The 144179-nt window shown below is 39.7% G+C and overlaps 2 protein-coding genes across 6 annotated transcripts; one reads left to right on the top strand and one right to left on the bottom strand.

The window, feature by feature from the left end:
* The first annotated feature begins 71853 nt into the window (after window positions 1–71853).
* Tcerg1 (transcription elongation regulator 1) lies at window positions 71854–135357 on the top strand. 5 transcript variants are annotated; one of them, XR_016535193.1, is made up of 24 exons: window positions 71854–71943; window positions 78421–78646; window positions 84207–84359; window positions 85311–85824; window positions 90769–91011; window positions 95009–95071; window positions 96321–96521; window positions 97181–97293; window positions 98091–98179; window positions 103332–103492; window positions 105504–105560; window positions 105692–105758; window positions 106830–106880; window positions 108241–108376; window positions 109166–109255; window positions 115442–115560; window positions 121011–121161; window positions 126151–126315; window positions 126569–126751; window positions 130437–130616; window positions 131615–131698; window positions 132857–132957; window positions 133773–133866; window positions 134137–134222. XR_016535193.1 is itself a non-coding variant. In XM_090331280.1 (23 exons), exons 1-23 carry the CDS (start codon window positions 71885–71887, stop codon window positions 134336–134338), a joined length of 3408 nt encoding a protein of 1135 aa, XP_090187406.1. In that variant the 5' UTR covers window positions 71854–71884; the 3' UTR covers window positions 134339–135357. The 5 variants fall into 5 exon arrangements, 4 of the variants coding, with proteins under 4 accessions (XP_090187406.1, XP_090187408.1, XP_090187407.1 ...); XM_090331280.1 differs by lacking the exon at window positions 133773–133866 and having other exon boundaries at window positions 134137–135357; XM_090331282.1 differs by lacking the exons at window positions 95009–95071; window positions 133773–133866 and having other exon boundaries at window positions 134137–135356.
* A 2377-nt stretch (window positions 135358–137734) lies between these two features.
* Window positions 137735–138967, bottom strand: Gpr151 (G protein-coupled receptor 151). The gene has a single exon (XM_090332189.1). The coding sequence runs from the start codon at window positions 138965–138967 to the stop codon at window positions 137735–137737; it is 1233 nt and encodes a 410-aa protein (XP_090188315.1).
* Between the last annotated feature and the right edge of the window lie 5212 nt (window positions 138968–144179).

The following is a 144179-nucleotide window of genomic DNA, read 5'->3' as shown; positions in this document are numbered from 1 at the left end:
GAGATCTGAGGGTAGCAGTTTGAAGCCAGCCTGGGCAGGAAAGTCCAAGAGATTCTTATCTGCAATTCACTACCTCCTCTGTTTTAAAAAGCCAGAAGTGGAGCTGTAGGCCAAGTGGTAGAGGATAGCCTTGAGCACAAAAAGTCAGGGCTGCACCAGGTCCTAAATTCAAGCCCACTGGCTACCACACAAAAATGAATGTATGTATACATATGCATATATATTATGTATACTTCTCTCTCCCTTGCCTCTGCCAAGAGCCCATTTCTCTAGTAAGATGAATTTATTTTTGGCAGAGATAGCAATGATTGGCCCAGGGAAGATGCAATGACATCATTTAATAACCATTAAGGCTGGGGATTATCACACTCCAGAAAATTCAGCTGAATGCCCACCTGTGAAGCCGTGGAGAGCCCCAAGTCAATCTGCCCTTGCTAGGACATGTAAGGAGATGACCCTAATTTTCTTCTGGGAGGTACTCAGGAGATACCTGTTTGAGTTTGGCTTTGCATTGTTGTGCTAAATACCCGAAGAAGCCAATTTAGAGGAATTAAACTTCCCCCGCCTTCCCCCCCCCCACTGCTTCCCACTTCAGAGATTTCAGTTCATGGTCAGCCTGGAGTTCATGACAGAGCAGAGCTGGTCACCTCATGGTGACCAGGTAATGGTGAGACAGAAAGAAGCAATGAGGAATTCTTCAAAGGCACACCTCCAGTCACCTACTTCTAACTGAGCACTACCAATTGGAAGAATTTTCATCACTCCCTCCAAATGCCATCATATTGTGAGTCCATCAATGAACTCATCCACTCATGAAGTCAGATCCTGCATGATTAATCACTTTTCAGTATCCTATCAGCTGATGACCAAGCCTTTAACATTTAACAAAAGCATTTGGACATTTCATATCCAAATAAAAATTGTGCTTGTCAGGTTTGTAATCCTACTCAAGAGACTGAGATCTGAGGATTGAGGTTCAAAGACTGTAGATAATCCGTGAGACTCTTTTCTCCAATTAACCAGTAAAAAGCTGGAAGTGGAGATGTGGCTCAAGTGGTAGAGTGCCAGCCTTGAGTAGAAAAGCCAAGAAAGAGTGTGAGGCTCTGAGTTCAAGCCACTGTATCAGCACAAACAAACAAAAAACCAAACAATCCATAACAGTGTTGTTGTTCTGGGCTTTGTATTGGGTTGTGACAATCCCTGCACACTCCTTTAATGGATTTCTTTTGTAGTTAAAACTGTGTTTGGAAGTCATCTGAGAGAAATGGACTCAGCTCTTGTCAGAGCACAGACCTATGTGGGCCTCATGGCATAGTGAGAAAAAACCCAGGATATTCCCAGAAATCTGAATTCCAGGCATTCATCTCTTCTCTATGGCAAATCTGTCTATTCATAGTATCTCAATTTCTCCCCTCCCTTAACTTGAGGAAACTTAGCTAATAACTAGTAGTTCAATTTTGACAAAGATACATGGGATTATTCGAGGATCTGAGGAAAACTTTTCAAAAATTTTGCTGACTTCTTGAAGTTCCTATGGATCAATCCAGAATTTTATGAATCTCAGATTAAGGACCCCAAGACTAGGTGAGCTAAAACCTTTTCTTTTCTGAAAATTATTGATTACTTAATTTTTATTGTAATTATAAAGGTGATACACAGAGGGGTTACAGTTATATAAGTCAGGTAATGAGTACCTTTCTTTCTGGACAGTGTCACCCACCTCCCTCACTCTCCCAGTTTTCTACCCCTCCCTCCCCCATTTCCTCCTCCACCCTTTTAAAAAATATTCTTTTGTTTCTTGTAATTAATAGAAGGATTACAGTTATATTCACCAGATAGAAAGTGCATTACTTCACAAACATTGATACCCCTTCTCATGTTTTTGTCCCTCCTCCCCCAACTCTCTCCTTCATCTTGTTTTCCCCCCTTCCTTATCCTATTTCAAATATACAAATATATATATATATATAATATACTAGGTAACAAAGTAAGATACTGTAACAATATGAGATAATGAAGGGACAACAGAAAGGATGAGAAATAACACAGTACATTAAGAACAACAATCACACATTATATGGCTCTTGTTTCTATATCCTGAAGGTCCTTTCATTTAGCCTCATCCTATATGGCCTTATGTATCTAGGTTTTGCTCTATTGTAAACCTCTGCTAGGAGAGTCCAAGGTTTATACTAATTATGACAAATGAGGGAAACCATTGAGCCTATGTTCCTTTGAATCTGGCTTACTTCACTTAATATTATTTTTCCAAGTCTTTCCATTTTCTTACAAATGGGGTAATGTTCTTTCTGATGGCACCAATATATATATAAATACCACATCTTGTTGTTGAGGGGCATCTGAGTTAGTTTCATATCTTTGCTATGGTAAATAGTGCTGTAATGAACATCATTGTGCTAGTGGATTTAGTATGTCCTTGTTTCTGGACGACTGGGTAAATGCCAAGTAGTGGAATTGCTGGGTCATAGGAATTGCTCTATCTCCTCCACAGTTGTATAGTTTATTTTAGTGTCTAGTGGGTACCACTACTACATTTGTTTACCCTTTGTCTCTCCATTTAAAATTCTTTTCTTATGTGACTCTGAATTTGTGACCAAATACCTGTAAATATAGAAATCAAGTTAGCAAACTAGAAAAAACATCTCTAAAGGTAAAAATAAAGAGCCAATTAGATAGGGAGTGAATTGCCAATAAAAACATCAAATGGCAAAATTATTTTTCAGATCAATAGTCTCTCAGGAGACAGCCTGGTAAGTGGCAAAAAACCATTACACTAAGGGTTGTAGTCTAGGTTTGCCAACAACTAGCACTGAGATTTCCAACTGGGAATTTCTCTTGTCTCATGAGAGGGCTAGGCCTCAGGGTCTCAGAAGCTGCCAGCAGAGAATGACATTGGTGATCTTTGGAGGATAGACCCAGGTAAGTCTTGCATTTGACATTTATTTGGGCTTATTTCCCTTTTCTATTTTGTTTTTGAGAGGATCACTATGCAAACAAAACAGAGCTAGTGTGCTTGTGACCCTAACCATTTGGGCAGCTGAGGTATTGCTTGAGCATAGGAGTTCAAGACCTGCTTCTAAAAGAAGAAGCAGAGGTGATGGCTCAGCCCCAGAACTGTGTTCTGTCCCCTAGGCAGTGCTTGCTCTTGTAGGTGAGGCAAATGTTTTTACAAGGGAAATTGGGATATATTTTTTTATGAGAAAGAAGGATTATTTTTGCCACAAGTGGGGAGGGACAATGCTCCGAGATCCATAATGACATAGAAAATGAGGGTCATTCTGAGAAAAGATTTCAGCTCTATACAAGGAAGAAAATCGTGGTAGTCCCAGTGTTAAAGGAATGAATTGTGTTGTGAATTCTTGTCTTGAGGATCTGGGCAGAGTCTGGTGAGGTTCGCTGGTGAGAAACCAGTGTCTGTATAGGACAGGATATGATGACATCTCATTCCAACCTCTGTAATCTATAGATACATATCTAGAAACAAATATTTTTCCAGTGAAAAATATGGAAGTGCCAATCTAGTCAGAAGGATTTGTGATTTCCTTAAAGTAGCATGGAATACACACACTATTTTGTTTGTTTGTTTTTGCCAGTCCTGGGGCTTGAACTCAAGGTCTGGGCACTGTCCCTGAGCTTCTTTTTGCTCAAGGCTAGCACTATACACTTGAGCCACAGTGCCACTTCCACAGCTATTTCTCTGTATGTGGTACTAAGGAATCAAACCCAGGGCTTCACGCATGTGAGGCAAGCACTCTGTCACTAAGCCACATTCCCAGCCCTACACACACTATTTTAATACTGTTACTCTTTGCATTTGCCTTTGGCATTCTGAAACTTACACGTAATGAAGCTAACAGTAATAAAACATTATACTCAGTTCTTTCATCCACTCGCTACATTAGAAAAACTCAGAAACATTTCACTGTTAGTACCAGGAGCCTTGGGGCTTCAGAGGAACAGGTAAATGTCATTTCGGAGCTGTCATTTCTAAAAAGTTTGTAGAACAGGAACTAGACCAAGGGCCTTTCGTGTTTTTGTCTTCTGTTAGTTTAAAAAAAAAAAAAACTTCTCTCTCATCTTTTCTTCCCTCCCATTGTCCCATCTTTCTTTCCCCTCTTGTCTTCTTTTTCCTGGTCATGTTGAGGCCAAATGCTTGGGATAGTAGGTGAGTGCTTTTAAGTTTTTCGTTTGGGTCCCGAGTACTTCGGACACAACCAGTGGGAAACTTGAAGTGTATACTTTTAGGCTATTTGTACAGCAAAGATATTCTGTTACATAAATACCAAATCATGAACTTTCATTGATTAAATTCCAAATTGTATTGGAATTACTCTCTCTTTATAGGACAATGCTTTTGGTTTTGTTTTTAATGGAAGAAACCAAAAAGAAAAGATCACGTACTAGGAGTTTAATGTTTCTGGAGATTTTACTAGACTGAACATAAAACAAATCAAATGATCATGAATACTCTCAGATGTATGTTTTTCCTTTCAGTAGTTCTGGGGCTTGTACCCAGGGCCTTGTTCAAGCTAGTTAGACAAAAGCTACTTTCCCAGCGGGTTTCTTTAACTTCTCACGAAATAGCTCAGGCTGTCTGGGCATATACGATCCTCACTCCTTAGTGCTGGGATTACAGGCATGTTCTCTGTGTCTGTTTAATGTAGTTCGTTTTATAAAAGGAGAGGTATGTTTTGGCCCACAGTTTTGGAGAAAACTGTGCACGTCAGGATGGCTAGGAAATGGAGGGGGGTAGGGAGAAGAGGGAGGGAGAGGAAGAGAGGGAAGGGGGTAAAGGGAGAGGATGAGAGGGAGGGAGGGAGAGGAAGAGGGAGAGAGTGCGCTGTCATTATTTTAATTGTAGACAGTTATGGTCTACAAAATGTGATGTTTTGAAATGTACTGTAGAATGGATAAATTGACCTAAATAGCATGTGTGTAACCTTACATAGTTTCCATTTTTGTTGGGAAAATACAACCTATTCTGAGGGATATCCTGTAGCCATTTATCCCATGTAGCCTTCATCTTGCACAGTAGAATGCCAGAAGTTCTTCTTCCTGTCTAATTGAAGGGATATGTTTTGTAACCAATATCCCCTAGTCCCTGGCAATCTCTGCTTTACTCTCTGCTTCTTGAAGTGAAGTTGTAAGAGTCCATATAGGAGTGAAGTTATGCCATGCTTGTCTGGGTGCCTGGCTTATTTCACCTCACATAATAATCCTTTAGGTTCATGTATGTTGCTCACATGGACAAGACTTCCTTCTTTATTTTACTTTTAAAATTCTCTAGTATGAGTTGAACAAAGGACTGAAATCTGATTTCTATGTAGATGCCTGGTCTCAAAAGAAACAGCCGTAGTGTGGAAATACAATGGAGCTGAGTCAATAAACGTTTGTTGGACTGTAGACTTGGCAGCTAATCTTGTTGCAGGTGCAGGGAACTCAGAAGGGGAACTGGGATGTAGCCTCTGCTCCATGGAACTCTGTGTTACTTAGGCCTCATTTTCTGGAGCTCAGAACTGGTTCTTGTGTTGACCATTAGCCTGATCTCTTCCTGTCTTACCTTGTTTGGGAACCAGTCCCAGCCTTTCCTGAATATACCTGTTAGCCTACAGAGAAGATTCATGAATGCTGGACTCCTGTTTTCTGTAGCTAGAATTATAGGCATGAACTACCAGTTCCTGGCTTCACTACATTATTTTCCCTTTTTAATGACAGGTGAAGGTATCATTCAACTTTCAAGACAAGTTTGTGTTGCTGGCAACCCACCTAGTTTAGATATTTGGATAGTTTAGTCAAGTTTGGTATGGGAAAACTATTCTCTAGTCCTTCTCACTGCCTGGTTCCTAATGGAAAACACATGCAATAAATCATTTTATTTATTTATTTATTTATTTATTTTTGCTAGTCCGGGGGACTAAACCCAGGGCCTGAGCACTGTCCTTAGGCTTTCCTCAAAGCTAGCGCTCTATCACTTGAGCCACAGCACCACTTCCAGCTTATTTATGTATGTGGTACCAAGAAATCCAATCCATGTCTTCATTCATGCTAGGCAAACACTCTACCACTAGGCCATACTCCCAGCCCCAGCTTGATCTTTTGACTTTTACTCATCTTTTTTTTTTTTTTTGCCAGTCCTGGCCTTGAGCTCAGGGTCTGAGCACTGTCCTTGGACTTTTTTCTCAAGGCTAGAACTCTACCACTTGAGCCACAGCACCACTTCCAGAACCCGGGTCTTCGTGTATGCTAGGCACTTTAACCACTAGGCCAAACTCCCGGCTGACTTTTACTCATCTTTTTTTTTTTTTTTTTTTTTTTTTTTTTTATAAATCCTGATCTGGGTGGCATACAATTCTTTTTCTTTTTCTTTTTTTTTTTGGCCCCCTTCTCTTTCTGGCCCCGCTCGCTCCGGCCTCGCTCCCTTTTGCTTTCGCTCTCAGTTGCTTGTTGCAGTCTCGTCTCTGCCACTTCCGGCTTGGTTGTGTATGTGGGATACCGAGGAATCGAACCCGGGTCCTTGTGCATGCTAGGCAAGCACTTTAACCGCTAGGCCAAACTCCCGGGCCCACTTTTACTCATCTTAAACACCATGTGTGTATACTGTTAACTCTTGTGTGGATGGGTGTACATGCATCAGTATTAAACTTGAACTCTGGGCCCCAAGTTCTCAATTAGCTTTTCCTTTGCTCAAGGCTTATACTCCATGAATTAAGCCATTAAGCCATGCCTCCACTTTCAGCTTCTTGCTAGTTAGTTGGAGATCAAGTTTCTCAGATTGTCTGCCAGGACTGTCATTGAACTGTGATTCTTTTATTTATTTATTTATTTTTTGCCAGTTCAAGGGCTTGAACTCAGGGCCTGAGCACTGTCCTTGGGTTTTCTCCAGGCTGGAGCTCTGCCACTTGAGCCACAGCACAGCATGACTTCCAGCTTTTTCTGTGTATGTGGTACCGAGGAATCGAACCTGGGTCTTCATGTATGCTAGGCAAGCACTCTACTGCTAGGCCAAACTCCCTGCCCCTGAACTGTGATTTTTGTTTTTTAATCTCAGCCTCCTAAATAGTTAGACATACAGATCAATGGGTATTAAGCCTCCTTTGGCCTTTTGAATGAAAGAAAAAATCTGCTTATATGGATGGTATTTCTGAGACTATCTCATCCTCGATGCACCTATAGATATATGCATTAATACCTTCTCAATCATTTTAGAATTAATTTTGGAAAAGAGAAGAATTGACTTTCCAAGCAGGGACTCTTTTATGGCACTATGTATGTATGTATGTATGTATGTATGTATGTATGAATATATGTAGTTGTACAAAGGGATTTCAATTGGACATGTCATTTTGTGAGTACAATGCATTATGATTAGTCACCCCTTCCACTGTTCTTTCCCATCTCTCCCAATCCAATCACCCCTCGTTACCTGGTTCCATTTTCCCACATATACATTGACTATTACGACTCTTCACACATCTGTTTTTCTTTCTTTTTCTCAGCTCCCATTTGTCTCTCCTTCTTCTGACAACATCTGTTTCAGTTTCCTTGTATTCATTTTGTTCAACTATACGTTTTAGTGGCTCAAATCCATATGACTCAGAATATCTTTTCATACACATTTATAATTGAGCTCTAACGTCCACGTAGGAGAGGAAACATGTGCCATTTGACTCTCTGAGCCTGACTTACTTTACATAACATAATTTTCCCAAGTTCATCCATTTCTCTGCAAAAGACCATGGATGGATCAGTAAAATTTCATGTGTGTGTGTGTGTGTGTGTGTGTGTGTGTGTGTGTGTGTGTGTGTGTGTGCATACAGGCAAGTTGCAGACAAAGCTGAAGCAGCAAGCACATGCCTCCTTAAAGGGGACAGAAGTTATTCAGCAAGTGATTTCTACATGTGTACATAAACACAACGTGAGTATCTATTCTGAGTTTCCCACACTGAGAATTTAGAGTTTTGTTTTGTTTTGTTTTGGCCAGTCCTGGGGCTTGAACTCATGGCCTGGGCACTATCATGAGCTTTCTCAAGGCTAGCACTCTACCACTTGAGCCACAGCAACACTTCTGTCATTTTCTGTGTATGTGATACTGAGGACTTGAATCTAGGGTTTCATGCATGCTAAGCAAGCATGCTACCATTAGGACACACTCTCAGCCCAGAACCTATATTTAAAAAAATGTGGTTGTTGTATGGGGCCGGCAGTGTGGCCTAGTGATAGAGTGTTTGCCTAGCATTCATGAAGACCCCAGTTCGATTCCTTGGTGTCACATACATAGAAAAAAAGCCAGAAGTGGTGCTGAGGCTCAAGTGGTAGAGCTCTAGCCTTGAGAAAATCCAAGGACAGTGCTCAGTCCCTGAGTTCAAGCCCAGGACTGGCAAAAAAAACAAAACAAAACATGTGGTTGTGTCCTATCTCTCCTACAATAAAAATTTAAAAATTAAAATCATGTGGAGCAAACAAAATACATATATTGGCTAGATTTAGCTCAGAGATTACCAATATACAATAGTGAACTGATTGAACCTAATTGCTTCCTTTTGCTGACTAAAGTCAACAGCCACAATAAGAATGCTACTCTGATATCCTTGCCTAGTCTGGAAGGTTCTGATTGGGTCCTGGGCTCCTAAGAGCAGCTCTGAATTTTCTTGTACAAACTGAAGGGCAACCATTGATGTATTGGAGTGTACGTGTGCATGTGTGCATATATAAACTCTGATGATAGGAGAGAAAATGAGGAAATAATATTGACCTTCACTCTGGTAGCTGTATGTCTCAGGATTTTCTGAAGGGTTCTGTTCTGTGGAACTCTCTAAAGTTATGGAAATTCTCTATTGGCATCATTCCACAAGTACACAGTACCCATTGCACTGAAATGTGCCCGGTACAACTGAGGAGCTATTTTTATTTTATTTTATTTTACTTTTGCCAGTCTTGGGGCTTGAACTCAGGGCCTGAGTGCTGTCTTTGGGCTTTCTCAAGGCTAGAGTTCTACCACTTGAGCCACAAGACCATTTCTGGCTTTTTTCTATGTATGTGGTACCGAGGAATCAAACCTGGGTCTTGTGCATGCTGGCAAGCACTCTACCACTAGGCCAAATTCCCAGCCCCTGAGGAGCTATTTTTAAATTTAATTTAAATTTAAAAGCCACATCTATATAATAGCCATGAGATGGAGCATGCATGGAACACCAATATATCCCGCACTGTGTTATATCTTCCCCAATGGGTGACATGTGAATAGTTAAATGCTGATATAGAAGGACAAGATTCCTTTTGTAGCTATATCCTCCCTGTATACATGGACACACACACACACACACACACACACACACACACACACAGAATCTACACTTTTTTGGAAATTGGTGTCTGGTTGAGAATGAGTATTACCTTCCCCTCCCCCACGCTCCTGCAGTGCTGGGAAGTTAACCTAGGATTTTGGGAATACAAGACTGGGTAGGGAGCTTATCCTCTGAGCTACACTAGGCAGCTAAATTGTTGCAAGGAAGATGCACAGTTTCAAAACCATTAGCATTTACAGTTAGGCTCCCTGTAGCAAACACTGGTTACATTGTTTCCCTAACTGGTGCAGGAAAACAGTGGCAACAATGATGGCATTGAAACCAGAATGGGAGCCAGGTGCTGGTAGTTTACTCCTGTAATCTTAGATACTCAGGAGGCTGAGATCTGGAGGATGGAGTTTGAGGCTATTCTTGATAGAAAAGACTATGAGACTCCATTTGCACAATAACCAACAAAAAGCCAGATTGGAGGCATAGCTGGAGTGGTAAAATGCCAGCAAGGCAAACAAGCCAAACAAATGTGAGTCTCCTGAGTTCAAACCCTGGTACCAGCAAGGAAAGCTCAGTAACTCATGGTCACTGACAATCCACTGTATCAGGATACAAAGAGATTCTAGAGACTTTAGATTTCTTTTGTGTAGGTCTTGAACTTGGCCTGGGTGCTGTCCCTGAGCTCTTCAGCTCAAGGCTACCACCCTACCCCTGGGCCTGGGTGCTGTCCCTGAGCTTTTCAGCTTAAGGCTACCTCCCTAACCTCAAGCCAAGCCCCACTTGCTGTTGTCTAGAGGTTAATTGGAGATAAGAGTCTCAGGTTCTTTTGTGCCTGGGCTGGCTTTGAACCTTGATCCTCATATCTCAGCCTCCTGAATAGCTCAGATTACAGGTGAGAGCCACTGGTGCCCGGCTAAGACTTTAGATTTTAACAGACAGGAGTCTCTGAAGGTACAAGCTAAATGCACCTAAACAAGGTAGAAAGAACAGTAACTGCCAATGTAAGAAACTTCCACTGATGTTAGGTGAAAAGGGATAGATTTTCTCTGTAAGTTTGTATTTAGGCTGAGGCATGAACAAGTAAGGGGGTCAGCCTCTTCCTTGCTGCTGCAATCCCCCCTCCCCAGGTCCCCGTCCTTCTCTTCCTCTGGCCTGGGCACTTCTTATGTTTTTCACTCAAAGGTAATGCTCTATCACTTGGACCACACCTCCATTTTGGCTTTTTGCTGGGCAATTGGAGATCAGAGTCTCATGGACTTTCCTTCCTAGACTGACTTCAGATCTCAGACTCCTGAGTAGCTAGAATGATAGGCGTGAGGCACTGGGACATCAGCTTCTTCATGGAGTCCTTAGGCTGAGCTAACCCTAAACTTAAATGTAGGACCTCATTTGAGATATGCAATAATGTTACCCTGTTTTACCACAATGAAGTAGTGGCACAGAGGAGTTAAATATCTTACTCAGGGCTGCACATGTAGACAGGGGCCACAGAGAGACTTTCTGACATCAAGTCTACTTCTTCCTTTCTGCCTAGCTTCCCTCCCAAGCTCTTCTGAAGCTCAAGCAAGAATCCATGTGATATGGGAAGGGGTATCAATGTTCAAGAAATAATGTACCCACTACCTGATGAGTGTAACTGTAACCCTCTTATACATCACCTCAACAATTAAAAAAAGAAAAGAATCCATGTGAAAAGCTGGGAGCTGGTGGCTCATGCCTGCAATCCTAGCTATTCAGGAAGCTGAGCTCTGAAGCTTGAGGTTCAAAGTCAGTCCCAGCTGGAAGGTCCATGAGACTCCTATTGTCAGTTAACTTCCAGAAAACTGGAAGTGGAGCTGTGGCTCAAATGTGATAGCCTTGAGCAAAAGAGCTCAGGGACAGCATCAAGCCCTGAGTTCAAGCCCCATAACCCACACACAAACACAGACACAGACACAGACACACACAGACACACACACACACACACACACACACACACAGACACAGACACACACAGATTCACAGAATCCACTGGGCTTCTACACTGTACACTTTAGTAAAGATTCTGCAGCTTTGACCCAGGGAATGGGGGGAAAAGTGTGGGTTGGTGGGGGCAGGGAGACATTAATTCCTACCTAGGTTCCTGGCCAGCATACAGGGCACAGGGGGCAGCAGCCATCCACCAGGCTAGGCCTTTTAGGGCAGGTGATTGAACCCTGCACAGCCTTCCCAGCCCTTTCCCTTTCTGCCTTGCTCCTCTGGTGCCCATCTGTGTACCCCCCGGGAACCTGGTGCCTGGGAGATGAAAGACCAGAAAAATGCAACGAGCCATCGGCGGTGCTCACTCAATTGATTTTTACACAAAATTTGCCTTCATGCACGAAGGATGGAAAATGATTCCATAAATAATGGATAACAAAAACAAATGCATGGAGGAAATCGATAGTCACACACACTTGATACTGCAGGGAGATGGGAGAGAGAAATGTGGAGCCCCTATCCAGCCAAAAGGCTCCCTAGAGAAACCCTTCTGTTGCTTCCTGCTGGAAAGGGAGAAGCAAGCTGCCCCCACAGGCCCTGGAGCCAATGAGCTGAGTGTCCAGCAGGACACTGGGAGAGGTGACACTGGGAGAGATGACACTGGGAGAGGGGACAGCGGTCTGCACCTTCTAGTTTTGGAAGATCTCCTGGAGCTCCGTGATTGTTTCCAGCTTTGTATTGAACTCAGGGCATTGAAACCGTCTTCCCCAGAAGGGTTGCCCTCATTTCCAGTGCACCTGCTTTGCCATTGGAGTCCCAGAGCCAGAGATGCCCAAATCCTCTCTGAGGGACCTTTCTTTACGGAATCACACAAAGTTGTCTCCAGTGGCATTAGAGGTGAGGGCTAGGATCCTGGTTCTACTCTTTACTTACCCTACCTGTGTACCTTTAGGTTAATTTTCTCAACTTCTCTGAGCTTTCCTTTTCCCATCTGAAATGGAAAAAATAGAATCACTTATGCTGCTGGGCAGGAATTAGTGATTCAGTATATGTAAAATGCCTGGCATACAGGATACGATTTTTTTTTAAAGTTGACTCACTCACAACTGAATCTTGAATTTTGTGCCCTTCTTTAAAAATGTTATCAATCTGTGCCATGATCCAGAGGTTTCCCAATTCTGACTGGAGGGGGGGCAGAAGTTTCTAGTTATCTCCCAGTTAGTCTCCTTTCCTCTGCCATCTTGATTCCTGAAGTTTTGCTCTCAGGATCCTCAATCTCCTGGGAAATGCACCTGTTATGTCATAGCTCTTTCTTGTGTGTGTGTGTGTGTATGTGTGTTTGTGTGTGTGTGTGTGTGTGTGTGTGTGTGTGTCTGTGTGTGTTTGATGTTTCTGGGAATTGAACCCAGGGCCTTACATATACCAAGGAAACACTCTTCCTCCTCTACCTCGTACTATTAAAGTTATGTCCTCAGCTCTTGATTTTTTGAGATGGACAAGGCTAGCCTCGAACTAAAGATTCTTTTGTCTCAGCCACTTGAGTGCTGAGATTATAGGAATACACTACCAGACTTGGTCCTCTTTCTTTTCAAAGTTTTGTTGACAGTTAACTTATTTGACGAAGCATGGTTGAATGCAAAGAGGTACACACATGTTCTGCAGTAAAAATTCCTCCTCCCCTCTTCCCAGTGATGAGAGTGATATCAATTGTTTTGAGTGGCTTCCCAGAGAAATCTTCTGAATGATGAACATACAAGCTTATTTATGTGTTTACACATGTCTGTATACATAGTACAAGCATTGAAGTGCATTTTTAACAGGTTCTGTTTTTCTCAAGCTAGTAGCAAACTGTATACACTTCTACACATTTATTAGTATACTTGTTTTTGTCTTGGAGCTTATTTCCTATCAGTATAAAAAAGGGGGTCTCTCTCTCTCTCTCTCTCTCTTTCTCTCTCTTTCTCTCTCTCCTACTTGTTATATTCTATTTAACCAACTCCTTTGGTGGAATCAAAATTTAGTTTAATTTTTCCTACTCTTTTGCTTTTGCAGGTAATACAGTGGTATCTTTGCATACATGTAATTTTCACAATATAGAGGATAAGTTCTGAGAAGGTTAATTGTCTGGTCCTGGTGATATGCATCTTTACCTGCTATCTATCTCCAATTCACACTGCACAGTCACTACGCATGAGTACATCCACCAGTGATGTGGGAGGTTGCCTTTCTCCCCTACTCTTGCCATCACTCCTAGGAAATCTTCAGCATGTCAGACAAGTTCATTTGCCTGCCTGTCACCCACCCCCTTCACAAGCATCCCATTCTGGCTCACTCTTCCCTCTGCCTGTCAAGTCCTTGCTCAAATGGCACTCTGTGTCCTCTGTGTTTCCCCTGCACCCACAACATGGTTGGTCTAATGTTTCCATGCTCACCTCCTTTGCCTTTCCCCCTGGCCCACTGAGGGAGTGCCAGCACTGAGTGACTATCTACTGCATGGGTGCAAGACGCTGCTGAACACTGCTGACAAAAGAACACAGGAACAGGCAAAGGCAGGATTCCTGTTAAGAAACTTGCAGAGCTTTTAGAACTCACTGGTTCTGGACAGAAGGATAAGTGCTGGCTTTAATTATTTCCATAGCTGTCACAGAACTTCCATGAACCTGGAGATAAATCAGATATGGAGAAGAGGGAATTCACGTAGACATAGGGAGAAAAGAATTGCATGGAGCCTGTTCACTTCTTCCCCTTCTCCTCCTCCTCTCTCTCTCCCTCCCACCTCCCTCTCTCTTTCTCTTATTCCAAGACCCACACTCCCCTTCAGCTTTCTACCACTTTCTCATTGGCATTGTATTGCTTGAGCCATGCCACAAGTCCAGCATTTTGTTGCTTAATTGGAGCTAGAATCTTGCAGAATTTTCTGCCTACGATGGATGGCATCAAACCTCAGTCCTTCAGGTTTTGGGTTTATGGTAGCTAGGATTGCAGGTACGAACCACTAGCTTTCCTCTAGCTCTTTCTCCCTCCCTCCCTCCCTTCTCTCATCTCTCTCTCTCCCTCTCCCTCCCCCCTCTCTGCCTTTCTGTCTTTCCTTGTTGGTTGTGAAGCTTGAACTCTGGGCCTGAGTGCCATCCCTGAGCTCTTCAGCTCAAGGCTAGCAAACTACCACTAGAGCCACAATGCCACTTCTGGTTTTCTGGTGGTTAATTGGAGATAAGACTTTTGTGCCCAAGCTATCTTTGAACCTTGATCCTCAGATCTCAGCTTCCTGAGTAGCGAGGATTATAGGCCTGAGCCATTGGCACATACCTTCCTCTTTTTTCCTCTTTCTTTCTTTTCTTTCTTTCTTTCTCTTGCTTCCTTCCTTTCTTTCTTTCTTTCTTTCTTTCTTTCTTTCTTTCTTTCTTTCTTTCTTCCTTCTTTCCTTCCTTTCTTCCTTTCTTTCTCTTTCTTTCTTTCTTTCTTTCTTTCTTTCTTTCCTTCTTTCTTTCCTTCTTTCTTTCTTCCTTTCCTCTCTCTCTTTTTCCCTGTCCACCCCCCCCAGAACTTTGTACATACTTAGCAAGTGCTCTGTCACTGACCTGCTCATGTACCCCTTCCCTCCTTCCCACGTTCTCTCCCCTTTCTTCCTTCTTGCAAAAGGTGTGGACAAAATGACTTTGTGTATGTGAACAGGAAACCTTGAACTATCAAATCAATGATAAAAAATATTTGTCTAGGCCTGGGAGTTTGGCCTAGTGGTGGAGTGCTTGCCTAGCATGCACAAAGACCCAGGTTCATTCCACATACATAGCAAAAGTCAGAAATGGTGCTATGGCTCAAGTGGTAGAGCGCTACCCTTGAGAAAGTCCTAGGACAATGCCCAGGCTCTGAGTTCAAGTCCCAGGACTGGAAAAAAAAAGCACTTGTCTAGCTCTGCTAAATCAAATGTTCAGATGCAAGGGCCATGTACTATCAAACATGGTTTACAGTTCAAGCCACACAAGATAAAGTTATAGGAAAGAGAAAAGGGTGAGGTGAGAAAGAAGCAAATGTTGGAAAGTTAAGCTTGTGCATGTATTCCCAGGCAAGACCAACTACTTAACTGAACTAGAGGAGTGTCAAGCTTTCCTTCCTTTTCAGTACCCAGTTTAAAACCCCCAGCCTATCAGAGGAGCTTGATCCTTAATGCGGATTATTATTTTATAAATTATTAAGAAGAGCAATATCTCTCCATTTACTGAATGTCATAACAAAAGAGATAGGAGGGAAACCAAGACATTGTCTACCCAAAGAGCCAAGCATTTGGACAGTGTAAAGTCACTAAATAATTCAGCAGCTATTTGAAAGTATCGTGTTTTGTAATTTCGACAGAACCATCTTAGTCGGGCTCTCTGTAGTGCAGAATTTTAAAAAGATAGTCACCTTTGTGAAGAGCTATTTCTAGGAGAAATGAGAATGGCTAGAAACTGGTCAAGAGGAGGAGGGTGTCTAATTAGAGAATCTTGTGTTTACTCTGATTTTAAATTTTCATGAGACTACCGAGGTCTACCCATTTTTGAGTAATATCTTTTCTTTCTTTCTCTGTGCCCACATATCTGACTTCCTGTGGACATCCACAGAAAGAGAAACCATTGTGCTTAAGTGGATTCTCACAGGGCAGCAGAGGAAAGGTACAGGTAGTTGATGGAGCCATGACAAACTGTTTCGGTGAGGTTAATTTTGCTCTGGGCTGGCTTAGAAGAGCCTGAAGCACCAGTTCAACATGACCTCAAAGAGAGTGCTTGTTGACCAAGTTGTGGTAGGTAAGGCAGAGCAGAGGTAGACTGATGCTAAAGGGACTAATCAATTGCTGCTCTCCGTCTCTCTTTTGTTCTAGACTGGAATTCACACTCAATATCTGATCATTGTTTTTGCTCATTGGCTGGTGCTCTACAACCTGAGCCAAGCCTCCAACCTCTTAAGAGTTCTTTTTCTTTTCTTTGTTTGGTGCTCAGTTGCTATTCTTTGCTTCTTTCCATCTGATGTTATTACGGATGTGATTTCATGTAGTTTACCATGCAAGCAAAACCTTTTGAGGCTAGAAGGCAGTAGACTATGATAAGGAGGAGACCACTTGATTACCATCCAGGCTCTCCCACTCTGTGCTGTATGAACTTGGGCAGGCAATTTAGTCTATGGACTTTGATATCCTGATCTTTAAGGATGTGGATAGTAATTGTGATGATCTCCTAGGTTTATTCTGAGGATTGCATCCAAATATAATGTGCACTCACAGGATAAGGCCTCATGCCTGGGTAGTGCTCTGGATGTGTCATTTACTAACATTCCTTTGCCTTCATCTCCACTGATGCCAAAACTTAAGGTAAGTAGGTCGCTAATTCCTGAGAACAGGGCTCTATGGATTTTTTTTTTGTGGCTATTGAGAAAGAGCCTTCTGCAAGTGCTTATTGGCAAGACAGACTTCTGCGGATGAGTTATGTAAGCGGCATCCCAGAGGTCCTGGCATGGATGCAAACCAATTAAGTTAAGCACTTACCGCAATCACAAGTGCAACTCATAGGTTTCAAAGTGGGAAGATGGGGTATGTGAACTGGGCTTACAAGTATAGCTGAGAAATTCTTCATGTTACTTATTCAGAATGCTGGAACACTTTGGGTCTAATGAAGCATAGAATTCCTGACCTAGCCCCTACTAGCTGAGCAAGCTTGATTTGTGTTATGTTTTTAAGGTTCTTATTTCCTCATCTTCAAAAAAGAAAAAAAAATTAGTGCTGGAAACAGAGATCACCCCAGGAATTTTGATGCACAAAAGGAACTTAACATGAGGAATTAAGTACTTACAAAATTATGGGACGGGTGAAGGCATGGGCTACAAGTTGGGCAGATGGGGAGATTGTGAGAAATCAGAAAACTGTCTCTGAAGCCACAGAGATGGGAACATTGCATTCTGGACACCCTTTTGACTTTAGGATGCTTCTGCAATGGTCAGGGCAATGCACCACTGAAATCAGGAGCCACTGCCACTGTAAGTATTTCTGGCGGTTGGAAATGGGGCATTCGTAATTCCATAGCATAGCTTTTCTTACCAGATATAAATAGAAGATAGCAGAAAATATCTTTTCTCCTCCTTTTTGCTTCCTAAATCTTGCTGAGGCGATTCTATTTCATGAAATCCACCTGACATCTAGACCCTAACTGCAAGGGAATCTGGGAATTTGTTGGCTTTCTAGTCTCCAGAAAACAGAAAGGCATCTCAAAGAAGGTGCAAACTGATGCTCAGCAGCAATCACCAAATCCATCCCCGAAAATAACAGCTACCACTGTCTTACAGAGTGATTGGTAGGGTAGGAGAGTCAATGAAATATTTTGAGCATTGTCTAGTAAAAAATGGGCAATCATCACATTCATTATTTCTTCTGCTGCTGCTGCTACTACTATTAATATCCAAGGAGAATCAGTCTTCAACTGACTCTGCTACTGCTATGGCAGAGGATTTCTGCCTGGCATAGAGAATTATCCCCAGTGGCCTCTGTGGCTCTCTTCTTACCTAAGGTAATGACACAAGTGGCTTGGGAGAACCTTTTCAGGCCATGCCTTCTCTGCTCCATGCAAAACCTCTAGCTGTCTCTAGCCTGTTGCTTCAGGCCAGGTTTTGGAAATTGGCTTGCTCCCTTCATAGTGATATCCATGTAGAACCAATTACTTGTCTTGAGTCTGGCTTTATCCTGGGACAGTTCTGTTCTCACTCTCCACCCAGTCCAGGCCTCTTAACCCCATACTGGGAATGGAGCCTAAGAACCACAAGAGAGGAATTCAGCAAGGGAATTATAACTAATTATCTAATGTGGTAGAAGGAAAGGATTGGGAACTCCCACATAAAGCTCTAACAAAACAGATTGGTCATGCAAGGAATAACTTTGGGGTCAGAGTAACATTTCAGTATCTCTTGTGTCATAGCACATGTCAAGCAGGTGAATGGCCTTACCTATGCAAAGAACCCTGAAAATTAATCTTTCGTGCTTAGTAAACAATATTTTCAATTGTGAATTTAGTTCACTGGTAGAGTACTTGCTAGGGAATGGCAAGCCTTGTTCAATGGGTTCAATCTCCAACACACACACACACACACACACACACACACACACACACACAAACTTCTAATATAATAACACTGAAATTGTATTTTTTTTTGTCAGTCATGGGACTTGAACTATGGACCTGGGCTCTGTTCCTGAGGGCTTCAGCTCAAGGCTAGTGCTCTACCACTTGAGCCACAGTGCCACTTCTGTTTCTGGTGGTTAATTGGAGATAAAAATTTGAACTTTAGTGCCAGGCTGGCTTTGAACTGTGATCCTCAAATCTCAGACTCCTGGGTAGCTAGAAATACAGTTATAAGCCACAGGTACCCGGCTTGAAATTGCATTTTGTTCTTTATTCTTTGGTGTAATCCTGGGAAAATTACTTAGTGTCTCTTAGTTCTCATTTCTTTATTTATTTACTAGGAAAAATGATAGTACTATTTCAGAGAGTTAATTATATGTAAAGTATAAAATACTTTTAAAACTGAATTATCAGGCCGAGAGTTTGGCCTAGTGGTTAAAGTGCTTGCCTAGCATGCGCAAAGACCCGGGTTCGATTTCTTGGTACCACATACATACAAAAAAGCTGGAAGTGGGGCTGAGGCTCAAGTGATAGAGCTCTAGCCTTGTGAAAGTCCAAGGACAGTGCTCAGGCCCTGAGCTGAAGCCCAGGACTGGCAAAAAACAAAAAAAACACAACAAAAAAAACCCTGAATTATCATTATTCAATATTATGAATTCAAATATGGAGTCATATTATGAAATCAATGTTATTGTGAATAATATTTTATTATTAATCATTACCATAGATTTAGAAGCCAGTTGGAAAAACAGTGCTATCACCAGGTAAATAAACTAGACATTTTCAGGTCTGTGATCAGTGGAAAGAATGAAAAGCTGTCTTCTTAGGAACCCCTGGACTACTTCCCAGCATGGAATAACCTTAAAGGAAATTTCCAACAAGGATGGCAAGTTTAGAATTACTTACATTACTTGAGCTTGTCTGCTCAAGGTGAACTATGCACTTATGCATTGCTGAGCTAAGGAATAGGTAACTTGTCTTGGTTATTTGCTCTTCCACTTTTCCCATGACCTGGATTGCCAGTCTATTACCTGAATAAAGTCAACGTAGCTGCCAAAAACAAAGGGATGGTGGGAAATCTAAGATGTTCTGAATACCAGAAATTCCCCACAGCATGAATGACAATCTGGAAAATTTGGAAACAAACTACATTTTACAAAAATGCCCAATTGAACAATAGTATGTATGTAGGTATGTAGGTATGTATTCTCATTTATTTAGCGAGTCTTAACAAGTCTTTAATATGTGTCAGGCCTTGAGATACTGCTATGAAGAAAAGAGCATGAACCAAAGAGGTAAGCAGACAGCTGACCACTGGTGGCTCACACCTGTAATCCTACCTACTCAGGAGGATATTTGTGGATTACCAATAAATCTACCAATCTCTTATCTCCTATTAGCCACTGAAAAGCTGGAAGTGGGAGCTGTGGTTCAAGACATAGAGTGCTAGCCTGAAGTAAAAAAGCTAAGGGACAGTACCCAGGCCCTGAGATCAAGCCCCAGTTCTGGCACACATCCACACAGGCATGCATGTGTGCACACATAAACACATGTGTGCACGCGCGCGCACACACACACACACACACACACACACACACACACACACGAGATAATTAGTAAACTGTGGTGTTGGAAAAATTCACGAGACTTTCATTCCTGGGCTGGCTTCAAACTGCAATCCTCAGATGCCAGCCTCCAGAATAGCTAGGATTACAAGCATGAGCCACTGGTGCCTGGCTGAATATGAAATATTTTTTAAAGGAATTTGTACTTTAAAAAGATGTTCTGCTCTGAAGCTAAATCAGAGGTTATCAATCTTCTATCCCTTTGCAATTTGCTGACTTAAAATGGCCCGGTTCAGTTTTCCTCCCTATGAAGACTGAGACACAAACTTGGGTATGACGGTCTCTTTGGAGGAAATCTTAGGAAGCCTGAATGGTGAAAGAATGGGGGAAGTGAGACCGAATAATGAAAAATAATTCCATACTAAGTGCAGGATGCATCTTGGAACTGGTGATCGCTGACTTACCTGGAGCTCAGCCTCCCTGAGAACTCTGATGAGTGTGTGCCTCAGTGAAATTTTCCCCCTGGAAGATAGGCAGCTGGGCATTTATCCACTGAATTCTGTGTCCATTGACCAAGGATGGTGCTTGGAAACATTAACTCTCCCAAAGTGCCAGACAGTGCAGTGACTGCGGAGAGCCTGGGAGCAGAATAGCAGACACTGAGAGGAGTATTTGAAGTGAGTTGAGGAGCTATCCACAGTACTGAAATTTCATTGTCCAGAAGGTATGGGATGGCATACAAAGCCCCTGAAATATCTCCCTATGTTTCAGTTTAAGGGCTCTGTCTTCATTTCTCCTACCCAGTATTTACCAAACCTCGGGAATCTGGAAAGCAAGGGTATCAGATTTGGGAAAAGAATAGAGTTAGAAATGAGACCAAACCTAATAAATGACATTCTACAAGGTCTCAAGCTGTTGGAATGAAGAATCGGGTTAAAGAGTAGAATTTTAACAGAACAAAATTCCTATGAAAAATTTATGTAGTGACTAACAACTGCAAAGGTAAATGATGGGAAAATGTGGCTTAACAGAAGAACATCTCATAAAACTAAATATTTGTGCATTTGATTTTCTCTCTCCAACAGAAATTTCTATCCATCTCACATTGCAATCTTTTCACTGAATGGACAAGCACTTATAATAAATGATCCAATTCTGATAACTGGGAACTTACATAAAAGAAATTCATCCTTCTGTACATCATATCTATAATGACAAAATACCAATTTTTTCTTAAAAAAGAGGAACTGATTTTTTTTTCAAAAAAGAGGCGTTCAGGGCCGGGAGTTTGGCCTAGTGGTTAAAGTGCTTGCCTAGCATGCATGAAGACCCGGGTTCGATTCCTCGGTACCACATACATAGAAAAAAGCCAGAAGTGGTGCTGAGGCTCAAGTGGTAGAGCTCTAGCCTTGAGAAAGTCCAAGGACAGTGCTCAGGCCCTGAGCTCAAGCCCAGGACTGGCAAAAAAAAAAAAATAAGAAAAAAAAAAAGAGGCGTTCAACTGGGTCTCAGTGGCCATGATTTGATCTAAGGACACTAGAAGTTATATTGATTGGAGTTTAATCTCCAGAATGTGTCTGGTGTAAAAGAAAAATAGTTCACCTTTGAAAGAGTGAAGTTTGCAACTGGTCACAACCAGTCTCATGGCCTCCAGTGGAATCATCAGAGGAGGTGATCTGAGAGCTCTGTAAGACATCTATACCAGGAGTCTTCTTGCACCCTTTGCTGGCCCCTATGCCCATCCTGAAGTTCACTAGTGGTGATGGTTTCCATGGGAACCATATGAGGTTCAGAATTCTGCGTATGAACACTGCTTCCCACAGGAAAGAGGCAAGCACTTGTGCCGTCTCCTCAGTAATACTATGCATTTTTTTTTAGAAAAACTGTCTAATTAAATATTAACCCCAGAGACAGAACATTAGCGGGTCTCTTATGTAGACTTCATGCCTGACATAACCATCTAGGGAAGAGCTTAGGTAACTTCCTTCAAAGAAATCCAATCTTGCTCTATGCAATCACCAAATATGGTGTAGAGCGATGTCCTAAGGTCACTGCACTCTCACTTCGTTCTTTATTGACCAAGCCTCACACTGGCACTTGTAATGACAGGATAGGCATCTGGAGGAAAGGCCTGAGGGAAAGGACATTTTCCATCCTGTCTGCCATTCCTTCTCACCTAGGTCCTTCCATATCTGGATTCCCAATGCACTGAATTCCATTCCAGTTATGGAGGAGAGAGGCAGTGAGGCGGTTTCAGAGTTGGAAAGCAGAGAAGCACATTCACTAGTGCATGTATGATCTTTGATAAATTCATTAATGATTCTGGACTCCAGGTTCAGTTTCTAGAGAGAAAAAAAAATGGTGGGGGGGGGATTTGAACTTGAGTTCACTGATATCTTAGCAAATGTGTCTAAAAATCTCTTGTGGGCCAGTTTCCTCTGAGAACTGAGAGTAAAGCTCGAAGACCTTCATCTGGGGTCCCTGTGTGGAGGCGTGGCCTTCTGAAAACCTCAGCTTCTGCACCCCACCTCCGTGTGCACTTTTGGAAGGGGAAAGCGCTCTCTGCTTATTGTCACTAAGATGTCATGGGAGTCTATGTTAAATTTATTTTAATGATCCTTAATTATTTAGTCTAGGACTTTATCCAAACAATCACGAATCTCTGACTCTCTCGCAAATCTTCCCAAATCTCTGTTGTCTGGTCACTTTTGCCTTATCTGTGTATCACCTGTATATAATTTATTTTTTTAAAAATTGGAGTGCAAGATCCAACAATGTCTATAATATTGTGGGTTTGCTAGTATGTATTGAAATTATATTTTAAAAATAGTTTAAAGCCAATGCAAATAATACTTTTTCTTTCTTTTACAATACAAAGTATTCCTCAGTGTAACACCCCCTCCACCCCCCACTTACCCCTTCCCCTTGTATCCTATCGCCATTCATTCTAAGGGCAGATCACTCGTCTTGCCTTCCCTTACTTGCCTGACTTGGAGCTCAGATGTTGATGCCACACCCTAGGGCTTGTCCCCATCCGCAAGCTGGCAGCTCGGGGCCTCTAGTTCCACCCCAGGTGTCCTGCTGCAGAGGCCCCGGGCCGGCTGGCCTTGCGGCTGCTGGCTAACTTTCTTGCGAATGACAGGAGCTGGCAGCAGGCTGGCAGTGAGTGGAAGCGGACCTGACACCCAGGCTGTGTGCGGTGCGTTAATTACACTGATGTGCGGTCCTCGCTGCGCGGGCCTTTGCTCAGAGGAAGGATGCGGCGAGCGAGAGGCACTACAGAGGAAACGGGGGGAGCAGCCGCACCTTGGCACATCCATAATTTATACAATGCCAGCAGCAACAAAGGCAAAGAGGGACTAGAACCAGGAGAACAGAATAGCATAAAGCTTTTTAATGGTCGTTTTCTATTAATGTCAGCAGGGCGACCGTTTTTCAAATGCGTGGAAGGGTTCCAAGGCCCCCATGGTTCAGTCACAAAAGCTAAATGGTGCCATTACCCCTCATCCTTAAGCTTCAGGAAACGTCTTAGCTGTCCTGGAAGCCAAAGGCAGTATGTGAAGTTCAGGTGGGTAGTCGATTCTTCCAGAAAAGCTGTTTCTTCCCCCTTTTCCTCTCTTGTCTTCTATTCCCTTCTTTTCCCTACTTTTCCTCCCCTTCCATTCTTTTCTGTTCATTTCTTTTCTTTTCCTTTTATTATTATTAATTATTATTATTATTATTTTAAATGAACTTAGGTTCTCTGACTCTTGCTTATCTTTTTCACTGGTGTCCTCTACCACTTGAGCCACAATTCTGCTTCTGGCTTTTTCTTTGGTTTATTGGAGATATGTCTCTTAAAGACTTGTCTGCCCAGGCTGACTTTGAACTCGAACCCCCAAATTTCAGTCTCCTGAGTGGCAAAGATTATGAGCATGACCCTCCTTCCCCCCAACACCTGCCTGCTGCCTGCCTGTTCTTTTTAAGGAGTTTCTAGAATTTAAACTGCTGTGTTCTTTTGCAAGCATACAAGCCCCATTCACAAGGCCCAGAAGTGTGATTGTGAGAACTCAGTTCTAGAGTGGGAGTTCAGCAGCAGCTAGATATCTGGAATCTCCTTTATCTTTCTGTGCCTGTTTTCTTACTTGGAAGATGACTTGATCAACTATTCTTACTCTTGAGACTAGAGCACCATATAACTTCAGAGTGTTTGAGGTAAAGCTTTTAAACTCCCTTAGTGGAATGTGAGGTACCTCACAAACCTTTGTTGTTGTTGTTGGTAGTGGTGGTGGTTGTGGGGCTTGAACTGCAATCCTCAGATCTCAGTCTCCTGAGGAGCTAGGATTATAGGCATGAGCCACCGCACCCAGCTAAATAGTTTATTCTTAAACAAGGCCATATTTTAAAGATTTGTTCATGCTGTTTAGTATAGCTGTGGTTCACTTGTGAACTCAGTTGTTAAAAAAAAAATCTCCTGATTGGGTTTTCTGGTTTTTTATTGCTGTTTGAAATGAATAATGATTAGATTTTCTCACTACTTCTCCTTTCTTCTTGATCCTACTCTGTCTGATTTTCCTTTTGCTCTTCTTTTTATCCTAGAAGAATCTTTCCCACTAGATAAACTTGTCTTATGTATTTGAAGTAGAAAAGTGTCCTTGACTGACATTTTTCCCTTGCATTTTTTTTTTTGGACTGAGATTTGAGCTTGCTAGGCAGGTGCTCTATCACTTGAGCCATATTCTCGACCCTTTTTGCTGTAGTTTTCATAGTCTCAAGTGTTTGTCTGGGATTCATCTAGGACCAGGATCCTTGTAACTATGCCTCCCTCTTGTACAGCTGAGATGACAGACACACACTACCAATTATGCCCAATTATGTCTCACTAACTTGTTTTCCTTTAGCTGTCTTCCTTATTTGTCTCCCAAGTAGAAGGGATTATCAGTAAGAGTCATCAAGTCTGCCTCCTACCCTCTGTCCATGTTTACTACTGAAAAATTTTCAGTAAAGATTTGCTTCTTCGGGCTGGGAGTTTGGCCTAGTGGTAGAGTGCTTGTCTTGCATGCACAAAGACCCAGGTTCGATTCCTCAGTACCACATACATAGCAAAAAGTAAGAAGTGGTTATGTGGCTCAAATGATAGAGCTCTAGCTTTGAGAAAAGTCCAAGGACAGTGCTCAGGCCCTGAGTTCAAGGCCCAGGACTGGCAAATAAATAATAATAATAATAATAATAATAACAACAGTAATAATAAAAATAATAAAAGGTTGCTTCTTGAAGCCAAAAATACCCTGGAATCAAAGCTATATCTTATGCCTAGTGTTTTCTCTTACACAAGAATCTTGAGTAGCTGAGTAAGGACTAAAAATGGAAAAACAGTCTTATATACCAAGGAGAGAAAAGGTGAATGTGCTAAGCATACAAGGATAACCCAAATGTTTTAATGGTAAAAAAAACTCTGAGGGTGAAGTTATGTACCTTCTATCTGGTGAATATAATGTAACCCTTCTATTAATCACAATAAAAATTATTTTAAAAAAAGAACTCTGAGGATAGAATTAGGCCTAAAAAGACAAGAAAATAGGCTGTGTATGGGGTGCACTCAAAAGGCTGAGGCAAGTTAGAGGTCTGCTGTGGCTACTTAGTGAGACTCCGATTCAATGAAAAAAAAAAACAACAAGACCCCAAACAAAAGGAAACCATTGAAGTGACAAAAGGTAAAGAAATAGACATGTGACTTGCTCTACATAGTCAAATCCATACAGACAGAGTAGATTGGGAGTTGCTAAAAGCTAGGAAGAGGGACAAATGGGAGTGTTACTTACTAGGGATGCGTTTCATTTGAGGGAGGATGAAGATGTGTGAACTTAGAACAAGGCAATCACTGCAAATTTTATTGCGATATAGTTAGTCATGCTTTTTTTTTTTTTTAAATCGAGACTAAAGTTAGAACTCAATACCTTGTGCTTGCTGGGTGGGCACTTGATCGGATGGAACTCCATCTGGAATATCTGGTCTTTCCTTATTTCTGAATCCACAGATGCAACCAATCCAGATTCAGCATATTTAGAAAAATACTGTTATACAAGTATGGACTTTTCTTTACTATATAGACAGCATTGCTATTGCATTATGTATTGTAAATAATCTAGAGATGATTTAAAGTACAAATATCCCCAATTTACAGTGGTGTGATGTAGAAATTTTCAACCTTACAATAGAAAGCATTCTTCAGATTTTGAATTTGGTCATTTTCCCTCCCAGACTAGTGGCTTGGTATTAGGAGTTTGGTACCACAAGCTCTTGTGGTGCTGAGCACAGCATTGAACTGTTTTTCACTTAGCCATGGGACTGTGAGAGCAGATAATTGTTTCTCTACAGTATATGGTGTTGCTAAGCTATACTTGCTGGGGCTGGTGTGTTAGAGGTCTTTCAGACATGTGATATTTTTAGGTTGCAATGGGTTTATTAGGACTTAACTTCCTGGTAAATTGAGGAACATCTTGTATGTGGTAAGATGTTCAAACACTATGCCATTTAGGGTAGAAGACTTGATCATCCTTGCATCTTGTGATGTGCAAGAGTTCCTAGAACCAATTCCCTTAAAGCCCCAGTGGTTGACTGAAAAACAAACAAACAAACAGGCTCATGTCTGTAATTCTAGCGCCTTGGGAAGCTGAGATTTAAGGATTATGTTTTGAAGCCAACTGAGACCAAAAAAAAAAAAAGTCTGAGAGTTTTATCTTGAATCAAGCAGCACGAAGCTGGAAATGGAGCTGTGGTAGAATAACAACCTTGAGCCAAAAAGCTAAGGGACAGCACCTAGGCTGAGTTCAAGCCCCAGTGCTAGTACACACACACACACACACACACACACACACACACACACACAATTTATAAAAATAAAACCTACTAATCACACATGTTAAAAGGCTGACTTTTAAAGCAGTTGGATTATATCTCAATGAAAAGCATTTAAAAAGCTTCCATACACTTAATCAGATCTCCTTTCATGGACTATCTCTTAATACTTTGGACTACTGAATATGCAAAGGACACTCATTTACAGAGATGACTTGAGAATGAAGAGCAGTTATCCCTTAGTGACGTTTTAGCCTTTTTCCCCTATATTTTCCAAAATTTCTACAATAAATGTTGTGTTTGCCAGTCCTGGGGCTTGGGCTCAGGGCCTGAGCACTGTTCTTGGGCTTTCTGAAGGCTAGCACTCTACCACTTGAGCCACAGGACCACTTCTGGCTTTTACTGTGTATGTGGTACCAAGGAATTGAACCAAGGGTTCAATGCATGCTAGGTAAGTACTCTACCACTAGGCCACACTCCTGGCCCCTACAATAAACATTCTGTACTTGTACATTTTCCAAGAATTGTTACAAGTTTTTCATTACTTTATAATGCTGAGAAACATGGAAATTTAAAGAGGTGAAAGTAATCATTGCAAATAATATTCATTGGGTGCTAATTTTGTGCCAAGAACCATGCATTGTTGTGCCACTGCTTTTTTAAGACAAGGGGCATCTATTCAGGAAATAAAGCATTTATGATGCTGAAATTTGAACTCAAGCTACCTCAAAAGCCAGGTTATTGCTATATGTTATTATGCTTCTAGAGATGTAAGTTAAGCTAGTCTTTATTTGTGAGCCCACTGGAAAAAAAGTGGATACAGATTAAACTTCAACAGCAGCAAAAACAAAATCATGGAATCATTGGCATATTTCTTTCTTGAAGCACACATATACCTGTTTTGCCAAGTGAAATGCCTGTGTTGAAGAAGAGTCATATTTGCCTATTGCTGTGTGTGTGTGTGTGTGTGTGTGTGTGTGTGTGTGTTAAAAAGAGAAAGTTCATGATGCTTTCTTTCTGCCTGCCATTAATGGATGGAGATGCCAAAGGACTACCCTAGTCTGGTATTTAATACAAAGGTATCAGGATTCTCAGCCTCTTCCTGAACCCAGTACAAAATGTAGCTTTGTGGGCCGGGAGTTTGGCCTAGTGGTAGAGTGTTTGCCTAGCATGCACAAAGGCCTAGGTTCAATTCTTCAGTACCATATATGTAGAAAAGAGCTAGAAGTGGTGCTGTGGCTCAAGTGGTAGAGTTCTAGCCTTGAAAAGACCTAAGGACGATACTCAGGCCCTGAGATCAAGGCCCAGGACTGGCAAAAAAAAAAAAAAGTGGCTTTGTGACTGCTCTCCAATTCCTCCATCTGAGGATTCAGATGGAATCATCCAGACTCAAACTTATTTGGGAGGTGGGGGAGGAAGAGCAGGGTTGTTCTAAAATTTCAATTTCAGCTGTTTGTACTAATCAAATGAGTCAAGTAAGGGAGGTGCATGGCTCAGAGATCTCATCCATCAGTGCCACAGGTTGGAATTGGAGATTTAAATGTTTCATTGAGAGGAAGACTGGCTGGAGAGATAGCACCAGGATGCCCTGCTGTAGTTCATGAAGGTTGTTACATGTTTCAGCCAGGAAGGAGACAGAGAACTAAGAGGCAAGTGGGAGTCAGACAAACAGGGAGAGCTGCTGGCAAAATCAATAGGGAATCTTGGTTGGAATTTTGATTATTCAAGGCCCAACTATGTGAAGCCTTGTATGCAGCGAGGTCAGTAGTAGCTCTTGAATTCTGGCTCTTCACTCCAATATTTGAATCTCTGAAGGGTTATGGTGAATGTCCAGCCTCTGTTTCCCTTTCTGTCACCTTGGTTTTCCTTAGGAAGGAACCTATTTCCCCTCTGATGGTGTGTGTGTGTGTGTGTGTGTGTGTGTGTGTGTGTGTGTGTGTGTGTGTGTGTGTGTTGGCACTGGATCTTGAACACAAGTCCTCTAACTCTTGCTTGGCTTTTTTGGTCAAGCCTGACACTACCACTTGAGTCACATTTCCACTCCTTTTTTTTTTTCTTGTTTATTTTTGTTTTTGTTTTTGCTGGTTAATTGGAGACAAGAGTTCCATGGACTTTTCCGCTCTGGCTGGTTTTGAACCATGGTCATCAGGTCTCAGCCTCTTGAGTAGCTAAGATTCCCAGCCTGAGTCATCAGCTCCTAGCCTTCTTCTTTGATAGGACTGCCAGCTAAGACAATTCTCCATGTCTTTGCTAGAGATGAAGTTGTGACTCAAACAGGTTGGACCCTGCGTGTTATTTTCAAGAGATCCTTCTTAAAGTTTCTGCCACATAGATGCCTCAAGCTGTTTTAGTTTCTGCCTTTCCTGCATTTTGGCTGTGTGTGTGTGTGTGTGTGTGTGTGTGTGTGTGTGTGTGTGTGTGAGTGTACATGCATGTATGTGTCCCTTTGGGTCTTTTTGGAGCGTTAGTTTTGTTTAGTCAGTTGGTTTCTGACACCTCACTGATGAGGCTCCATTCATTATGTTTCACGCTGCTAGATTTCCATTTCGAGATGCTTTGGTGATTAAAGAGAAACTTGAAGAATTTGGAAGCAAGTCTGAGGATGTCACAAAAGTGACTCAAGAGTGATAGAGTTATGAAGCCTAATTAAAAATATACAATTGTTTTCAAGGAAATTTAAGATGACTTATAATAGCTGTCGTTGGCTGTGTGTATTCTCAAAAAATTGAAAGTTGAAGTTATTATCTTGAAAATGTATGCGAAAAAATGTTTGGCTGAGATATTTTGACACTTGGATCAATGTGTCATTTAATAGGTAATTTGTGCAAAGGATTCTCCCCAGTTTTCCAAATTTTCTTCGTATGTAGACCTAAAGAACTCCTTAAATGTTGTTTATGGATGTTTTCTGTAATTTTTTTATCTTTAGTTGTTCTTAAATTCACTGCGGACTGGTTTCTGCTTTCAAATCCAATGGTAACTTCCAGCCTTAACATTGTTTCACTTCTTGGAAATATTTCGACTGTTAGCTATTCTGTCTCTCTCTCTCTCTTTCTCTCTCTTTCTCTCTCTCTCTCTCTCTCTCTCTCTCTCTCTCTCTCTCTCTCTCTCTCTTTCTCCTTCCTTCCTTCCTTCCTTCCTTCCTTCCTTCCTTCCTTCCTTCCTTCCTTCCTTCCTCCCTCCCTCCCTCCCTCCCTCCCTCTCTCTTTCTCTCTCTCTCTCTCTCTCTTTCTTGGCATTGTCTCTGAGCTGGAAATAATTTTAGGGTCAAATTCACCCCCTCCCCCTTTCATCCTTTCCTTCTTCCTTCCTTCTTCCTGTTCTAATATTATCCACAGCTGACAAATCACTGAGACCAGTCTATCTAACCACCCATTTCTCTCCAGCTCCATTGCCACAGCCAGGACACATCTTTCACCCTCATCATCAGCCTTTTGACTTCTGTTGCTGTCCCAAAGCAGCTGCTGCTTTCCCCAGCTCTTTACCCGCAACAGTGTGAACTCAGGAATCACAACTTCTATTTCAAGGCCATCAGATGACAAATAGGATTACTAGGTCAAACCTGGCATCCTAGCACTTAGGCTACTGAGGCAGAAGGATTTTGAATTCAAGACCAGGCTGGTCTTGAAATTATCTCCAAAAAAAAAATCAAAAAGCTCAAATAAGTGCATCCATAGTTTCTTTGGATAAAGCCCCACAGTCTGGGTAATATGGAGATCCCATCCTACCCTGTCCTTGCCAGCCTTTTTGACCCCATCTCTGTTTTCTCCTGCCTCTCTTTGCTCCAGGCTCCAGGACTCTCTCACCTTTTGCCACTATCCAGCAGGCTTCCTGCATACTCCCCATTTGTGGCCTAACTCCACATCAACTTCTCCATATCTTCTTCCTGCAGCTGTCCCCCTCACCTCCATCTGATCCGCAGCTCTGCTGTGTGCTCCAGTGAGATTCCACCACATCCTACAACACAGCATCATCACTAGGTGTAGGCACCACCTAGCGTATTTACTTACAAATGTCTAAGCTAAATCTAGCTTCTTGCATTCTTTATCTTTCTAAACTCATAAGTAAGTGCATTGGGCGGAACCCAAGTGTATACAAATTTATGAACTGAAATAGGGCAAGTTAGAAGGAGATCTCAAGGGCAAGGAGTTTGACCTAGTGGTAAGAGTGCTTGCCTAGCATGCACAAAACCCTGGGTTCAATTCCTCAGTACCAGATACACTGGAAAAACAAAACAGAAATGGTGCTGTGGCTCAAGTGGTAGAACCCTAGCCTTGAGAAAGCTCCAGAACAGTGCCCAGACCCTGAGTTCAAGCCCCAGGACTGGCCAAAAAAAAAACAACTAAAAAATAAAGGCGATCTCAAATAATGTAATTCTTTGGAAAGGCAAAATCAATGTTCAGCAAAATAAAACACCAGGTACTTGAAAAGGGTAGAGTAGAGACAAGAGGAAAGGGGGAAGTGAGGTGAAGAGGAAAAATACTGTCTGGAATCTAGTGCAAATCCTACAAAATTAAGAAGAATGAGGGAAGGGGGACTAAGGTAGGGATGGGTGAAGATGTTGAAAGAGATGACATTGATCAAGATATCTTTATTTTTTGCCAGTCCTGGGGCTTGAACTCGGGGCCTGGGCACTGTCCTTGGACACATTTTGCTCAATGCTAGTGCTCTACCACTTGAGCCACAGTGCTACTTCTGGCTTTTTCTGTGTATGTGATACGGAGGAACCAAACCCAGGGCTGTGTGCATGCTAGGTAAGCACTCTACCACCAGGCTATACTCCCGGCCACCCAAAGTACTTTTTTTTAAAGATCAATGTTCACGAATATAGATTTCTACACTATAAAATGTACATACATTATTAGAAGATGAATGGCTGATATTCTGAGACAGGTTATTATTTTTATGTGTGTTTTTGCATGTGCCAGTACTAGGCTTTGAACTTAAGTCCTCTTACTCTTGCTTAGCTTTATTTGCCCTAGGCTGGCACTCCACTACTTGAGCCACAACATCTGCTTTTGGCATTTTGCTGGTTAAGTAGAGATAAAGATCTTTTAGATTTGCCTGCCTGGGTTGGCTCTGAACAGAGGTCCTCAGATCTCAACCCCATGAGCAGCTAAGATTACCGACATGAGTAACTAGTGTGCAGGGAGACAAGTGATAATAAGCGTTCCTTTCATGTATCTTTGATTCCCTTGTTCTTTCACTCCATCAGACCCAGTACAAATGATGACATTGGCTCCTTGTAACCCCTCCCTATGCTGAATGTGCTTGTGCTGCGGGAAATTGTATAACCACACTGGCAAGGCTCACTTGAAAGATGATTCTGGAACTCAAGTGTGCCCTTATGCTTTCAGGCAAGCATACGATTTGTCTTTGATTCATTCACTCTCCTATATCCTAGGCAATTATTTCACACATTTCCTCTCCAAGTCTCTAATGGATCCTCTTGAATCCTCGTATTTAACTAGCAAATCAGTTTTATACTTCACTGAGGAAAGTGAAGCCATTGCCAATGAAACCTACCCTTCCCATTGTTTTCATTTACCTTCTCTGCCTGCCTTCTTGTTACTGTAGAGAACATCAACGACTGAATGTCTGCTAGTGACAGTAGACTCTCTTCTAGAGCAGTTGTTCCCAATTGGGAACTATTGGCACCCCCCAGGGGACACTGGGCAGTGCCTGACATTGTCATTATTTGTTAAAAGAAAGAAAATAGAATGAGCCATTTTTAGGTACGCATATTTCTCCAGCATTCATAATTTACCATGTCATCACCAGGAACTGCTTTCAACCTAGGGGGGAAAAACAATAAATCACAGACACTCACAGGCTGTATTGGCTGCCTCTGTGCCTGCTTCTGGGGAAGACAGCATGTAGCACAAGAGGAATGAAGATCAGGGTTGTAAAATAAAATCAGGCATCAAGATAAAGACGCACCTGCCGGAGAGGATGCCTAGGCAGGTCTTGCTTTTGGAGTTCTGTGGGTTTGCGCAATAAGATTTATTATACATATCCAAGTGTACCACCTTTCATCTTGGCTAGTCAGAAGACAGAGATCTGAGGATTCTGGTTTAAGGCCATCGTGCAAAAGAAAAGTTGTGAGAGGTTAATCTCTAATTAACCACCAAAAAGCTGAGTGTGGAACTGAGGCTCAAGTCAGCCTTGAGTGGAAAAGCTAGGGGAAAGCACCTAGGCCCTGAGTTCAAGCCCAGTACTGGCACACACAGGCACACAGACACACAGACACAGACACAGACACACACAGACACAGACACAGACACACACACACACATACACACACACACACACGCGTGCGCATACACACACAGATTTATAGGTCTTGATACTAACTTGTCTTGCAAATTACTCCTACTGTGTTTTGAGACTTCATCTCCATTATCTAGTCAGAAGCTGGAGCAGAGACCTGGCTCAAAACAGTAGACCACCAGCTAAGCAGGCAGTCAAACCCTGGTATAGGGGGTGGTGGGGAAGGGGTAGGAAATACATAGCACAGCAAATCCTAATGAATAATAATTCAACATTTTTGATGGTTCTTCAATTCAAATATTCTCATTTATTTTTAAAAGAAAACATCCCATGGAGAGAATGAGGTTGGCAGTGTTGATAAGGGGCGACTTAGTGGTTTTCCTATGATTTGAATGTAAGGAAAAGCTACTCTCACCAAGGCTTATTTTTTTTTTTACCCAGGCCTAAGAGTCATTTGAGATAAATTATTTATTTGTTTTCTGCTAGAGAAAATGCAAAAGAAACTATGCATCTGGAGAATTAACAGCAAGACTCCCTTGCTCTCCGAGCCACTTCTCTTTATAGAGGCAATACTGTGGTGAGGTTCATATGAGTTCCTTTCGTTCTATGCATAAAGAAGCTGAGGGATAAATACAGACCTTCCACATGCCTTGTCTCAGGTGACGTGTCCAGCAAACACGCTCACTCTGGGAGAACTCCACGAGCCCAACTCCCAACTTCTCAGCTATATACTGAGCTATGGGCTGGTGTTTTGCAAACATGTTACCACTCCCTTTCTACATGCTAGGAAAAATCTAAACACCCTGCCTGTCCTGGACATTGAATCATCCAAATAAAATGGATAAACACTAGCTGAGATTGGCTTCCCTTAAAAAAAATACAATTACACATTGTCTTTAAATAGTTGTCCAAAGAGGTTTTGATTCAATATGTCAGTTTATGAATACAATGCATCCTGATCAATATCATCCCCTCTTCTCCCAACCCTACCCCTCCCCTTCAGTTACCAGGCTCCATTTCACATATGTATACTGCATATTATGACAATATTCACCCACCCCTCCTCTCTCCATTCATCTGCCCTCCCTCCTTTTAACCTCCTTTTTTTTTTTTTAAGTTGTATTCTTGAATTTCTGGTCACATGTCTTTTCCTCCCCTCCTTTGCTGGGCTCAGATGCCAGCTGCACATTTTCATGGTCCGAAGAAGGACCTGTGGGTCTCCCCTGGCAGCTGCTGCCACTGTTTTAGCCTGAGGGCCCTGCAGGCAGCCCCTGGCAACATTTTTAATTCAACATCAAACTTCAACTTGAAATTTTAAAAAGAGAGCAGAAATGACAAGATGTCAACATCTCAGAACCTGGCAAGCAAAGCTGGTAAATATACCCAATCTGGGCTTCTTTGAGCTGGGCGGGGAAGTTCTTGTCGTTTTTATCAAGTGACTGTACCCCATCAAAGGGGTACCCTAAAGGAGGTGCCAAGAACTCAAGGGGGGTGTGACATCTCATGACCTCCAGATCTGGTCAGAGAGTCTTTTAAATAAACGTAGAAGGTAGAAAGATGTCCAGGGTACATTTTTAAACTTAAAAAAGGCTGGGTGAAAGCATTGCATGTAGATTCCATGGAGGTGGGGGGTGGGAGATAAATATGTGTGAGAATGCACAGCAAGTTTGAAATCTTAAAAATCTTAAAATTCATGTGATTCAAAAAATCACTCACCATTGTCTATACCTATTATTAAGATTATATGTGTTCATCCATGTAAAAATAAAAAAATATAGCCAGGCTCATGCCTGTTATCTTAGCTACTCAAGAAGGATGGGATCAAGGGGACAAAAATTCAAGGCTAGCCCACGCAGGAAAGCCTGAGAGGTGCTCCATTCCCAATTAATCGGCAAAAAGTCAGACTGAAGGCATAACTCAAGTGATAAAGTACCAGCCAAGTGATCCAGCAAGCTGGAACAGGACCAAACCCTAAATTCAAACTCCAGTATTGCCTCTCAATAATAATAATAATAATGATAAATACAAAACATAAAGAAGTTGTTTCCTATTTTTCAGTAACCACAGATTACTGGTACAGAAAATAGCAACCCCAAAGTTTCCAGGAAATATGGCTTAGTGCCAAAGCTGGAGCTGCCATTTGGAGGTGGTAAGTTCACCCAGCAAAAAAAAAAATGGTCTCAGTTGGGCAGCAGGTTATAACTTCTAGGTGACTAGAATGTTTTACTAGCCCTATCATCGCTGGGAAGTGGTTGGAACTGTTTTTTAATTCTCGATTTAATGTAACAAAACTGGTAGGTAGCCAGGTGCAGGTGGCTCACATCTGTAATCCTAGCTACTCAGGAGGCTGAGATCTGAGGATCTTGGTTCAAAGCCAGTCCAGGCACTGAAGTCGGTGAGACTCTTATCTCCAATTAACCACTGGAAAACCAGAAGTGGCACTGTGGCTCAAGGGGTAGCGTGGTAGCCTTGAGCTGAAGAACTCAGGGACAGCACCCAGGCCCAGATTTCAAGTCCCATGACTAACAAAAAAAAAAAAAAAGACACAGGTAGGTGGTAATTTTGAACCGAAACCTCGTGTTTAAAACTGAAGTTGGAAGTATAGGCCACCCCTTGCTTTAAGATCTATGTGTCTTTCTGCCATCCTATGCTAGGAGACAATCTTGACCATTCCTAAAATTTTGCCAGGGGCATCTCATTTTCACTAACCTAGCACCAGCACCCAGGGTAGTACTTGACACAATACAACTCTCTCTTTTCCAGTGATTAAATTCGTTTGGGCTAAAACTTGGACGAGAGGAGATCTTTCCTTCTCTACCTTGAGCTCTGACATTGCTTCTCAAGGGTGAGCCACAGGCTCACTCCAGTCTGACAATCTGTCTGCACATTAGAACTCAGACTCAGAGCTGAGAATTGGTGCCTCATGCCTATAATCTAGCTACTTAGGAGGCTGACATCTGAAGGTCGCTGACCAAAGCTAGCCTAGGTAGGAAAGTCCAATTAACCATCAAAAAGCTAAAAGTGGAAGTGTGGCTGAAAGTGGTAGAGTAGTCTCTGGTTTAAACTCTGCTGTTGGTACAGCAAAACAAAACAAAAAAATTAAAATAAACAAAACACAAAACAAAACAACCATTCCAATGCAGAAATGGTTGGGTGGAGAGCAGAGAGAGGTAAGAGAGCATGGGGAGGATAGAAAAGAGCCATTCTGAGAGTAGTGGGAAGCAGAATCCAAGATGTAAAATAATTAATTAATTAATCCTTTTGCTCCCCGAGGCCCTAGAAAAAGTATACAATTTTCTCTCAATTCTGGCTGCTCTGAGCACTAGCTATAAAAATTAAAAATGGGAGTCAGTTGTTGTCATTTTAGATACAAATGGGCATATACATTCAGCCTTTATGGCTAGCTAATTTCCACTTGCAGTGTTTGGTATTTATTAGCTTTAACTTATTGCTAGAACATCTCGGGCCTGTAGCCTTCCTTCCCACAGAGCTGAGACACCGTCAGCAGCCGCTTTCTCATGAAGCCCACAGATAATAATGTGCATGCTGATGATGGTGTTATTATTATCATTTGGTATTTAGCCAACGTCTTCCCCGAAGTACTTAAAGCACTTTATAGGCATTACCTTATTATTCCTCTCAATACCTCCCTGGAGAGAGAGAGAGAGAGAGAGAGAGAGAGAGAGAGAGAGAGAGAGAGAGAGAGAGAGAGAGAGAGAGAGAGAGAGAGAGAGAGAGAGAGAGAGAGAGAGAGAGAGGCAGAGAGAGAGGGAGGCAGAGAGGGAGGCAGAGAGGGAGAGGGAGATGTGATTTCCATTTCACTGAGAGGAGAAGCTGAGATCGAGAGCAGAGAAAGGGCTGCTGCAAGGTCACCAGGGGAACCAGCCTGAGGTTAGGATGAGAACCAAGGGCTTATAATGGCTGTTTAAGGGCACCTTGGTTCCCACCACTGGAGAGAATGAGCCATTAGCTCATTCACGGACTTAGTGCAATGTAGGGCATTGAGAGGGAAATTTTCACTGGGCTCATTCTAAGGGGAGGTACTGTGGGAAATGAACAACGTTGTCAGAGCTGGTGGCTTTGACACCCCTCACTTAACCCCAAGGCTATGAAAGAACCAGGGCTTGGAAATTAGAAAGCATAGGACATTCCCAGAGATGTGCTTTTTAACAGCTGGTTAGATAAACTTAATGGGATGAGGGCAGTAAAATATTGTAAAACCATGCATCACAACATCATATTCGGTTTTTCTTTTCTTTTCTTTTTTGCCAGTCTTGGGTCTTGAATTCAGGGCCTGGGCGCTGTCCCTGAGCTTCCTTTGCTCAAGGCTGGCACTTTATCACTTGAGCCACAGTGTCACTTCCAGCTTTGTTTTTTATACGGTACTGAGGAATGGAATCCAGGGCTTCCGGCATGTTAGGCAAGCATTCTACCACTAAGCCACATTCCCAGCCCAGCATCTACTGTTTTTAAGTAGGACTTGTGTATTAGGCACTGACACATTTTGTTGTTGTTGTTATTAATAATCTTATGTTAGTTGTACAGAGGGGGATTTCATTGTTGCATTTCCATATATGTTTACAATGCATCCCAATAAATCTCACCCCCTCTTATCATACTCTTCCTTTTTTCTTTCCCTCCTTCTCCAAACAAGTTCCACAGGTGTCATGGTTCTATTTTCATAGTTGCACACAATCTATTTCCTTTATCATCCTGTTTAGTCCAACCATTTTCTTGTCATATCCACCTCCTCTAAAGAGCCTACCACAGAAATTAGAGGACTTTTGAAGAGGATTTCCCTGGGATTCTTTCCTAGGAAATGTGTGGGGGCTGACTGAGGAAAATGATTCCAAGCAGAGTCCTGGAAGAGCTTGAAAAGTTCTTTGCTATTGGTGGCACTCATTGGACAGGTGTGAGATGTGTCTGGGAAATGCAAGGTTCTCTGGGCTGGCAGGGGTGGCCTGTGGTCTCTTAGTGGGCAAATGAGACTTTGGATGTAATTGTTCAAGAGTTTAACAGAGGAAAGACATTGTGTCTTGTATGATGAAAACCCAGACCCTGTGTGAGCTACGGCTAGCATGGGATTGTCTTAGGTTTTGTCCATCTGGACTGTCCTGAGAGACAAAGAGACCTTGGAAGAAAGGAAGCTGGAATGGAATCCAAGATGGAATTATGGGTGGCACCTTGAGTTTCAGCCAGAATAGGAATGCACTCACCATGTTGGCAAACAGTAATGGGCCATCTGTGTTATTGGGGGACCTCCAAAGAACCCTATGTGATGCCTGTCAAGGAGTTAGATGCATGCTTGTGCTCCATGCAAAGAACACTGATAGTTATTACAGGGTGTGTGCACTTTCCTGACTGGACCCTGCTGAGTGAAGGATGGGCTGAAGGGCAAGGATGTTTAAGAAAGCTTAAGACATCCCACCTCGAACACCAGGGCTAAGTGAAAAGGGGAGAATGGATATCTAAGTCATATTAGATATGTTTTCTATTACGTGGTGATTGGCCACCTTCATTCCTAAACAGAGAAGATGTTTTAAGAATAGAAGTGAAGGAAAGTTACCCAAGATGAATGGGAAGTCCTCACGCCTACCTAGCTTTCATCTAGTTGCAGAAGTCTCCCCACAGGACACAGGAGGCAAAAATGAAATGGGGCGTTCTCAGAGATGTGCTTGTTTAGCAGACGGTGAGATAAACTTCCATGGGATGAAGGTAATGAAATCTTGTAAACCCATGAGATGCACTGTTTATGTACAATTGTACCCAGTATCATAACAGCAGACACACTTTGTATCTATCTTCCTTGTTTTTTAATTTTGGGGGCAGTATGCTGCAATGAAGGGCTTTTATGCTTGCTAGAGAGGTGCTCTACCACTTGAGCCTTGCCCCAGATCGGTTTTATGTTTTCCATGTAGCTGGGACTATATATGTGAATCATCACACCTGACTTATTTGTGGAGATGGTGTAGGGGGCTGGAGGAGGGAGTGTCTCATTAACTTTTTTATTGCAGGAGTTAGTTTCAAATTGTGACCTTCCCAATCTCTACCTTCCAAGTTGTTGAAATCACAGGTATGAGCCAGTATGCACAATTTCCTTCCTGTCTTCTAGATGAAGGAACTGGGGTGTACAGAGGCCAAATAAACAGGCCTGTAGGCCTATAGCTAGTAAAGAGTTGGGCTGGAATTCAACTCAGGATGCTAAGGCTCAAAACTCTTCCTTCTAAACCCTGCTGTGTCCCCTCTTTCAGGCCACACAAACGGGCTGTGCCCCCCTTCTGTCCCCTGTGCTCCTGCTGTCACTGCAGCACATATAGAACCTTCCTTTTTGCTGCATGTCTACCTCACAGAGTCCGAAATCAGCCCCAGTTCAGTGTCCTGAGCTGGACACAGTGCCTGACACACAGTTGACCCTCGGTGGGCCACTATCGATTGGTTGAGACTGCAGATAAAAATGTGAGCTTTACAGGAGCCAAACCAACATCTGCCACATACTGTGTGGCTTTGACCACATTACTCTTGAACCTGTTTCTTGTAGGAGAGTAGTTGGGGATGGAGTGAACAACCACTTTAGGTGCCTTTAGTGTTATTCTAGGAATAATAACTTGATGATTCATTGAGGGAATCCTTAGTCAAATGGTGTTGTTGGTATTCCTTGTCTATATATGTAAAAATCATATCTTTCCAATAAGACCATCATGTTGCAGGTCTATGCTTATTCTTTGTAAAAGTGTCAAGGCAGTGGCTGGCTGGCTGGGAGTCACAGGTAGACACTGACTTACCATGGAGGGTTATGTAGACCATGGAAGACTGTATAGACGGTTATCTCTCAAGACTTAGGGTCATTTGGGCAGAGCCAAACTCCCCAATTAATTTTCTTTTTCTTTTTTGCCAGTCCTGAACTCCAGATCAGGACCTGAGCACTGTCCTTGGACTTTCTCAAGGCTAGAGCTCTACCACTTAAGCCTCAGCACCATTTCCGGCTTTTTTCTACATGTGTGGTATCGAGGAATTGAACCCAGGTCCTCATGCCTGCTAGGCAAGCATTCTACCACTAGGCAAAACTCCCAGTCCCCAACTAGTTTTCTATCTTGCAGCAATTCTTAGAACATAGGGACCCAAGCAGGGTGATGACGGCTCACACCTATAATCCTAGCTGAGATCTGCAGATCATGGTTCAAGGTCAACCCAGATAAGAAAGGCCATGAGACTCACATCTCTCTCGAACTATTCAGAAAGAAAAAATCTCTTTCTGGGGATCTCCCTTGTCTGCCTGCCTCCCCTGGAGTTTTCTCCAGCCTGTATGGTCACAACCAGGTTCTTTCATCACTTTACTTCAGGCTTTGATTTCAAAGCCATCTGCTCACACCTGACAGGGTGGTTGGTACATGCCTGCTGAGATGGAAGGGACTGTGCATGTGAGGCTAGTCTGGATTACACAGTGAGACAGTTTTCTCTTAAAAAAGAGAAAACGGGCAAAATAAACACGAGAACATCATCTGCCGTCACAGAGGTCTCTCTCCCCTTCTCTGAGATTCTCTAACAGATTGGGTTGTTTGTTCATTTACATGCTCACCATTTGGCTCCTTACTTAGGTCGGAGGTAACGTGAGGACTGGAGCTGTTGAAGAGGAAGAGAAAGGGAGTATATGTGCTAGAGAGCCTTGCTGCAGGACACCCATGCTGCCCATGAATGTGCTTAGTGGCTCCAACACGAAGTAGTTCTTGAGTACACATCCCCAGGGTCCAGCTACTGCAGAGGTGACTGCTACCAGCCTCCATCTTCTTCTTAGCTGGAAATGACTACCCGTGCTTGTAGAGAGGTTTCAGTGAAGGATGGCTGGGAAATTTGAGCGATGGGCTATGGGAAAGCTTGGCATGGCACCCCCTAAGATGGAGTCATTCCTGCAGAGCTCATGGTGGGACCAGATCTAAGCTAGACTCTTTCTTAACTTCCCCTGTCCTCCCTTGTTCCAAGCAGCTTTCATGTGAGACCTTCCTCTCCATCACAGGAATTTCCCATCTCACTCCCAAGACCAAAGAATCTGGGTCAAGCCTTCCTCAGTGACACACGTGAGGGATGGAGGAAGCCAGGGAGCATGGAGGGTGAGGACACTCATTCTGTCTTGTCGTGGCTTGATTGTGCAGATGGCATGGCAACTCTCTATTCATTATTCAAGACACACCCAACGAAGGGCATGGGAACAAAGATGAAAGATTCCCAGGGAAGACAGACAGGTCCTACTGCTTAGGGAAGACCCGAGCTATCATACATGGCAAAAAGCATTTTAGTTTCCTGCTGTGAGAAAGCTGCAAATGCTTTGCAGGCTCAAGAAGGGTTCTGACAGAGTCAGAAAACTATGGGCAGGGTTCATGCTTTGTTTCATCCTTTTGCTTTTGTGGATCAAGGGGCAGGTGCTGAAAATTTGGTGGCAGGATGGTGACAGTTCTCTTTGAAAGTCCCATTGGTCTTGATATGCAGCCCAGTCTAATTTCCAATGCTTTTTTCTTTCTTTTGCCAGCATCGGGGCTTGAACTCAGAACTTTGAGTGGTCTCGCTTGGCTTTCTTGTTCATGATGCTTTACAACTTGAGCCACAGTTCTTGCCTGGCATTTTCATGATTAATTAGAAATGGAGTCTCTAAGACTTTTCTGGCCAACACTGGATTTGAATTTCAATTTTCTAGATCTTAATCTCCTGAATCACTAGGATTATAGGTGTGAGACACTGGTGACTGGATTTGACTTCTAACTCTTTACCCTGTTGATTCTATCTCTGGAATGCTTGGATTACAGGTGTGCACCACAATGCCTGGCTCTTCTGCTGTTTTTCAGAAATAGGAAGGCTAGAAAGCCAGCTAGGAAGGTGGCAGCCTGTGGAAGTGAAGGGATTAGACCAATCTAGCTCTGGTCCTTGGGCTGGATAGAAAAGGATGGAACCGGGTGTGGTGGTTCATACTTGTAATCCTAGCTACTCAGGAGGCTGAGGATTGCAGTTCAAAGCCAGCTGGGACAGAAAAGTCCATGAGACTCTTCTCTCCAATTAACCACTAGAAAACCAGAAGTGGCACTGTGGCTCAAAGTGGTAGAGCACTAATTTCTCAGGGATGTCACCCAGGCTCAGAGTTCAAGCCCCATGACCCACAGAAAAGAGAGAAAAAAGAAAAAGATGGAAATGCTTGTGTGAGAGTAACAGTCCATCCAAAACTGTGCTCAACTATACCATGCACTTGTTGACTGAGGAAGAAAAAACAAATTCAGGTCAGAATAAAATCAAAGCTGGACATTTTTAAAGAGATATGTAAATGAACCATTTTTATCTAAAAGGGAACTTTCCTTCCCTTTTGTGGTTATTTGAATACTAACAACTACAAGTTCTGTTTTGTTTTGTTTTGCTTTGCTTTTGTGGGTCATGGGGTTTGAACACAGCCTGAGCCTTGGCCTGTGCTCTACAGCTCAAGGCTACCACTCTATCCTTGAGCCAAGCCCCACTTGCCATTTTTCTAGGGGTTAATTGGAGATAAGAGTCTCAGGTCCTTTTGTGCCAGGCTGGCTTTGAACCTGGATCCTCAGATCTCAGCCTCCTGAGTAGCTAGGATTATAGGCATGAGCCACTGTGTCCTGTCTGTTTTTAAGAATTTTTAAACATTCTGAGCAAAATCTATCAAAATCATAATCATAATCATCATTATCATCAATAGCTCTGCTAGGCAATGAAGTAATATCCAACCTTAATTTAGGAAACGGTCAAGAAAGGTTTTTTTGTTTTTTGTTTTTATTTTTGACAGTTGTGGGGCTTGAACTCTGGGCCTGGGCATTTTGTCCCTGAGCTCTTTGGCTCGAGGCTACCGCCCTACTCTTTGAGCCACAGTGCCACTTCTGGTTTTCTGGTGGTTAATTGGAGATAATTGTCTCCTGGACTTTACTGCTCAGACTGGCTTTGAACCGTGATTCTCAGATCTCAGCCTCCTGAGTAGCTAGGATTACAGATGTGAGCCACTGTGCCCAGCTAAGCAGAGGCTTTGAACTAGCTAGATAATCGAAGCACACCAAAACTGCAAATCATCAGTCCCTTGAGTCTCATGGGAGAAGTCAGAAACATAGTAAAAGTGACAGGAAAGTTGATGGCAGAGAAAAGAGAGAACATGGCATGGTGCCACTGGAAGATTGCACTTTAGTTCATCAGCCATCTTTAGGGGAAGAATTAGGGGCAGGGGACAAATGTATACATAGTTTAGACCTAGTTCTGGCTGGTCATTATCTCAGCTCTGGTTGTCCTCAGGTTCTGGAGACGTTGCTAGCCCACCATCATGTGACGGAACAATCTGCTTCCCATGAGCCATTTCTCCAGATCCAGGGTGCACCTGATCAGAATAGGGTGCTGTCTTCATTTGGAGGTGATCTGTCCTGCTAGGTAGGACTAGCTGTTCCTTGTGGGTAAGTTTTAATCCTTTGTCAGAGATCTTTGTCTATCAGTCCTCAATGTCCTGGAATCCAGGTGGTTGCAAAGTGACTGTGAAGGGAATAGCTGACAACAATGGTAAGCACAACATAAGGGCTAAGAGGCAAGGGTTTTCAGCTGTTTTTAATCCATTCACAGATGCTAAAAGAGTTTTAGGTACTGGTTAAAAATATACATTTAGTAGACTGAAGGTGGGGTTTAAGTGCTGTTGAGACGGCCCGTGAGAAATTGCTCTCCCTCTGTCCCGTCTACAGGGCTGAGGTCACCTGGGAGTTGGGAAGTATCCATTACAGTATTTTGTCCCTTGTGATCTCATCTTCCATTTTGAGTTTCCCCATGTGTGGTGAAAGTCTAGGTTTGTAATGGAGGTGTCAGAGAGAACTTGGGGGGACTGCAGGGAGCTTTGCTTGTCAGCTCCTCACCATCTCTCCAGTGCTTAGCACCACTATGCTTGAGCCCTCAGAGGAGCTCAACAGAGTTTGGTGTGTTAACCTTCATTCATGGTGAAGGTCAAGAGTACAGACTTTACAATAGCTAATGGTCTAGTTCCTTTCCTCACTAGCAAGGTTTCTTGAGCTAGTGTTATTTTTCTCATTGCTAAACTATGAAAAACAACAGCATTTTCCTCCTAGGTTTGTGGCAAATGAAGACTTCTGTTTCTTTTTTTTCCCTCATGGGACTTGAACTCTGGCATAGGCGCTGTCTCTGAGTGCTTCAGCTCAAAGCTAGTGTACTACTCAGTGAGCCACAGCCCCACTTCAGGTTTTCTGGTGGTTAATAGGAGGTAAGAGTCTCATAGACTTTCCTGTTGGGCTAGCTTTGAATGGTAATCCCAAAATCTCAGCCTCCTGGGTAGCTAGGATTTCTAGGTATGAGCCACCAGTGCCTGTTATTTCTTATGACAAAGGAGTAATAATAATAAAAAAATGTTACAGGAATAAGAACTGAATTGCAAGAAGATCTGTGGATAAGAAAATGAAACACTTGGTGAAGTCCCAATTTTCCTGTACAATGATTTTATTAAGCATTAAAAAAAAAACGCTGTTCTTAGTTGTCAAGAGGCTGAAAATAGCAATTTTGTAACCTAGGAGGTAGTTATGTGCTACAAATTCTGCTGTGTCTATTCACATTTATTTCAAAAGACTCAAAATTAAATGATCATAAAAGAGAACTTTGAATAATGCTAGTAAGGGGAAGAAAGCAAGTTATCTAATTAAGTATTGCTGAATTACATCTACTTTGAATGCAAATTTAAATATTCACTTATAATAAAAGCCTAATGATGATTTAAAGAGTATCTTATTAGTTTTGATTTTAAAGTGAAACACTTACTGGCTTAGGCAGATTTGATGTGACGTACCAACAAGAGTATGAATAGTCACAGGAGCACATAAACTATTATATTCATGCTGAAAGAAGCATGCTTTTTCCTTTGGAAAGCAAATAGAGTATAGTTTTAAAAAGTGGAGATTAGAGTCTAGTTGAAAAGGGGAAAACAGAAACAATCTATTTTAAAAAAATTGCTGAATCGAAAGGGCTGCTAGTGTAATAAATTGTTAACTTGCAGGGGGAGGGGGATGCTGAGGTTGACAAGGCTACATGAAACTTCAAAAGGAAATCTGCCAAAATGGCCCACGTGCCTGGGGCTCCTGCTGCTTCTGGCACCTCCCCCCAACCAGCGAACTCCTCAGAGTCCCTTGCGTGCTCCTTAAAACAAAAGCACAATTCACTGACCCATGTCACTCAAAGCTCTCCCTAGACCCTTTCAGCCACAGGCAATCCTGAGATGGACCGGGAGATTTTTCTCCACCTACTATTACACCTGGTGGCTCTCTTTCCCTCAGGACTGCTAGGTGATGAGATTGGGGTTTGAGCAAGGGTATGTGCTCAGACAGGTGAACAGGTGAACATTGTTACACATAACTTCAAAACAACTTCTGGCTGGGCACCAGAGAGGCTCATGCCTGTAACCCTAGCTGCTCAGGAGGCTGAGCTCTGAGGATGGAGGTTCAGAGCCAGGTGGCAGGAAAGTCCGTGATACTCTTATTGCCAATCAACTAGTCAGAAAAAGCTAAAGTACTACTATGGCTCAAGTGCTAGGGAGCTAGCTCAGGGAAAGAACCAAGGCCCAGAGTCCAAGCGCCAGGACCAACAAAAATAAAGAAAGAAAAAAAAAAAAGACACATTGCAACTTTAAATGATTTTTTGTTTTTTTGAGAAAAGAGAGGCTTTTTTTTTTTTTTTTTTTACGTAGCCAAGGATGGTCTTGACTTTGAGATTGCTTTTCCTCTGGCTCCTAAGTACTGAGATTACGGGTGTGTGATAACACACTGGGTCCCTGTTCCCACTTCCAAGGAAATCCGCAAATAAGAAACGAGTCACTTTTGAGTTTGTACTCCTTCCTGAAGTGGAGGAGAGGACAAGGGGAATTGAGGTTGGCATTGGGGCAGGTTCTTTTTTTGGGGGCGGGGGGGAGTCTTGGGGCTTGTAACTCTGGGCCTGGGCACTGTCCCTGAGCTCTTCAGCTTAAGTCCACTGCCCAACCCTTTGAGCCACAGCCCCACTTCCAGTTATCTAGTGATTAATTGGAGATAAGAGTCTCACGTTCTTTTAGTGCCTGGACTGGCTTTGAACTTTGATCCTCAGATCTCAGCTTCCTGAGTAGCTAGGGTTACAGGCGTGAGCCTCCTGGCTTGGGGTAGGTTTTAATGGCTGGTACTTGTTCTAAAATGTTCCTGGGATTTGGTTTTAAGTACTGATTGGGTGAGGCTAAGAAATCAGGAGTGATGTTATTAGAAAGGCGGTTCTCTTAGTAGGGGGTGTGTATGTTCTGTGGGACTTCAAGGACATGACAGAGATTGGTTGGGAGAAATGAGTGAGGAAGCACGACTGAGAGGCTTCGCTGTAGTTTCCAGGCAGAGGAATGGGTGAGACAGGGTAAATAATTTACTTTATTTAGGATTAGGAAGTTTGAAAGATTCAGGGGAAACTCGCTTATAGGGTGGCCTCTGGTTGTCTAGTTCATGATTCATGGTGGCTTAGGAAGGGAGATCATGTCCTGGACATCAGCCTGATAAAAGGATAGAGATATGGACTAGGGATTGCATATCAAAGTTGGTTGCACATCAAAGTTGTGCTCCCAGGGAAGTTGGTTGCTATCCCTAGAGGTTGGCTAAACCTGGGAGGGTCAGTCCTTCCTCAGGTCCAGAATAGCCCAAAATACCAAAGCATCATAAAATATAGAAAATAAAAAGCGTGATTCCAACAGGTGTAAGCAGCAAAAAGCTCACAGATATCTGCTACAAAGACTAAGCCTAACACATGGACTCATCCCGTTCATTCACTCACTTTTTTTCTCTATTTTGTTTTTGGAAATGATTGCGTTATATGGTGAATCAGGCATAGAGCACATGGAATTGAGGAAAGCCTAATCAAATACTTATAACTCATATGTGTGTTGTGTGTGTGTGTGTGTGTGTGTGTGTGTGTGTATACAAGCATGCATATGCATGCTCCAGTCCTGGGGCTTGAACTCAGGCCTAAGTGCTATCTCTGACCTTGTTTCCTTAAGAGTAGTACTTATCACAGCTCTACTGCTAGCTTTTGGGGTAGATAGAGTCCTTTTTGGAGATAAGAGTCTTACAGATATTTCTGCCTGGGCTGTCTTGTGAACCGTGATCCTTAGATCTCAGTCTCTGAGCAGCTAGAATTACAGGTGAGAGACACCTGTGCCCAGTAAAATAATTATAATTCTTAAGAATGTGTAGTCCAATAGAACTTTTTCTAATGATATGCAATCTAGTAATTCACTGTTTTTCTTTTCCTTTCCTTTTTACCCGTAATCTCACTATGAAGCTCAGGCTGGCCTTAAGATCCTAATCCGCCTGCCTCAGTGTTCTAAACTGTGACTACAGGTGTTCTAAGGGCTTGAATCCACCCACATATTTTAGAGTGCAGTGAAAGACTTAGCCTGTGAGTATATTCTGTCCCATTATGAAAAGGTATAAAACTGTATATAACAGTCATGAGACTAGTTCTCACGTTCTCCAACTTTGATGAGCCAAAGCAAGCTGTCAGGCATGGTGGGGAGGGGTGAGCATGCTGGCTCTCACAGGCTGTTCTGTTCACAGCCCCAGTAGCAGCATGTTGGGGGTTCACATGCCTGTTCTCTCTGTCAGCACACCTCCAGCCCTCTGGCCAGTAATGGTGCCCTTTGCATCTTCTGACTGGCATTTGTCAAGGATGGCCACACACAAGACCATGTATGCCCACCCAGGCTCAATGCTGTGTGCAGGGTTTTTGGGGGGCTCAGATTACACAGATATACTGAACCACTGGAGCCCCAGTCCCTGGGGACATGTGGCCCAAAGTCCTCCAGAAGCTGAAGACAGTCTGAACAACTCTATGACTCTTCGTCAATACTCCACGCGTGAGGGAAGTCTCTGTGGCTCCTATGGTATTGTGGAGATTACCAACGTTTTGAAATGATTTTATCTCTCTCCCACACACACACAATACCTCTATTAGGCAGGGATGATCATTATCCTCTATTAGGTAGAGATTATCATTATTGATTTACAGCAGGGAAACTGAGGCTTTAAGAAGAGGTAAAGTACTCATCAGCTGACTCCTGAAACTGTAACCCCTCTGTATATCACCTTTATAATAACCAATTTTTAAAGCTATAAAAATAAGAGGTGAAGTGGCCTGATGAAATTATTTTAAAAAGACAGCAAGGAGGGATGAGATATAGTTAGAGGAGCGAGGCTAACTGAGAACTTGTATGCACATATGAGAACCCTAACCCTAGTACTACTCATGTATGCTAATAAAAATCATAATTATTAAAAAAGAGAGGCGGGCCGGGAGTTTAGCCTAGTGGTAGAGTGCTTGCCTAGCATGCACGAAGGCCAGGTTCAATTCCTCGGTACCACATACATAGAAAAAAAAAAGCTGGAAGTGGTGCTGAGCTCAAGTGGTAGAGTGCTAACCTTGAGAAAGCTCAAGGACAGTGCCAGGCCCTGAGTTCAAGCCCCAGGATTGGCGAGAGAGAGAGAGAGAGAGAGAGAGAGAGAGAGAGAGAGAGAGAGAGAGAGAGAGATGAGAGAGAGAGGGAGAGAGAGAGAGAGAGAGAGAGAGAGAGAGAGAGAGAGAGAGAGACAGAGAGAGAGAGAGACAGAGAGAGAGAGAGAAGAGAGAGAGAGATGAGAGAGAGAGAGAGAGAGGAGAGAGAGAGAGAGGAGAGAGAGCGAGGAACAGAAAGAGAGAGAGTTTATAACTGACGAGTAGTTGAACAGGTCTCAAAACCAAGTCTATTTCTTTTCTATTTTTTCCTCAAGCAGTGGGAATTCACAGAGCATGAAACCTCAGAATCACTCAAGGTAGGAAACTTTTTATTTTTATTAATTGACTTATTCTGTGTGTTTTGATATTGAGGCTTGAACTCCAGACTTGACACTCTTGCAAAGTTTTTTTGCTCTTGGTTCATGCTCTACCACTTAAGCCACCGCTCCAATTCTGAGAAACTTTTAAAATTAATTTAAGTATGTAACACTACCCTCAAACCTCTCTGGTCCATCACAAGCCAAGTTTTAGCCATGCATGCTGCGCACGCATGTGTGTGTGTGTGTGTGTGTGTGTGTGTGTGTGTGTGTGTGTGTTGTTGGAGATTGAACCCAGGTCCTACCATATGCTAGGCAAGTTTTCTATCACTGAACTACAGTTCCAGCCCTGCTGTGCGTGTGGATTCCATCTGTTAGAAACAAAAAAACTAAAGGTCTAGTTCAGAATCTTTGGTTGGCATCAATGAGGAGATAGAATTGAACATTACTATTTTACTGCTAAGAGACAGAGAACACCTCTTGTACCAACGGCCACTTGGATATTTAAAACATTATTTGAGAGGCATATAAAATGGTCAATATTGGCTGACAGGCTGCAAGTGGCAAATGAGAAATAAATGAGAAGATTTACATGTCTCTTTCATCTTTTAAAAAAAAAATTTTTTCTGCCAGTCATGGGACTTGAACTCAGGGCCTGAGCACTGTCCTTGGACAATTGGTAGGCTAGAGCTCTACCAATTGAGCCACAGCACCACTTTCAGCTTTTTTTCTATGTATGTGGTACCGAGGAATTGAACCCGGGCCTTCATGCATGCTAGGCAAGCACTCTACCACTAGGCCAAACTCCCGGCCCCTCTTTCATCTTTTTATTATTTCTTTTTCTTGCCAGTCCTGTGGCTTGAACTTAGGGCCTTAGGCTTTCTCAAGGCTAGCACTCTACCACTTGAACCATAGCATCACGTCTTTTTTCTGTGTATGTGGTACTGAGAAATTGAACCCAGGGCTTTGTGCATGCTAGGCAAGCACTCTACCACTAGGCCAAACTCCCAGCCCTGTCTCTCTTGTCTTGAATCACATGATTTTTCACACCTTATACAGCCATTGGATTACAAACCCTTGACTGGGTTTTCTCTCTTCTTCCTTCCTTCATTCGTTTGTTCGTTCATTCCCTCCCTTCATTCTTCCTTTTTTCTGTTCTCTGTGTCTCTCTGTCTCTGTTTTTATCTGTCTCTATGTCTCTGTCTCTCTGTCTCTCTGTCTCTCTCTCTCTCTCTCTCTCTCTCTGTCTCTCTGTCTCCCCCTCTCTCTCTGGCACCTGTTAAGCTGGCACGCTGCCACTTGAGTCGACTGGATTTTCAGCTGATGTTGAGATATTAAATATATTTTCATTGAAATATATTTACTTTTCAAAGTGAAAAAGGTTTTTACTTAGAAGGCTGGGAGTTGACTTAGTAACAGAACACTTGCTCAGCATATATGAGACCCTAGACTAAAACCCCAACATCATTTTTTAATGTGTTAAAAAAAAGTGTTGATTTAAAACAAATACTAGAGCTGAGAATATATAACTTAGAGGTAGAAGCCTTGACTAGCATCCAAAAAGCCCTGGGCTCAATTCACAGCAAAAACAAATCAAAAGATGAGAAGTTTGGTGGCACACCTTTCCCAAGTAAAGTTGAAGGCAGAGACAGGAGGCCTGCAGTTTGGGCAAAAAGTTAGCAAGACCCTATCTCTAAAACCAAGCTGGATGGACATTGTTGACCATGATTGTTTTGGTAGTATTTTCACTTGAAAACTGAAGAAGAGCTAGTGAGATTACAATCACAGCTCCCACTGTCCGTTTATTTGGTATATACCAACTCTCTGTTGGAAGAGACTTCAATTGCAGGAAACAGCTTGCCTCTCTCAACGGGAAGAAGATATCGATAGGCCCAGAATTATGATGGTGGTTGCTAGCATGGCAAAACAGAAACTATAAATCCTCATGAACTCAGGCACTGCTGCTCATCCTTAACGAGAGCCTTCTTTCTCTCCAGAGCAACCACATAGAGGGGAGATTAGTGAAGTAAGATAGCTGCTAACCTAAATAAGAAAAAAGTTCAGGTGTCAAGGAGGTTGCTACAGAGCGCTATGGCATTCTCAATAACCTGCCAAACCATCTTACTTGAGGTAGGTGAGCTGATCATTAAAAATGACATCTGCACCCATGGACTCTGAAAACTGGAATACCAGGCCCCTTGACACATTTCCCCTTTCACAAATTTATCTGATTAAAATGATCATGACTTGACAGAAATTGTTTCTTATAGGATGCCCACCAAATAAAATCACTCATTAGCCAAGACATGGCGGCTCAATTCTATAATTCTAACTACTTGAGAGGGAAACAAATGTGGAACTGAGGTTCAAGGCTGGCCTGGAGCCAAAAACCAAGAAGAAAGGAAGGAAGGAAAAAAGGGAAGAAAGAAAGAAGGAAGGAAGAAAGTGAAGGAGGAAAGGAAGAAGGGAGGGAGGGAAGGAAGAAGAGAAGGAAAGGAGAAAGGAAGGAAAGCAAGGAGGAAGAAAAGAATGACTAGTTTGTGAGAGTCCATCTCAACTAATGACTGGATGAGGTAGTACATGAGTGTCATTCCTCAGGGATGCACAAATAAGAGCCCTATATCCCAGCTCAGCCTGGGCATAAACTGAGATCTCTTTTGAAAATAACCAATCTAAAAGGGGTCTGGAAGTATGGCTCAAGTGGTAGAACATCTGTTTGTTTAGCAGATGCGAGGCCTTGGGTTCAAATTCTAATATTGCTAAAAAAAAAATCACCTATGTAGAAAAGTTGACTATAATTTAAATACCCAATGTCAGGGGATTGGCTAGGTCAACTAGTGCACTGCTACATAGTAAACTAGTATCTAAATATAGAAACTTACATTGTAGAAAAATACTATTATATGAACAGGTTGAGAATATTGTTCTTAAAAACAAAACCAAAAACAGGGCCGGGAGTTTGGCCTAGTGGTAGAGTGCTTGCCTAGCATACACGAAGACTCGGGTTCGATTCCTCGGTACCACATACATAGAACAAGCTGGAAGTGGTGCTGTGGCTCAAGTGACAGAATATTAGAAAAACCCAAGGACCGTGCTCAGGCTCTGAGTTCAAGCCCCATTCAAGCCCCACGACTAGCAAAAAACCAAAAACAATGAAGCATGCAGAGTACTGGCTATAGAATGACTTAATATTTGTTTAAATGCTTGGTATAATACACAATAATTCTGGGCAGAGAAGTAATGGTGAGTTCTATTTTCTTTTTTGACTATAAAGGTATTTTTCTAAATGTCTACTTTTCCTTTAAGGGGGAAAAATGATTTCTTCAAATTGGCCCCATTTAACCTGTTTAAAATGGGTCAGCACACCCAACATACCACCTTAAATGTGTTTATTTGTGGACGTGCATTCTGCCGTGCTGGCGAGCTTGCCCTAGAGCCAGAGGGAGACACAATGCCTCTCTGCAAACCCTTTGTAGATTCCCATCTGTGACGTGATAAATATTTGATGCAGTGGCCAGTCAACATCCCTACATTAGCGAAACTTCTGCCCACGAGCAACCACACAAGCTCTCAGCGATGAGATGGGAGTAAGTTAAAAAGAGTGTATTCATTAGCTACTTCAAAGGGTTTGGTTTTTTTAAACTGGCAGTTTTGCAGACTTGATTCTTGGCCCTGCTGTCTACTGTATGAGGACAAAAAAAGGAAAAAAAAAGCACTATGGCAAAAAGAAAAGAGAAATAAAAGGAGCCTGTACAGCTTAGGAGCAAGCTGTGTGTCCACTCTGCTTTGCTCTTCATTAAATAGTGAAGTAGATGACAAAAATCTGGAACGTTGTCCCCACATTCAACAGAATAGATGGACCATTTGTTTTCTCTCTATATAGCCATTATTAATATTTTTAAATTAGCACTTTTGTTCTCAAATATCTCCAGTTGTCTGACAGAGAGTGAGTGAACATTATAAAGTAGGGACCTCAGCTGCAATTATTACCAACTACAAGGAGTTTTCAGAAGTCATTCTTCCTGTCTAAATTTAGATATCACCTCTTCCTGGAAGCCTACTAAGATTTGTCTCCACTGTTCCATGCTCATGGTTCCCTCCCACCACTAATCTCCACCCAAATCCAGTTCTTATAGGTTCTTATAGGTCCTGTGAGAGCCCTAGGCTGTGTTAAAATGACCTGCTGATTTGTATAGCCTGCCAAATGGATTTAAAATCATTTCTCCTGTGGTCTGCTGCCTTCTACTGTATATATAAATATATATTGAATTGAGTATATTTTTTTGGAAGTTATTGGCAGAAGATTTAGGGCATTGTGGGACTTGTAGATCATCAGATTTGAACGTTTATTCCATCCATTGCTAGACAGCCTTCCTCTCCTAGCTTCTCAAGCAAACCGGTTTCTAATTACTGTTCATCTCCCTTCACAACAGTCCAAGGTAGACTTAAAAATGACTGAGGAAGTCCAGTAAAATAAAGACAAACAGGGCAGATCCTAAAATGAATTGGGAAGATGTACATTGAGCCACACTGGCTTTTCTCTCTCCCCCTTTCTTTTTGATTTTTCCTTTTCTTCCTCGTCTTTGTTCTCTTCTCCCTCCTTCCATCCCTTTTCCCTTCACTACTTTCATTTTTCTTCATCTTCTGCCCCCTTTGCTGTGTGGTCCTGCACCAGATGAGGGGTAGCTAAACTCCACCACAGCTGCTAAAGCAAGAGATCAGACCATCAGCTTTTCTGAGACAGTCCCAGATCAGGAGGATAAGGACAGCGAACAGCACACGTTCACTTGATTCAGGTTTGACTGTCCTTGCACAAGTCACTTCATCCTTGAAGGCCTCCCTGTCTCTGTGGGTGAAATGAAATGAGACTATTTGCTTCAGACAGATGTGTGACCTTACTGTCTCGAAAGTACAACATCTAGCATGCAATTCACACTTAATAGTACTTTCTTATTAGCATAACATTATAAAACTAACATTGTCTCAATCTAATCTCCACCTAAAAATTTGTGGGCATGTTGTTAAAAATAAATGGGAAGCTCCATGTTTAAATTTTCTCCTTAATGAATATTTATTTATTTGCCAGTCCTAAGGCTTGAACTCAGGGCCTGAACACTGTCCTTGGGCTTTCTCCAGGCTAGAGCTCTACCACTTGAGCCACAGCACCACTTCCTGCTTTTTTAATGTATGTGATACTGAGGAATCAAACCTGGGTCTTTGTGCATGCTAGGCAAGCACTCTACCACTAGGCCAAACTCCCGGCCCCCATGTTTAAATTCTTTTTTTTTCTTTTTTTGAAGTCATGGGGCTTGACCTGTGGGCCTGGGTGCTGTCCCTGAGCTCTTCAGCTCATGGCCACTGCCCCACCCTATCCCTGGGCCTGGGCACTGTCTCTGAGCTCTTCAGCTCAAGGTTACCACCCTACCCCTGGCGCCATAGCAGCACTTCCTGTTTCCTAGTGATTCACTGGAGATAAGAGTTTCACATTCTTTAGTGCCCAGCTGGCTTTGAGCCATGATTGTCAATTCTCAGCCTCCTGAGTAGCTAGGATTGCAGGCACAAGCCACCACACCTGGCTCCCATGTTTAAATTCTTAAAAATGATAGACTAATGAATTGACCAATGAAATAAAATATGTTGTTCCATCCACCTCCTCTAAAATAAAATTGATAACAGATTTTTTTTGTTTGTTTGATGTTTCTGAGATAGGATCTTGCTATGTAGCCTAGACTGTCCTTGAACTCACAAACTTTTCACCTCAGTCTCCCAAGTGCTGGGATTACAGATGTGAAGAATAGGTTTTAGTCAACTGAATCTCTGAAATTTTTAAATTGACTGATCTTTATCTGAGAGGTCTGTGTTTTGGTTGATGTCTGGATAAAAAAAATCACAAAGGCATGCATAATTCGTAACTATTACATATGTATACACTATTTATTACTTAAATGGTTTCGCATGTCTTCATTTTTTACAAGATTACTGGCTATGTTATCATCAGGATTTTTACATAATTTTATGCTAATGGTAATAATGTCAAATTAGACCACCATTCTTAGATTATTATCTTCTTATTTTTAAATTAATTTCAACATGGAGAAAACCTATCATTATTTCAGTAGTGATTGAAATGTTCAGTAAAGTTACTGTGACAATATTTCTGTCCAGAAATTGATAGTGGATTTAACATGTCAAATTTAAATAGTACAATGAGGTCTTGTGGTAAATCACAGGAATATCACAAAGTACTTTAATTTTATAGGAAGTTCACATTTGTTAGATACTTCATATGTGGTCTATTTCAGTTTAGAACATTTTATTTCTATAAATTAAAATTTAATTTTTAATAGTCAAAAATACCAAACCTATTATTGCTTATCTGAATTTTGGGGGTTTTAGCAAGTTTTTGCTAATGTTATTAACAGTAAGTAACTACCCCAAATCACTATAGCTAGTACAGATTCAGAAATATTTTTATACCAAATTCTTTTTTACGGATAACATTTAAAAGTATTTTATCTAATTGTTACAAAAAAGGATAAATTATACCTGTTAATGGGCACCATATAATTTTTGCTCCACATACAACTGTGTAATGAGTTTAAACATATTTATCACTTTATATTTTTACCACTTCTCTATGGAAAAAACATAGTTCCTTTTTTCTTCTCCCTGTGTGTTTTTCTTAAAGGTGTACAGTGCAAAAAGTTTAAGGTCATCTTGGGCATAGTTGGAAAGAGTTCATCTCTTCCAGCCAAGTGTGGTGACATGTGCTTATAACACCAGCTATACAGGAGGCATAGGCTTGCTTAGACAAAAAGCATGAGACCTTACCTGAAAATCAAAGCAAAAAGAGCTGGAGGTGTGGCCAAAGTGGTAGAACATCGACCCAAGGTCAAAACTAGTATATTTTATTAAACTTGAAAGTACTCTAGGATCTGGAACAAGACAAGCATATTCAATTTTACTAATTTTATTCAATATCTAGAAGTCCTTCCCAGAACAACAAAGCAAGAGAAAGAAAATAAAGCATCCATGTTGCAAAAGAAAAAGTCAGACTGCCAGTGTTTGCACATAGAAAAGTGTGCAATGTTCCACTAACAAACTATTAGAACTAATAAATTCAGGTTAGTCTCAGGATTAAAAACAAATCACCATGCAAATATTCAGCAGCATTCCTATCTGTGAATAGCAAATCATCTAACATAGAACCAAAGCAATCCCATTTACAAAATAGCTACAAAAACTACTTAGGCAAAGAGGTAAAAGACCTGTCTTCATTAAGAAGATGTAGTGGTAGTAAATGTTGTAACATCAAAAACTGAAAATTACTTTCCTATAAAACCTCAAAAAGTTGTTTCCTTCTAAAATATTCAAAATTATCAATTAAATTTGCAAGCAAAATGTTCAATATGACTTATGTTTTCTTTAATTTCCAACTAAGTATTTCTATACACATAAAATTATTCCCAATTCTTAAATTTAGCACCCATGAGTTGCTAATAAAGACAATTAAATTAAGTTTAATGCTTTGAGCATGCAACAAATGAAGAGATGAAAGGTGGTGAGGACACAGTCATAAAATTCAATGGGTATCCTACAATATTAAGAAATTTGAGGGGAGGGGGTTGCACGGGGAGGGAAGAAGGAAGAAAGAAGTGATAGGTCAAGATGCATGGTATTCATACGCATGTATTGAATGGTAACTCCTTTATACAACTACTTAAAGATAATGAAAATGTAATTTAAAAAATTCAGGATCGTGCCATTTCATATTGTAAGATGTTTTTGAGCTGTGGCAAACTTTGCTAATTTGTGACTACGACCGGCCCACAAACTGGAACCTGAAGAAAAGCAAGACAAGAGATGTCTATCTCTCCTGGGATGTGATATTCTATTTTGCCAGAATATATAGTGTTTATGGACGCTCAGGGGAAAGATTTGACAAGTTCGTTGATTTCTCTTTTGTTTGAGCTAAATGCTGCTATGGCTGGAATTCTCCCACTTACGACAGTCCTCTGTGCTGATGCAGTGAACCTACAGTTCATGGCTGTCGGATAACGTGTCCTCTGTTTACAGAACACAAGCATTTCCTAGGGCAGCATGCATGTTTAAGGTTATGGAAGCTCTACAGCAGCAAGGGGCATCAGATCTCATACATTCATGAGTAAATGGACCCAATATTGTGTGTTTGTGATGCAGTATAGGGGTTGTCCCAACTCAATACAGAATCCAACACATGTTATTACCTGAATGATCATGTACACATTTTGGTGTTGTTCTCAGAACATTTTATACTAACACATACATACTATCTATAGGGGGTTCATACCTGTAATCCTAGTTACTTATGAGGTTAAGATCTGAGGATCATTATTCAGTACAAATTCTGAGCAGGGAAGTTCTGTGAAACTCTTATCTCCAATGAACTACAAAAACAAACAAACAAACAAAAAGCCAACCCATTGTGGCTCAAGTGGTAGATTTCTTGAGCAAAAAATCTCAGGGACAGTGCCCAAGCCCAGAGTTCAAGCCCCAGAGCCAGGGAAGATAAAGAGAAAGGAAGGAAGGAAGGAAGGAAGGAAGGAAGGAAGGAAGGAAGGAAGGAAGGAAGGAAGGAAGGGAAGGAAGGGAGGGAAGGAATTTTTTTTAAAAAAAGGTAAAAGCTTCCATAAGCATAATAATATATTGTATAATACTTTCCATGTTGCTAATAAAATGTGTTAAATTTGTATTCTCAGAATTGTATTATGTAACACCAAATCTTTTTAGCAGCTTCTTCTTGATTGACATTTATGTTTTACTTCAACTTTGTCAATATGAAAATCATATAACAAATAGTTTGTGCACATGACTAGATTTTCATTGTGTTTAAACACAATGGCTACCTTTGGTCAATTACAACTAATTTACAAATGTTAGAAAATATATATATATTACATGTGTATCTTAAATAAGATTGCATAGCTCTTACTCTTAGCTTTTAAACTTCTGAAGGCATTCTTGAACAACTAACTTCTAGATGAAAATGTTTTATTACTGTACTCTGAAATCCAATAAAACTTGATACATGAATATGTTCATCTTTATTGGCCAAAAAATAATAAATTCAATGGTTCTGGGCCAGCCTGGACATGGTAATGGCATATACCTATCATTCCAGCTATAAGACGAAAATGAGCGAGTTGCAGTTCAGACTTACATCTAGGAAAGAAGTGAGACTTATCTCAAAAGGAACCAGATCACCACTGAACTCAGTGGACTCAGCGGAACAGAGCATTCTCTGGAGATACCACCTCAAATGTAATTAGAGCAAAAAGGGTTGGAAGTGTGGCTCAAATGGTAGCATACTTGTCTAGCAAGAGCTAGGTGAAAAAAATCTAGCAAAAAATTTTTGAGGGAGAAATGTCAGAAAGACAAATCAATTTGAAGGGGAGCCTCTTGACCAAATATGGGACAAAATGAAAATCAGAAATAAAATTGAGACTAATGAATAATCTGAGTTGGGGGGGCATGGTGGTGGTGGAAAGAAAGCTCTTTATCTTGGAATGCTATAATGTATATGAAGTGATAAGATTAGAAAAGTTCTGATTTTTGTGATCAGCATCGCAATAGTTGATCAGTCAAGTTTTAAAAAATGGGCCCGAAACATTGGGTTAAAGTTATTAGGGATAAATTTATTTCCAAATCCCCAAAGTATCTTCCCAGAAATATCTTATTAATAACAAAGGGGAAAATGGTACCTTTACAATAAAGACTTCTAGGAGACCTTGAATTAAGCCATTGATTAAATTTAACATCACTTGTAATAGGATTCAATAGAATTGTGTGTCTCTTGATGAGTAGAAAAGGACCCAACAAAGGTTAAAATAAAAAAGGTTAAAAAAAAACAACAACAAAAGAGGAAAAGATAGTTTCAAAGTAAAAGAAATTATAGAGATGTAATCACGAAAATAGCATGTGATCTTTTTATTTTTTCTTTTGGAGACAGGGTCTTACTATAACCTAGGTGTGGCCAACTTGAATCCTCTTAATCCTTCTGCTTCTATCTCCTGAGAGCTGGAATTACAAGAGTGCCTCACCATGCTCATCTAACAGCAAATGAGTCTTGTGAATTCTAGATAAAATGCAAACAAGAAGACAAAGAAAAAAAGAAAACAAAAGCTCCAAAGAATGTTATTAAGAAAAATGAAGAAAATTAATGTGATTTTATGTTAGATAATTATATAATCGGAATTTAAACGACTCTAATAATCGCATTTCTCTTTTATGGAAGAATGTCCTTGTTTCTATTTTACCGCGCCCACAGACCTGCTGGCTAATGACCTAGGACCTGAGCAACCTGGCCTGAGAAGATGAGCGCTGTATCAGTTGGGATCCTTTTGGCTTCAGGTAACAGGATACTTGAGTTAAGGTAGCTTAACCTGGTAAGAACACCTCCTATCGTGAGTCTCAAGGCAAATGGCTCCAGGAGTGTCAATTTATCTGCCCAAGGAGGTGGATGGCCTCATTTGTCAGTTTTATGTGTTTTCTTGGCTTTACCTCATTGTTGCCAAGTGGGTACCATATCCTCACATGACTAAGGCAAACAGGAAGGGAATAGGTTAAATTTCTTGGGCAATATACAATTATATATATGTATATGTGTATGTATATATATATACATACAATATAAAGCTACTTGTTCAAAGGGGTTTTCATTCAATACGTCAATTTATGCATTCAATTCCTTTTAATCAGTGGCATCCCTTTCATGGTTCTCCATCCCACACCCTACCTATCCAGAGGCTTTTCCCTTTTGTATCAAGGATCACCATCTTGAAAACTCTTTTTCCATCCTACTGTCCTTATGACTCATCTCCTGGGGTGTTTGTGGATGGGTGGCCACAAGTGTTTTTTCACATGAACCAAGCTCAAAAAAAACCCTTTCTGAGATTGCTCTTCATGGTTAAGCTGGCATTGACCATGACAAGGCCAGGCCATGTGCAAGCCAAGATAAAGGCAAAGAAAACTACTCTAGAGAAGGTGAAAGGAATACATCTGGTTAAAGAAAAGAGAATGGATTGAGAGTGAAGCTTCCCTGAGCTTCCTTGTAATTTCAAGTCCAGGTCACTTTGAAGTACATGTAGAATTTCTTATTGGTTCACAGCAGAAAAAAAAAAGCATGAAACACTACCTTCATGCAAAAGAAACATCACGTAGAAGTGGGCCAAAGAAAGTGTACAGGAACTGTGCCAGGCCTTAGGAAGTTCTGGAAGCAGAAGGCTCTGGCTCCAGGAGACTCTTCTCTGCCTCTGGTCTCTGGGTTACTCTGCAATATGTTTTGTTCTTATCTCTGAGATAGGATATCTGGTTCCTAGTCCTCTGGTTACCACACATCTACCCACATCCCCTGAATTTGTATTCAAGTTCTGACCCCACTAAGATCCTGTACAGTGGTAGTTAGTTCCTTTATTCAAGTTTCAGAGTCTCAGGGCAGAGAAGTTGAGAGGCCAAGGTCAGGTCAGGTGTCTAGCCCCAAGACTTCAGGTCACAGCAGAGACTCACAGAGTGGGGAGGAATAGAACTGGACAGAGGTTTCTTTCCTGAAGGTGAGAAAATTATCCTCACAATATTCACCATGATCTCCTTAAAATAGTGACTATCTAGTATAGAGACAAGGGGAAAGAATTCCTCTCAGGGAACATTTGGTAACATCTGAAGAAACTTTGGTTTGTTTTGAGACAACGTGAGGGAGAAGAGGCCATACACAATTGTTCAAAATACTAGACTGTTCTTAGGTAGGAAAGAATAAGCAGGTCCAAAATATCAATAGTCTTTTCCTTGTCAACACCCGAGCCCCTTTGATTTTAGTTTAATGGAACTTCATTTCCATTTAATCAAGTGAAACATCTGAACCATGGGAGAGCTCAGATCCAGGCAAGGCACATAGTAGGACTTGGAAGTATCTGTTGGATACTTCATTATAGAGAGTGAGGGTGCTGGTCCTACTGCTGAGATTGATGGGCAGTCTTAGAGAAGGAGCCAGGGAGGCTCACAAAGGCAGGGGCAAGAGACTTTGTAGTATTTGCCTGATAGGGTGGAGCATGGGAGGCATTAAACAAGAGAAGGTGATCCCATTGGAAATGGATGTCAACACACCAGTTGCTCTTGTCATTGCCCACAGCACACATGACAGCTGTCTAGCTGGTACCTGCTCATCCCCACCCTCAGCATCAGGAGGAGCTGCACATCCTTAAGTTCCAGCAGCTGCCAGCTATGATATGAGCTTTGCTCTCCACCTCTCTCCAGTGTCAGGCAGGCAAGTACAGGCTCGCAGTCACTGAGTAGTTCTCTTCTTTTTTCTCCTCCTCCTCCTCCCCCCACTCCTCCGCCTTCTCCTCCTCCACCTCTCCCTTCTCCTCTTCCTCCTTTTTTTCTTTTTTCTTTTGTGTGTGTGTACATATAACATCTTCTTATGTTTCCTAGGGGACATTGTGTAAAATTAAATTTTTTTTAAGTCTGTGAAATAGTTCAGAGACTCCAGAGATAAGGAGAAAAATCCTGATACTACTTGACAAAGAGACTATGATTGAATTTTTCTAAGTTTTCTCCAGAAGTTGGAGAAGTCTGCATCTTTGCTGCCCTCTACTGATTCAAAGGAAGATGAGCAAACTGGTTGGAGAGAAGAGAGGCTGGCTTTGTAATAGACCACTCCATCCGTCCCTTTAATTTTTCCACTTGTATTCACAGAGCTTATCTATGTGCTGTCTAAAGTGCCCAGTGCAGGTGTGATATTAAATACAGGAGAAAACTTTGTTCTCATGGAATCTATATGCTTGCAAAGGAGACAGGATTTGAATGAGTCCACAAACTGGAAATATGTTAAGGGTAGTGAGAGCTTTCTGGAAAGGATTGACAAGGAAACACAAAGAGAAAGCACCCAGAAAGCTGAGACTGAAAGAGTGTGAGGATGCTATGTGGAGACTGAGGTTTCCAGGCTAAGGGGGAAGTGGCCACAAATAGAAAATAGCTTGGTGGGACCCTGAAGTCTGAGCAGGACATAGAATTGTGTGGAAGGAAGCGGTAAGGTGCTCACATCATGCTCATATTGTCCCCATCCCAGAGGGAGCCAGCTACATGCAAAGGAAGGTAGACCTTAGAATGAATAATTTTTACTCACAAGAAGAAACTCATGGGATTGTCAGAGTATCATCAGAAAAGAGTATTCTTGTCAGGCACCAGTGGCCTATGTTGTAATCCTAGCAAACCAGGTAGCTGAGATCTGGAGGTCCACAGTTTGAAACCAGCCCAGGCAAAAAAAAAATAGAACTAGAGACATGGCTCAAGAGGTAGAATACCCATGGCTCAAGAGGTAGAATACGAGTCAGTGGTAGGCCCTGAGTTCAAGCCATACACACACACACACACACACACACACACACACACACACGAATGTTCTTTTCAACAGTATATATTTGCAATAGGGTATCATTGAAGATTCCCCCCTCCTAGAAATGTAGAAAGTCTAAAATGTGCCTAAAAATCAATCAATTGATCAATAATAAACATCGAGAAGACTATACAGTCACCAATATGAATGATGGATAGTTGGGCAGAGGAACAAGAGGAAGAGATGGAGCAAGAAGTACTGTGGTAAAACCAGAAAGAAATGGAGAAACTGTCTTAGAGGTCTCAGCTTCAGGACCTGCAGATGTGTTTGCTATGGAAGACAGTGAAAGAGAGAAAGAGAAAGAGAGGGAAAAACAGAGACAGAAGAAAGTAGAAAAGGAGGAAAGGAGAGATAAAAAGCAGACAGAGGAGGGGAGGAAAAGAGAAAAAGAGGGAGAAAAGAGGAGAAGGAAGGGAGAACAGGAGCCACAGAGGTCAAGAGGATCAGACAAGCAGCTCTGACATGAGTTTGATAGGCAGACTCTGTTCCCGGCTCCTTGTGGGAGACATTGGCACACACACACACAGATTCATTCTCTTTCCTCCCACTCAGTCTGGGTGATTGTACCTGACAGGGCTCAGGAGGCATCCCTCATAAAAATGGCTATGGAGCCTCTCACTAATACAAAGCTGCCCATAAATGTCAAGTGCTGAGAATTATAACCCCGCAGGCTCATAAAAGAGAGAGCGTGCCATGGCTTAAGGAAGCCACAGCGACTGAGAGGGCACCAAGCTGTCTTCCCAAGCTGTATTTTAGTTTCGGGGAAGATATGACCGGAGGAAATAGAGTGCTAGCCGAGGCCAAGACGGCTCAGAGGCTTTTGTGAAAGGTCCAGTGATCAAATCTGTCAGCAATACTTCCTTTCTCCTGGGCTCAGGGCTCAAGGTGAAGTATGGCGTCTTATGAACTTGTACTAACTCAGCCAGCGGCGGCAGACACCACAGAAAACTTGGCCTCCGGCAGCCTGCGATTCTGGGGAATAAACAACATAGCTTTTTCCCTTCCACTGCCAATTCTTGACCCACCTGTCAGCCAGCCAATTAGTACGCAGCCCAGGTGTTCTTCCTGCCTTGCATCCATCCCCTGCTCACCATCTGTCTGGCAATCCTTTGATGCATCCCATATGTCTAAAAGCGGTGACCCCAGCCCCTTTACTTCTCCCCTTTTGTTTCACTCTCTCTCTGTCTCTCTCTCTCTGTCTCTCTCTGTCTCTCTCTCTATTAGGCAATCACCATACCACAAAAAATCCCCGGGTCTCACTATTAAGTAGGGCATTGTTCTGGGATCCTAGAATTGGGGTAGGGACCAAAGAAATATGATCCAAAGATCCTAGTAGCCAGCTAGACAAATAACTTATGTGTACTTGAAAGGGTATGCTTACTTGAAAAAGTAGAATAAGTCAGATATGATGGCTAGGCCTGTAATCCTAGCTATCTGAATGTTTGTGAGGATCGCTGTTCAAGGCCAGATAGTACAAGACTTTATCAGAAAAATAAAGGGCCGGGGGGCATGGCTCAAATGGTAGAGCGCCTGCTTGGAAAGCTCAAGGCCCTGAGGTCACACCCCAGTACCAAGAAAAAAAGAAGTAGAACAAGAACGTAACACATGATCACTATCTATATTGAGGGCTGACCATATGTCTGCCACCTGCCAAAGGTATCATCTCCACCATCAAAAAGTGGAGAGTACTGTGATTCTCAGGTTCAGATGAAGGTGAGGCTTGAGGAGGGTTAGCTTCAGCAGGGAGACAAGCCTGGTGATTGGTAAAAGCCCAATTTCAGCAGGCATGGATCTGGTTTTGAAATCTATACACCGCTCTGATGCATCCATGAGAATGACATAGGGATCCAGTGGCTCCAGTTATCAGGCCACTATGCCCTGGGCCCTAATGACATTTGGACATTGAATCAAAATTATACTAACAGTGTGTATGTCACCAACAGATTGAGGGAGGCCCTCTGGGGTAGGGCATTTTCTTGGTGTGTGCACAGCCCTGAGTTCAGTCCCCAGCACAACAAGGCATCATTTGAGAAACAAATACCAATAACCTCAATTAATGGCCCAAACCTCAACAAATAATAATACTCCATCAATAGATAAAATCTAACATATAATATGCACTAGTACATTTTGGGGTTAATTTTTATATGGTATTTTATGTTGTCTCTTTTTTCCTCCTGCTTTTGCTTTTTAATCTGCTTTTGTCTTACTAGTTATTTCCACCAGAAGCAGGTCTTCACTTTAATTTTTGAGTGAAAATTGAATCATCCAGTAGGTTTGTCCTTCTCAGATTTCTGTTGGCATGAGGTTTCTTTGGAGGCTGCTTTCTTCAATTTTTCCAGGTCAAATTTTGTAGAGGTATACTTAAGATTTGATCTGAAGTCATTGCATGTAGTTTACCACATGCAATGTAAGCTGTATTCAGTTTTGTTTGTGTTGGCTGCACTTTTTGGTTTTTGTTTTTTGTTGTTGTTCTGGTCAAGAAGATCCATTATGAATAACAGACTAATAGTTTATATTTATTTCTTAGTTTAAAAAATGGAGAGCATTTTATGCAGTGGAGAAAGCTAAAACAGTTCAAGACTCAGACATGAAGAGAGAAAGATAGCAAGAGAGGGGTGAGCATGGTGGTGAAAACCTGTAAGACTTGCAGTCAGAGGGCTGGAATAAGAGAATGAAGAGTTCAAGGCTAACCCGGGTTACATGATAAGACCTTGTTTCACAACCGCTCCTTCCAAAAAAGCCATGAGGAAGTAAAATGATAAAAATCAAACTATGAGCCAAGCGCTAGTGGTTCATGACTGTAATCCTAGTTACTCCGGAGGCTGAGATTTAAGAATCATAGTTCAAAGCTAGCCCAGGCATTAGAGTCTGTGAGATTCTTGTCTCCAATTAAGTACCAGAAAAGTGGAAGTGGTGCTATGGCTTAAGAGGTAGATCAGTAGCCTTGAGCTGAAGAGCTTAGGGACAGCGTCCATGCCCAGAGTTCAAGCCCCATGACTGATCTAGGTTTAATTCCTCGGTACCACATACATGGAAAAAGCTGGAAGTGGTGCTGTGGCTCAAGTGGTAGAGCTCTAGCCTTGAAAAAGCCCAAGGACACTGCTCAGGCCCTGAGTTCAAGCCCCAGGATTGGCAAAAAAAATACTAATGTCTATGACCTACAGAATAAAGTATAACCCATAACCACCTTTCCAGGCCATTGCCTGCCAGACCCTGTATACTTAGTCTCTATCATGTCCTTACTGTACAAAAAGTCGTTTCACTGCCTTTTCTGGACCTTGTTTGTGTCCTTTGTTTCCAGTTCCATGACAGAATCTCTTCTCCAACCCAGATCTATCATTGTTTCTGCCCGAATTTTAGAGTTGATATGGTAATGTGGCATTGCCTAACCACATCTCCTGGGTTGTCTGGGGCAAAGTGTTTAACTCTCCTAACCCTCAGTTACTTTATGTATGAAACAAGGACACCTAACTATGACATAGGCTTGCCATAGGAATTGCAAGAGATGTTCTGTGTAACATGTTCACATATGCTAACCCCTTATTAAACACTAGCCCTTTGTCTTAGCCAGTATTCAGTTTGTTGGTTTCTGCTAGACTGGGCACTGTATGGCCTTTTGTATCTTTAGAAACTATGTGTTTATTAAATGTTTGTCAAATGGACAAATGAATAGAGGATTATCTTCTATTTTCTAATCAGTACAATACACCTGATCTGGCATGTCTGATCTGTGGAGAAGCAATAACTTCTAAAATTATAATTGCTATAATAATAAACAAATCTCCCTCACTCTGGGTCTTGAGATTGTTAGGATGTTTAAAGGCATACAATAGTTGTTGAAATTCCAATTTGTAAGAGATAATTGTAATAGGGCTTCGAGTCAATGTACTTGAGGAAACACAATATTCCAAAGACCCAGAATTGTTGCAGTCACTTCTCAAGATGGTAATTTGAAGAAAATAAACTTGAAAAGAAACAGGAGACAATTAGATGACAATAATGTTACTTTATGTCAGATTCCAAATATTTGGTTATAAATGTTTTTGAGGAAGAGGAACGTGTGTGTGTGTGTGTGTGTGTGTGTGTGTGTGTGTGTGTCTGTCTGTGTCCGGGACTTGAACTCAGGGCCTAGGTGCTGTCCCTGAGCTTTTTTGCTCAAGGCTGGTGCTTAAACCCTAGCTCTATTTCTGCCTTTTTGGTAATTAACTGGAGAAAAGAGTCCCAGGGACTTTCATTCTCTGGGGGTGGCTTTGAACCTTGATCTTCAGATATCAGCCTCCTAAGTAGTTAGGATTATAGGTATGAGCCACTGGCTCCTGACGAAACAGGAACCTTTCAATGGAAGGATTTTAGAACTGGAACGAACCATAAAATGTCACTGCTGCTGCAATTAAATGACAGGTAAAGACGATGTCATTTCCCAGCACAAGCTAAATTAACTACAAAGGAGAGCATCCATCTAAAAGATTCCCACTAAATTTAGTGGAAGTACTGATTTTTGAAGAACTGAAAATGTGTCATTTTAAATCCCCAAAAGGATTCATTCCAAGTTTCGGAGAGTCAAACCAGCAACCAAAGTACTCATCTGAAGGGCTGGAGTAGTCGAGCACCTAGCTAGCTAGCACTAGTCTCTGAGTTCAATCCAGTAGGAAAAGAACCATAATAATCATATGGTATCCTGTTGAGAAAAACATCATGGCAATAAACACATATCATCATTCTATAGCGGGGTTATTCCAATCCATGCCTCACAGTTGTCAGCTGGTCCATAAAATTATCTTAAGGGTCTGAAAATTTATCAGTTCACTGGAAATTGAATCAGCTAGTGGTGGTAATGATAAAGATCACTCATCTCTCTTTTTCCACCGAGCACAACAGATAATAATGTACCTCTTTTTCAGTCCTTCTGGCTGGACAAGTAGCCTTATCCAGAGAACTTTGCCAGGAAGAGATTCTTCCATGGGACAGAGTTCCTCGGTTCTAGGGCAGGTACACATAGAAGGGCTATCTCTGGTGAAAGTAGAAGATATTATGTCTATTTGAAATAGTGATGAGGTGATCATGGCTCAAAGGCCTGTGTTCTCTTTCCAGTTTCCAGTAAGTTACTTTTTGATAATTTTACTTGCCATGTAAATTTGGGGTGGGAACATGTGATTCATCTAATATAATTCTCTTCCTAATTAATAAATTGGCACTCTGGCTTATGAAGACTGGTCTTCCTGTGTTCAGTTTAATGTGAGTATTTCTGACTTTGGCTCCCATCTTGTTTAAGTGAGCCGAATCTATTTGTAGGGACTGTAATACTAGAAGTGCAATATTTAATCCATGGTATGTTTTAAGGTCAAGGTTACCTTGGAAAGTGTTCTTGCCATTCAGGTAAGTGACAGTTTTCTGACCCTGTCCCATCATTGTGCACTGCTTGCCCTTACTATTGGACATCTATGACTTTGGCTTTTACCTTAGAATTAAACATGTTGGGCAATACTTAACACAATACCAGAACACTTAACAACAATAACAAAACAATGACAACAACAATCCAACAATTAAACCAAAAGTTAAAACCAACAAGGAAAAAAAACAAACCTTTAATGGCTGAGTGCAGTGGCTCATATCTGTAATCCCAGCTAGTCAAGAGGAAGAAATCTCCAGGATTACAGCTGGAGGTCAGTCTGGACAAAAGTTATCAAGACACCGTGTCTTGGTGGGCCTGATAGTGGGCACTCACATCTCAGTTAAGCAGAGGCCATCAGAGGACTAAGGTTTGAGACTGGCCCCTGGCAAAACATGAGACTCTATCTAAAAACAATAGAAAAGGCCTGAGATCATGCCTGAAGAGGTAGCAAGAACAAGGCCCTGAATCCATTCCCTTTACTGCCAGCAAACAAACAAAAACAAATGATAATAGGAGGCCTTGAGTTCAAGCCACAGTACCAGCACAACCATCAGTCACCTTAAAATGTTTTTAGTTTAAAATAATATTGGATTTACAAACCGTTATCAAGTTGGTTCAGGGAAACTTGAAATCCAACTTCACCTAGTATACGTATACTACAAAAACAGAGCACATCCAGCCAAAGAAAGAGGGCAATATAAAAATAAAACCCACTGAACTTATTTGGATTTTTCTGTTTTCTTCTCTCTTTTCCATTTCAGTGTACAAGCTAAGCTATCACATCATATTCGGTCAATGCAGTCATCTGAATTTCATGACTTTGATCTTCTGGGGAGTACTGATCAGACGAATGCCTCAATCTGGATTTGCTTCATGTCTCCTCAGGTGTGGACTGGAGTTGTGATACAGGGAAGGAATATTTTAGAAGAGAAGTGCATATCTTTTACACCACATCAGGTGTACATGGCATTCCAGATACTAGTGATCATCAGGTGGTATGGGCCATGTTTGTTCATTGAAATAGCAAAGTGTATTGGTAAGAAGCCAGGTATAGATGAGATGAGGAGAGTGATTTACACTTTTTTGTTTTTAAATGCCAGTACTGGAGCTTGAACGCAGTACCTCATAATCTCACTTGGATCTTTGCTCTTGTGTTTTTTTTTTTTGCTCTCAAGGTTGGGGCTCTGTTACTTGAGCTAGAACTCCACTTCTGGTGTGTGTATGTGTTTAATTGAAAATAAGAGTCTCCTCCTGGACTTTTCTGCCAAGGTTGGCTTTGAATTCTTAGAAGACTGTCACCACCAGTGACAATTGGGAAGGATTAGTATCAAACAATTTGTGTACTTTATAAATTTTCCTTTTTCTTTTTGCCAGTCCTGGGACTTGAACTCAGGGCCTGAACACTATCCTTGGGCTTTCTCAAGGTTAGAGCTCTACCACTTGAGAGCACCACTTCTGGCTTTTTCTATGTATGTGGTACCAAGGAATCGAACCGGGGTCTTCGTGCATGCTAGGCAAACACTGTACCACTAAGCCAAACTCCCACCCTACTTTATAAATTTTATTGCAAGATGTTTGGAAGTTTTCAAACATTCTGCCTCTCCTGAACATTTCTGTTGACTAATTTCAGCATTCTTAAGTAGATTTTGCCTGCAGTAACTTTTACTGTGTCTGTTCTAATGTTGATCTCCTATTCTCTGCATTTGTTCTACATTAGAAACAATATTTTGAATTGATATCTTCTTACATTTTCTCTTATTCCAGCAGTTGGATCAAGGCCTTCAGCTTGCTAGGTACATCTGAGGTGCAAGCCCCTAGACCAAACTTTGGGATTTATGTGTTTAGCATCTTTCATTTAACATGTTTCTGGGGTTTGTGGAGAACTAGGTGTGTATTGGTATGTCCATTTTGTGGCTGAATAATCCATTGAATAGTTTTAAACCTGAATTTTAGACCCTAGACCAACTCCATGAGTTCCCCATGTCAGGTTTAGCAAATACTTTAAATTGAGACATGACTGAAGGGCAGAAAAAAATTTATTGCATGGCATGCATCTCATGCATTTTAGTCTCTCATCTGCCATTTTCAGAGAACAGACATGATCTATAGATTTATAAAGACAACTGGGGGTAGGCAGAGAGAGGGATGCATGCTTATTAAACAAATCTAGTCCAGGAATAACCTGTTTAGTCATTATGTCAAGTCTTTGTTTCTGGGAGTGCTCCAGAAAAGGTTATGGTTGCTTCATTACTTGAAGAGAATAAACAAGTCACTGTTGTGTGTTGGGTGATCTGTCCTAAAGGGTCTCTATTGTTCCCTAGAGATAGTTTTGGTCCCTTGTCACAAAGATATTATCAATCAATCAATCTTTCCTGGATTCCAATGTGATTGCAAAGTAACTGCAAAGAGACCAGCTTAGAACAAAGACATATAAATTGGAGGTAGTGATGCCAAATTTTTAGTTCATTTGTGGGCCCAAGTTAGTTATCAGTGCTTTCAGCAAAGACAGTTTAAGGATCTCTGATAATTAGACTGCATTTTGATACTATCCACCAGCTGGGATATTATGAAGAATGGATTTGAATATAAGATTTTGAGTGAGTCCAAGTTTTTTGGGTCATGGCATGGTTTAAGAATAGGCTCCACTGACACACTGCCTCAGGTTAAAGGCCAGTCTCTGCCACTTACCAGCAGTATGACCTTAGTCTTCTCTGAGTCTCGACCTAATATAAACTGGGTTATACTATCCATTTCTTAATGGGTTTTTGCAATCTAAAAGAAATTATGTAGTGACAATATTTAGAACAGTGCCTGGCATGTAGGGTTAGTTAAGAGTAAAATTTATCCCCCTCCTTCTCTTCTTCCTTTGCGAACTTTAATGATAGTGATATTCACTGTGCATCTGACAATACACCCAGCATCCACTTCTTCCTCTCTTTTTTTTTGTCGGTCATGCAGCTTGACCTTAGGGCTGGAGAGCTATTCCTGAGCTCTTTTGTTCAAGGCTAGCTCTCTACCACTTTAAGCCACAACCTTACTTGCGGGTTTTTTTTTGTTTTTATTTTTGCTTTTTTTTTGTGGTTAATTGGAGATAAGGGTCTCTTGGACTTTTTTTTTTTCCCAGGCTGGCTTCGAACCTCCAGCCCAGCCTCCTGAATAACTAGGATTACAGATGTTAGCCATCAGTGCTTAGCTCTTCTTTCTTCCCTTAACTTAAAAAAAAAGGAGTATACAGAATTCTTCTGAATAATTCAAAGTGTGATAATTTCAGGCAATGTTCTTCGAGCACAAAGGAAAAAATCCCAACAGGTACTAAGGTTTGAACTCAGAGCCTCCTACTTGCTTGGCTGGTGTTTCACGACGCGGGCCACAGCTCTAGGCTGGCTTTTTGTTGGTTAATTGGAGGCAGTCTTCCAAACGTTTTTGCCTGGGCTGGCTTCGAACCGTGTGATCCTCCAATGTCAGCTTCCTGAGCGGCTAGGATTGCAGGCAGGAGCCCATCTTCTCCCCACAACTGTCCTTAATTTATATAACACCCATCAGCGAGTAACTGTGTAGTACATAATTGGGAGGCAACCTTGTAATTCATATTAATTTATAATAACGTGCACATAAGGGCCTAATAGGGACTTTAAACGCCCATTAGCCGCAAAGCGGGAACTAGTGCTTCCACCGCAACTCGGTGATTGGTTCAAGGGCGAGCCAGGCTGGCTGTGATTGGCTCGTCCGGTGAGCACGGTGTCAGCCCGCGCTGCTAGTGGTCAACAAGGCTCTACAACCGGCTCCCGGGAGGGCGGCAGCCACGTGGCTACGTCAGGCTGGGGCTGTAGGTGGGAGGACCTAGTTTTCCTTACCGCGAGAGGGCGCTCGCTGCCACTCCTTACCGTAGTCTCATTCACCGTAAAGCCCCAGAGCGACCAATCAACTGGCTGTCTCCGAACCGCTTTCAAAGTCGGCGGGCGCCTTGTCCAATAGTAAAGCAGGCACTACCCGTAACTCTAGGACTGATGGAAAGTTGAGCCAATCATCTGACAGAGCGCCGCTATCTCCGCCTCTCGAGTGTCAGATTGACGATCCTTCTAACCAATAGAGAACGCCGGGTCGGCGGGTGGATGAAAGCGGCTCTCTGTAATGGCGGAGCGTGGCGGGGACGGGGGAGACGGCGAGCGATTCAACCCGGGGGAGCTGAGGTAATGGGCGCTGCTTTCCCTCACGTTTTGTTGCACGGGCGTCCGAGAGGCGAGGGGTGCGGGCGACGGCCCGCGGGGAGGGGCGCGGCGGGCGGCGGCAGCGCGGGGCCGAGACCGCATGGGGCTGACGAAGGGGGAAGGGGAAGGCGGCTTGAATGGGAGCCGGGCCGGGCCGCGGCCTCCGCGCTCCGCGGGCGCCCGCTGCGGCTGCGTGGGAGCCACCGCCCCTGGCGGCCTGAGGTCGGCCTCCGCTTCCCCGCCGCGGGGCCCTGCCTTAGCGCAGCCGCGTGCGGCCGGGCCGCGCCGGGCCCGCCTCGCCTCGCCGTCCGCGGGGCTGCGCCCGGCCGGGCCCCGCTCCTCTCCGTGACGCCGTTCGGCGGGTCCCGGACCCCTCGCCACTTCCGCCCCGACGGCCCCTTCCACGTTCTTCCCTCGGGGCAGCTTTGCTCCCTTGCCCCCCCCCACCCCGCGTCGGGGCCCGCCGCCGTGGAGGCTCGGCGCTGTGGCCCGTCGGGCTCTCGCTGGCTCCCCGGCTCTGTGTGCGTCCGGCTCCCACCCGGGCGCCGCCACTGAAGTTATTCCGCCCCGCTCCCCCGCCCGCGGAGAGGTTGAGTCCGAAGGGCAAGCGTGACCGGGGGCGGGGGGGTGGGGTGGGGACTTGAACCCAGGCTGTCAGGCTCCCTCTTCCAGCCCCCTCCCAGGCCTCCCGCCAGACATCGCCCTGGAAAGGCCGGAGCCCTTTCTGCTCCTGCAACTTCCAGGCCTGCTAGGGGATCTGTAATGAAAACAGGATCATGTTAACAGGGACCTAAAAATCAAGATCCTTTTTTTCTTCGTAGGCGGTTTTGAGGAAAGAAAAAGAAAAGATGTGGTGGGGAGGAGTATTTTTATTTTTTCCCCCATCGACAGAAAATTGTCATTTCGGATATCCAGGTCCTGCTCTAAATCGTGCCATTGTCGGCGTAGCTGTTGAGCAGTCGTATATCCTAGAGCAGAAGCTGAAGTCGTATAAGGAATTGGGTACTACTGTTGTGCACAGGCTCATAGTTAACTTTTCCGCATTTAGTATTGTGTCACACCCGGTGGGAATTTGGCAGGAAGAAAATGTGTTATTCCAGAGATGAGTCTCAGAGAGCCTTTAAACCCCGTCACGAGTCAGAGTGCTCTTTCTTGGGGGTGGCTGGAATTGAAGCCAGGACCTCACATCCTACCATTTGAGGGACTACCTCCAGCCCCTGCCATGTTAGTGATGGAAAGTTTGGTTTGTTTTTTTGTGGTGCTGAGGTTTTGCACTTACTAGGCAAATCCTCTGCCACCTGACTCATACCCCATCCCATTTTTGCTTTTGCTATCTTACATATAATGGCTGTGCTTCTCCCCCCCTCTTCCCCTCCCCGTTGGCTTTGAACCAAACTCTTGTCCATTCCTTCCATTCACCTACACCCAACTTTTGACTGAGATGGCCTCCCTAATGTCTCCATCGGAACTTTTCAGTTAGACTGTCCTTGAACCTGAGATCTTTTGGATCTTCCCCTTCAGAGTAGGTGGAATTACAGGCATGAGTCACTGGCTGGGCCCTGAAAAGTTTATTCTTGATTTGATCTCAGAAGTGTACTTAGCTAGTCAGATGGATTTATGAGATTTTGCATTTTCAGATTCTTTAGCTTTATAATTGAGTAACTTGTTAATAATCTAGACATTGTGGCAAAGCTGACTTGAATAGACTTTAATTCAGTGGTCTGTTGTAAATATTTTATGCCTCATTTTAAACTCGTGGATTAGAAACTGCTTGCAGGGCACATAGTAGAAATTTTCATTTTAGCACTTCTCATGATTTACAATAAATTAGCTGTTTATGTGGCTCCCATGATGTCAAAAGTTAGGACTTGATTTTGTACTTGTAACCTGTTCATCACATTTGCCAGCTATTTTTAGTAGGTACACTAAATAAATGGAGATGAAGGATTTTATTGGGCTGCACTTACTGGGTGATACATGATAGTTACTGGTTTAGGCCTTGGCAGTAAAAAATGGCCTCTTCCTTCATTCTGACCAAAGGAACTTCATTCTAATTAAAGTTGATCTGAATTTGAAGTAAAAAAACTTCATCAGATGAAGAAATCAGCCTGCTGTGTAAAGTGACTAAGTGTTGTAAGGGTCTGAATATGAGTCTGCTTTGACTCTCACTTTCCATGATTGTCTCCCATATATATAAGTAGTGTATTTGCATTCTTGCTCTCAAAGTATTTTGAGTCTGTCTTAGCAATTGGGGTGATTGCATATGTGAATGGAATACATATAGAAAAAAACATTTGCAAGTGGTGGAAATGCAAGTTATATACCATAGATGGAAAACTTTCAGATACAAATACCATTTCTCCTGACTGCCTTAACAAGTTATTTTATTTTTCTTTATAAAAAAGACGCCAAACTTAGCTTGTTGGATATTGTAAAGATTTAGATCATAGGAGAAGCAGGGTGTGGTAGCTTATGCCTGTAATTCTAGCTACTCAGGAGGCTGAGATCTGAGGATCAAGGTTCAAAGCCAGCAGGGCACAAAAGGACCTGAGACTCTTATCTTCAGTTAATCTCTAGAAAACTGGAGGTGAGGTTGGCTCAAGGGTAGGACTGTAGCCTTGAGCTGAAGAGCTCAGGGACAGTGCCTAAGGCAGAGTTCAAGCCCTGTGACCCACCAAAAAAAAAAAAAGAAAAAGAAAAAGCATGGGAGAGATACTTCCATAAAACTGCCTGGCAATCTGGAAGAAGATTCACTGTATTAAACAATATGACACAGCAGTACCACTAAAGGTACTATATACTAGTGGGTAAAGGTGATACTAATGTAAACAAATAAAGAGATTTTTTTTCAGAGTATTTGTCATAAACTGTAATTGGGTAATGAGTCAGGGACTGAGAGGCTAAAGGTGGGAAACACTTTGAGGTGGTATTTGAACTGGGGCTGAATAATGTGAGGGAGCAGATGACATTAAGATTTGGGAAGAATATGTCAGGCTTATAGTCCCCTACTGTAAGCAGAGAGGCTTCAAAATCATGAAAATAAGAAAGAATTGTCTTTGGAAAGGTCAATAAAGGTCAGGTTATATGGGGCCTCCTAATATACAATTAGATAGTTATTAGGCAATGTAGGTAATAGTAATGACACTACTGTTGTTCACATGAATACCATTTAACACCAGTTCTGTAGGTAACACAGCAACAGCAATAGTAGCTGATACATAGCACATCTGCACTGTTGTTTGAAGCATTTTATGATCTCATTATGTTCTCATTGCCGGTTCTGGCGAGGTTGTTGTGAGGAAGTAGTATATATAAGAGCTGAGCATATGTTTTACATGTCAGGGACTTCAGAGAGTGGCTTCTTGAAGCTCTTGAAGGAGAAAATTATGTGAGTTTTGGCACTACTTATTTAGTGACAGATTAAAAGTCATCTAATCCAATTAATAACCAAGTGCCATTTACAAATGAACCTTTGGATGTGGAGGATTGAAAATAATGATAAGTAGACTGATCAGGGCACTCTGGGTACTATCTTGAATATTGCACACATATTCTGTCATTGCATAAAAATAGGAAATAACACTGGGCGCAGTGGCTTTAGGCTTTAGGATTACTCCTGTAATCCTAGCTGCTCAGGAGGCTGAGATCTGAGGATTGCAGTTCAAAGCCAGCCTGGGCTCTAAAGTCTGTGAGACTCTTATCTCTAGTTAACTACCAGAAAACTGAAAGTGGCACTGTGGCTCAAGTGGTAGGGCAGTAGCCTTGAGCTGAAGAGCTCAGGCATAGTGTCCAGGCTCAGAGTTCAAGTCCCATGACCAATTTAAAAAAAAAAAGGAAATAACTTTCATTACTATTCTTTATTACACATGAGGAAACTGGATTCTAAAAGTATGTTACTAGCCTAATAACAAAAAAAGCAGAACTCTGGGGTAACTTTATTCTGGAGTCTTAAGTGTTTAACTTAAACAGTTTATATGAACTTCCAAAAAAAGAAATGGAGAATCTTTTTTTTTTTTTAAATGAGAGATATACTGGAAGGAATTTGTCTTTTTCCAGGCCTGGGGCCTGAACTAAGGGCCTGGGTATCTTTGGGCTTTTTCTTTTTTCTTTCTTTTTTTTTTTTTTTTGTGTGTGTGTTTTATTGTCAGGATAATGTATAGAGGGATTACAGTTACATTTGTTAGGTAGTGGGTGCATTACTTATTGAACCTTGATATCCCTTCTCATGTTTTTGTCCCCCTTCCCCTCCCCTACTCTCTCCTTGGGCTTTTCAAGGAGAGAGTGCTCTACCACTTGAGCCACAGCACAATTTCTGGCTTTTTTTTTTCTATGTATATGGTACTGAGGAATCGAACCCTGGTCCTTGTGCATACTAGACAAACACTCTTCCACTAGACCAAATTCCAGGCCACAGATTTCCTTTTATAGTACTTTTTGGACTCATTTTTTTTTTTAACCTTTGGAACATAGCATCACTTGAAAATTTGATTCATTATTTTTGATACCATAGTTCCGGACTTGTTTACTATCCTGCTGCTTTCCTGTGAGGCAAATCCTGTGTTAGAAATGAACTGTGGTGTGGAAAATTTCAAGAAAGTTCCAAGAGTAATCATACACAAGATGTTGAAAGTTGTAGGAAAATGTATGAATGATTATTTTCAAATGCACATGAAGAATATAATTGTTAATCTTATGCAGAAATGTAGATTGCATGCATTAGGTAAATACTGGTAACTCAGTAAATTAACTATGGCATATTATACTGGATTTGTATGTGCCAATAATGGGGCTTGAAAACTTAAGGCCTTTTTACTTGGTCTTTTTACTCATGGATGGCACACACAAATGGCTACACCTCCAGTTGTGGTATTTAGCTGATAAATTGGCAATAAGAATCTCTGTGATTTGTCTGCCTGGATTGGCTTCCAACCATGATCCTCAGATCTCGACCTCCTTGCAAGCTAATCTGAACTGCCAATTCCAGTTTAAAAATATAACACTCGGGCCAGGAGTTTGGCCTAGTGGTAGAGTGCTTGTCTAGCATGCACGAAGACCTGGGTTCGATTCCTCGGTACCACATACATAGAAAATAGGATTAATTTTTTGAGCTGTAGGTGTATTTTAGATATGAGGCCCTACTGTTATATGACTAGTGAAGATCTTCTCTCACTCAGTGGCCTTTCTCTTTAACTTACTAGCTATGTCCTTTGCCATATAGAAGCTCTGCAGTTTAATGCAGTCCCATTTGTCCAAACTTTCTTTTATTTGTTGTGTTACTTGGCTTTTTTTTTCTTAAGGCTAGTACTTTATCTCTTGAGTCACACTTTCATTTCCAGGATAAAGGTGCCCTTTTACTTTCAGATATATTCAGTTAGTTACTTCATAAACCTAAAATGGTAGAATTGATTGAGTCAATCATATCCTTCATGGCGTTTCCTTTTATATAGAATCCACTGTAGAGCTAATATATTGTATCATGACATTTCTTCAGCATTCTTTTTTTTTTTTTTTTTTGCCAGTCCTGGGGCTTGAACTCAGGGCTTGGGCAATGTCCTAAAATTTGAGTTTTCTCAAGGCTAGCGCTCTACCACTTGAGCCATAGCACCACTTCTGGCCTTTTCTGTTTATGTGGTACCGGTGAATTGAACCGAGTCAGGGCTTTGTTCATATTAGGTGAGCACTCTACCACTAGGCCACACTTATGGCTCTTTTACATTCTTAAATGGAACTGTTCCATGGCTTTCCTTTTCTTCCCCCCCCCCATAAAATCCCTAATATTACTGAAGAACAACCAGCTTCCAGTAGAACATTCCTCATTTTGTGTCTGACTAATAGTTCTTCATTTTTGTCTGACATTGGTGATGTGTCCTTCACAGTCACATCACCCATCGGTCTTGAGATGATATTTAAGACCAGTTAAATATAAATATCCCTGCTCTGTGTCCATCCAAATCTCCCCCCTAGGTTTAGCATCTCTTAGTCATTTCGCTGATCTTTTTTTTTTTTTTTTTTATATCATGGTAGTTGTAAAATGATGGCTTTCTGACTTGTATTTATAAAGCTTTTAGGCTGTTTTGTGGTATTGGAGTTTAAACTTGGGGTTTTACACTTGTTTTGCAAGCACTCTGCCAGTAGAGCCTTGCCTCCAGTTTCGTTTTGCTTTTAGTTGTTTTTCCAATAGTCTCTGCTAGGGCTGGCCTAGGATTGCAATCCTTTAACATATACCTTCCTCAAATTGGAGATAATAGATGTGTATGACCGTGCCTGGTGTGTTGATTGAAGTACCATTCTCACACCCTTGCCACGTCCATCCTTTTACTCCATCCCTGGGATAGCCTTTTGATTCTTCCTGATTACCTGAGTAGCGTAAGTCACTATGTCTGGCTAAGAGTCTTTTACATTTGATGGCTGTGATTTTTGTAATTTTGAGAAAAATTTATTCTTTATTTTCCCACACAGGATGGCTCAACAGCAGGCCTTGAGGTTCCGAGGTCCCGCTCCCCCACCAAATGCCGTGATGCGAGGCCCACCACCTCTGATGCGACCTCCCCCACCTTTTGGTATGATGAGAGGCCCTCCTCCACCACCTAGGCCCCCCTTTGGACGTCCTCCGTTTGATCCTAATATGCCACCAATGCCTCCTCCTGGAGGGATACCTCCACCTATGGGCCCTCCACACCTCCAGGTAAAGGTTACAGAGGTTGCCATTGCTTTGTTAGCATTGGCATTAACATTCTATATAGGTTTAGGGAGAAGTAGGGACAAATATCTGCATTTAATTAGCATGGTTTTGTTTTATAGGAAAAGGGGAGCTAAAGAGACATCTATCCATATATTAAACTGTACCTCCTAATCTAGTATTGGTAGCTGTAGTTAGTATAGAAATTAAGAATGTTATGTCTTTGGGAGTATAAGGAGAGGCTCACAAAAGGAGGGACAAACAAGGCAGTGGTACTCAGGAGACACTACATTGAAAAGGAACTACACAACTTACCCGGATAGGAATGGGAGGGGAAAACTGAGATGAGGGAAGGGATGCCATTGTCCAAAAAGAAATGTACTTATCTGACTTATATAACTGTGACCTCTCTGTACATCACCTTTGTGGTAACAATTAAAAATTTTTCAAGAAACTAAGAAAGGAATTATTCATAGAAAATAAGAATTGAATAAGGTAGTTTTTATCTACCTTTATAGCTCTGAATTATCTTTTGTAACTTGTCTCCTTTGTGGGAGAAATTTGAAACTGTAAGGCCATTAATGATGAAATTTATTTTCAATGATTTATAATGAGATTAAATATAAAGTACATATGTATGTGTGTGTGTATATATATGTGCACATACACATACAACTATATATGTATATGTATTCCTGAATAGTAGTTCTCCCCAGAAGTGATATCTAGGATAGAATTTGGAAAGAGAACACCATTTTTTTTGGTCAGTCTAGTACTTGAACTCGGCCTGAGCACTGTCCTGGGGCTTTATCCTCAAGGTAAGAGCTCTACCACTTGAGCCACAGCACCACTTCCGGCTTATTTTTTTTCTAATGTATTTGCTACTGAATAATCATGCACTTTACTACTAAACTAAACTCCTGGCTGAGAGAACCAATTTTTTTTGAAAGATATTAATAGTGATTTTTACATCATATTTCAAATGTCATGTTTAACAAACAAGTATTCAAGAAGGGAATCTTTATATGCAATCACTGGCACATAGATTTTAGAATATAATTAAAATTGAGCTGAGGGTTTGTATGTTATAGATACATATCAATCCATATAATATTATATAACATTATGTCTATAGAATATATATCCCATCATAGATTTTTATGTCTATGTCATTACACTTATATCTCCAAGACCATGTCCATAACTTTGGGTACCTGAACATTGAGTCATCACTCTTGTACTGTTTGACAACCAATTTTTTCTCGGCTTCTTTTTTTTTGCCAAGTCCCTCAAGGCTAGTGAGCCACAGTGCCACTTCTGGCTTTTTCTGTGAATGTGGCAGTGAATGTGGCACTGAGGTATGGAACCCAGGGCTTCATGCATGCTAGGCAGGCACTCTACCACTAGGCCACATTCCCAGACCCTGACAACCACTTTTTAAGCACAGTATTTTCAAGAGAAAAAAAATCTTACTATTTTAGAAAAGAATGTATTATAGGATTTTAAAACTGAAACCTTGCTGGTGGCTCAAGCCTGTAATCCTAGATACTTAGGAGGCTGAGATCTGAGGATTTCAGTTCAAGCCAACTTGGGCAGAAAAGTCCCAGTGAGATTCTTTTTTTTTTGGCCAGTCCTGGGGCTTGAACTCAGGGCCTGGGTCACTGACCTTGGGTTTTTCTCAGGGCTAGTGCTCTACCACTTGAGCCACAACTCCACTTCCAGCTGTTTTCTGTGTATATGGTACCAAGAAATGGAACCCAGAGCTTTGTGAATGCTAGGCAAGCACTCAAACACTAGGCTTGACTCCTGGCTGAGTGAGACTCTATCTCCAATTTACTCACTCAAAAACCGGAAGTGGAGCTGTGGCTCAAGGTGGTGAAGTGCTCGACTTGAGCAAAAGAGCGCAATGACAATGCCCAGGCTCACCTCTCTCTCTCCCAAATAAGAATAAAAACCTTTATTTTAAAATCCTTGTATTTAGTGTGTCTGGACTTACTATCTGAATCATTCCTCAAGTTTGCTTTTGTGATTATATTCTTTTGGTCTGAATGTATATTTCTGTGTTCTTCATTGTATAATTCTTGGAACAAAGTAAATATAGTGAGATATTTGCTTTCTGTCAATTTTAGTTATTAAGAATGAACTATATTGGCGCCAGGAATGTGGCCTAGTGATAGAGTGCTTGTCTAGCATGCACGAAGACCTGGGTTTGACACAGAAAAGTCTGGAAGTGTGCCTTGGTTCAAGTGGTAGAGCTCTAGCCCCGAGAAAGCCCAAGGACAGTGTTCGAGCCTCAGGACTGGCCAAAAAAAATGAGCTATACTAAAAATATTTTTAAAATGCTATCGTATTTAAGCAATATGGGTCTATATGTTCAAGATTTGAAAAAGATAAAGCTTTTTGACTTAGTGACTGAAGAATTTATCCTGTTTGTGGAATATTAATTAATTGGTTAATATAACCCAATTGAAATACATCAAGTATGGTTGTGAAGTATTCAGCATTCATCTTGATATATAGTTATGATTTTGATACCATATTCAAGAATTTTTAAGCAAAGCATACATGAGATATATTTTATATAACACGAGCCTGTGTCCTGATGTTTGGAAGACATGAAACTGAAGCCAACAAGTATGAGAATGAAAATATTTTTAGGAAAGTTGGATATAATTTCACTTTTTTTTAAACCTTAGTTTCAGTTTCATTATTCAGTTATCCAGCTTTGAGAAATTGTTTTAATATTATTCACAGTTATTAGACAAAGTCTTTTTAGTCTCTGTTCAAAGGCAGTTTTTTAAACATTGGGCCCAATATTCACTATGCTTTTCATTTTGAAATATTTTGTGCACGACTAAAAACCTTTTACTGAAGCATCCTCTTTTGTTGGTGGTGATCTTTGGATTTGAATGTGGGGCCTGCTGCTGCCCTTAAGCTCTTCAGCTCAAGGCTAGCACTCTGCCACTTCAAGCCACAGCTTCACTTCTGGTTTTCTGGTAGTTATTGGAGATAGAAGTCTCATGGACTTTCTGCTTGGACTAACCCTGAACTGTGATCCTCAGATCTCAGCCTCTTGAGTAGCGAGGGATTGTTGGTGTGAGCTACCAGCTCCTGGCTTAGGATCCTTATAGTAAAGAGATCAGGAATATATGTTAGAAAATGAAGCAACTTTTTTTTTTTTTTTTTTTTTTGGTGGGTCATGGGGCTTGAAGAACTTGGCCTGGGTGCTGTCCCTGAGCTCTTAAGCTCAAGGCTACTGCCATACCCTTGAGCCAAGCCCCACTCCCATTTTTTAGAGGTTAACTGGAGATAGAGTCTCAGGTCCTTTTGTGCTGAGGCTGGCTTTAAACCTTGATCCTCAGATCTCAGCCTCCTGAGTACCTAGGATTATAGGTGTGAGCCACTGGGCCTGGCTTGAAGCAACCTTTTTTGTTTGAGATAAAACAGAGTTGCTTGGTTTTAAGGTGTTGCTTTGTGTTAAAGCCATTGAAGATTGACAGTGATGGCTTTGGAGAATTAGATTCTGTTATATATGCAGTTGGCTAACTTTGCACTGAAACCTGGGAGAGAAGGCTCAAGGTATAGGTTGGTAAAAACCTGTACAAGATCCTGGATTCAAGACCCCTGATTCAGCACATTGCCCACTGCTCATGCCTGTAATCTTAGTTACTTTTGTAAGGTGATAACAGGAGGATCATGGTTTAAGGTCAGCCTGGACAAAAAACTTCACCAGACCCTTATCCAGTAGAGGGACACTGGATGATGCATTGGCACATATTTGTCATCCCAGCAATGATGGGAGATCCCCAAAAGACATGCTTGGGCAGGAAGTGACAGCCTATTCAAAATAGCAAAAATCAGGACTATTTGTGGGATACTGGTAGAGTACCTTCCTGACAAACGCAAAGTCTCAGTTCAAACCCTTGCACTGTCAAAGAGAGATAAAAGGGCCCTCAATTCATTATCTAGCACCAGATAGCTGAAACAAAACTGGGCTGAATAGGTGACAGGAGTGTGGCCTAGTGTAGAGTGCTTGCCTAGTATACATAAAACCCTGGGTTCTAGTCCTTTGTACCCATATACAGAAAATGTTGCAAGTGGTGCTGTGGCTCAAGTGACAGAGCTCTAGCCTTGAGAAAGCTCAAAACAATGTGTAGGCCTTGAGTTTAATCCCCAGGACTGGCAAAAAAAAAGAAAAAAGAAAAAAGAAATGCAAAAGTGGGCTGAATAATTTTTTTTTTTGCCAGTCCTGGGTCTTGAATTCAGGGCCTGGGCTCTGTCCTAGCACTCTGCCACTTGAGCCACAGCATCATTTTTGGCTACTTCTCTATATGTGGTACAGAGGAATTGAGCCCAGGGCTTTGTGCATGCAAGGTGAGCACTATCACTAGACCATATTCCTAGCCCCTGAGTAATTAGTTTTAAAGATTACTCATGTTCAGTTGGGCATGGTGGTGCATACCTGTAATCCTAACTACTCAGGAGGCTGAGATCTGAGGACTGAGGTTCAAAACCAGTCCTGGCATTAAAATCCGTGAGACTCTTATTTCCAATTAACCACCAGAAAGCTGGAAGTGGTACTGTGGCTCAAGGTGTAGGGCAGTAGCCTTGAGCTAAAGGGCTCAGGGACAACACCCAGGCCCAGAAGTTCAAGCCCTACGACCAACCAAAAAAAAAAAAAAAAAAGATTACTCAGGTTCACATCTATGATAAACTTTTATTAGTATTAATATTATTATATGAAAATAGCATATGGTAGATATTTTCTTAGCCAATTTTTTCCTTTCTCTCTCCCTTCCTCCCTCCCTCCCTCTCTCTCTCTTTCTTTCTTTCTTTCCTTTCTTTCCTGTGTGTGTCAGTTGTAAAGCCTGAACTCAGGGTATGGGCACTGTTTCTGAGCTCTTTTGCTCAAGGTTAGCACTCTACTACTCTGAGCCACAGATCCGCTTTGTGTTTTCTGGTAGTTAATTGGAGATAAGAGACTCACAAGGACTTTCTTGCCAGAGCTGGCTTTGAACCATGTTTCTTAGATCTTACTCCATAGATCCTGAGTAGCTAGAATTACAGGTATGAACCATTAGCACCTGGCTAAATTTTTCTTTTTTCTTTTTTGCCAGTCTTGGGGCTTGAACTCGGTCTGAGCACTGTCCTTGGGCTTTCTCAAGGCTAGAGCTCTACCACAGCATCACTTCTAGCTTTTTCTATGAATGTGGTACCAAGAAATTGAACGCAGGGCTTCGTGCTTGCTAGGCAGGCACTCTACCACTAAGCTGAACTCCTGGCTCTAAAATTTTCTTTTGAAAGTAATCTATTACTATATATATTATATACGTAGTAATATATAACATATTACTATATATGTGTGTGTATATACAATGTAAAGTACACAATTTCACCCATGATATCCAGAGTTGACTACTATATTTTTATATATATCTTTTATTAGGTTACTAATTAGATTTGCTTCTGAACTATTTCCCCCTGTAATGCTTTCTTTTGGGTAGACTTCAGTAATAATTTTAAGGGTATTAAGTAAGGGCCTGTAACTGTTGTTTTGAATTGACAGAGACCACCTTTCATGCCTCCACCCATGGGAACCATGCCTCCTCCTCCAGGAATGATGTTCCCACCAGGCATGCCTCCTGTGACTGCTCCTGGTACTCCAGCACTGCCTCCTGCTGAGGAAATATGGGTTGAAAATAAGACTCCTGATGGGAAGGTAAATTATAACCTTTGTCCCAACTTCTCTCCATGGCGACAAAAAGCAGTTCTGGCACATTGAAAGTATGGTATCTTAATCATTTGAGAATGACAGTTTAGTGTATGAGATGGAGTACGATTCCATCCAGATAGAGCCTACAAGACTGCGTGTCTGTGCAGGTTGCACAGTCTAATGCTTACAGTACTACCATACTTCTACTTGTGGTTTTGTGATTTTGGAAGCTTGTATTTTTTCGGTTTGGGAATTTGCTAGCAGGATTTAGCACATAGTGCAATTCATAGCTAAGAGTACAGCTAAAATATAAAGCAAAACTACTATGGACAAAAAGGTGTATGGGGTGAGATATAAAGGAAAATAGATACAAGCTTCCAAAGGTCATCTTCCAGAGGAATCATTTGGGATGTGCTTAATACCTCCAGAATGAAATGATGATAGCACATGTGAAGTATTTTCTACCAAGAAATTCACTCAGGCCTAGGAGTCTTCGTTTGAGGGTTTTTATAGGAGGCTGAAGTCAGAGATGTATTGATGTATCACATACCAAAATTCCAGACTGCCAGAAGGATAGTAAACTCTCAGGATAAACTACATTGTTTGCATAAATGCTTTAGATATAGTGACCCATTAATAGTAACACTTTAGAAATCCAAGTTACCAAACTCCGGCCAGCTGCTAATATTGTAAGCAGGACGGTCAAAGGATAGTAGTTTAGGTCTGCCAAGTTAACTTTCTGCTCAAAATACAACATTGGATTTCCTTCTTTATTTGGGGGAGATTATCTGTAGTCCCAGGGTATATGAATAGCCTATTTTGATATGTTTTCTCTGTTCTAAGTTAGTTTTAGACACCTTTTAAGACAAAATATGGTTGCATTATTATTTTTTAGTAGTTATTGTCAGATTCCCAGATACCATTGGTTTTTATTTTGTTCTGTGGCTTGGCTTTCAGGTTTATTATTATAATGCACGGACACGTGAATCTGCATGGACTAAGCCAGATGGAGTTAAGGTTATTCAACAATCAGAGCTGACACCTATGCTTGCAGCACAAGCACAGGTTCAGGCACAGGCACAGGCACAAGCACAAGCCCAGGCCCAGGCCCAAGCCCAAGCCCAAGCTCAGGCTCAGGCCCAGGCTCAGGCCCAGGCCCAGGCCCAAGCTCAAGCTCAAGCTCAAGCTCAAGCGCAGGCCCAAGCCCAAGCCCAGGCCCAGGCCCAAGCTCAGGCCCAGGCCCAGGCCCAGGCCCAGGCTCAGGCTCAGGCTCAGGCCCAGGCCCAGGCTCAGGCTCAGGCACAAGTGCAGGCACAAGTGCAAGCACAAGTGCAAGCACAAGCAGTAGGAGCTTCCACCCCTACAACCAGTAGTCCAGCACCTGCAGTATCTACTTCAACATCGTCATCTACCCCGTCCTCTACTACTTCTACTACCACAACTGCTACTTCAGTCGTGCAGACAGTATCAAGTGAGTACCACCCTAGTATGTGTTTTTATTTAGTAGCTAGAGAAATAAACAGGAACGGAGTTCTAAAATGATCATAGGAATATCATCCTTGGTGTTACCACAAATCCTGGTATTAACCTTGTTACTTAAAATACATTTTGACACCAAACCTTCTTGGTTAGAAAAATATCACCAGTGCAGGAAACTTATTTACCCAGTTGCTGGTCATGAAGTTAAACTCTAGAAGTGCAGAGATCACTAACTTAGCCAGCACTGATGACATGTGCTATGAGATTTGCAAAATATTCAGGTGTTGGTCTATACCTTATAAGTGTCCTCTAAGTTTTTCTAATTGAGGAAACAAGAATAATATATTAATAAAATAGTGTGCAAAATTGTACAGTGAAAACATAAAGATGCAAGAATTTTAGAAGCAGATTGTGTGAACTACATGGTTGTTGGGATTTGAGTGGGGGGATTAGGCTAACAAAAAGTAAGGAGGGGTTTTCAGATAAGAACCAAAGTGAGTCATTTAAAATATGATGTAAAAATCGATGTTAATAAATTCTTTAATAAAAAAAAAAAGAACCAAAGTGAGGAAATGAGGATTGATGTCACTTTGAAATTGTTACCAATCTATTCCAAGGTGAGCCAGTTTTATATTGGCTAGTGGGTAAGAGTGATGACAAATTATGAAGGGTCTTAAGAACTGGGCAAATGGCCCTATATAAATGCAAATTCTTAACTGGGTGCGGTGGCTCACACCTGTAATCCTATTTACTTAGGAGGCTGAGATCTAAGGATCACAGTTCAAAGCCAGCCCAGGCACTAAAGACCTTGAGACTTGCTTGTAACTAACCACTAGAAAACCAGAAGTGACGCTGTGGCTCAAGGGGTAGGACAGTAACCATGAGCTGAAGAGCTCTGGGACAGCGCCCATGCCCAGAGTTCAAGTCCCACGACCGGCCTAAATAAATAAATAAATAAATAAATGCAGATTTGGGAGATTTTTTTCTGGAATATTTTCTTAGGTTTTTGAGATATATTGAAACTAGAAGACCCCTAAGGAACTTTTCAGTAATCTCTCAAGATATAGAGGGTGTTAGAATGGATTGTATATAGACAGATTAAATCGGGAATTATAATAGAAGCAACTAGAAAGGAAATAGAGGTTTCAGATGTACAATCTCAGAGGCCCAAAGATAATATCTCTTCAAAAAAGTGTGAGAATCTATAATCAGTAGATTCTAGGAATGAGGAGATGGATTTGTTTATTTGTGCTTATCATTATTAGTATATGAATGTTGCCACTCATTCTAAGGCTGATCCCAAAAGTAACTAATGATTTTACTGAATTATTTGTTATGATAACTGCACTCGAGATGCATAGCTCTATGGGATGATAGTAATTTGTATTGCTTTACCATCTGGATAATGAATAAGAAAAACAAATTCCCCCTGATAACTTCTGGAAGTTGTAAATTAAAGGGAGAAGAAATATGTATATGAGAGAGATTTGATCACAGTGAGTTCAAATTTGAATTGATTTTATTGGTAAAAGAAATACACTCAGAGACAGTTTTTAAACACCCTTCTTGGGAGGAGGGGCTTTGTTTTAAATAGCTTGAGGGAAATGTAAGAAGCAGGAAAACACAAATAGTGCTTTTTTTTTTTTAAGGTGAATATGGAAGCACATCTGTTGTACTAGCTAGCTGATTGACATTTTATCTTTTTTATAACTTCCTACTTCTAAAACCTGTGTGGCAAAGCAGATAACTGCTAGTGGTTTATGGACTACCTGTAATAATATAGGAGAAGGGTATTAAATAAGCAATGTAATTCCACGTAGAAGTTCTTTGTTGCTTAAATTTTCTTCCTGCTTAATTCTCTATTTCTTCTTAGAAAGGTGCTTATACATATTTCTAAGTATCCTATGTATATCCCATTTATGTATTGGAGTGCTCCATCAGTAACCTCATAATTAGGGATTATAAACTATTCTATTAAAAATACCATTTGCTATTTTTCTCATTGTTATTTGGGTGATTGGGAGGCCTTAATGTCAAAATCACATTTCCTTTACTGCTTGTAAACATCAGGTTTCATATTGTCTCTATTCCTAGAATCTGTTTTTACTTCACTTGATTCATATAAAAAGTGTTGTCATACTAATCTCAGTATTTGTCTATGCATTATGTATAGCCAGTCCCTTGTCTTTTTTTGTTAAGATATGAGACCAGATTAGTAACTCTAGTAAAAACGAGAGTTTTTGCTAGTTATTAGCAAATGGAGTTAGGAATTTAGTCACTAGTCTTTAGACATCATTTCCCGATTTCCCACTTAATTCTGTTTTTACCTTCTTCCTCTCTTGACTCATTGCCACTAATCAAATTTAGAAGAACTTGTGCTGGAAAGTAAGAGGAGAGGTTGAGTGAATATTTTTGACATCTGCCTTCGTGACATTTCCACTTGAAATTTTATATCCTCTTAAACTAATTTTCCTGGCAGTAGTACTTAGGAGTGTAACTTTAAGTATGAGATTTTTAAACTTACGAACTAAAATGCAGATCTATGAGTATGCGTGAAAAAGTAAGAGTGTTTGCATTCTAATCCCAGTTTGTGCATAAACTCATTTCGTGCAAGCTTATGAAAAGTAATCATGAAATCTGCTACTCAGGGACGTTGGGAAGAATAAATATATTTTTAGCCTTTATGGTCGATTACATATGCTATATGTTTGGGACTGGGCAAATGTTGCATGTAATTTGTATTTTTCACAATGTTATAAAATTATATTAATGTGATACTGTACCCTAAGGCTAGGTCTATGCTAGACCAACAATTCATTCCTGGGCCCCTGAAGATACTTGTTTGGCCCTGCTGTCTATTTAGCCAAGGTGAGTCCCTCATTAACAAGTATGAAATTGCTCACATCCTCCCAGCCTAAGTGAGTTTTTCATTTTTAGAAGATGGAAATATACGGACAGGCTTTATTGTCAGTTGGATTATATTAAATAATACGCTTCCAATTAGAATTAAAGTTGCCTACAAATTGGGAAAGCAGCTGTTTTTATTTCACTTAATTTGATAAATTCATTCTTAGTCCAGGATAGGAAGAGCCTGACACTTTACATCAAGAAAAAATGAACTTTATTACCAATGAATTGTCAAGGTGGATTTTATTTTGGAACTGGATGAGTTATGAATAAATAACTGAAATTTTTTTAATTAAAAGATTTTATTAGCACTGATTTTTTTTTGTACATCATATTTCAAATGCCATGTTAACAAACGAGTATTCAAGAAGAGAATCTGTGCAATCACTGGCACATAAATTTTAGAACATAATTAAAATTAAACTGAGACTTTTATAACTTAAGAGAATTAGAACTTTTTTTTAATGTGAAGTGCGGATTTATCTTTTTGGGTTTATTTGTTTGTTTGTATTTTGTGTGTCTTGGGGCTTGAACTCAGGGCTTGGGTGCTGTCCCAAAGGTCTTTTTTCTTAAGATTAGCACTCTACCACTTTGAGCCACTGTACCTCTTCCCAGTTTTGTGGTGGATAAGGGTCTAATGGACTTTCCTGCCTGGACTGGTTTTGAACTGTGATCCTCAGATCTCAGCCTCCAGAAAAGCAAAGATTACATCATGTGCCACCCAACTTTATTTTGATTTTAAATGTGATAACTAGAGATGTAATTTTTATTATTTTTTATTTTTTGGGGGGGGGTGGGTCTTGGGTAATTTTTATTATTTTTTATTTTTTTGGGGGGGGGGTGGGTCTTGGGGCTTGATCTCTGACCTAAGTACTGTTCCTGAGCTCTTCAGCTCAAGGCTACCATCCTACCCTTGAGCCACAGCCCCACTTCCCATTTTTTGGTGATTAATTGGAGATAAGAGTCTCTTGGCTTTGTATTGCCCATCCTGGCTTTGAACCTTGGTCCTCAGATCTCAGCCTCCTGAGTAGCTAGGATTACAGGTGTGAGCCACCGTGTCCGGTGAAATGTTTTATTTTTGACAACTAAAAATAATGAATTAGGTCTCCAAATTATTCTGATCTTCACTTTTTCACAATGGAAACTTAAGTTTTTTTCCCTTAGTTTTGAAATTAAAAAGAAAAACAAATTGTTGGACTTTTATTTGTTAAGATCTAATGGTTAGTTTTTTCCCCTGGGTTCTTTTCTTGATCAATTCTGGTAATGTCATTGGCTTGCCCGCCTCTTACTCCTTTTCTTCCTACACATCCATCAAGTTAAATTCATCAAATGAATGATGGTTATTTACTTTTCCATATAGAACCCCTTAGTCTGCCTTCCTCAAATGCCATATGAATGCACTTATAAAAATTAGAATCTCTAATAAAACAAATGGGTAAAACAGGAAAGGCATACCTTGAGGTAACTGTTGCTTGTATCGATGTGTATTCAAGATCACTTTCTTTACATAAGAGGTCCCCATTTCCTGTCCAGAAAGGTTCAGATTTCCTAGCTTTTCTAGGCTCTCTACTTTTCTGCCCTTGACCAGCCTTTGTCGCCATAACTCACTAGTTTTGTTGGTATGCCTAGTATTCCAAACAATTCCTTATTGGTTCCCCACTATCTTTGGTCATCCTTTCCCCCACTTATATTTCCCTTTCCCTTTTTGAAATCTTGACTCTTCAAGGCTCATCATCCCATTATAAATTTTTCTGAAGCCTCTCCACAACCAGAAGTGGTTTGTGGAGGTAGGCTTATACGCTGAAACATTTATTCCATTTCACTTTGCATTTTAGTGTTCTATGTTACATTTAGTTGACTGTTTTTCAAACTTCAGGAAGACAGGAGACTTTTTGACAAGCTTCTTGCAGTGCATGGAAGGGGACCCGGGGACCCTTAAGTGCTTACTGAATGCGTAAATGATGTATGAATATAGTGTAACATGGTTTATGAAAGAGTGATACACGTTTTTGTTTTTATCTTTTGTCAGCACCCACAACACAAGATCAGACCCCAAGTTCTGCTGTTTCAGTTGCCACGCCTACAGTTAGTGTTTCAACTCCTGCTCCTCCAGCCACACCAGTGCAAACTGTTCCCCAGCCACACCCCCAGACGTTACCTCCTGCTGTTCCTCATTCAGTACCTCAGCCAGCAGCAGCAATACCTGCGTTCCCACCAGTAATGGTACCTCCATTTCGTGTTCCCCTTCCTGGCATGCCAATTCCACTTCCAGGTAAACCATCAGATTACAGTAATCTTTCTAGATTTGTTTTCATACTGTCAGTAGTTTGTTCTCATGTGTCTGTTGCATTTGAAATTTGCCTTGAATCTCACTTGCTTGAAACGTTTTAAAGATTCATGGCTAACTGCAATATTTTCTCTTTAAGTTTTGGTAAATGTCTTTTTGTTGTTGTTGTTGTTTACATGTCTTAAAAGTTAGAGTCACATTTAAAGCTACACTTTGGATAATAGCCTCAAGTGAGTTAAAAATGATTATCTTTCATGTAAATATGTTCTGAATACAGTATTTGAGTCTATGAAGTTTAAGTCATAATAGCTCACACAAGTTGATTCATGCATCGTCCACTGTTGTAAGCACTTTACATATATATTTTTGAATTTTTCTCAACCATTTTATGAGGTAGGTACACAAACTAAATTATTTGCCCAAGCATATAGTAAACAAGTGTTGGTGTTATGATGTGACCCAGTACCTCATTTCTAAATATCTGACCTTTAATAATCACCTGCTGGGCAGGAAGTGTGAGTCACTCTATGAACAAATTTGTAAGAAATAGAAACCAAAAAGTTCCTTTGTAACGTTCATGAAGTATACGAGGCATCATGTAAAATTTGGTAAAGTGAATTTTTGTGTTTTGCTAATTTGTGAGGAATTATAAAGAAGAGAGAAGGATGTAAGACTTGTGGAGAATTTTTCCTATAGGGATTAAATAGTAATAGTATTGGGCCTTTTACTTGGAGTGTCTGCTCTTGTCATGCATTTATTCAATCCTTGATCCATAATTTAGTCTTTGTTATAGCTTGAAAATATTGATACTGAAGAGAGATTAAGTTCATAGGGCTATGTTAGCAAGGATGAAAAGAACATTGACTTCTATTTCAATTTCACAATCCTCCATCTATTTATTACTGATAATTCATTGCACTAGTTTCTGGGTATAAGTAGAGTCAGATAAAGTTACTTATTAGATTTGTACACATTTATTTTAAAAAATTGAAAGAGACATTTCTAAATATGTCTTGGTAACAGGAACCAAAAGTTTTAAGAATTCATGGTTTTTATTTGAAAAAGTTTTTTTTTGTATGTGTTGGTCCTGGGGCTTGAATTCAGGGCCTTGGTGCTATCTCTGAACTTTTTTGCTCAAGGCTAGCTGTACTTCTTGGGGGAATAGCTCTTCTGGCTTTTTGGTGGTTAATTGGAGATAAGAGTCTCACAGAATTTCTTGCCTGACTGGCTTTGCCCTGCCATCCTCAGATCTTGGCCTCTTGAGTAACTAAGGTTATAGGTGTGAGCCATCAGCACCCAGCTTGAAAAACCTTTTATTCAAAATTGATGTTGTGTTAGATAATGAAGTGTCCCACATGTGATATTTAAGAAATTCAGATCATTTTAAAGTGACAAAAAATTGTTTTCTCTAATACTAGGGATTCTCTTTTTTTCTAAGTTCAATTTTGGGTGAGCAACTGGATACTTTGTCTGAATATAATTTTTATAGGAAATGTTATGGCAGCTGGAGAATAGCATGTATTTGTCATAACCTTTGAAATCTCAGTCTGCTTTAGAGTTATGGACAGTGTTATTAAGGACAAGTTTGTTAGTTGTATAGAGAGAAGACTTACATGTAGCCTGATAGTTTTGTGGAAATCTTTTGAAAAGCTGTCATCTGAAAGGACTTACTCTAGGTTCTTCCTAGGATGAAAGGGACAGAATATTATGTCTGTGGAAATTGAAACTTGTAATAAATCACTCCATCTTTAGTTGTATTTTGGTGCTACACATTGTTTCCTGATTCTTGCCCCATCATTAAAAAAACAGGTTGTTGTGAGCATTTGGGTCACCAAATCAAATGGCTTATGTGGAAGTTTGTCAGTAAAAGGCATTTTGTAATAATCATAGCAGACACTGAAGTCATTTTATAGTTCAGCTGGAAGAGAATTTGAATTGGGTAAGTTTCAAAGATTTTTATACAAGATACAAAGATTTGGAGAGATGGAAGTAATGTCTTAGAGAAAGGCACATTAATATTTGCTTGTACTAAGGCATTTCTAACTCCTTTTTCTCATTTCCCCTTTTAATTCAGTCCTACAAAATACTACAAAAAGACAAGACTCACATTTCTCCTCCCCAGACCTTTATTTGTTTTTTGTATAATAAAGATCTTTCAGTTTTTTCTTCTTTATTTCAACTAAGTGTAAAGCTCAACTGGAACAATTATCTTGAAGACTTAAATTCTGTTTTAGTCAGCATTGTCTCTAGTGAATATAATTAAGAAATACATAAGATGAATGGAAGGAGTGGAAGGAATAAAGGGTGGGATTTGAGAGCAGTGAAGTTGAAATAGGGTTTTCTAATTTCTAAACTAAAATCTTATTTGGAATTAAAAAAAGACATTGTTGTTAGCATCAGAATTATCCAAAATACTAAGTAAAATTTCCTAGTAGGAAAAATGGACAGTTTCCCATTTTAAAACACATTAGGGCATGGGCACCAGTGCCTTGCACAATCCTGTCTTCTTAGATGCAGGATCCACTGGAGGCATGGCTGGAGGGCTAGATGCCAACAATGAGCAGAAAAGCTGAGTGAAAGCACTAAGGCCTGCGTACATCTGTAATGACACACACACAAAAAACCCCAAAAACAGAAAAGAGGCAAGTGCTAGTGTAATAGATTTGGTGGCATTATTTATACTAATTTAAACTTAAGTGATATCACTTCTTTAACCAGATAAATTCAACATTAGGGAAAATAAATCTATATATACAGCTTTACTCCGCATGGTCTTAGAGTCCAGTGCTTTCATTTTAGTTTAACAAGATTAATAGACAGTTTAGCTTTAATATGCTTTATATCAAATAGTAATTAAAATATTAAAGAAACTTAAAAAATTGGCAGTATTTTGTGTGTGTGTCTAAAAAAGTTACGTTACTTATAAACTATGGGCTTAACTTTAATTTTAGTCTTTCAGTCAGGGAGGTTTTTCTTTTCTTCTATTAGAGGGGGAATAGTTTATTGTTTCTATTTTTTGATTTTCGTGGGTACACCTAAGTATAGTTTTCCTAGAAGGAAGAAAAGTAAAATTTATATCTCTTGTATGTTCAACATTCAGCTATTTTCATTTAAAACATTTTAAAATTCACTTCCAATTTAGAATTTTCTCAGTTAAAAAATATTAGTTTTTCAACTTTTCCTTTTATTCTCTTACTGTCATTATAACACATCCTGATGAATTTTCATTTTTCTCAGAACTGTATGTAATATTCTGTGAATACAAGTGGTTTGTTAGCCTATGATAGAAGGACCCTGCAGCTGTCAGCCTGTAATACATACTTACTAGCAATATTAAATGGGCTTGGTGCTTTCAGCTTCAGTCTGCCTCCAGTGTTCCAAGTTCATGTGATTCCCTGTAGCAGGCATTAAACATGGATATTTGCTAGTTGAATACAGTTCTCTCTCCTTCATCTTTGCCTTTCTTTTATTTAAACTATTATTTGCCATGGAATATCAGGATCCATTTTATGCTTTATTTTCTTCTTATTCTTCCCATCCCTTTTTCTCTTATTCCTTTTCTTCTTCTGCATAGTTGAGCCTCATTCCTCAGTTCCTGAATGTAGTTTCAAGTTAACAGCCACATAAAGCCATGCTGCATCTGCGTTTCCCGGCATCTAAGCAACAGCAGCACGGGTTTGATATTCTGTTGGAAAATGTCCCATATTAGGAATTCGTTACATATGTGTAATGAAGGAGTTTTCTTTCATTACATTTAACCTCTAGAGATTTCTTTTAATTATCAGGGCTGGTAGGTAACTGATGTTGTAATTTGGAATTAGTATCATTAGATTGGACACCACCTCAAAATTTATTCCATTCTTGATCTTTTTCATTGGAAGTAACTTTCTAAATTGTAGTGGTAAATTATTTCCCTGAATCCCAGTGGTAGCCGACATACAATGGCAGCTTTCCAACCTGTGCTTGCTTATCCATTTTACAGGTGTAGCAATGATGCAAATAGTCAGCTGCCCGTATGTAAAGACAGTCGCTACCACCAAGACCGGTAATTTTTAAAACCATCTTAGTTTGTTTTGTCTGTAAGTTGGCATGGTAGTGAATGTTGTTGTTTATCCTTTTATTTATTTTTTTGCCCTAGTGAGTGGATATTTTTAAATTTATATATATTTTTTAATGAGCAGTTTAAATACAGTTGTCATATTTGACAAACACTTAATTTTCCCAATTGCCTATAGTATTAGATACTTTGGTTCACAAAAGCAAATAAGGTCAGATCACTTTATAACTTAATTTATGTAATAAGTGTAAACAACTTCATTCTCATATTCATAACATTTAATTTTATTTTTGATGTGTTTTTAAGTTAAATATAAAAATCATATCCATGTGTAAAGTGATGTGATTATTATGCTTGCATGCTAGTGAGTATATGTGTAAATATTTGTGTGTATGCTATATTTTGTATTTTAAAGTTATCTAAGATAACTTTAGATTCAAGTATTTTGTTTTCAATTTAGATTTAGATATTCTTACTTTAGAAGTAAGATATAGTTTTGATTTATTTAGCTGTCTTATAAAGTATAAATTTGGCTTGTCTTCAAAACTAGAATTCTTGCCAGTTATGGTAGTATACACCTATAATCTCAGCACTTGGAGGCTAAGGCAGGAGTATCAAGAATTCAATGAGAGGTTGGGCTAAATAGTTAGACCTGTCTTAAAGAAACTAGCTTAAGGATCCTTTCCTTTCTCTTATGAAATATATACACTTAGTCTGTATTAGCAGTCTGTAGAAATAACTGACTTTGTCATTTAGATTTGATGAACTCAGTAATTTTGCTGTAAAAGTGAGAATTTTGTTTATATATTTATAAGTATTTGAAACAAGGAAATAATTTTGTTTCAGGAATTACGCTGAGTAAAAGTCATTGGAATTTGACAAATTGCTTCATTGCTGGAAGGGTCTTTGGAGAGCCTTTATAATTGGCTCTTAGTTTGAGAAATGTCCTTATAAAAATGTGTTTACATTTGTTAGTAAAGAATATGCCATGAATTTTATAGTTTATATTTAGACTTCATTATAGAGGAGAACCCACATTTATGATTTTTGGTTGATTTCTAATTGAATGTTGGCATTAAAATTTAAAAACCAAGGAAGTAGAATTTAGGTATAATCTTGTTCCAGTTGACCCTTTGTTTGTTAATATTAAATAGAAAGATTTAGTTCATATTATAGAGATTTGTTTTGTACTACAATTTAATACGTGGACCTAATTTTTTATTGCTCTTTTTTTTAGGTGTATTACCAGGAATGGCTCCTCCTATCGTTCCCATGATACACCCCCAGGTTGCTATTGCAGCTTCACCTGCTACGTTAGCAGGAGCAACAGCAGTTTCTGAATGGACTGAATATAAAACCGCAGATGGGAAGACATATTATTACAATAATAGAACATTAGAATCAACCTGGGAAAAACCCCAAGAACTAAAGGAAAAAGGTAGAGTTGGTTCTGCTTTTATATTAGTTGTCCCTTTTCCATCTGCAGAAATCAGTTCATTTATGTATGCATGTAATACACATATGTACATACATACATTTTTGTGTTATCTAGGGTTATATAATTTGTATTGTCCTTATTGATGATTGATAATTCTGATCAGCAAGGAATTTGTGTTTCATAAAGGAAAAATAATTAAGGCGCTTAAGAGACTTAGGTGTACAAGACTCACATTTTTAGCAGTGTGTGGATGCTGCAAATGATATATGAATGACCTGACCGATTTTACTTTATGTTGAAGTGAGTCAGTTTTAAATCATTTCTTTTTCTTATTATCAAATAAATGATACTCCAAAAAGGAGCATTTTAGTTTATGTCTAATCCTAATTACTCAAATGCCTGAGCTCTCAAGGATTGAAGTTTGAAATCAGCCCCATCAGAAAAGTCTTTGAGACTCATCTCTAATTAACCATCAGAAAGCTGGGCTGCAGGTGTGGACAGCTCTGAGCATGAAGTCCTCGCCAGTGTGAAGTCCTGAGTTCAAGCCCTAGTACTGGGTGTGGGAGGGGGAACCTAGTAACTACAAACAAAATATCTTACCTTTCAAATTTCTGAAAGTTTTTTTAAATTATGTCAACTGAATGACATATTTTTAACAGAAAAATTAGATGAGAAGATTAAAGAGCCAATTAAAGAGCAATCAGAAGAACCTCTGCCAATGGAGACAGAGGAGGAGGATCCTAAGGAAGAGCCTATAAAGGAGATAAAGGAGGTAAAAGGGCCATGACCTGCTAACCTGGGATCCAACTTTGATTGATTGGTACAGTTTACTTATAGAGTATTTCATGTATTTTAAAATAATTATTGTAAGTTTAATCTCTGAAATTTTAGGATTCTCTGATATTTCTAAACCAATTTTTCCTTTGAAATGCGGCATTATATGGAAGTAGGGTCTATAGAAGTACAATAATCTTGGGTCAGAGCATTGCTAGAATGTACTAAGTATGAAGAAAAGAATAAGGATTCTATTCAGTTGTTAGTTGAATCTAATCTCCTGATTTTTGTACACAGGTTCGGGTTAAAGTGAGAAGTGACTCTTCATATTCGACCAATGTTGGTTGTATTCTTTTTCTCCTCCCTAGTGTTATATTCAGGCCTGGAATGATAACTTACATTTTTTGAAATCTTCTTTTCTGTGGTGAGGAGCCAATGATAACCATGGTTCAGTATTAGGAAACTTAGGGGAAATAAGTAATATTTTTAAATGAGGAGGTCTCCTTAATTTCATATAATTTAGTTCTTCATTTCTGCCTCTAAACACATTACTAGTGAATTTGTAAGAGAGGACTAGCTGCTGCTGCTGGATTCTGCTACTCTGTAGTTCAGTTCTTTCAGTGGGGCAAGGATTTAAATTTGTTTTTGTTTTGTTTTTTTTTTTAAAGAAATTCCTGTTCAGGGTTTCCTCTCCAGTCTTAGCAATTAGTATACTCATTGTACTTTGAGATATTTGTAGTGACTATTTTTGTTATTTTTTTTTTAACTAAATGTGAACAATATTATGTCCCATAGGAACCCAAAGAAGAAGAGATGACGGAAGAAGAAAAAGCTGCTCAAAAGGCAAAGCCAGTGGCAACTACTCCTATTCCTGGTACTCCGTGGTATGCACTAGTTAATCAGTAGTTTTATTCTTTTGATTATCCTTTATTATTTAAATACTTTTTCTTTCTATAGGAAAAATAAGAAAATGTTAGGCCAGGAGTTTGGCCTGGTGGTAGAGTGTTTGCCTAGCATGCACAAAGACCTGGGTACAATTCCTCGGTACCACATACATTGGAAAAAGCCAGAAGTGGTGCTGTGGCGCAGGTGATAGAACTCTGGCCTTGAGAAAGCCCAAGGGCAGTGCTCAGGTCCAGGCCCACAACTGGGGAAGAAAAAAAAAAAAAAAAAAAAAAAGCTGGGCACAGTGGCTCACACCTGTAATCTTAGGTACTCAGGAGGATAAGATCTGAGGATCAAGGTTTAAAGCCAGCCCTGTCACAAAAGGACCTGAGACTCTTATCTAGAAAATGAGAAGTGGGCTTTGGCTCAAGGGTAGAGTGGTAGCCTTGAGCTGAAAAGCTCAGGGACAGTGCTCGGGTCAAGTTCAAGCCCAATGACCCACAGAAAAAAAAAAAGTATGTCAGATACCCTTTGTTTTTTTTTTTTTTTTTTTTTGGTCAGTCATGGTTCTTGAACTCTGGGCCTGGGCATTGTCCCTGAGCTCTTTAGTTGAAGGCTACTGCCCTACCCCGTGAGCCACAGCCCCACTTCCAGTTTTGTGGTAGTTAATTGGAGATAAGAGTCTCACAGATTTTTGTGCCTGAACTGGCTTTGAATATCATCCTCAGATCTCAGCCTCCTGAGTAGTTAGGATTAGGGTCATGAGCCACCATGCCCGGCCCAGATATACTTTTATCCAGTTGATATTTTAATTCTGGTTTCTTGTACTTAGGCTTTTAAAATTTTATTTTTTAATGATGGGGTAATGTATAGCGGGGTTAAGTTACATTCACCAGGTGGTAAGTGCATTACTTCACACACATTAATACCCCTTCTCATGTTTTTGTCCCCATTTCCCTTCCTTACTCCCTCCCAATCATTTTGTTTTCCCCCCTTCCCTTTCCTATTTCAAATAAACAAATAAAACTATATTCAATATAGCAGGTAACAAAGTGAGGTACGGTAACAATATGATATTAACCAAAGGTTAATTGTATATATTGTAGTATATTAAGTATATATAATAAATATATATAATATAATAATATATACATTATATAACATATAGTTATAGTATATTAAGAACAACAATCATATAAGATACAGCTCTTGTTTCCATATCCTAAAGTTCCTTTCATTTAGTTTCATTCTATATGACTTTATTTACCTAGGTTTTGAGCTGTTGTAATCCTCTGCTAGTAGAGTCCTAGATGTGTACTAATTCTAATTATTATTTTTTTAATTTATTAATTTTTGCTAGTCTTGGGCTTAAGCTCAGGGCCTGAGCACTGTCCTTGGACTTTCTCAAGGCTAGCTCTCAGCACCACTTCTGGCTTTTTTCTATGTGTGTGGTACCAGGGAATCAAACACGGGTCTTTGCATGCTAGGCAAGCACTCTACCACTAGGCCAAACTCCCAGCTCTATACTAATTTTTATAAATGATGGAAACCATTGAGCCTGTGTTCCTTTGGGTGTGGCTTACTTCACTTAATTTTTTTCCAATTCTTTCATTTCCTTACAAATTGTCGTTCTTTCTGATGGCAGCATAGAATTCCATTTAGTATAAGTACCACATCTTCTTGATTCAGTCATCTACTCAGGGGCATCTGGGTTGATTTCCATATTTTCACTATGGTAACTTGGCTTTTTTAACCTTAGATTTAGTTGCTATAAGTTTCTTCTTCCATGGTACTCTCCAGTATTGTTTACTGTTCATAGTTCTATACTTGAACTACTATACAATCCTGAAAGTTTTAAAAGTTACTTAAAATGTTTTACATTTATATATAAAATTAAATGTTAACCACATAGTAAGGGTGTAAATATATATATCTACTTATGATATAAGACAGTGTGTGTATGTGTATTTACACACCCAAATTACATTATAGAACAATGTAAAATTAGATTTTTTTAACTTAACTGTGAAATCACCTGCTTATTCTTATTGTCTTAGGCTTGGTCTGAATACACAATTGGATTTCATTGTTTTTCCCTTTTTCTTCTGTCTGTTCACCTCACTTATTTTCTTGTTCCTACTTCAGCTTTTCTTGTGTGTGTGGGTGTTACTGGGGTTTAAACTCAGGGCCTTGTGTTTGCTACACTCTTTGTATGACTGGATTATACCTCTAGGCCTTTTTGTTTTTGCTGGCTGTTTTGAGATAAGGTCTTGCTTTCTGTCTAGGCACATGCCTGAACATGATTGACCTAGGTTAGGCTTCCCACTATAGCTAGGATAACAGGCATGAGCCAGTTGTCTAGCTCTTTTCTGGGAAAGAGCCTTTTGGCTTTTTTATTTTTTAACAAGGCTAGTTAGTGTCAGTTCAGCCTACAGCCAGGATTTCAGGCATGAGCATTATCATGTGGCTGACATTTAATCTATATACAGTTTGAAATTAATTGGTTATTTCTAAAGTCTTGTAATCTATGAATTCCATTTCAAGCTTTCTTTTGCTTTTTTTAATTTTAACTTTGTCTTAAGTCCTTTGGTTATTGTTTAATAAGGTCTTCCATTTCTGAACATCTTATAAACTAGAGAGTAGATCTAGAGGTGAAATCAGTTTGAGGTCTAATCTTTGTTTTCTTTTTTTTCCCCAATCCTGAGGCTCAAACTCAGGGCCTGAGCACTGTCCTTGGGCTTTTTCCTCAAGGCTAGTACTCTACCACTTGAGCCACAGCACCACTTCTGGCTTTTCTTTTTATATGGTACTGAGGAATCAAACCTAGGTCTTCATGCATGCTACCTAAGCACTCTACCACTAGGCCAAACTCCTGGCCTGAGGTCTAATCTTCTGATATTAGTTTTCTTAAAAAAAAAGTGTATGTCTGCTCTATCTGTGTGTATGGGGGGGAGAGTATACTGCCTATATCAGTGGTTTTCGAAAGGGAAAAATTTTTGTTCTTCAGTGAGTATTTGGTAATCCTGGGAAGCATTTATTTTATCCGTCTGTCTTTTTTTTTTTTTTTTGTCGTTGGTTGTGCGACTTGAACTCTGGGTGTGGGTGTTGTCCTGAACTCTTTGGCTCAAGGCTTACTGCCCTACCTTTTGAACCATAGCATCACTTTGGTTTTCTAGTGGTTAATTGGAGATAAGAGTCTCAGGGTCTTTGGTGCCCATAGAGCTCAACCTCCTGAGTAGCTAGGATTTACAGGCATGAGCTACCAGCGCCTAGCCTAGAATTGTTTGACCCCAAATCTCAGTTGTGTCAGTAGTACAAGACTGGATGGAATTCCAAGGCCTAGATCCTTAATGCCAACAATTGTATTTGTTATTCTCTTTAAATTTATTAGCTGAAATGCTTGTAGGATACTCCCCCCAATCAGTGTTTAGCGGTATATACAGTAGTGGAAAAGAGAACCAATTTCTAGAAATAAAGAGTTTGTTTGAGTGTTACTCATAGAATTAAATCTATTTTATGTTTTTAATCTCCTTATAGTTATTATTTCAGTAAGTTGTCTCATCTTGTTTTATTTAAGGTTGGCTCCTGAGCTTTTCTGCTGACTTTTTTCTTTATTGGCCGTTTTATTATGACAGGATATGTAAGGCTTGTTTTTGTGAATTTCGTACCTTAGACCTAGAATTAGTTTTTTCTCCAAAGAAAGTTACTTTTGTCGGAAGAAGCATTTTTAGACATAGTGTGATGAAATCTAGGGATAGTGTTACTATTGCATTAGTTATTTTTAGATATCTTTGGTAGAAGCAGATAGAGGATAATTGAAAGTATAATAATGAGTTCATGCCATCATATATCATTCCAGTGTGGTAAAAGATTTTTTCCTGAACCATATCATCTTATACTCATTTTAATATTTTCTTTTCTTGTTAAAAATAATTTTTCATTTCTCAATTACATTCATATGTTCTCACACAAGTCACAGAATATTGGTACCAACACTGCCACTGACAAATATGTTGTTGTTGTTCCTCGTTCTTCAAGTGGGATAATTATTGATCCCAGTTAATTTCTGAATTTTCTGTTTTATCAATGTAATTTCTGCTTCTCTACTATCGCCATTACTTTCCAGTTTTCTTTTCATCATATGAAGTCTAATTACTGCTTTTATAGTTTTTGTAGTACATAGAGCCTTTGATCATTTCAATGTCAGTCACTTTTTTTTTTTTTTTTTTGGCGAGTCCTGGGCTTGAGCTCAGGGCTAGCGCTTTACCACTTGAGCCTCAGCATCACTTCCGGCTTTTTTCTATGGACATGGTATGGGGGAATGAAACCTGGGTCTTTGTGCATGCTAGGCAAGCACTCTACCAGTAGGCCAAACACCTGGCCCCTAGACAGCTTTTGATTATCTGACTACAGTAGTTGGTTTCTCCTGTTATACTGTTAGCTACCTGCTGAAACTAGGAACAGCTAGCAGTTAAGGTCGGGCTATAAGAATGAGAGGGAAATAGGAAATTTACTTCCTTTGTAACTGCTTCTCTAAATTTTGATTGTTTTATACATTTTTATATATTGTTGCAAAAAGTTTACAGATTCCTTTCACAACTTGTTTTATTTTTTTGTCTGACTTATAGTTTGAAAAACAGGACCAGTAAGCTATAGTTTCTTATAGTGCAGTTGATATTCTCTTTTACATTTTATACCAGATATAATTAAATATGAAAGGCTTCAGAGTAGGTTGTTTGAAGGATGATTTTGGTTATATCATGAGAATAGGGCTATGATATGTTCATAAAATTTTAGAACTGCTTAGATACCTGCAATTATTGCCTTTAAATTCATCTAGTACTGTCACTGAATCTTCAAAACCAAGTTCCTAAGCACTCTTGATAATTTTGATTTGCTTTCCCTGGGTTTCTCAATATATAATGCTGCTTCCTTTTTTTTTTTTTAAAGAAAAAACAAAAACAAGAAACCTTAATCAGCTAATTAGTTTTTTTCAGTTCTAACAGCCATATTAGTTTCTTTGTAAGTAAACTATTGGAAACAGGAAAATGTCCTGTCTGTTGTCTCCCCTCTTGACCAATTGATCTTTAAAGACATAAGCATAAAATTTATTCTGAACACAGAAGAATAATATTGTGAATCAATTTCTAGGTGTGTTGTTTGGACTGGTGATGAGAGAGTCTTCTTTTATAATCCCACCACCCGTCTTTCTATGTGGGACCGACCTGATGATTTAATTGGAAGGGCAGATGTTGACAAAATTATTCAAGAGCCCCCACATAAAAAAGGACTGGAAGACATGAAGAAACTAAGTAAGTTTTAAAATAATAATTTATGCTCTAAGCTTACTGTTCTTTTAGTGATGAGAAGAGTATGGAAACCCTTAGGAACACTTATTTTTAAAATAACTTCTGGTGAAAATTTGAGTAAGATTGTGTTTTGCAGAGTATGTACATTTTTTAATGTGTTAAGCTATAGTTTTTATTAATACATTATTGAGCGTATTAGTTCTTCAAATTAGCTTATACCAGTCAATTTGATGGGAAGTTGAACAAGTTGGCTACATGACAGGATTATGCAGAACATAGAGAAAAAGTTTTGCCCAGGAAGAACACTTCATTGACAATTGTGAACTTCCAAGAAGACCTGACAGGCACACCTGAAAATGTGACAGGATGGAGAGCAATGGTAAACCCCACCCTCACAGCAGAGGCAGTGCTGCTTGCCTGTGGAACTTGTGCATGCAAAATACGTACATTTTAACTTAATGTCTTTGTCAAGATCTTTGTTGTTTCTGCTCGTTAATACAACTGAAATGCTCCTCAGCGAGTCTTATAGTACCTTTTTGGACTAATAGGGATGGTATTTTTTGTAGTAATCGAAATTGTACAGGCTATTTTTTAACTGTTTAAGTAGTTGTACAAAGGATTGGTACATTTAGCAACATTGAATATAAGGCCTCTTGATGAATATTGTATAGGTGTTCTTATTTTTTTTTTCACTAAAATTCTATAAAAGTTTTGTGGCTTAAACTAGATGATAACCTTTTTTCCAAGAATAGAGAGGCATTTAGATCATAAGAGAATTTCTTAAAAACCTTTACTCTTGTTCAGATAGCATTTCAGACTGCTGAGTATTAACATTTATACATAATTTTCTTTGCCTCCCTCCTTCCCTTTGTTCCTTCCTTTCTTTTTTTTCCTTTTTTAAAAAAATGTGCTGGTTCTGGGCCCTGAGGTATTTTTGCCCAAAGCTGGCACTCTGCCAGTTGAGCCATAGCTCCACTTTGGCTTTTTTAAATTGGACAGAATAATCTCACAGACTTTCTTGCAAAGGCTGGCTTTAAATTTCAAGCCTCAGATCTCAGGCTCCTAAGTTGCTAGGATTGTAGATGTGAGGCATGGTGACAGGCTATACATAATTTTTGTTATGTATTGCTTATTAGGCAAATTCCCATAATACTGATAAGATTTTGCTTTTATAGACCACCCGCCCCCATGAGCAGCATAAATGTATAACTTAATATTTTGAATTTATCACATCTTGATACAACACTTACAAATGAGAAATGCATTAAAATATAAGAATATGTGTATGTGTGTGTGCATATGTATATGTATATATATATATATATTATGGTTACTGACATTTTCTACATTTCCAGATTAGAGGAATATTTCCTGTCTAATGCTGGAAGATGCTAGGCATTTGTTTTCCCCTTCAGCAGTATTTGCTTATAGGTATAATAATGCTTTATACAACTAGAGCTACTGAATTATACCAAGAATGTATGTAATGTGCTTCTGTTTTGTTAGTCTGTTTTCAGATATTTTATTCATTTATTAACATTCACCATGAAAGAGAGTACCATAAAGTGTGGGGCAGGAAAATTTTTTTATGTGGTGATACTGGAGCTTGACCTCAGGGCCAGGGTGCTTTCTGTTTTGTTCAAGGCTGGTGCTTTATTTACCACTTAAGCTACAGCTTTTTTGCAGTTGGCAAATCTCCCCAGTTTGTCTGCTTGGTCTAATTTCTAACCATGATCCTTAGATTTCAGCATTCTTAGTAGCTAGGGCTACAGGCATGAGCCACTGGTGCCCAGCCAGGAAATATTATTTTATATATTTGTAAAATTAAGATTAGGAAAAAAAACATTTCAAAATAAATTGAAATTGTAATATAAGGGGAATATCTATGGAATTGTTTGTTCTTTTTAAGATTTTGTGAAAGAGGTAGTATATGCAAATAAGGTTTTGAAAGAAAAGTTTGTAGAAAATATATATGCATGTAGCTTTATAATAATATTTGAAATATTTTTGCCAGGACATCCGACCCCAACAATGCTGTCCATCCAAAAGTGGCAATTCTCTATGAGTGCAAGTGAGTGAAATAACTCTAAACAATTAAACTGCAAGTGTTCTAGACTGATTTGCAGAAGGATTATTGCCTAAGTAGTTCAGCGGTTGCTAAATCTTTTTATTGAAAGTTTTGATTAAATTTTGTCTTAACAGTTAAAGAAGAACAAGAATTAATGGAAGAAATGAATGAAGATGAACCTGTTAAAGCAAAAAAGCGGAAGTAAGTAATACAGTTTGTGCAGTCCCAGGTAGATTTACTTCTTCATGTTTACTAGGTTATCAGTTTGTATTTGGAAGGGACAACCAATATGTATGTTACTAGGTGACAGAAGTCATGAATGCTTTCTTGCACTTGATATTTAATAGCTTTGTTTTATAATGTGTCCCTTCTGTTGCTAGCCTTGAGAAATGTTTGGTTATTCAAATATATTAACTTTTAATAAATATATATGTATAATAATGAGCACAAATAGTATTGGAAATTCGTTGATTAATAATTTTACAAAAATTCTAAAGTCTAAACTTTATTTAGAAGAGAGATTTTTTTTTCCTTTGATATATACTTCCAAATTCCATTCAGAACTCTCCTGAAAATTGACAATGACTTCTCTCCCTATATACTTGTGATCTAGCTAGTCCTTGAATCTGGTCTTTATTGTCTAGTTAGGAGTTAATCTTTGAGCTTATCTTTATCTTTGCTCTGAAAGAGACTGATAAAAATAGAATCAGTAGCATGGCCAGAGATGAATAAAATATGGATGTTTACTTATTACCGGGAGGTGGAAAGTTTGGGTAGAGGTTGGGGGCTGGGGGTTGGGCCTATTATTTAGCAATAAAAAAGGAAAATTATTCCCTTTTATTAGGGACTGATCAGCATAGTCCTAATCGGAAGGGGGCAGGTTGAATATACTCAAATTATGGCAAGGAAAAAAGTATGTCAGCCCTTATCTAGGGTGGTTCTTTTGAAAAAATAACATTTATTGACAATGTTTTTTAAAAAATTAAGATACTAAAGATAATCGTTGTGATCTATTACTTTGACACAGCTAATCTCACTTTTACAATTGGCTTTGTAGTTCTTGACCAAATGTATCTTTATTAGTTGTGATTAACCAATTTTGTGTTCTTTTTAAAGAATTTTAGAATGATATGTTTTCTTAATATAAATGACTATGTTCATTCTGTTTATGTACCATGATTTTGGATGTTTCTATGATGTTAAACTTTTAGGTTGTTTTTAATTGTTTGTTCTTATAGACAACTCTGTAAGGTTTTTAACTGCTTTTATCAGGAGAATGTCAAAGAAGTCCTTTATGTGGATTGCCCGAGCTTCTCTATTTAGGTACAAAGCTAAAAGCCTATTTTTTTCTGGCTTAGTTTTTCTTTTATTTCTTTCATTGAGATAGATAGTGATAGTTTGTATTGTGACATTTTCATTTAGTATAATTCTGTAAAGGTTATTTGTTTTTATTATTATATTTCTTGGATGCATTTTAACTCTTTAAATAGTTCATAGTTACTTTCAAAAGGTATATTGTTTGGCAAATTGCTTTTATCTGTTTGTTTTGTGCATATCTTAGGTCACAGACTATCTCCCTAGTTCCTGCAGGTCATATATAACCATGTCTCCTGTTTCTGTGGTTTCATATTCCCTAAGTTACTAATTACCTCTCACTTAGATTTATGGTTTAGCCTTAGTTGTAATTAATCTCCTGAGCTGCCTATAGTTCCCTAGATAGCATGCTTTGAATTTCTAGTACATTTGTGTAGGGAAAGTGAACCAATTTTATTAATACTATGTACTTTAGAAGGTCCATATTTAAGACAGAGGACCTGTTCAGATACATGAGTGTTACTCAGTTACCTTTTTTGGTTATTTACATGAATAAGTTTTTTCCATTAATGCATATGTTTTGAGAGGTGACTTGATTTCATATTCACAATCTCACTTGAGTGCCACATAAGCAATAGCTCTCCCTTTAGCCCCAAGGTGCATTTTTGGAAGAACAAGAAATAGTTTAGGTATTGATGAACAATTATAATTTCTACTATTACTACTTAATAATTCCTGGGCCCATGTTGCTCTCTGGGACCTGTCATTCAACTTAAATATCAACTTATCATCTAGAAAGTGAGTAATAAAAATATCAGGTAGGTAAGGTATATATCTCACATATCCACTTGGCTAAGTTAGTAAATATTTTATTTTTATTTTCAAAATAAATGCTCAAGTTTACTAAGATTTAACAGTATAGTTTCATTATATTTTAAAAATATTTTAGGAATTTATAACATAAAATACCTTAGAAAATGCTATTATATGTTTGAAGAGCTAAAAATACTCAGTTCTAACAGTTTTTATAAGCTAGATAAACTTCATAAGCTAGAAAGACTTCTCATTTAAGTAAATGTTCACTTTATATGTCAAGGAGAGACACCATATATATATATATATATGTGTGTGTGTATATGTTTTTCCTAACAATATATTCATTGTAATATCATAAAGCTGTAATTATACTATTATTAGAATGAAAGTCTTATTTTTTAGAGTTTATTTGGAATCATCAATATAATTTGTTTTTGCCAAAAATGTGCTGCCTTAGTAGTGAGTCTGATTATTTCATTTATTTTAAGATTAGTAAGGTTTGTTATTAATAGTTTGTCTGTTGATGCCTTATATTTTATTTTATTTTTTATAGGAGAGATGATAATAAAGACATTGATTCAGAGAAAGAAGCTGCCATGGAAGCTGAAATTAAAGCTGCCCGAGAAAGGGCCATTGTCCCTCTGGAGGCCCGAATGAAGCAGTTCAAGGACATGCTGCTAGAGAGAGGGGTCAGAAAACAATCTTTGGGGGAGATATTTCTGTTTTGTATAAGTAATATAAAATATGTCTTGCTAAAAGGTCAAATCTAAGGTTAGTGCTCCTGTTGTGGGGGGGGGGTGAGGGTACACTATCAAATAACTATACATTCTTTTGAAATGACCTTACCAGTGACTAATAACATATTTAACTAAATGCCATTTTACTGTTCTTCTAAATACAAATAACATTTAACATTTGTTGGGTCATTTAATTTTTGGTGAGTAAAATAAGTATTAACATTACAGAATGGCGGATTACTTCGGATAGGTAAGGTACATAAAATTCTTTTCTTAATATTGTCAGAGTTGCTTTTTGTTAAAAGAGCCGATACTTTCATGAGATAAGTCTTAGAGCTTGAAAACTTCAACTTTTGGGTTTAATTCACAAATTCACTTGAGTAAAACTATTCAACTTTAAATGGCATCTTTTTTTTTTTTTTACAAGATGAGAATTTGTATGGGAAACCAAAAATGTAAATCTTCAAGGCTTTTTCTGATGTACTGATTTTAAAATGTCACACAGTAGTGGTTATTTTAATGAGTAATTAAGTATGTTATTTCTATATAACATAGAGGTCTTCACAGCCAATTAATGTGGAAATGTGCTATTGCTAGCCTCCCACTGCTTGTCATTTATTAGTGATGGGAACTTCAGTGTGGTTTTTATGTCTCCATTAAAAAGATGTCCTGTAGATTTCAATGACCTTTACATTTTTAAAGCAAACTTAATTATGAGGCAATATATTTTGTATTTTAAAGGTGTCTGCTTTTTCAACATGGGAGAAGGAGTTGCACAAGATAGTTTTTGATCCTCGGTACTTGCTTCTTAATCCTAAAGAACGAAAACAGGTAAAAGAAAATGCAAAGTAGCTATTGTAAGAAAGGTATATGCCTTAACAACGTGTCTCCATTGTTGTTTTTTTCTCTTTCCTTTTCTTTTGACAGTGTTTGGGTTTGAATTCAAGGCCTTGAGCTTTCTAGGCAGAAACTTTACACTTGTATCATGCCTCAGCTTTTAGCTCTTTTTTTTCTTGAGATGTTTGGCATTGAGTACAGAATTCTCCTGCCTCCATCTCTCTAGTGCTGGGATTATAGGTAGAAGCTGCTAATCAGTATAGTGTTTTTTTTTTTTTTATTTTCTCTTTTGTCGTGGGACTTGAACTCTGGGCCCGGGCATTGTCCCTAAGGTCTTCAGCTCAAGGCTAGTGCTCTACCACTTAAGCCATAGCAACACTTCTGGTTTTCTGGTGATTTTAAAGGAATAAAATATCATCTTTTTTTTTTCCTTCTCTCTCTGTCTCTCTCTCTGAATATAACTTTACAGTCTTATATCTTATAGTTAGTTATGGGCCTGTTTAGAATTTTCTGCCTCAGAAATATTCAGACATGGCTGATTTTCTGCCTCACAACACAGTGATGTTATGTATAAGATGGTTTAAAATTTTTTAATTTGCTTTTTATTGGACAGCTAATGCAAGTTTAGAGTAAAAAAAAAAAAAACTAGCAGAATAGAGATGAGTGAAAAGGAAAAATACCCATATTCTTCCCTACCAAAATAGACAACTATTTGGCACTTGGGATTATAGCTTTCTTGATTAATGTCTGCCAGCACACACATGTGTTTAAGTGTATTTGTCATAGTGTTCAGACATGTTTATATCTCTTTTATCCCACATATGCAAAGTCTACATTGCAGTATTATGATCATCTTAACCTTAAAAATGTGGGCACTTTAGAGTTACCTTGTTACTAAGCTGATGTTCCCATAATGATTCACTATTAACTTTGTTGTAGTTGCTTCTTTCTCTAAAGTATTGTACTTCCAACTTACATAAATTTCTCACCTAAACCATCTTGATTTCTATGAACTGGTGAATGTTTGAACTATTACTGCGGTGCTTTTGAACTGTAAGATTTCATTGGTAATTGTAATAATCAATATTTATATATAAAGTAGTAACTGGAATAATTTGCTAATTTGCATGCAGGCCTAACTGTGGACTTTACTGAAGAAAGTATTTGTAGTCTATTAGTCATAATGCATTTTAGTGCTTATGAAACATTCTTTTTTAAAGCTTCATAGTTGATTTTTTCATTTCCTTTGCCAGTCCTGGGGCTTGAACTTAGGGCCTGGGCACTGTACTTGGACACTTTTTGCTCAAGGCTAGCACTCTGCTACGTAAGCCACAGTATCACTCTGCTTTTATCTGTATATGTGGTTTCTGGGAATCAAACTCAGGGCTTCTTGGTGAATGCAAGCATCCTACCACTAGACCTCACCTCTGGCCCATAGCAGTTGTTTTTGTTTTAGCTGTTCCAGATGGTTCTGTTTTTTTCTTTTCTTTTTTCCTACCAGTCCTGGGGCCTGACCCCAGAGCTTGAGAACTGTCCTTGGACACTTTTTGCTCAAGGTTACTGCTCTGCCACTTGAGCCACAGCACCACTTCCAGGTTTTACTGAGTATATGGTACCGAGGAATCAAACCCAGGGCTTCGTGCATGCTAAGTGAGGACTCTGCCACTAGGTTACACTCCTGCCCCCTGGGTGGTTCTTTTGAACTATTAAACTTTGTGTGTCTGTATATGTGTGATTTGAGACAGAGGCTCACTGTATACCCCCAGGTTACTTGGAATTTGCTGTGACCTTCCCCATGCTGGGGTTATAGCATGAATCTTTCTTTATTCTATATTCTACCCACTTCCATTTTATCCACAAGTCTACCTCTACAGCAGTGTTTCCCTACTGACACCCTAATCCAAGCCACGATGGTTAACTGTTGTCTGCATAATCTCCTATTTAATCTTTCTCTTCACAATTCCCCCTGTCTTGTAAAGCCATCAGACTTGTAAGTTTATGAGAGATCAAATTAAGTCAGGATTCCCATTAACTCTTACTGCTTCCCATTTCATTTAGGGGTGTGTGTGTGTGTTCTTATGAACTTCTAAAGCTCTTACAAACCTTTTGGGGATTATACTTCATCATTTCATTCAGGTGTAATTGTATTGTCTTGTGTCTTTGGATCGATCTGTGTAAATACTACCTTTATCTTTATTGTCCATACTTCACTTTTTTTTTTTTTTTTTTTTTTGGTTGTGGGGCTTGAATTCTGGGTCTGGGCATTGTCCCTGAGCTCTTCAGCTCCTGGCTAGTGCTCTACCACTTTGAGCCACAGCACCGCTTCCAGTTTTGTGGTAGTTAATTGGAGATAAGAGTCTCACAGATTTTTATGCCTGGGCTGGCTTTGAACCACAATCTCAGATCTCAGCCTCCTGAGTAGCCAGGATTACAGGCTTCACATTGTTCTTGAGATGTTCTGTTTTTTGCTTTTATACATTGTTGATATGTATCTTTATTGCAGAATGTATAAGGGTGGGAGTTTTGTTCATTTCTCTGGACTCCTATGGCTTATCTTCATGGCACTAAAATCAGAATTTCTGTTTGTATGAAATCATATGTAGCATTGAGAACTAATGTTCTGTTTAAAATTTCTGCATAAAGATTCTTAGCCCTTTCAATTAAAATTATTTTCTGAAGACTTCGGAGTAAGAACTGAGAGGAAGGACAGGAAGGAGAGGCTGACATTTGGTACTGGGAGGTGTGTGTGTGTGTACACATATACATATACATAGGTATTTGGTTTGATTGTTTGCATGGGAATCATAAAATCAACCACAAAAGTGCTAGGCTACAAATTTTGTTCTGTAATTTTATATCTGAAGTTTGTGCTTTGATGTTTAAAAGATTGGAAATGAAAATGCCTTAATCTAAAATGATAACTACTTCAGTTTGTCCTTTTCTAGTTAATCTATTTACATCTAGATATATAGATGTTACAGTTTAAATCTTACAATAGATCTGTGTCTAAAGATATAGATAGATGTTCATGTGGAGATAATATGGATATCTAGAGATATATTGTTTTTGTGGTATTGGAAATTACTGAACCTAGAGCCATAGGCATGTTACTTAGGCCAGCAGTCAGCCTCTTGAGCCATTCCTTCTTTCTCTCTTCCCTGTCTGGGGTTTTAAAAGACAGGTCTAATGTACTTTGCCTAGGCTGGACTCAAACTCATGAACATAATCAGCACGATTACTCAGACAATGTGGTCTACTGAATCAGTGTCCAATTACACATTAAACTGATAGTAGGATTAAGTAATAAAGCCTCATGCTTTTGGTTAAAAAGTGTGTATGTGAAAAGGCTAAAAATTATTAGTGTAATTTTGCAAAATGAACATATAATTAGTTACCTTCATCAGAGAATGGAGAACTATTACCAGTACCCCAGCAGCTGTCTTGAAGGACTCATTAATATGTGTTTTTACTTACCTCTAAAGAGTAATCTAGAATTGTTTTAATGTCTAGTTCCTCTCATAGTACTAAACTAAAAAGTTTGGCTCATGAGTTGTAGTTACAGTTGCTTAAAATAGAGAACATAGAGCCATGAATACAGAAATGATAGGAGAAATTTGGAAACATCTCGAGTGATGCCTAACTTTGGTCCTGACTATCCCAAAGGTGGAAACATGAAATTATGATGCCCCAAGAGAAAGATAATGTGCAAGTCAGGCATGGTGGCTCACATCCATACTCAAAAGGCATATGCAGGAGGGTGGTAAGGGTCTAGACCATTATAGGTTACATAAGTAAGATCCTGTCCCCCAATTTCAACGAATAATATACATTCTCTTGCAGTTTTCATGTCATCTAATGATTTCATAAGTAAAAAAAATATATAGGAGGAAAGGCATTAGAAATGCTTTTCATATGATTTACAGCAATGTTACCATTTAGGATTTTGAAGGCATCACTTTGCTGTCAGCTTTCATGTATTTGAAGCCATTGTGTTCCTCCTCAACTGTAGGTTTTCCCCCCTGTTTTAACTAAGTGTTTCAATAGTCACATTGACAGGTGTGAAATAATCCCTTTCAGTCTGGAAACTAATTTTTCAATTCTGGGAAATTCTCATGATCTTTTCATTTTGTTTCTTTTTTGAGTGGCTAGGAATCAAATCCAGGATCTTGCACATGCACTCTTTTCAATGTTTCTGATGTTTTTAATTTTTCATTTCTTCCTTTTTTTCTGATTAGGGCTCTGGTTTTCATATTGGAGAGTTTCCTCAGATGTCTTACAGCCCTGATCTCATAATTAAGAGTGAAGCACTAGAGCATTGTTGGGCACTCTTAGCATCTGGGTGTGTAATCATGATTTGGTACTTTTCACAAGTCTTAACCAGGCATGTTTTTTTTCCCCTTGGACACGTTTTTGGTTGTTACAACTGAATGGAAGCTGTGCTGGTGGCATCTAGTGAGTAGAGGCTGGCAGTCTACTACTAAATATCCAGCTCACTGCAGAGTGTACCCATGTTGAGAAACCTACTGTACAGGGCTTTAAAGTTGATCTATTGAGAATGCTTCAGAGCCACTACTCCTTAGGTTTTCCAGATTTCAATAAAGACTTGTAGTCTTTCGCAGGGGGCCGTACATCTTGCTGCCTTGATTCTCAAAGATCCATCTTAGTGTTGGATATTTATTTGAAGCAGCCCCTCGTTCTTAGTCTGGTATGCCTCATTATTTCTGTTCCCCTAGTGAGAGATACTATACTAGGATTCAGCATAATTTTAATGGAAACTTGAAGATAACTTAATATTTTGACTTTGTGGGCTTTGTATCTATCTATTGTGGAAATACTCATAAACTATGTAAAGAACAAATAGGATTGTTCAAAGCTTGCTTAACTCTTATGTGTCATAAAATTTGCTTGTTTTTCTAATCCTTTTAAAATGTTAAAACTGTTTTGAACTCTTTACAACCAATCTTTGTAAGCCGAAGTTTAGTTAACTCCTGCTGTAGAGAACAGGAACTTGCCTTCTGGTGAGGGTAAAGATTAGTAGTGTTTAGACAATTGAACTTGGTAAGGATCTCTTGGCTTCTAAACAGCCTTTCATTGCTGTTGCTATTGTAACTAAACCACACCCATACTAGCAAATGTCTGCTGTTATCTATTCCTGAGCTGTTGGGGATTCTCAGATTATCAATCAACAAAGAAGTTGCTGATTATGATTTTTTGTTTGCCTGGTTTTGTTGAGCTCCTTAATATCTGTTAACATCCCTTATCATTTGTCCAGTTGCATTAAAATTTCCTAAATGGCTGTTTCTGTCTTATTACCCAATCCTTGTTGTTTTATTATTCAAAAATGGAACAAAATCCTATTGTCACTTTATCTTTTATTTATTTGATAGTGTTGGGGTACAAACTGAGTTATTGTACCACTTGAACTATGCTCCTAGCCCTTGTTGGTTTCAGTTACGTTTTTGTATAATGTGTCTTTGCTCTGGGCCAGTCTCAGATTGCTATCTTCCCTGTGCCTCCCAGTAACTTGGTATGTTCCTCAGTACCCAGCTTGTTGATTGAGATGGAGTCTCACCAATTGTTGCCCAGGCTGGCCCAATGGTCCTCCAGAGCTGAACTTCAATAGCTCGGATTACTTTCTGTTCCACCTAGCAGAGCTCTTCCTGTCATTTGATTGAGGTTTGAGGAAGGTGGGAATTAGATGGTCAGTTTATTGTCTTAACTACATTATTAAGTGTAGAACAGATGTAAACCATGAATTACATTTTGGTAAGAATTATGTGTTAAGCACCAAAGTAAAATTACACTAAATTCTTACTGTTCTCCCCCCCCCCCCCAGAATGGATTGGGGAATGGTTTCTCATTCACATTTCTCCTACACATTTGTAAATTGCTTGAATTAGCTTTACATAATGGTGTATATGCTTTATGGTGAAGGAAAATTACAACATTCAAAAGGCTTTCAGGCTTTTTGTTCTAGATTCCTAAGTAGAGAGCCATGGGCTTGTATAGTAGTACTTAAGTTAAACTTTAAAGTGAGACTTACTAAGGATAATTTGTTTTTAATTACTTATATTATATATGTATATTTTTTTCCTCTTACAGTTGAGATAGATACTTTTTTTGGTAGTTAAATTACCTATATGGAAAACTGACTTGTCAAACTGTACATTTTTTTTATAGGTGTTTGATCAGTATGTAAAGACCAGGGCAGAGGAAGAACGCAGGGAAAAGAAAAACAAAATAATGCAAGCTAAGGAAGATTTTAAAAAAATGATGGAAGAAGCAAAGTTTAACCCAAGGTATATGATCTGTTACTCTGAAATATCACATGTATGTATTTTCTCTTTAAGATTTAGTTTGAATGTGAGACTGTGTATGTGTATGTGCCTCTTGGATATTTGGATATGAAAATATTTACTTGATTTTTTTTTTTTGGTTTTACTTAAATTTTATTATCAGGGTGCTGTATAGAGAGGTTACAGTTACATTTTAAGGTAGTGAGTATATTACTTCTGGAACATTGTTACTCCTTCCCATATTTTTTTTTCCTCACTTTTCCCTTCCCCCATCCCGTCCCACATTTACTTGGTTTTTTGATCTCTCTCTTTTTTTTTTTTTTTTTTTTTTTTGCCAGTCCTGGGCTTGAGCTCAGGGCCTGAGCACTGTCCTTGGACTTTTTCTCAAGGCTAGAGCTCTACCACTTGAGCCTCAGCACCATTTCTGGCTTTTTTTTTTTTTCTATGTATGTGGTACCGAGGAATCGAACCCAGGTCTTCATGCATGCTAGGCAAGCACTTTAACCACTAGGCCAAACTCCCGGCCCCTGATCTCTCTTTTTTGTAAGGCTTAAAAATAGCTTTGGCAGTCAGGTATTCTTACCTCTGACTCATGCCTCTTGCCCTTTTGTTACACTCCTTATGTTTTAGATAGGTTCTTCTTTCTTGCCTGAGCCTCCCTCTACCTATTTTAAGCTTCTTGTTACTGCTAGGATAACAGGTATATACCACTACACCCAGCTCTTCATTGACAGGGGAGTCTTGTTAACATTTGTCCCATCTCCCCAAATTTAACCTCTCATATAAGCTAAAATGACAGGTTTTTGCCTTTCTAATCTTAAGATGTTTCCTTTAGAGGAGTCACTCAGTTGCCCTAAAGGGTAACTGATCTGAATACTTTCCTGTAGCAGTAAGTTGTTCAGGAGCCTGGCAAATCTGAACTTATCATCATAAAGGGTTTTTTTGTTTGTTTGTTTGCTTGGTTGGTTGTTTTTTTTTTGTTTTGTTTTGTTTTTTTGTTTTGTTTTTTGCTGGGTCATGGGGCTTGAACTCTGGGCCTGGGCATTGTCCCTGAGCTTTTCAGCTCAAGGCTATTGCCCTACCTCTGGAGCATAGCCCCACTTCATGTTTTCTAGTGATTAATTGGAGATAAGAGTCTCACAGTCTTTTGTGCCTGGGCTGACTGGCTTTGAGCCATGATCCTCAAATCTCAGCCTCCTGAGTAGCTAGGATTACAGGTGTGAGCCACCGTGCCCCACTTCATAAAGTTTTATGCATAATAAATTTTATAGGAATAACATTTTGATCAAATTGAAATGAGGGACCTTTACTTCAAAGTTTTTAGGTTACAGCTATGACAGATGATTTCAGTCATTTAATATGTATTTAATTAATGTATGGGACTAAAGAAAATGGGCCACTATAAACACATATGCCTGCAGTCATAACAATAATTGTGACTGTGGTGAATTTTATATACTTAGGTGCACTTAATGCCTATAGTTTTATGCATATATACTAATATCTTATTAAATTTTTAGGATAGTCCAACTTCTATTTAATCTTTAGGTTCTCATGCCATACCTATTTTCCATATAAGGAGAATAAGACAGGCAGAATAGGGAGTGAAACTTAAGGTTTCAGCTCAGTCTATTACTGAGCAGAACAGTACAGATAGAGACAGTAGTGCCAGTTGGTTGCTATGAATTCTTTGTTATGTGACACATTATTATTACTTTTTTTTTTTTTGGTTGGGGAAGAGTCTGGGCAGTGTTCCACAGCTGGACTTCTTTCTATGTTAGCCTCCCCAGTGGTATAGGTGGATACCGTCATGCTAGCTTATGAAGCCATTTATTATTTGTAGTATTGGGGATCAAATCAGGAACTTGTGCATGTTAGTCAAGTGCTCTACCACCAAGCCAGTTCCATGAAGACTTTCTAAAACTATATGGTATATCATGGAATCTGTGTTTACTTTTTTTTTTTTTTCTGCCAGTCCTGGAGACTGAGCTCAGGGTCTGAGCACTGTCCTCGGGCTTCCCTCAAGGCTAGTGCTCTACCACTTGAGCCATAGTACCATTTTGGGCTTTTTTTCTATGTATATGCTATGGAGGAATTGAACCCTGGTCTTTGAGCATGCTAGGCAAGCACTCTACCACTAAGCCAAACTCTGAGCCCCTATGTGTACTTTTTGTCTGTTCTAACAGTTTCTTAGCAGTAGAGGTACAGGAGTCATTGTTGGAGATAGTAGGTTTAATATTAGACTTTTATATTTGAAATATGAAAGGAAAAATTAAATTAGTATAAGTTTTAGAAATAATGTTAATGGAGCATTTATAGCTTTTTTTTTTTGGAAGAGTGGAGTTGTAGGTTAAATAAAAAGCTTCACTCACAGGAACAAAAATATTTATAGATGAGAAGGTAGTTTATTTTCAAATAGTTCAGTAAAGTTAAACAACTGTTGTCTGAGAATAATAAAAAGTCTGGTGTGCTTTGTGGGCATGTGAACTTCCGGAAGTAGTCAATACCATGCCAATGCCTTCATGAAGTAAACCAAACAGTTGGAGCATTGTATGCTGTATTGCCACACTGATGATTTTAACTCTAGCTCATAGATTAAAACCAGTTTTATGCAGTGAGTAGGAGAAAACAAGAGTAAATCTGAAGTGAGAAAAAATATTTACTAGTTCACTTTTTTATCCTTAGTTGTACAAAGTTTAAATTCAGCAAATAAGTTTAAGTACAATGCATCTTGATCAGTACCCACCCCTTCGATTGTTCTATTTCACTTTGGGAGGAAAGCTGTTGTCAAAAATCAAGCTCTTTAGTAGAGCTAGTAAACACAGAACACTGGAGTTTGTTCCAAGAAGAAAGACTGACTGGGAAAATTTACTTAACTGCCTATCTTGTCTGACTCTTCCATCATTAACTGTTCCATCTGCCCCCCTCTCCTAGCATACTAGCCCACCTCAAGAGGGTTTTTCTTTTTAAATGCCATGTGTTTTCCAAATTGAGAAGTCCAAAAACCATCTCCACTAGAATTTATCCTAGTAGTTCATTCTATTTTATTATGGTAAAGATATTAAGCATTTTATTTATTATAAGTGATAGCTAATTCATCTTTTATATTTTTACTTTACTTTTGGGGGGAGGGACACTTGGGGGGTTCTGGAGCTTGAACTCAAGGCCTAGACAGTGTTCCTGAGCTCTTGCTTGAGACTAATGGTTTACCAGTTTGAACCACAGTTCCACTTCTAGTTTTCTGGTGGTTTATTGAAGATAAAGAGTCTTACAGAATTTTCTGCTGGGTCTAGCTTTAAACTAAAATCTTTAGATCCTAGCCTCCTGAGTAGCTAGTATTACAGGTATGAACCACCCTCCCACAGCTGACTTTAAATTTTTATAAAGGTTTATTTAATTATGTACTACTTAATGTTACACTTTCAGTCCTGGTTTTGTTGTTGTTGTTTGGTTATTGTTTTGTTTCTGTTTCTGCCAGTCCTGGAGCTTGACCTTAGGGCCTGGGCCCTGTCCTTGGGCTTTCCTCAAGGATAATGCTGTACCATGTGAGCCACAGAACCACTTTCAGCTTTCTCTGTGTATATGGTACCAAGGAATAGAACCTGGGGCTTTGTGCATGCTAGACAAGCATTCTACCACTAGCCCATGCTCTCAGTCTGTTTTATTTATTAAATGAGGCCACAGTCCTGCTATTTATGATTTTTGCCACAGTCTGGCAAAGGTGTGCCCTCATTCTCAAATTATTCTGTTGAGATGGGTGAAGGGTTCTCACAAAATCTTTTGCCTAGGCAGGCCTCAAAATGCAGTCTGCTTTCTCTTAATTTTCCATGTAGCTGGGATGACATGTATACAGTCTTTGCCCACAGGGTCTTACGAAGTTTTTGCTGTGAATGATACTGAAATGCAAAACTCCTCATCTTGGCTTTATGGCATAGCTAAGATTATAAGTGTAGGCCACTTTGTTTTTCTAGTGGTTAGGAGTTGTGAACTCAGGGCTTTGTAGTTACTACTGATTGTGCCACAGTGGCAGGTCTCTTAGCCCTCTGTCTTCTCTTAGCTTATTTCTCTACTCTTTACTATTTAATTTCTGATGCTCATCTTCTCCTGTTGTTTTCACAATGGGGAAATTATCGAAAAGGAAATTGTCCAATGATGAGTTTACCTCATGAATTTCTCTGTTTTGGTCAATCTGGGGCTTGAATTCAGCATCTGGGCACAATCCCTGAGCACTTTTTCTCCAGTCTGGCACTCTACCACTTAGAACTACAGCACCACCTCCAGCTTTTTTGAGTGGTTAGTTGGAGACAAAAGTCTCACAGGGACTTTTCTGCCCAGGTTGGCTTCAAGACATGATCCTCAGATCTCAACCTCCTGAGTAGCTAGGATTGTGTTCATGAGTCAGCAGGCACTGGCTTGCTTCATTTTTAATTTTTAAACCCAAGTTTCATTTTTTTTGTTTGTTTTCATAGTTGAAAATAATCTAGTTCAACAGTACCCAGCTTCTTCATCCCTTGTTAGTCACAACCTCCTTCCACTACTCCCCATTCCCTGACAGTCTATTCCTGTCCCCCCTCCATCCCATGTTTTCTTCCATTTTATCTTTTTTTAATACATTTTTTATTGTAATTAATAGAAGGGTTACATGATATTTGCCAGATAAATGGTGCCTTAATTCCCACACAATGATACCCTTTCACATGTCATGGTCCCTAGTTCCCTTCTCCCCTCCCCCACCCCTCTCTTTTTTTTTTTTTTTTTTTTTGAGATGGTTTTGCTGTGTACGCCAAGCTGGTCTTGAACTTATGATCTTTCTGCCTTTGTTTGAATTTCTCATGTTTGCATATTTCCAGCTAGTTAAAAGCAGCTGCCTCATGTAGTTGTATTTACAGTTGTCTATATAGTTAATCGAATGAGAGTCATTCTTTTTAGCAAGAAGTGAATGCCCTTAAAGCTCACAAATTCCTTAATCTCTGATTTGACTTTATAGAAAAAAAATACATGTCTTGATTCTGTGCCCATAGAATACCAATTGCTAATCATGTACATATTTGTTCTTTTTCAGTCATTTCTGGTTTTGTTTCTGTTTTTTTGTCGGTCATGGGGTTGTACTCAGGGCCAGTGCACTGTCCCTGAGCTCTTCAGGTCAAGGCTACCACCCTACCCCCTGAGCCACAGCCCCACTTCCGGTTTTCTAGTGATTAATTGGAGATAAGAGTCTCCTGGTCTTTAGTGCCTGGGCTGGCTTGGAACCACAATCCTCAGATCGCAGCCTCCTGAGTAGCTAGGATTACAGGCATGAGCCACCATGCCTGGCTCCTTTCTTTTTCTTTATTTACTGTTTGGATAATTTTGGGAATTATCTCCATTATATATTCTTGCTAGGAAAATGATAACTTTTGTTGCATTCTTGCAAGTAGAAATAATGGGCACATTTACCCATTATTTTGTTACAGAGCTACTTTTAGTGAATTCGCAGCCAAACATGCTAAAGACTCAAGATTCAAAGCAATTGAAAAAATGAAAGATCGAGAAGCCTTGTTTAATGAGTTTGTGGCAGCTGCAAGGAAGAAAGAGAAAGAAGATTCGAAGACCAGGGGTGAGAAGGTAAGATGGTTTGATCTCATTAATGTGATTGATAAAGTATGTGAGTGGAAAAGATCTGATTGTTATGCTGCTTTTCCCTCATAGGCATAAGCAGTCAGATCTCTGTTCATTATTATTTTTTTCTTAGTTAACTTGAACAACTGTTTGTGTCACTTTATTTCTTCCATGCCTATTTTAGTGACTTCATTAAACTATATAGAATTTCTTTATCATAATTATATAATATGTCCAGTTAATCTAGCATTGATCTTTTTTTAGGAGTGCTTGCTTAATAGTGTCCATTAAGATTCATTATAGGGTAACATTTGGGTTTCAAAGAACTTCTTTATCTTTTTGCCTTCTGAAAAGTAGCATTTTAGTGACTTCTGATCTTTTAGTAAACATGCCTTACAATAAATTATTGCTTATCAGAATGAAAGGTCAACTATTAAAGATGAATGAATTTCAAATGTCATTGGATAGCAGTGTTGGCTGTGGAGAGAGCTCACCACAGAGGTAGAGGATGGCACAGTGGTGCATGAACCATCAAAACCTGTAACCCTTCTCCTTATGAGTGGAGGAAAATAACCTCTAGAGCCTAAGGATTCCTTGGCATTTAAAATTGCTGCTTATTCTGGAAGGCTAAAAAACTACAAATTCTATTAAAAGTGTTGTAGAAATAAAACTAATCTTTTTGGGAAGAAGCCTCTTTCATTTAAAATAGCAATAACAGGTGAATATACTCCCTAATTTCTGGTTTCTTGTGTTTCAGAATTATTTTATTGATATATTTTTTTAATGCTACTTAGAGGAAATTCTCAAAAGCACATAAAAAAGAAAACATGAAGTCACAAAACAAAGTCAGTGTTTTTAATGTTGAATTGGAATCATGACTTTTAGTACAAAAGCACATAAAATAGAAAATATGAAGTCACAAAACAGTCACAGTGTTTTTAATGTTGAATTAGAATCATGACTTCTTTTTTTTTTAAATTGGTCAGTCCTGGGTTTGAGCTCAGGGCCTGAGCACTGTACTTGGACTTTCTCAAGGCTAGAGCTCTACCACTTGAGCCTCAGCACCACTTCTGGCTTTTTAATATGTATGTGGAACGGAGGCATCAAACCTGGGTCTTCGTGCATGCTAGGCAAACGCTCTACCACCAGGCCAACCTCCCGGCCCCTGAACAGCTTTTGATTATCTAACTACAACAGTTGGTTTCTCCTGTTACACTGCTCCCTGCTTCCTGCTCCCTGCTACCTGCTCCCTGCTCCCGGCCTAGAATCATGATTTCTGACTTTCAAGTAACTTATTCAACTAAAGCAAATCAATGATCATTTGAAATTGTAAGATTGCTTTTCTACAAATTGAATGTGTTTTTCTTTGCAACTGTAATGAATTTTCTGAACATGTTTTTTGGAAGGCAGTATTAGGACTTGAACTTAGGATCTTGCATTTGGTCTGGTTGACCTGGAACCACAATCTTGATATCACCTCCTGAATAGCTAGGATTGTAGGTATGGATCACTAGTATGTGGCTGGCTTTTTATCACTTTTACATAACAAGAGAAGACTAAAGTTTTATGTTTTTTGGCTTGTCAATAACTCCTGTCTGACACTGACACTAATTATCTCTGACATCAGTCACTAACATGTAGGGTTTTATGTATTTTCTATTAAAGAATTGTTTATCTCTGTATTGTGACTGGCTTCCTGAAGTTCAAGTACTTCATAGTTTTTAGTCTTGTCCTTATTAGAAGTGATGATAACTTAACCCAGAGTTATTTTTTAAATAAAAATAAAACACATATCTTGTAAATAGCCTATAAGCTTTATTTTCTTTGGATCGTACAATTTTAATTCTTTATAGATTTGGCTTTATACCATTACTAAGTAAAATATTATTATGAATAATAATTTTTAAAATTCAGGAAATTGTTAGGGGAATACTTCTCAAATAATATAGAGTACAAAATCAAATTGCTGATTAGTCCATCAAGGAGAAACCTGATTTTATTTTGCTTAACTTTTTGGCAGTACTAGGGATTGAATTCTGGACCTTATGCATGCTAGGCAGGCACCCTACCATTTAAGTCACTCTCTGAGCCTGCAAAAACTTTAAAGATTTAAGTACATTTTTATTGTCAGTTTGAGTAGTTGGTGAATTTGATGAAATTTTTTTTATCTGTTTTCTTCTATGAGTTGTTATTTCTATTATTGTGTATTTCCATTATTGATTCTCAATTCTATTTTTTTAAATCACATTTAATTGTGTAGTTGAAGACCAATTCATAAAGTATTGAATCATTTCAACTATTAAAAAGAACTTTGCTTAATCAAAATCCCATGAAAGGGGCTGGAAGTTTGGCCTATGGATAGAGTGCTTGCCAAGACCAGGATCTGATTCCTCAATAGCAGATACATAGAAAAAAGCTGGAAGTGGTACAGTGGTTCAAGTGGTAGAGCTCTAGCCTTGTGAAATCCAAGGGCAGTGCTCAGGCCCTGAGTTCAAGCCCCAGAACTGGCAAACAAACAAAAAAAACCTATGAAAAACAGTGAAATCTATTTTCTTAAGTAATATTCAAAGAATGTAATCGTCAGTTTGATGTAATTTTTACCAATAAAAGTTTTTCATTTTACTAAAAACATTCCCTTCAAATTCCATGTTTGTTTTTTTTTACTTGATTTTGTATCTCAAAGCAATTACCTACTAGAGTGTATCAGCTTTTGTAAAATTGTAAAAGTATTTTATCTTTGGAATAACACATTTGAAACCTACAGGTGGTATTGAGTTATCTTTTGTTTGGAAGTTGGAATTTTTCTGTTTGCTCTCTCTTGTTTAGTATCTTTGTTATAATAAGGAAAAACAACAAGAGAATAGACTTTTGAATTGACCTAAGGGTGAGTGACATTTTTTTTTTTTGCTATTTATGCAACCATCAAATAATTTTCGTACATAACCCCAGTGAGTCATTTATAACCTTCATGGTAATTCTTAATGAAAGTTTGAAGTTTAAAGTTCACTTACCTTTCATTGCTAAATTTATCATTTGAAAAAAAAATGTTTTCTGTTTGTTTTATTTTTTTGTGCTAGTCCTAGAGCTTTAAATCAAGGCCTAGGTGCTCTCCCTGAGGTTTTTCACTCAAAGCTAGCACACTGCCACTTAAGCCACAGTTCCATTTCCAACTTTTTGGTGGTTAATTGGAGTGAGTCTTGCAGACTTTCCTGCCTAGGCTGCTTTGAACCAAAATCCTTAGATCTCATCCTTTTGAGTAGCTGTGATTTTAGGTATGAATCACAAGTGCCTGACTCTAAAGAAATATTTGCTATTGGAATATATGAGTGAGTGAAAAAATTAGGTTATATTACAACATAAAGGTGGTTTCCTAATAGCTCATGAAGCATTTCTCATACAAAGTCACGAGCCACGTTCAGTAGTGGAAATAAGTGGAAATATCTACAGTATAGCTGCTGTCTTTATATGCTTCTGATAAATTCTGTGTGTGTGTGTGTGTGTGTGTGTGTGTGTGTGTGTGTGTGTAATATGTATATATATATATATATATATATGAATAAAAGTATTCTATTAAACTTCTAATCCGTTAAGGGGAGAAATGACATTATGTGGGAAATTGATAGGGCAGGAATAGGCAAAAGGAATGATTTATTTTTGTGCTCATACATCTTAAATTTTGATTTTACTCCTAATTTCTCATCCCCTTGATCAGCTAGGCCAAAAAAGTTTGTTTAACCCCAGTTGTGGGAGGGTTTTTGATATCTGCAGAATTCTTTATAGAAATGATATTGGTTTGTAACACAGGTCTTCAAAGTTTGATAAGAAATACCTTATTTCCCCTATCAAAAATAGTTTTCAAGTAGGAAGTTTAAATGGTTAAGTTAAATGGTTGTTAGTATCTTTGTTACCTAAGATTTTGATGGTATTTGATATATTGATACATTCTGTGTTATACAACAATAAAAAAGGCAAGTCTATTAGCTAAAAAAAAAATACAGATAATTTGAAAATTTTTAGTGGTTATCAAGTATTGTTGATTTGTCAGTTTCTTATATATCAAGGTACAAACATGTTGTATAATTTTCAGCCTGTTTTTATTTTGTTTAATTAGTTAACTAGTTAATTTGTGTTGGTTGTGGTGATTCAACTCATTGCCTAGGCGCTGTCCCTAACCATTTTTGTCTCAAGGCTAATGCTCTACTACTTTGAGCCACAGCTGTACTTCCAGTTGTTCAGTGGTTAACTGGAAATAACAGTCTCACAGACTTTCCTGCCTGGACTGGCTTTGAACCAAGATCCTCAGATCTCAACCTCCTAAGTAACTAGGATTATAGGCATGATCCACCAGCACTGGCACTATTTTTATTTGAGCCATGTGATTACATTAATTGCTTAGTATTTGTACTCAGTGATTTTGAAATTGTGCTGTTAACTTTTATGAACAAAAATTTTACCCATGTACTTTTAAAATAGAATCGTTCTAATATTGATGTTTAAAAAACTTATTGTTGATTTATAAGCCTAAATATTTGCCAAAAATGAATATTACTATGTTAAAACAGTCTATAATTTTTATGTATAGTTTTTTAAAATTTATAAAATACAACTTGTAATGAATTTGGTGATGTTTAAATGAGAACCTGAGTACTTGCTGATTTCTGTGTTTCTAATAAAGGGATAATGGACTATTGATAAAATTGGATTGTAAGTGTATTTTTTAAAGTTACTAATTTTGTACTGTGCCAGTGACTTATAGTCCTAGTTAAAAGCCAGTCTGGCCAGGAAAGTTCATGAGACTCATATCTCCAATTAATCCTCAGGAACAGCACCCAGGCTCAGTGTTCAAGCCCATGACTGACCAAAAGAAAAAAGGTTACTAGTCTTAGGTTTCAGATAAGTAAATTGTTAATTGCTTTGTTGTGGATAGATAATAGAAATTTTTCATTTTTTCATATGTTATTTTCTCCTTACCCTTCTACCTATCTTAAAATACAGATTAAATCTGATTTTTTTGAACTGTTATCTAATCATCATTTGGACAGTCAATCTCGATGGAGCAAAGTAAAAGACAAAGTAGAAAGTGATCCACGTTACAAAGCAGTGGATAGTTCATCAATGAGAGAAGACCTTTTCAAACAATACATAGAAAAAATAGCCAAGGTAACTTATGTTTGTTTGTGCTATTATTGAATAATACGACAGTTCTTCGCTGTGTTTAAGGGTATATGTTGATGTTGGGGAGATTGGAAGTGTTCGTATATTAATACTCTTTTAACAATCACTGGTAGTTGAGTTAGGGATAAAGTACAGTGGTAAAAACTAGATATGAAAGTTTTTATTTGGAAAGTCAGTTACTGTGTGTAATTCTACCTTGATGGATTTGGTAAAAATAAAGTGATTTTTGTCTTTATAGAATTTAGATTCTGAAAAAGAAAAAGAGCTTGAAAGACAAGCCCGCATTGAAGCAAGTCTTCGAGAACGAGAAAGGGAGGTTCAAAAGGCTCGTTCTGAACAAACAAAAGAAATAGATCGAGAGAGAGAACAACACAAACGGGAAGAAGCCATCCAGAATTTCAAGGCTCTTCTGTCTGACATGGTATTTGTTAATTCAATATTTTCTCTCTGAAGTATATATAGTAGGAGTCCATTGTTACTTTATGAACAGTTTGGAATTCTAAAATTGACTAGGAGAGATAATGTGCTATTTATAAAGTACTTAAAAATTAAGAGCTGGGGTATGGCTCAAGTGGTAGAGTACTTGCCTGGTAAGTGCAAGATAGTTCAAATCCCACTAACACAAAAAGAAAAAAACAAACAGATACATGCTGTTAACATTATTAGGATGTTACTATAAGTAATTAACAAATTTGCAAGTTAGATATTTTGCACAGATGAATATTTATATTGGTTTTTGTTGTTGTTGTTATTGATAAAATCATAAAACAATTCCACACTTAGTTTGCCGTAATAATAAAGTACACTAAACATACCTAGACGTTTTTTTAGGGTCTTCCTTGTATTTGTGCATGGGGTGAGGTGGTATTGAATGTAAATAACCTGAATCTTGCTTGAAAGTCCTTCTGTTTCACTGCTCAGGATTGTTGAGGTATCCAGATGTCCTTACTCTGCTATGCTGTAGTCTTTTCCTCTCTTGGTCACCATGTTCCTATATGGTTTTCTTTCTGTTGCTGTTCTGCTTCTCACATCTCTCTTGCTTTTCCTTTTTCTCCATTCTAAACAACTCCAGTAGTTTGGGGATTTCTTTTCTTGCCTCAACATTCCCCTAAATCTATTTGCTGTATTGCTGTCATGGAAATCTTTGTGGGATACAAGTCTGATTTTTCTTCTTCTTTTCTGGTGCTGGTACTGGGGATTGAACTCAGGGCCAGAGTGTTGTTGTCTCTTTGATTTTTTTTCACTCAGTACTGGTCTTGTGCCACTTGAATCATCTAGCTTTTTGGTGGTTAATTGGAAAAGAGTGCCACAAGCTTTCTTGTCCCAGATGTCTTTGAAGTAACATCCTCAGATTTCATTCTCCTAAGTAGCTGGGATTACTGGTGTGATAACAGCTAGCAGATCTGATTTTATCATTCTGGTTATTTGAAGGAGGTGAAGTTTCTATATACTTCTAGCACTTGCCTCCAGGTCAAGCTGATATGCTCAGCTGGTTTGGTTTAGTTTGGTTTGTTCTTTGTTTTTGTTTTTAACTCAGTGTAGTTTGTTATCTAGACTGATCTCAAACTCATGATGATCAGTGATAGGATTTAAGGCATGCACCATTGCGACCATCTCAGCTCCTTAGCGTAATATGAAAGATCATTTCAAAAGTCCTCTATCTGCATATTATCCTGCTGCCTTTGCTTTTCTCGCTCATTGAGAGCCAACCTATTCTTAACCTGTAATGATTAGTTCCAGCCCACCATCATTCTGTTCCTCTGCCTAGAAATGCTTTAAGATAATTGCACTTCATAAAAATTGCCTTTCTCTTCTGTGACTGCAGTTGCTCTTAGCCCATATACTATTCCTTCTTTAACCCTTACACCAATCACACACCTTGGTAGCTTTTAATTATATATGACGTATGTTGCTATTAACTTACATATCTGTTCATCCTATAAACTTGTTAGTTTGTTGCAATCTCATTTGTCCATTTTCACTCAAGGTTGGTCTTGTGCCATTTGAGTCATATATCTCTGCTTATGGCTTTTTGGTGGTTAACTGGAAAATAAAAGCCTCATAAGCTTTTCTGCCTCGACTGTCTTTGAACTGACATCCTCAGATCTCATTCTTCTGAGTAGCTGGGATTACTGGTGTGGTTACAGCTAGCAAATCTGATTTTGTCATTCTGGTTATTTGAAGGAGGTGAAGGTTCTACATACTTAGAGTAGTTGTCTCCAGGTCAAATGGATCTGCTCAGCTGATTTTGTTTTTTGAATTGTCACTGTAGTTTGTAATGACTAGTTTTATGTCTTGTGTGTTTATATGTTGGCATGTGTGCTCATGTGTATTGTATACTGGTGTAGGGCTTGAACTCAGGACCTTGTATCACTTGGAATGCTTACTTAGGAGGTACAGTCTCATGGACTTCTCTGCTTCAAGCCAAGCTAACTAAATTCTGCCTCTTGAGTAGTGAAGGTGGACTTGAGCCTTTTACCTCAATATATGGAATTCAGGGGTTACAGGAATGTACCACCGCACCCTACAAGTCTCAAGTCATTCTTTATGTACAGAGCCCAGATAGGCACATCAGATCTTAAGTCATTAATCCATTCTGAGATATTTTTCTTGTATGTGTGTGAAATGATCCAGTTTTATCCTTCTGTATGTAGATAATCGGTTTTACTGGCAGCGGATGTTGAATATACTTGTCTTGTATTTTGTATTTTGGTACTTTGTCAAAAAAAATCAATTTGTATATTGTCGAAAATATTTTTGTTGTTCTAAGTGAAATTTTTACTTCCTTGATAACTTATTAGCTTATAAAATGGTGCTTTTTTGGGGGGGTTTTGTACATTATAGCTTTTGTTTTAGTCCTAAGTTTTTAAAATAGAATTTTCAGGTTTTTTTCTCTATTCAAAAATATGTCATCAGCAAACAGACAAATTCACTGCTTTTTCTGTTCATATGTCTTTCTTTCTCATGCTTGATTGCTATGTCTAGAACTTCCAAAAAGTCCTGGAAATGAATACCAAAAGAGGGCATCCCTGATGTCTTGTCCTGTGTCTCATAAAGCAGAAGAAGCTTTACAAGTAGCTGTTTGCTATAGATTTGTCATAGATGACTTTTATTCGCCCTTTACCTAATGCACTGAGAATTTTAAACCATAAAAGGTGTGTTACCAGATATTTTTTTCCTGCGTTTATTGAGGTGTTAAGTATATGCTTAGGATTATCACAGTAGTTAATGATAGGACCAGCCTGAGCTCAAAGACTGTTCTGATGCCCTTTTTTTTTTTTTTTTTTAATGTTAATGCCCCAGAAGACAAAAATTACCCTATTTTCACTGATGTGTCTATATAAGTAGTTTTTTGGTGGTTGTTTTGGTTTCTTTTTGCCAGCCCTGCCAGTCCTGAACTCAGGGCCTGGGCACTGTCCTTGGACACTTTTTGCTCAAAGCAAGCGCTCTACCACTTGAGCCACAGCACTCTTTCAGCTTTTGAGTGAATTCTTAAATAAGATAGTTATCAAAAGCTTTATATGTAGATCATTGTAAATATGGGTACTTAGTTATTAACCTAATGGTACCCTTGTTGAAATTTCTGTTTAAATGACCGTGTATGCATGTGTATGCTAACGCCACCATAAACCCCCTCCCACCCACCCCCACCCCCAGTGTGCCAATCCAGAGGGTTAAACTCAGGGCCTGTGGGCCTGGGCACTGTCCCTGGGGTCTTTTTGTGTTTTGTGGACCCCCCCCCCCCCAGGGCCAGCACTCTTCTACTTGAGCTCCACTCTGGCCTTTGGGTAGTAAATTGCAATAAGGCTCTAATAGACTTTCCTGCCTCAGCTGGCTTTGAACTGTGTGATCTTCAAATCTTAGCCTCCTGAGTAGTTAGGACTATAGGCATGAGCCACCAGTGTTTGACTTTAAATGGCCCTTTAATAGATTTATTTATAATGTAGTCTATTCAAGAGGATAAATTCATTTTTTAGAAAATACTAGTTTCTGAATGAAACTACTCATTCAAAGCAAAAACTAGATTATTCTAGAATTAAATAATTGAAGTATTTATTTACTGAAATATGAAGTGATTATTGGGTGATGTAATTTTTTGTTTTTAGGTACGTTCTTCAGATGTGTCATGGTCTGATACTCGGAGGACCCTTCGAAAAGATCACCGCTGGGAATCTGGGTCCTTACTAGAAAGAGAGGAGAAAGAGAAGCTTTTCAATGAACATATAGAAGCACTTACCAAAAAGAAAAGGGAGCACTTTAGGCAACTTCTGGATGAAACATCAGCGGTGAGACTATTTTTCTTCCAGATGAATCTTCATTCGTAATTGCCACAGTGTGCTGATGTGATTTTTTTTTTTTTTCCGCCAGTCCTTGGCTTAAACTCAGGGCCTATCATTGTCCTTGGGCTTTCTCATGGCTAGCGCTCTAGCACTTGAGCCATAGTACCATTTCTAGCTTTTTCTATGTATGTGGTACCATGTGCATGTTATTAGGCAAGCACTCTAACACGAGGCCAAACTCCCATATGATGTGATTTTTAGTGTGTGTGTGTGTGTGTGTGGTCTTGAACTAGGCCTGGGCTCTGTCCTTCAGCTCAAGGCTACCACCCTACCCTTGACCTACCCATAAGCCAAGCCCCACTTCCCGTTTTCTAGAGTTTATTTGGAGATTAAAGTCTCAGGTCCTTTTGTGCCTGGGCTGGCTTTGAACCTTGATCCTCAGATCTCAGCTTCCAGAGTAGCTAGGATTACAGGTGTGAGCCACCTCACCCTAGTGTCATGGTCTTTAGATCTGGAATGACTAGAGTTCCTAAGTTTTATGAGTGTCTCTTCTGATTTTATTTTCCCTAATGTGTTATATCATTCTTACTATTGAAGAATTACTTCTTTGCCCATTTTCAGTTAACTGTTCCTGTGATAATTTGAAATATTCTTAGCTGTGTGTTGTCAGTGATCCTAATATTAGACTGAAGCCCCTTGTTTGGGAGTTTGTATGCGTTATAGTTCAGATTATGTTCCTGACTACCCGTTCTCTTTTTGATGATACAGTCCCTTCAGAAGTTATGATGTTTATAAGTGATTGTCTTAGCTCACCTTGAAACATGGTCATGAAACTAACTATGGCAAGCCAGCAAAAACAAATCGCATTAAAGGTGCTTTTCTGTCCCCTAACCTTGGGCATTACAAGAGATTGCAGTCAATGTTATTTGCCATGTGTGTTACGGTTTGATCTCCACATGAAGACAAATTGTATTTATGTTCTTCATTTACCTAACTTTCCAAAGATTACCTTAACATCTACATGGAAAGAAGTGAAAAAAATCATTAAGGAAGATCCTCGGTGCATCAAGTTCTCCTCCAGTGACAGGGTAAGGAGATTTTGTGTCTCAACTCACTGTCAGCTTATGAGGATTAATTAGAAGCTTACTCAGCACTAATAACCAAAATGAGGTTGATGATTCAGTTTCGAGAATATGAGAACTGTGTATGGATTTTGAATTCATTCTTTTCTTTTTAAAACAAAATACAGTGTATTAACAAGAAAGCATAATCTATAAAAATCTTAATTCTTGGTGTTGAGCTTATTTAAGATCTTAGAGACTTCATAGTTTTAATTATTTTTACAGTTGCATCACTCTAGACAGATATATTCAGGCTAGTGGTTGATTTCAGCTAGTACTTTGGGACCTGGTTCTTAAACTATTCTAGTGGCACACAACACGGTCTGTGTTCTTGGATGTGCTAGGGATTTTGCAGTAGAGGAGCCTCAGGTACATGAGGTTTCTAAAAGCCAAGTTCTGTTCTCACTCCTACTCTTGTGTAGAAAATGGAATTATCTAAAGTCTGAAGTAGTAAATGATTTGAAGAAAGGTATAGTTTACAGCAATCCATTTTCCCATGGATATTTATTATAACTTTGAGAGCACTAGTAAATAGAATATTTGGTATAAACACTGCAAAATATAAATTTCTGAGAAAGTGATAACTGGAAGATACATTGTCAGTTTTTTGCTTTGTTTTGTTCTACTTTTTGCCAGTCCTGGGGCTTGAACTCGAGGCCTGGGCACTGTCTTTGGGCTTTCTCAAGGCTAGTGCTCTGCCATTTGAGCCATAGCACCACTTCTGGCTTTTTCTATGTATATGATACCAAAGAATCAAACCCAAGGGCTTTTTGCATGCTAGGCTTGCACTCTACCACTAGATTACTTCCTTGGCTCCAGTTTGTTTTCTGTTGAGAACTGGTAATATGGTCTTCTTTATACCAAAGGGTGTACCTCTCATTATAGTTTACTTACTAGAATAGAAAGCCAAAGGCTTAGTATAAGGTTTTTTATGTTCTCTTTTTTTCCTCTCCTCCCCTCTCTTCTTTACCTTAAAAATATACAAAGAAAGTTTTCTAAAAAGAAAAGTGCCTTTAAAAGTTTTTAATCTTGCTTTGTGACTTACAGGTTGCTAGTTTAATAACTAATATTTATTTTTTTTAATTAGTGAATCTTTTAATCTTATTTTGTTTCTTTGCCTTGCAGAAAAAACAAAGAGAGTTTGAAGAATATATTAGAGACAAATACATCACAGCCAAAGCTGACTTCCGGACGCTTTTGAAAGAGACCAAATTTATTACATATAGGTGTGTGAAGTGAAATGTTTCATGTCAGAAGTCGTTGTCTTTACTAGTCTTTGCTCTAAGGGCCAAAGCATACTTTGCATTCACACACATGTTGACATGGTTAATTTTTAGGAATAAGAAGATGCCAACTTTTACTCAAGGCTACACACAGCCTCTATCTATAGTACTTTAAAAAAAGGTTTTTGAAAGAAAGGGCCCAGATGTCAATTCTTATTTTGAACTACTTATCACTCAGTTTTTAAAACATACTTTTGTTTTTACTTCACTGCTATTTTAAGGAGTACTCCCAACTATATAAAAATCATATTTCACAAAGGGACTTTAAAAATAACACTTCAGTACCAGTTTTCTTTTCCTCCTCTGAAGACTGTTCAATGTGGCTAGACCATTCTAATGCCTGAAATAGTCTACTTAAGCTTAGTTAAAAAAAAAAAAAATCTCAGAGGAAAGCAGTTTGCTGGGTCTGTTTGAATCTGAAAAAAACTATAAAATCAGAACCCTTCAAACAAGATTTCTGTGTAACATGCCCAGTAGTTCCCCATCATGCTGTGATTTTATCAGGAAGTCCATTTTGCATTGCTTATCAATCATTATGCAAGAAACTCTTTTTGTTTCATCCTCCAGCAGTTCTCCCTTTAAAGACAAATATGCAACATCTTGATGAAGGGTATGTGCACGGGAGGATAGATAGTGCTGAGGGTGTGGTTTTTAGGTATTTTGTAATTTGGATTTTTTTGGTCAGGATCCTTAATGTTTTTATCAGCTTGGGCTTTTAAATTAGATGTGAAGTAAGACTTCTTTCTACATTTTTATAGTTAATTTAGTGAAAGATGTGAAAGTGAAAGCTTGTGAAAGATGCTGGGATTGGCAGCCCCGCAGACTGAAGTCCTCTGTTCATCCACAGAACAGGTACAGCACGGGCAAGATCACCCACCCACCCTCAGCCCTGATCTGGAGGGTCCACCAGTAGGGGTGGGAGGGTACTTCAGCTTCTGAGGCCCTTTCACTCCTTGGAGTCTGCTGAGGTGACTTGACAAAGGTGACTACTGCAGTGACATTTTTCTTTAAAAAAAAAAAAAAAAGTGGAAACACAATTAGGAGCTAGATGGACATTTCCAGCTCATTTCTGAAAGACCAGTGAACAGCAGTCAGTAATTCTTTTACCTCTTCTTATTTCAGATCCAAAAAGCTAATCCAAGAGTCTGATCAGCACCTGAAAGACGTAGAAAAAATTTTGCAGAATGACAAGCGGTATTTAGTGTTGGACTGTGTGCCAGAGGAGAGGCGTAAATTGATCGTGGCATATGTTGATGACCTGGATCGCCGGGGCCCACCCCCACCTCCCACCGCATCAGAACCCACGAGACGATCTACAAAATAGTTGTCAGTAATCTTCCACCACGGGGTATCTATTAATTCAAAATGCTTGCATGAGCCAGTTTTCAGGGTTTTTTCTTATATGTGCATTAGTCAACCTATTGCAAAACCATCTGATGCGACACAGAAGGAGAGGCATTCATGAACAGTCTGAACAGAACACTCTGGAACTATTTGTGCTTTTCTTTGTGTGGCATGACTGACATACATACTCAAATATAGGCTGTCTCTGGTAAATCTGAAATCTTGAAGCTCAAAATCATCCTTTATACAAGCTGTGGAAGTCAGTGACTTGGTGTTCTTTCTAGCAGTGTTATACATGCAAGACATAGGAGCATTTGTGGTTTGAACTTGCAAGGTGCACATGCCACAGACTCTAAAAAAACCGAAGTGGGGTTTGTTTGTTTTGATTTTGTTTTTTTAAAGCGGGTAAAAAAGAAAAAAAAAACACTGAAAATTGAATTCTTCCAGAGGCTAAGAATACCATAATGGACGTACTTTTGCCTTTGTCTCTAAAGAACAGTATAGTTCTGTGTTCACTTATGTGCTTTGATTATCCCTTCTGAATTATAGGCCAAGTCTTGTTGTTTAGCCTAAGAGAAGATATATTTAGTAATTTCTTCTCAGGTATGGAACCACATTCATAACTAACGTGTTAGCCAGAGTAGAACTGGTTAAGCATCTTTTTTTTTTCACCATTGAATGATCTTCACCAATATTCTGGATTAGACAACAAAAATTACCTTTCTGGGTGTTCTCTGTAAACTTTATTGCTGTTTGAATGTTGACCTTTTGTTTCTAAAGTTTAATTTTAAAATGTTTGAATGTTCTGTTTATGTATTTGAACTACAATAAACCAACCCTTTTTATATATGTGGATTGTATATGATTAATGTTAGACAATTTATAAAGCCTTCATTTTAAACCAGTTTTTGAAAGAAATGAAGTTGACTGAATCTGAATAGTTAGTAGTTTTTAAAGGGAGAATATTGTTTTCTACTACAAAGAAGAATAAATTTGTCGAGAAATCTTTTATTGGTGTTCAAGACTTAGTAATAATACCTCTTGCCAATAGTCAGAAGACTTCCTTGTTTTCCTCTGTCTTTTATGTTAACATCAATGGCTTGCCTTATTAGCATCCTTTCAGTTTGTCGTGTGAACTATACCACGAACTTAGCTTTGATTCCTAATGACTTTTTTTTCTAGTTTTAGCTCCCCAGATATAAAGAAAAAAAACAAAACAAAACCTATTTTACTGTTGGATTCTCAGGTCACCCATATAAAGAAGTCTTTGTATGCCAAATAATTGTGTCAGAAGATCACATTTATATAGGATAGTTTCTCTTTTACCTCACACCTACTATGATGTAACCAAACCTAAGTGCCTTAGAAACTGAATTCTGCATATTGAAATCTTACATTGATATGTCCAACTGTGGTCTCAGCCTGTAAAATTGAAAAATAGGATTTGTACACTCGTTTTCCTTCTTTCCTTTTGAAATGAGTTTTTATAAATTCATCAAGAGATTTTTTTTTCAATGAGTAAATATGAGCTGCTTGCCAAAAAGTGTACAACCATTACAGAAATAGGACTTCCCCTGCATGCAAAGGTGAGAGAGAGTTCCATACCACTATATTTTGTTATTCTGAATTCCACATAATATTGTGTGCTTATTTACTAGTGCAGTTTTACAGTAGAGTGAAGATCATGACTTGGTGACATCTACTATTTGCTACTTTTGTCTTAACATATTTGGGTTCTGATATTTAATTAAGGTGCAGATCAAACTTGCCAATTCAGATCTTTTCAAGGTATCAAGTTAGGATTACATCAAGTTCTTCAAGAAAGGTTCCTTATAATTACACTTGGTTCCAGTGAATCTTCTGAAAACTATATGAAGTAAAACACTGCTTTTATCTCTTTACACATTAAAATGTCAATCCCTGCATGTTTTCATATTTTATAGTGACAAAAATTCTTATGTTTCCCTGAATTTTAATGTAATACTTGAATGGTTGTGGTATCACAGAACAACATTTTGAATTTCTGGCATCAGCCACTTTATTTGAATATGTAAGTTGAAGTAAACTTTGTAAAGAACTAGTAAAGTGAAAGCTGTATCTTGCCATGTTGAAAAGCAAACTATGACCTTTTATAAAAAGCAAACACAATCTGACACCTGACATTAAGAACAACAGTCACAGTTTTTCACTCTAGTTTGTTTTAGAGACATTTTTCTTCCTGGGTGAAGAGGGGCAGGCAGTGAAAATATCCTCGAGTTCCATTAAAGGGACAAACAAATATTCTCTTACATTTAAAAAGGGAAGATGCTCTGTGATGTTTTTTTAGATATGCTTTATTTTGCTATAAGATGAGGCAGAAATTTGCCTGTTCAAATTCTGTTATATTGTGATTTTTTACTTTCTACTACTGTCTTAATGTTTTCTCTCAACTTTTTTATTATAAAGGTGATGAACAAAGGGGTTACAGTTGCTAAGATGGGTAAAAGTACATTTTTTGAAGTGTCATTTTTTTCTCATACTTTTCCCAAATATCATGAAAAATTACTACTTTATATTTAAGGCTTGTCTTTAGTCATTATTTAGTGCCTGCATTATTAACTCTAGATTATAGTTTGTCTTTGGCAAAAAGACATTATTATAGGTACTGATTTTCCTGCACTTTGAAAAAAAAGCAATTAAAAATTGAAATATAGATATAAATAAATACAGAATGTCAGACTGTTAAGTTTTAGATGTTGAGCCTGAAACCTTCCATTTTTAAACTAGAGTCCCACTCCTGCAACTCCCCCCCCACACCAGGGAAGGTGGGAATCTATATTTTTTTCAGTGGAAATGAAACAGCCTTTACAGGGTAAGACAAAGTCTGAAATAAACTTAGCCGCATATAGTTTGTGGTTGCTATGAATTTGAGTGAGGCAGTGGTCCTTATTCTATAAACAAAAATCGAAAATCCTGACCTATCAGGTAAGAACATGTACTAAGCAAATGAAGAAAAGTAACACAGGAAAGTACACTTAACAAAGCTCTTTTAATTAGAGCTTTGGGTATGCGAAATAACCCCGGTCACATTGGAGTCAGCAGGTTCTATTTCAGCCACTGAGCCTAGTAAGCAAACAGCTGGATTCTAGTCACAGGCGGGAGCATCTCTACACAAATGCTTTTTAATGAATTCTTTGGACAGCCAAGTTTTAATACGAAGCATAATTACCACATGATGAGTCTACCCAGATGATATATTTTGAAAATAGAGAATGTGAAGCATTTTTGTCATTCCTAATCATAGTTTCATTGTGCTTTTCTACACTAAGGTTAGCAATATTCAAGAAGCAGTGGTACAGGTAAAGACAACATTGGCAGGTTTTGTCACAACCTTGCCTTACTTTTCATGCTCCCAGGGAATGGGGTCATTGTCTTGAACGGCAGGGGCAGTGTCCCTCTCGTGCCAAAACTGCTCCACATCAGGGAGGATGGGAATCTCTGCCCTCTCCAGTTTCTCTTTGCCAGAATCGGGCGAGTTGGGTTTTTTCTCTGGGATGGATAGTGTAGTGTCAGGAGATGGAACCTTGTCAAGGAGAACGTCCACATTCTCAGCTGGTGTTCCTTGAGACTGTGAGGCAGCTGGAGGCTTCTTGGTCACCATCCATTTCCACAAGCTTTTGAAGCCTTCCTTGAACTCTGTGGACATCAGTAGGAAAATGAGAGGATTTGCTGAAGAGATAGAAAACATCAGTACTTGAGCCAGGGCTAGGAAGCCCTGTGGAGGTGTTGGGCCGGTCGCCTTCAGGTGCCATACCCACAGCCAAGCGATCCATTCCGGGAGCCACAGAAGAGCAGAGGTGATTTCAATGCTTAGCAGCGTCACTGTGAGCTGCTTCGAACGCATCTGGTTTCTAAGATGTTGAGTCTTCGTCCCTCTTTTTTTACATAGGTCATAAGCTCTCCAGAAATAGAAGCTGGCTAGAAGTAAGGGGAGACAAAATACCAGGAGAGGGTAGAGCTTCCCAAACATGGACATAAACTCTTTGGCCACAGCTGGTACCTCCATGAGGCACATTTCCACACCTGCATGCAGCTTCGTGGTACTAAAGAACCATTCTGGCAGGGGCAAGAGACTGGCCACAGCCCAGATGGCACCCAGCACTGACCAGATGGTACAGTTGTGGACACTTACTTGCTTGGCTGGGTCACTTGCATACACAAAGCATGCTTTGGCAACTGCAACAATTGTCAGGCTCTTCACTGCCATGCACATGTGGATGAACCAGTCAGAAGATTTGCAGACAAACCAACCTAGATCCCACATACCTTTGGAGTATGCTGTAGCGCGGACAGGTGCAGAAAACAGCAGGAGGGAGATATCAGCCAGGCTGAGATTCAGAATCAGAGAGTGGATCATGGATGGCTTTCCTTTCCAAGTGCTGTGAAGCAGGGTGCCAATCACACACACGTTCCCCACAAAGCCCACCAGGCAGATGGCCACCAAGAGAGCAGGAATGATGGTCCTCCAGTCTTCGGAGTCAGAAGGCAGGTATCCACCAGCAAAGTGTAGCTGAGCCAACGATGAGTTCATGATGCTGGAGTTGGAGTGTGCAAAAGCAGCTGTCAGCATTACCCTTTTTTTTTTTTTTTTTTTTTGTCCAGCTCCACTGCACAGATGTTAGCTTCTGAGGTCAGTCTTTCTGCTTGGGCTCTTTTGTACAAGATTACAAAAGAAAAATAGCCTCTGTCGTCAGTGTCAAATGACACCTCTGGACCCTCCCTCTGCTTGTTTCCTGCATCCAGAATAGCAAAGAGGAGTGATTGCTAAGCTCTTGCCTGCTGCATGCAATAATACCTGTGACCAGCGAGTGACAACCAGCAGGGGTGCATGGTTGCTGCTCATTAGCAGGTTTAATAGCAAAGAACCAGCCCTATAGAGCAATGAAAACATACTCATAAATGATAAATGAGAACTTGGGTAAGTGGGATATGCTTCTGAAGATTAGAAGGAAATCAGTAGAGCCGATGGCAATTATTTCTAACCGACTAGTTCTAGAATCTCTCATTCCATAAGCACATCAGAATCTGTAGGATAGGTTGATCCATTGGGTCTGGGCTAAGGGTGTTGAGAATTGCATTGGCAAAATATTTCCATAGAGTAGTGAAACTGGTGGGTTGGGAGACTACATTCAGAGCTGGTGCCGCTGCCGCCACCCGCCCCTCATCTGCAAAGATGAGTTTCCTTTTACCCTGACCACCACCTCAGTTCCGTCACTAGCTGGCTGATAGCAAGCACAACTGGATAATGAAAAAAGCTGGAAGCCCTATAGAGTGTAATTATGGATGGCTTATATTTTGCCAATTGTTGAAATGTTTAGATATGATTTTGGAGCTCTGAGTTACACTTGGCTTATATAGTAAGCAGACAAGTGAAGGCCATCAAGTGATGGATTAAATTGCTTTTCGAACAACAAACAAAAAAATTAAAAACTATTATGTTGAAGGCATTTAAGAGAATATTTAAAACTGAGGGGCAGGAGGAATCTCAAAAAAAAAAAGATTCTAGGACCAGAATAAAATTGAAAGTTATACACCAGACAGTGAACACTGGGAGGGATTCAGAGAGCTAAAATTGTTCACAGAAAGGGGCATGTGGACTTAAAATGAGAACTCCAGTATAACTGAGTCAGAAATGTTTCTGGTACAGTAGAGAAATGTTTCTGCTACAGTAGAGAGTAGAGGATTTGGACCTCTAGGTTTTGGTACTAATTCAGCTTGCATATGTTTTTCCCAGGATAGAAAAATCCAAAATAAAATGCAGAACTCAGCTCTGAACAGTATGGCTACTGAGAATGCTGTCCATGGTGGGTTTGTTTCCATTCGTTTCCCCTTTCTCATTGGGAGGCAGAAGTCCCTAGAACTCGATGTGGGAAAGGGGGAGCTACTACAAATAGGCACAAGGACCCTTCTGGGGTGGTAGAAATGGGCTCAAGCTGGGTTGTCATAATGTCTACACAAGTGTAAATTTACCTTGAACTTTATATTCTCACTGTGTGAGTACTGTGCACATTATACTGGTAGAAATGTCTCGGGTGTCGGGTGTCTGTGACACCCCACTGGGTGTCACAGGGGAATACAAACAACAGCAACTTGAACTCAGCAAGACCAAGTTTACTTCTGCTGAGGAGAGTGCTGTTGACAGGAAGCTAAGTAAGCGCCTGCCCTGAGTGAGCTGCTCCCTGGGTTTTATCCCTAAGGTGTTCTGATCGATCACAACTTAAGCTCACAATTTTGTGGAACTGGCTAGAACGAGAACACCTGGCTGAATGTCAGAAGAACAATTCTTACTCAGCTGGTACTCTACTACTTGAGCCACACCTAGAAAAGGAATTCTCATAACAGGATAGAGTGCAACTAAAAAAGCTTCTTATAAAGCTACCACTTTGACAGAAAAGTTTCTAATGCCCATAAACACTACAGCTTTTTTTCAAAAAGAGTTCTTTGGACCTAGGTAAAGAGCAAATGTCTGCTCTTAAAATGTTAAGTAGCCTCCATAGCAGAGGCTAATTTGAAAAAATTAAGTTTATGGAGAGAGTATAGCTTCAAAACACCAAAGACAGTGATAGGGTTGGCAGGAAGGTGTATATGGGATTCAGAGGAAGGAAATCCAGATGACAAGAGTTTGAGACTCCTCCTTGCTTTCTTTGGCTTGGAAAAGGATTTTCCCATTTCTCACATTCTTGCTTGTTTTTACTACTTGAGACAAACCTTCAGCCCCACCTTTTGCCTCTTGCTGGTTAATTGGAGGCGGAGTCTTATAGATTTCGTTTTCCTGCGTTGGCTATAAACCATGATTCTCTAGTTCTCAGCCTCCTGAGCAGTTAGGGTTATAGACGTGAACCACAAGTGTTTGCCCACAGCTTCTTTTGGTGCCTGTTTATTGAAGCACTCTATGCCAGGCATTATTCTAGACCCTGGGAAGCCAGTGACATGAAGCATCTCTTCTTGAGCTATAATCCAGTGGGACTAGTTTCTTCTTGTCATTGAAGTCCTGGCTCCTGTGATGACGTGCAACTGAGTTCCATCAGAGCTTGGGTTAGGAAAGGTTTGTCAATGACTTCCAGGAAGAAGTGATATTGAAACTGAGACCTGAGCTCTGTACCTACCTCTTGGTTCCTGCCAGACCCTCACTGGAGCTCATAGATGCCTCTTTTGTGTTTAGCACAGCAGGAAACAGCTGCTACTCTTCTGAAAATCTGTTTACGTCCTGAGAATTAACGTCTCCATCTTCCCGGCTCTCACTGATACAGGTCTGTAGAATCTGAAATTCACAGTAGCCATCAAATCTGGAAACAAGCAAATAGACAAGAAACGGCTTATTAGCTGCTACAGTGAAAATATTGCTCTTTCAGACTGGATGAGCAACTTGTAGCAGGGAAGGGAAGCTTCTCAAAATTCAGGCCTTGATCAAGGGAAAGCAAGTTGAAGCTCCTAGAGGCACCCAGTGTTTCCAGCTGGCTTTGCTAACCAGCTGCCACGAGTTAGCAGGCTGAGGGCTTTCCAAGCTTCCTCAGCCCCCTCACTGGAAGTGTTCAAGTTAGGCCTCAGATTTGAAGTTCTTTGCCGTCTCTTCCTTTCCATCTCCCATAACAACAGAACAGCTGACATCCTTGGTAAGTACTGTGCTTTCTATTGTGAATTGCCTCGGTTTTTCTTCAGTGCCCTGGTTGTGCTCTGTGTTGGACTAGTCATCTTGTTTTCTGTGGAGGACTTGTTGTAATGGGGCCTGCGTGGCAGCGGCCCATCGTTTCTAGAGTGTTTGTTCCAGTCTACAGGTACACGTGGAGTCACAACCTATCTCCAGAGTGAGTGAGTAGGTGTGCCTGGGTCAGAGTGGGTGAGTGGGCACTCTTGTGACAGGTTTCCCCTTTGTTGTTGGTTGGATGGCCTTTCAGTCTCAACTGCCAGGAAGAAGAGGTAGACTGTGCGTGACAAGGTGATTATCAAGTCGAGTAGATTGCTGTTTTCTGATCCAATAAACTAGTTCTTATATTTGCTTCTGTTTCCAGACTTGCTGGCCACCCTGTAAATCTCACATTCCACTCCCTTTGAGAACCAGGGTCTGGGAGTTGGGAGATCTGAATTCTGCCTCTGAAAAGGGAGGCTGGTTTGTGTAAGTGTGGAGAGGAGACGTGGTCTGAATGAGGAGTGACTAGTGTCCTGTACTGGATGGCCAGGACCGAGCAGGGATCTGGCGTCTTCATTGCCAGGTAGATGCGTATTTGTGGGTTTTGCGTTTGTTAATGACTTCTCATTTTGGCTTCACAGAAAATAAAATTTGGATGGCTCTTTGGAAAACAAAAGGAGAGCTAAGAAAAAATGGAGATTTAAAGAAAATGTTAAGGATGTAGTCTCACTGGGGCAAGTTACTATAGAACTTTAAAATTGCTTTAAGATCCTACTCCAGGGCAAGGGAGCGGAGGAGAAACTGGCAAAGAAACACATGAGGAAATGCTTATCACCCTGGCCATAAAGGAAATACAAATCAAAACAACCCTGAGATTCCATCTCACCCATTAGATTGGCCACATTTTTAACTCAACAAATGCTGGTAGGATGTAGGGAAAAGGGAATGTGGTGGGAATGTAAACTGGTACAAACACTCTGGAAAGCAGTCGAGGTTCCTCAAAAAGATAAACATAGACTTTCCCTCTGAACTAGCTATACCACTTCCTGGCATCTACCCTGAGCATCATAACCCAGGATGTGATTGACACTTGCATATCCACATCACATTCATCGCCTCACTATTCACAATAGACAAGATATGGAAACAGCCCGGAAGCCCTGCAAGAGATGAATGGACCCAAAAATGTGACACCTCTATACAATGGAATTTTACACAGCCATTAGAAAAGAACAATTTGCAGGGAAATGGCTAGAACTAGAACCCATCGTGTTAAGTGAGGTAAGTCAAGATCAGAGTGACAGATGGCGCCTGTTCTCTCTGATATGCAGAAGTTAGATGTAAAACACTGGGATATGACAAATTACACAGGCTCCTAGCTAACCGACCTACAGTGAGATCAAAAGAGGATAGTCTTAGGAGAGAATCTCAAAGGTGCAATGCTTAAGTGTCTCGATATTTATGGAAAATAATATCCATACTGAAACATACTCTTAAGATACAGAAACAAAAGACTTTTTTTTAAGGAAATGAGTTTTTATTTGAAGTATACAGGTACAGGTATAAAATAAGTCTCTAATTTGAAAGTGTTATTTCCTTTGAACCCTGATCTAAATAAGTAAAATGGCAATAATAGTTGAGAAAGAATTCTGATTCTTGCATATATAGTTGGCTTCTTTCAAACTTGACAAATCATTATGGACTTGAAGTAACCCCTATATAGAAAGTCCACATCCGGTGTAGTATGAAGGGAGAGAAGGTTAGAAAGTCTATATCCTAAATATATTATGAATTTTACTTAGCTATCAGTGTCACTTCCATTCTAACCAATAATCAGTTATGAATTGAAGGAATTTCTGTATAGAAATTCTACATCCTAAATATCTTGTGATTTTTACTTCATTACACATAAGACTTTTTTTTTCTGATGACTTGTTTTTTTTTTTGTTTTTTTTTTTGGTCGGTTGTAGGGCTTGAGCTCTGTCTGGGCCTGGGCGTTGTCAAGGCTACCACCCTACCCCTTGAGCTACTTCCAGTTTTCTAGTGATTAATTGGAGATAAGGGTCTCATGGTCTTTAGTACTTGGGCTGGCTTTGAACCTTGATCCTCAGTTCTCAGACTCCTGAGTAGCTAGTTATTGCAGGTGTGAGCCACT

Source organism: Megascapheus bottae, chromosome 4 (assembly GCF_031878675.1).
Source record: "Megascapheus bottae isolate mThoBot1 chromosome 4, mThoBot2.hap1, whole genome shotgun sequence".
NCBI classification, from domain to species: domain Eukaryota; kingdom Metazoa; phylum Chordata; class Mammalia; order Rodentia; family Geomyidae; genus Megascapheus; species Megascapheus bottae.
Note: the sequence above shows the minus strand (reverse complement) of the source record. Positions and strands in the feature narration are given on the sequence as shown.

Coding starts and splice junctions, on each gene's coding strand:
- Tcerg1 (XM_090331280.1), top strand. CDS start 71,885: ATGGCGGAGCGTGGCGGGGACGGGGGAGACGGCGAGCGATTCAACCCG. Junction 109,256..115,441: donor ATCCTAAAGAACGAAAACAG/GTAAAAGAAAAT, acceptor TTTTTTTTATAG/GTGTTTGATCAGTATGTAAA. Junction 132,958..134,136: donor ACCAAATTTATTACATATAG/GTGTGTGAAGTG, acceptor TTCTTATTTCAG/ATCCAAAAAGCTAATCCAAG.
- Gpr151 (XM_090332189.1), bottom strand. CDS start 138,967: ATGCTGACAGCTGCTTTTGCACACTCCAACTCCAGCATCATGAACTCA.